The sequence below is a fragment of the Molothrus ater genome, chromosome 1 (assembly GCF_012460135.2).
Source record: "Molothrus ater isolate BHLD 08-10-18 breed brown headed cowbird chromosome 1, BPBGC_Mater_1.1, whole genome shotgun sequence".
In the NCBI taxonomy this organism is placed as follows: Eukaryota; Metazoa; Chordata; class Aves; order Passeriformes; family Icteridae; genus Molothrus; species Molothrus ater.
In genome coordinates this window covers 112,934,638-113,078,816 of record NC_050478.2, presented here as the reverse complement: position 1 = coordinate 113,078,816, position 144,179 = coordinate 112,934,638, and the positions used below count along the sequence as shown (strand labels likewise).

Here is a 144,179-nt window from a genome sequence, read left to right as displayed (position 1 = left end):
TAAATAGTGTCCCAGCACCGAGGTTCTAAACAAGCTATTTTGGCTGCTGAGATGGAGACACTTTCTCCAGAGCTAATGAAACTTTTATAGATCTGGATTGGTCCCTGTCCATCAGATCTTGGGGGAGAATTTTATAATCAAGGCTTAATGAGATAAATGTCTATGGTTGGTACATTCAAGGACATCTTTCGCAGCTTTGTGAATAAAAGATATTATCACCTCACATAAAGTAGGAGAGATGAGGTGCATGGACCTGAACTGTGCATTTGGGGCTAGTTTAAGGAACAGTGCTGTGTAAAACATGATAGTAAAACTAGACTTCCCTGAAGCTTTATTTGCCAGTTTAAAAAAAAATAAAAAAAGCCTGTTTTATTTCCTCATGTAATATCCACATCTAATATATATCTCTAGGCCAATGCTAGATGGAGAGACTTAATTAATTGAAAACAATTTGAGATTCTCCCAATAACTTTTATCTTAGAAGCACATTGATAGGTGTGTGATCAACCAGATATCTACTTATTAAAAAACATGTACTATGTTTTACTCCTCCTGTACACAACTGGTGCGTTTATATTGCCTTAACCTTTTAAATTCATAACTAGGCAGTGATTTTGTCTTTTTGGTCATATACAGATCAGCAAAGTTGGATCTTCTATTTAAACTAATGCTTCCTTTAACATACTGCTTGAGAATCAGAAATGTTTCTCTTTGTTTATGTCTCAGCTATAATTCTATAATTCTTTGGTGCCCACCATTTATCTTTTCCTCTCTCATAAAAAATTCCAACCACACCCCCAAAAAAATCCCAAACCAAACAATAAAAAAAAACCCTAAGAGAAAATCTGTGCCGAGGGAAGAAGAGAGAAGTCCTTTGCAATAATGATAACATACCCACAAAGGTCTGTGCTTCCTGCTTCTTATTTCTACTTTATTCCACTTAAGTGAGCATGAAACATGCATTTTTTTTCCATTTTCTCACTAGTAGTGTTTCATTCTTATATAACTATAGAGTATGTATTGAAATGGAGTACATGCAAATCAGTGGTAATGAAAGCTCTGTTCATAAAAAGATTAAATGCAACACCGAATGTTTAGTCAATTGTTAGTCTCTTCGATTAGATTCAACAGATCAATAGGCTGTTATTTTCATGAATTACTGTAATTCTGACAGTTTTCTGTTTGCTTATAACATATGTTGTTTGCATTTATATTGTAATTTGCCTTGTAATTTGCAATATAATCTTAAGGAAACATCGGATATTTCCTTGATATATAGGGTCCCCTATGGTTAGATTTTCAAAAGTCAAGCTCAAATAAACCATTTGGATTTAAGCAGAAGAAAGGAAATTAATAATAAGATATTAATAAGAACTTTTTCAAGGAATTTCAGAACTTTGAGAAGAAAATGTTTGAACGGGGTCTGTGTTGATTACGCCCACAGCTCAATATGACATCACTCCTAATTATGGTCTTGAAAACTGACTGTGTAGCATTTGAAACAGGAGCTCTGTCGCTGACCATATTGGAGCAATATCCACAACAGACTGTACTGGACCTTCATGTGAGCCACAATCTCTCACCACAAGGTTCATTGAGTATGAGCAGGACCATACCTAGAGTTCATCAGGATTTCTCAAGGATGTATTAACTCAAAACCAGGGATTTAATGCTACCAAACTTTCTGCTGAGAGCTAAATTTCTAAGTACCTTTATCAAGAATTGAATGTGGAGGTGCAGCAGACCCTCAACCTAACAATCCCAAAATTAGGGAGTTCCTTATGAGTGTGTTGTACCAGGTTTAGGCTGCCCTTCTGGCTGACTTTGACTGAGGAATAGAACCTGGATAATTCTGTGTCTCAAGCATATCGTTAACAGGGATAGCATATCTACTTGAAAAGGTATTAAAAAAATGAGGGTTCCTCTGCTTTTTTGCTAATATATGAGAGAAGATATAGCCATTCTGGCTCTGTAGAGTGATATAGTAGTGCTGTAACTGCTAAGACATTTTTTTTTCTGCATATAGTTGTGCAGAAATATTCTGTCTCCCTGTTTCAGGAACATCTACTCTGCCATCCTCCCACCCATCACCACCAAGCTAGAGTTATAAATGTGATATAAATAGTTAAATATTCAGTCACTTAGAGGGAAACTTTCTGGGAAGTTTGTTTAATGCCTGGTTTGTAAAAGACATAGTTTCAACTTCTTGTCTCAGCTCAGGTAGAAACATTAGGTTTCCTGAAATATTTTCCCGTTCTTGCCGTCTCTCTCAAAATCTCTCTCTCTCTCTTTTTTTTTTTTTCCCTTTGATTCTTTCTCTGATTAAAAACTATAACATAACATCATTAGATATCAAAGAAAATTTCCATTTTCCAGGTAGGCAATGCATAGTCCTCAGATGACATCATACAAGGCCTATGAGCTGCTCCAAGTCTTTTACTTTTTGGAGTCTGACCACTCTCTGGTAGTTGCTTGAGGGAGGACGACTCTATCTTGAAGTTGAGAGTATTTATGAATCTAGGTCGAATCTGAGCACCTTCCTACCACAAAGTATAAAAGGTGAAATGTGAGCTGCTATAGGATAATGTGATGTCCTACAATATAGACTGAGATAAATGAGAAACACAGCAACAGAAGGAAGAAAGATACATGGAGCATCATCATTTTATAGAGGTTTGGACAAAACCCAGGTAGGATCCAACACACTGCAGGAATTTCAAAAGAAGAAATAAAGAGCTGGAGATCTTGGGATATTTCCATATTCATTTACTGTTTGAGGAGCTACTGCTTTTAGAATTTTACAAATTAATAAATGCATTAGCTTTGCTTTATGATTTCCACTGTAGGAGCATGTGTTGGATATCTGCCTACTTGTAACTCCTTTCAGACAGCCATTTTCCTCCTATTTACCGGCTTTTTATCATTTTAATTACATGACAAATGCTACAGATTACAGATTTTTTCCTGATTAATGTTGCTACTGAGGCATTCACTCTTGGAATACTGTTGCAAGAAAAATATGTATTTATTCAATCTTTAGGATTGCTTAAATAATAAAAAAACTTGTCACTTTGTAAATCTCCTAGAAAAACATTTTTGTTTTGCCAGATCTTATGTTTCATACAGACGGCATGCACCATGCTAACAGTCAAAATACAGTATTACTGTAATATCAATATTTTATACACAACGATTTCATAAGCAATAACCTTGCAACTTAAAACAATGATTCTCTGTCATAATACAGATAATTAGGGATGAGTATCCTCATTCTGTTCATTTTTGATCGCCTCCTAATCTCTGTAAGTAACAATATTAAACTCTAGTAATCCACAGATAATATGGTGGGAGTGACTCACTCAGTTGTGTACTGGGATCAAATTAGTTACCTCAGAAGCATTTAGTTTCCTTCAAATGACAAAAACAATCCAGAAAATGAAAATAAAATAACTAGTTTGTATCCCCTCTGTTCCCCCCACTCCCCCCAGTCTTTCTGAAAAATAGCTCCTTGTAAGAAAAAATTAAGCACAGTTCTAGATGTTATTTGGGGATTTAAATTCATTCCACCACAAAGGAGAAATCAATAGATTATAGCATTTCAACCAGTCAGAAGCAAAATCAAAAACTATTGGGCACTTTTTTTCTATTCTCATTTATTGAATATCTAAGTGGGATTTTTGTGGGGGTGGGGAACCTCCCACATATAAAATACATAAATGGTTTAGAAGATGAGATATGCAGCCTTGTAACTGTGGACCTACACATCAGTGACCTGCACAGAAGTTCTGAGGGTATTTTCTCACAAAATGCCTGCAAAACTCCAACAAACAACCGACATACTCTGAAATGTCTCACTTGTCTGGATAAACAAATTCAGTTTCTTCAGTCTTTATTTCCAAATCTTGTTTTCCAAACCTAATTCATTGCTGTTGCCTTCCTCTGGACTGTTTCCAGTTGATCCACATCTCCCTGCCAAAAACTCCATGTGATAGAGCCAGAACCAAGTGGAGTGGAAGGATGACTTCACGAATCTAACATGACACTCCTATTTGTACACTGCCTCTCCATCTTTGTATTTATATATCACAGTACAATGTTTGCTTTTTTCTTCACACCACTGAGGTGCTTTTAAAAACCTGTCCATCTCTTATCGTCCAAACGCTTACATGCTTAAATTGACTTGAGTTTAAGGGGGCAATTAAGGTGTGTAAAGCAATGCACATATTTAAGCATTTCAAGGGTCAAGGCCAAATACTTCTGTCAAGGAGTTGTTACAAAAAAAAAATTGAAGAGCCAACCTGAGTCAAATGCAGAGTAATGCAATAACAGAATTCTCTAATGTAATTAAATCTTTACTGATCTGCACTTACATGGGATCCAAGTGTGCCATTGTGTGAAGAACTAAATACCATAATAACAGTATTCTGCATCCCAGATCTGCCGTTACTTATGGAAAGGATGGAAAATTATCTTATTTTTAATTGAGTTTCAGTTTACTTTTTAAGTAAATAAAACATATTTTATTTCACAGACTTCAAGGTTTTTAAAGATACTAGTCAGAGTGAAAGCAGTCTACCAATTAAAAAATTTACATAAATGCTAATTGTATTCTGCTAACAGATTAAGCAACAATGGATTGCTCAAATTAAACTTGTTTATTTCAAATGTGTTTCAGAAAAAAAATCAAAATAATATCTACTGTTCAGTATAGATCTATTTTCTTGCACCACATTTCAGTAGTTAATAGAAAGTTTAATTCTGATTGTTAATTTCTTCATTCATGCTATCTCAGATGTGTAAATTTGGGGTTTTTTTTTATTGGTTGCTTTTTTCTTCTTTGTAAATATTTTTTATCATTTTTATAGACACTGTCACGAACCTTTTATTTTCATCACTGATTTTCTGAATGCTTTATCCAAAATGTCTTTTAAAATTATATTAATTTTTTAAAAAATAATTATTTGTTCATTTTTACCTATGTGATTATGTAAATAAACATTTAGTTAAAGGTACCATTATTGAACTGCTTTTAAGGATGTTCAGTATACAACAGCTGACCCATCATGATGTGATTACTCATGTTGCCTTCATTTTCATTTCAACCAGAATGCGGGGTTTTCTTGGTCCTATTGTAAGAGCAGAAAAACAATTATTTTATGCATGACTGATGATAGTGATGGAGACTCTATATGGGACACAGCAGGAAGCTGCGAACTGCTTGATGCTTCAAAATGCTGTGTACTTACAGCACATTCAAATGTTGGAAAACCTAAACATTCATCTTAATTTTATTTATAAATTTAGATTTTATAATCAGCTGTATATATATATATATTTAATTCCAACAACATGCTGAAAAAATAATACTTTTCAAAAAATGTATAATGCATCAGTTTTAAAGCACAAATGAGTTCTGACTAAGTGGATGCTTTACTAGGCAAACTGGTGTTAGAAGTTAATTGGGTTTGACTAGCAAGTCCAGTTATTGGCAGAATTTATAAGCTTTTGCAGAATTGTGACCATTCTGCTATCATACAGTAATATGCACAATGTGAGATCTGACAGTAAGTGCTTGCTGTCTGACAGTAAGTAATGAATACAAGTAAAAAATATCCTTATAAAATAGACCCCTTTTTGAGATGAAATGTAGTACAAGACTATTTTTCAGGATGCTTAAACATTTATTACATTGGCATATAATTAACTTTTCATTGTCTTTCTGTTCTGTGCCAGATCTGTTACAGGAATGGTCAGTTGTTGCTCCATGGTGGAGTAAAAACATTCCTAGTGGAGGAAGGATTTTTTAGAAAATATTATTATATAAATATAATAATTATTCTGTATTTGGGGAGAATTCCTTGCTCTTTCTGAAACACAGTGCTATAACTTTAAATCCTAAAGTAGAATGCGATAAATCCTGGTGGTCTATTGCCATATTATATTTTTTCTTTATGTGCTTAAATTTCTGCAAATATTTAGACATGCAGTAGATCCTTTAGCATTGAGCATAAATTTAAAATCACTGAAGAAAAACATGCATATGTTAACTGTTGTGTGATGCATTTTGTTTCTATTTAGTATTGAGTTAATCTGAAGAAGCATTTAACTGCCAGAGAGGTAAACATTACTGTGAAGTGCATAAAGTTTTACAATTAAATGCAGTTTCATTGAGGAGAAAAATCACTTAATTTGCCTCTACCTCCTCTGTAATGGCAATGTTTTAAATTTTTTCAGGGAATTGTGATGGTTTGATGTTGATAATGCATCTATCCCCCACTATTTTTCCTTCAATTATCCAAAGGCTGGAAGAATCTACCTCCCTTGAGAGCTTAACTATTGTTAAAATCCCTGTTTTCCTGCAGGATAACCAACTCCTGGCAATTGCCCTGGAGCCCAGAGTTTGCCTTTGCAGGCTCATGCGTGCACATCACACCACCCGTCTCTTTTCCTGACTGCCAATTCCATCCCAATGAGCTGGCAGGGTGCTCAAATTCACATCAATTCTGTTCCATGATATTTTCATCAAATTGCCAAGCCTTAATTGCATAAGTGGGCTACATGGTTTTTTTTGTGCTTGCACACCATTGTACATAGGGCTGGCTACATGGAGCTGTTGGTAGGATATTTTGCATTTCAATGTTCTCATTTTTTTTCTGGGGGATCACTTTGTGTTCATTCCCTCATAAGATGTTTTTCTAGGTTTCTCCCTTGTATTTCACCAGGGAGTTTAGTTTGTGCTTGATTTTGCATCTCAGAGAAAGCTAATTTTTTCAATTTATCAAGGAATTCAGATGATTCTCAGAAAATATGCAGAACTTCCAGTTCTTTATTGTGATGTTTCACTAGTACTTGGTGGATTACATTAGTGACCAAATGCTCTTATAGAATCAGGGACTGATTCACCATCCGCAGCTGTACCTGGAATTGTGGTCTGACTTCTCCTTCACTGTGTTTGCTCAAGCCTGAAATCAGCTGCTAAGCTGATGCCAACAGCAGTTTTGATACCACTTCAATGCAAACCTGAGAGGTTTGAGAAGGAGGGAGGAGGTGTGGGAGTGGGTGTGGGTGTGGGGGTGTGGGTGTGTGTGTGTACTGACTTCTGAATGGGACAGTCTTGAGGACTAGGTACGTATATTTTCCTTTTTGGGACTCAGTTCCAACACTGACCTTACAAAGTGTGTTACTGTGATTTTCCTCTGGCACATTTCTAAAGCAGTAAGGAGAGTAAACATCTTGGTGTTATAGTTTATGTGAAGAAAAAGTAGACCTGCAGGTTCTGATGTTGATGTTGAAGATGAGTTCAAAGATAGAGTTTGCATTTGCTTCTAATAAGCTTTTAATAGATGCTCAGGGTAAAGTCCTGAAGTAGAATTATTTCTAGCCATTTAGAAAAGTGCAGGCAGGGGTGACTCTTTCCATGTTATACCCAACTGTAATAAAATGATGGGAGATTTATTTGGATGCTGATCTAACAGCAAAAAATCAGGAAAGTAGCTTATATAAAGCTTAAATGCAAGATTGGTTTATTTAAAAGTTTTCTGATTCCATTACCCTGAAATACATCACTACAGGCCTGTCAGCTTGACATTGCTGTGAGGGAAGGTCATGGAGCAGATCATCCTGAGTGCCATCCCCACACCATGTACTGGACAACCAGGGAATCAGGCCCAGCCAGCACAGGTTCATGTGAGACACATCCTGCCTGACCAGCCTGATCTCCATTTATGACCAGGTGACCAATCTAATGGATGAGGGAATGGCTGTAGATGTTTTCAGACTGGACTTTAGTAAAGCCTTTGGCACAGCATTCTCCTGGAGAAACTGGCTGCTCATGGCTTCAGTGGGTGCACAGTTCACTGGTTGAAACAAGGCTGGATGGAGAGGCCCAGGGAGTGGTGGTGAGTGGAGATACACCCAGCTGGCAGATGGTCACAAGTGGTGACCAGCTCAGTATTAGGCACAGGCCTGTTTAATGATCTTTATGGATATTAAGTATGGATGAGGGGTTGAAGAGAACCCTCAGTCTGTTCACAGCCAACACCAAGTTGGGTGGGAATGTTGAACTTCTGAGGTGTAGGAAGGCTCTGCAGAGGGATCTAGATGGGCTGAATTGATGGGCTGAGGCCAGTGATGACAGGTTCAACAGCATGAAGTATTGAGTTCTGTACTTGGATTGCAACAACCCCAGGCAGTGTCACAGGTTGGGGGCAGAGCAGATGGAAAGCTGGTCAGTGGGAAAGGGCTTGGGGGTGCTGGTTAACAGTGGCTGAACACCAGCCAGGGTGTGCCCAGGTGGCCAAGAAGGCCACTGTCATCTGGGCCTGTATCAGCAATAAAGTGGCCAGCAGGGCCAGGGCAGTGACCATCCCTCCATACCTGGCACTGGTGAGACTGCACCTTGCGTGCTCTGTTCAGGCTCCTCATTACAAGGACACTGAGGTGCTGGAGCATGCCCAGAGAAGGGCAATGGAGCTGGTGAAGAGTTTGTAGCACCAGTGTGATGGTGGTGCTACAAACCATCACAGTCCATACAAGGAGGATGTAAAGGAGGTTGTAGCCTGGTGAGGTCTGGTCTCTTCTCCAGTGATAGGACAAGAGGAAATGACCTCAAGGTCTGCCATGGGAGGCTTAGATTAGATAACAGGAAACATTGCTTCAAGGGAAGGGTTTTAAAGCATTAGAACAGGCTGCCCAGAGAAATGGTGGGGTCACTAATCCTGAACATATTTAAAACACATGTTAATGTGGCACTTAGGGACAGGGTTTAGTGGAGGGCTTGACAGTGCTGGGTTAGTGGTTGGGCTAATGCCTGTTGGAAAATGCCTGTGATCTTACAGGCATTTTCCAACCTAAAATATGCCAAGGTTCTATGATTCTGAATAGCCAAAGATCTAGCTGGGCTCCACTGGCTGCATCTGCCTGCACGTGAAGAAACTTCTGCTGTTCTGCAGCCTCTGGTTGCCTATCACTAGCCTTGGACATGAATATGGTTAAATAACCTCAAAATCTATTAACTCACTCAAAATAGGGAGTTGAACAAAATGAGTTGTTGAGCTGAAACATATGTTCTTATGCTGAGTATTGATTTTTAACTGCAAGAAATTGTTAATTAGTCTGTTTCCCCAGCAATAAGCAATAGCAACCGATAGCTATTCAATGTTTAGTAACTGTTGTCTATTGCATTTCTACATTTCCCTGAAGATTTAAATGCTGAGGATAGCTAAATGTTTCTAAATCATTAATCACTTGGTTGTGTAGAAATCCAAAGAAAGACCCCATCAGTTGGCTGGTTTAGATGATGGTATTAACACCTCTTGAGAAGACAATCTCTCTCAAGGTTCTCCAGGACTGTAAAGAAGCACACAGGGATTTCAGGAAGTCTTATAGAGTGCCATTTATCTCACTTCCTTCTTTTATTCAATGCTTAAGAAATACTTCATTTACCATGTTCACAGGTTATACTCTACTAAAAATAAAATTTAAAATTCCAAATATTGATATCATAAATACAGAGGTGATTTTTTTCTCATCATTCCTGTCGTAGACATCTTTTTGTGAAAATCCTTTCTTAGGATTTTTTCCCTTCTGAGAGGCTGAGGCCTCAGAAACAAAATGTAAACGGTGGTTGTCTGCTGCTGTGGAATGCATCAAGTGGATCCGTGATTGGTCTTGTGTGGATGTTTGGATTCAGTGACCACTCACGGCAGAGCTGGCTCTCTCTCTCTGTCCGAGCCACAGACCTTTGTTTTTCATTCCTTTCTATTCTTAGCTAGCCTTCTGAGAGGAAACATTTCCTTCTATTTCTTTTTAGTATAGTTATAATGTAATACATATATCATAAAATAATAAATCAAGCCTTCTGAAACATGGAGTCAAATCCTTGTCTCTTCCCTCATCCTGAAAACCCCTGTGAATACTGTCACACATTCCCACATGTGGGAGCTCACACACATAATGCCCAAAGAAGCATCTTGAAAACTTGCTATATGGAAGCATTATATTCTGAGTCCTGCATGAAGAACTCAGTACCTCTGGAAACCAGAATGTGTTCAGAAAAGTAAGTGTGTTAAAATGACAAGACAAAGAAGAAATTAGACTGAAGAACCCACCTTGACAGGTTAATTCTTTGTGCCTTTGCAGTCACTGAGCAAACTAAGTGTTATGCAAACCGGGAAATGCTCTTTTCACTCAGTCATGTTTTGAAATAATTATTGACTTCTGCCCTTGCTGACGTTTAGGTGTAGACTCTATTTTCTGTACTGTGTGGCACTGTATTTCCATGGTGTATAAGTTGTTTTCCTAAAAAATTAGTCAGCATCTTCAGTGCCGTGAAGATAGAAGCCCAATCTATTGGTGGCACCGGCTTTGAACGAATAGTCATTCATTTGGATGGAATATCAAAATGTACAGTAACCTGTACATCCACCTGCATTACTGGAATGCATTTCACATGTCCATTGGGTGCATCACACAGCACTGAAGTGATCAGAGTGACAACCACTGGCTATATTACTTGCAGTACTGTCACATGAACGTGCTCAGATAATTGAATAATTTGGTTTTGAGGTTCAAATAACATGTAGCAGTAAATACTCATGCGATAGGAGGTACTCATGCTATGGAAGGTGTTTACTAAAAGATATTGTTATGCCCCTATGAGGTATCATTGTTGTTAATTTAAGTGATTTAAGTAAATTTAAGAAAACTCTATGTTGTCTCAATGTTTTATCACGGATTTCATGGGTGCCAGCAGTACCAAAGGTTTATATGGTTCTTGCATAACTAGTCAGGGAGCAGCATTTGGGATTTTTGCAGGAGTGAAGTCCTGGCTGGCTGCCCAGCCTTCCCTCTCTTTTCCTGGGGGTTGGAACTGTCAGGGGATTCCCCAATAACAATCAATGACCTGCTGGCTCTTCTGGCAGCATGCCATCAAGTTGTGAAACTGCTGAGAATTTCATGTCCTGATTCACCCTCACATATGCCAGGGAGCTTCCAGCCAGGAGAATATTCTAACCTGTTAAACAAAGATAATGCATATATTCTACATCTAGTCAACCATTTTTTCTTCCTTATTAACACAGGGCAAAATATGGCTTTTGTCTGTTGGACTTTTGTGCAAGCACATCCTGAGGTCTCTTTTCATTTTAGGTTTTAGTGATTCAATAGGGGTTTTGAGTAATATCTTTCATACCATTTTTTCCCTTTAATTTTCATGTGCATACCAAGAAAATCTAAATACATACTCCAGGTTTTTGTATTTGTGTTAATGCTAAACAATTCTTAACGGATTTTAATCAAAGGTGATGATAATAATAACATCTATTTCACCTAAACCTTCATTTCTCCTTTTACTTATTACCTTCAACAGTCTTCTGGCTACAAATGCCAGAGTGCTCCCCTTTGCATGCAGCATACTTTTGCACTTAATATTAAGGCTACTTTTTGCAGTGAAATATTGGGTTAAATGATGACTATCTTGTACTTACCTAGCTTTTTTTTCTGGAGAAATTTAATTTACCTTGGGTTGCAACAACTCTGTGCAAGGCTACAGGCTGGGGCAGATTGGCTGGAAGGTTGCCCAGAGGAAAAGGACATGGGGGTGCTGGTCAGCAGCCGGCTGAACATGAACCAGCAGTGCCCAGGTGGCCAAGAAGGTCAATGGCATCCTGGCCTGCATTAGAAATAGTGTGGCCAGCAGAACTAGGGCACTGATTCAGTGATTGTCCCCTTGAACTGGTCACTGGTGAGGACACAGCTGGAATCCTGTGTCCAGTTCTGGGCCCCCCCTCACTGCAAGAAGTACAATGAGATGCTGGAGCGAATCCAGAGAAGGGCAGCGAAGCTGGTGAAGGGTCTGGAGCAGATGTTTTGTGAGGAGTGGCTGAGGGAGATGGAGTTGTTTAGCCTGGGGAAAAGGAACCTCAATGGGAGGCCTTTTCACCCTCTACAACCACCTGAGAGGAGCTTGTAGCAAGCTGGGGGTCAGTCTCCTCTCCAGGCAAACAGGAAGACCAATGTTGTCCTGGGGTGAATCAGGCACAGCAGCACCAGCCTTCCTCAAGGGAGGTGATTACCCCACTGTACTCTGCACTGTGTGCAGTTCTGGGCAGCACAATATAAAAAATATTTAAAGCTAATAGAGCTTTTAAATCTTTTTTAAAAATTTTTTGTCCAAAAAAGAGCTATGAAGGTGGCCAAGTGCCTAGAGGGGAAGCCATACAGTGAGCAGCTGAGGTCACTTGGTCTGCTCAGCCTGGAGAAGAGGAGACTGAGGGGAGACCTCACTGCAGTTAAAACTTCCTTGTGAGGAAAAGAGGAGTGGCAGGCACTAACCTCTTCTCTGTGGTGATCAGTGACATGAGGGAATGGTCTGAAGATGTGTTGGGGAGGTTTAGGTTGGATATCAAGAAAAGAATTTTTACCCAGAGGGTATTTGGGCACTGGAACAGGCTCCCCAGGGAAGTGGTCACAGCACCAAGCCTGATGGAGTTCAAGAAACATTTGTACAGTGATTTCAGGCACATGAGTAATTCTTGGTGTGCCTCAGGATATTCTATGTTTCTGTAAACTAGCAACAGAACAAGAGGAAATGGCATCAAGCTGTGCCTGGGGAGGTTCTAGCGGGACATCAGGAAGAATTTTTTCACTATAAGGGTGGTTAAGCATTGGAATAGACTGCCCAGGATGGTGGTGGAGTCACCATCCCTGTAAGTGTTCAAGAAATGACCGGGCATGTCACTTAGTGGCATGGTTTAGTTGGCATGGTGGTGTTCAGTCAAAGGTTAGACCTGAGTATCCTGGAGATCTTTTCCAACCTTAATGATTCTATGATTTTATGATTCTATGGTTTTACTGGGAACAGGACAAAGATTCCTGTAAGACCTGTTGTGAAACCCTAACGTGGCATTACGTTCTGTGGAAGCATTCAAAGAGAGTGCTGAGCTATAAGAATTCACAGAGATTTAATGACATTCTTTGTTGTTAAAGTTAATATAGTGACTTGGACTTAATAGTTTCTTATCCTTCAGGGCCTTGTTAGGTACTGTTTTAGGGCTCTAAACGATTTTCCCTGCTGATATATTTTAGTTTCCAGAAAAAAAAAATAGAAAACTTTGAGTCCTTTTAAGTGTAGTAGTTATAGATAAAGAAGGACATCATGTATCAGTGGATCAATTACTCTTATATAGTCAGTTACACATATCTCATGCTATTTTCAACTTTTAAGAACAAATTATTCTTCAAACAAATGCATGAACCCTGCTAAATAGTTTATTGTAAAATCCCTTAGAATGCAAATTCTCCAGAGATTTCTAGCATGTATTTTCTTATGGCTTCATTTCTGGTACAATTTTGGAGTTTAATGCAAATGGATTTTAATGGTTTGAATTTTTATGGCTTTTTAAATTAATGCCAACTCAAAAAACCTTTCAAAATCACATCTAAAGTAGTAACTGACTTATTAAAAATCAATGTACCACGTTTTACAACATACATTTAAAAACTCATCTAACAGTATACAACAGATTATCTTACACTTTTGTTGTATAAAAGATGGTTCACTGTGAAATTAGTTTGAGCCTCTGTAAAGAAGAAGCTACCTACAGGTAGTATGAACAAGATATGTGTATTTAATCATGTTTCCTTCTTCTGAACCAGCAGAATGATCCCCTTAAAAAAAAGACAAGATTAAAGGTAGTATTTGTTCAAAATCATTCAAAATCTTTGAAGGGTAAGTGATTTCACTTAAGTGATTTCACTAATCTTTTGGGTTGGATTTAGTTTGGTTTGTTTTTTAGATAAGCCTGTCTTTAATAAATGTGTATTTTGCCTTTTGATGATGAACAAGTGAAATTCTTACTTTTAAGGAAATCAAGGTAGCTCTTAATCAAAGTGACCAATTTTATTATTTTTACTTACTCACAAATGAAAAATCTTGGAAAAACACAAATTAAAATGTAAAAAACCCCACAAGCTGTGTTTCTAAGTGGTGGTTAAAATTGTGGGTGTGGATTCTGCAGGGAGTTTCCTTCAAACCCTTCCAGTCTCATTATGCCAGATTTTGGCCAGCCACATAGTGAGAAACTGTAGGATTGTAAAGTCCAAAGCTTTTCTAACTTCCTGATTCACGTTGCAGATGTCAGACTGTGTCTTGAGAACAGGAGGAAAAGCAAATAGCGTACTCTGCACCACATGTTTTCCCATTGACCTACACCTTGTTCCACCTAGACATGTTTGCCTCTAAGTAAAGGTCTGTGATTGCATCCTCCACATGGCAGAGTTGACCAAAATTGTACAGCAATGGGCCTTTACAAATTGCAAACCTTTTTTTCCCCTATTTATGCATAGCTGGACAGGGAATTGTGCCTCCTTTGGGTCAAACCTCGTTTCTGGTACAGTTCCTCACATCCAAACTTGCCTTAGGTGATGTCACATTGGAAAATTCGTTGAATAAATGTTCTTAAAGACACCTATTAATGCAGGAGAGCAAGTGGCATCTACCATTTTTATTTTATTATTATTCTGCTAAACACTCTCACGCAAATGAAATTCACATTTGAATTGAGATATCTGCTTTGAGAACAATGAAAATTGTTAAGATCAACTTGCAACATGCTGAAAAGGAAAACTTTAATGAAAATCCTGAACTACTTTAATGTACTGTGACACACATATGTTGGAATAATTGTGTGTGTGAACAAACTGAATGCAACTGTACTGCTGTCTTGCTATCACTAACAAGAGATGGCATTAAATACCTCAGCAGCTTTACACATTTCATCTCTGCTACTAATACTAATGATACTTAGATGGTAACCCAGAAGCATAATTAGTTTGCCATCACCACTCCCATTACACTATATATGAAAGAAAAATGAGACCCTAGCTTTTCTACATTCCAAGCATCACAATACCATGAACATGAAGCATAACTGTGGATCTGAGAAAACATATTGAACAGAATACAAATCAAGAGCTCAATGACATAAACACAGCTCCTTCATGTGCCGATGAGGATGTCCTCTGTGATGACTTGCACATGAGCTGAACAAAATGCACTTTTATTTTCAAATGCACTTTGCCCAGCAATACAGACACCAATGAAGCTGACTGAAATAATTTTCAGGCATGAAGTATGTAGTGGTACTGCCCATCCAGCTCAGAAAAAATGTAACATTTTTAAAACATCTACCCTGCTACATGTATCAACTGCATGTCATATTACTCTGAAAATATGCTATTACCTATTGCAAAAGCCCTTGCATGCCTTGTAGCAAACATCCCAAGCCACACAGCAAGGCTGAGTAGATGTTATAATGCCAGGGCATGCACTTTGTTGTTCACAACTAAACGTGTAATTTTACTTGACCTCACTGGGCACTCTGTATGCATGACACTATGTAACTTTTCCTGCCATGGTAAAAGATCATATTTGCTGTTCAGTAATAACACCTTTGCACTTTGTGTTTGTGTCTGTGAGCGTGACACACAATCTGCCTCAAGACTCCAATTGGGAGTTGTCTTTTCTGCACAGGAGATAATATAGGTGCAAAACAACATAATACAGCATATAGCATAGCATGCTGTTCATAGCAGAATTTACTATCAGCCATCTTAGAGAAACTATTTTATTCCTCCCTATTTTTTTTGGGGAGAAAATAAATTTTATTTCTGGTCCAGCTAATGCAGTGGCAAGGGCTGTCGAGCTACATTTCCTCAGTTATGGTGAGCCCAGGTGTTAAACATGGCACATGACACCGGTACGCACCATGCAGCAAGGCAGGGGCATTGTGTGCTGACAGAGAATCAATAATGAAGTGGAAAAGACAATGACACTCTATGGCATTCTCTCTCTTCCTGACAGATCTGTTCAGCCCCAAAAGTATTAATTCAATTGCTTCTGTAGCATCAGATCCTGATTTCATTCAGAAATCAGCACTCAGGAGGAGACTGAGCAGCATCTATTATGCATAAATATATTTCATGCTCCTTTCATTTTAAGTACTTAGTTATACAAATTGCTGTTACTACTGATGAAGTCATAATGTGTTCCAGTCTTTTCTTCTCGATGATAACCTTTTCTGTAGCAGAAATCCAATTTTAAGTCAGAGCTACCCTTGGCTTGACTCCATACTTGGGTATTTTAGGGAGAATCTAGTGACAAATTTAGTTAAAAGTTTATTAACTCAGTTTAGACAACAAAGCTATGTTACTAGTAGCTATATAGCAACAAAGTAAGTTGCATATGTTCATTTTTCTCTCTACTCTCTCTATTCACTGTAATGACCACTAGGAATGTACAATGCTTTTTACTTTTTGTTCACAAGTACAGTCACACTCAATATTAGTTTACCTCTATGCCCCTGTTTCTCCCAAAATGATGTCATCTATGTTCTGAGAAGTCCCAATTATCAAATCCAAAATGGGGAAGATCTGAGTAATATGTTTGTAAAACACATCTGAAACATATAGGCTGGAAAAGCTTAGACAGTGTCTGCAAAAAATATTTTCTCTACAGTCATAAACAATATTTTTTCCTACACATAAATAGACAACTTGATTGTATTCTTTTTTAGCTTGCACAAATTTTACAAATGAATGTTACTTAAATTTTAGATCAAAGTACCAAAATTACATTTGATTTTCATTCACTGAATTTTCATTAGCTGTATGGACATTGCATGCTTTCAGAATTTTTTTCTTTTTTCAAAATAAACTTTTCACACAGGTTACTTAATCTTTATTTGGGTCTCTGGCATTTAAGGATCATTCTCTGGATACTTAGGCCTCTATTTTTGTGGAGGTTTGGGCAGAGAAATCAGAATGTTGAATTTAGACTACTTTCATGTCATCAGATTTGTTGGCACTTGCATAATCACTGTGGCCTTCAGCTCTACCATTTGCCCCCATGGTTCAGTTTCTATAGGAGGCCATAGCAGAGTACCAGATAGTGTCATTTCCACACTAGAAAGTAAAAAAAAATGCCAGTACTGGAATTGCATCTTAGGATGTGTACTCACACAGATACTTTAAGAAATAATCTGGAATGTAAACACAATTTGTGATAGTGAACCACACAGGGCATTCATATTCTTTACCTGAGGGGTTTTTTTAACATTTATCTAAATTCTGATGACCAAAGTTGGTGAAACAGTGTACAAAATCAGCTATCGGTACAAAATAAATCTGAAAAATGCTCTTGAATCAAGATCTGCTGAAAAATCCAGGGAGGAAGTGTGAATTTTAGACAGTCAAAGAGACTTTAAACAAAGCTAAAAGGACACACTGAGGTTCTGAAGGCAAGTTAAGATCCTGTCTAATTACTATTTTAATTCTAGTTGAGTATACTTACTTTCTGCACTGAATGTATATTCTGCTGTGGAAAGTGAATGTCCACAGAGTGACCTGCTTGGAAATAGTATTTCTATTAAAGTTGTTATGGATTTTTATCTGAGTGAAACTGCCTTAATGAAGCCTTTGTCTGTAAGAATTCAGAGATTTTAAAACCTGTAATTCTTCCTTGTGCTAAAACCAGGGACCCTGCAAGATGTGAGCAAGTAAGATATCAATGAAACAGGATTATGAGAAGTTGTTTGCATGATTTTGTGAACATATAATGGAGGAAAACCAGATAATTTTTCAAATTAGTAACTCCTTCTTAAAAAAATTATTTTGCCTTTATTTACTTTAAAAAGAGCCTCAAAAAAGCCTGTAGTATGATCTACTCATAGGAAAAATTAAGATCACACTGGAGAGAGGAGAAGAGAGACAAAGGAAGCATGGAAGAAATGTGAGCTGCTATAATTTTCCTCTTGAATAGGTATTTCTTTTTGCAATCTGTGTTCCTATCTGTGACGTGTAAACTACTGAAAATGTGGGGCCACCTTAGGAGCATGCATGTGCAATCTTGATTTTTGTATTAGAAAAATAAATATTTCTTACAGAATTCGAAGGCTGGTTGTGCTGTGTAGAGCCTCATGTTACTCTGACAAGGCTTCCATGTCAAACTGGGGAAATTATATTGTCCCAAATTTTCTCCAACAAGACATAACAGTAGATTATCTGGCTGCCACCACTCATCAGGCTGCAGCTGTTACCCTGCTCTGCTTGCCTGAACCAGCTCCCTGCATCTCTGCTGAAGTCAGATGGGATGCAGACCATGCTTGAAAGCAGGTTGGATTAGCAACAGTAAGGAGGCAGACTGTGAAGCCAGTAAAGAGTCAGACATGACTGGTGGTGCAAATCCAGGCTCACCCAGACTTTTGTTTGGTGCTTTGGTCCAAGGGCTAGTGGGGTTTATCCATCACAGCATTAAAAATAAAAGAGTACATTGATGGTCTTGACCTTAACATTATCCCTTTGATTTAATGTTGACCTCGTAATTTTGCACCGAAAGGATGAGGTGCTGCTAAAACATGTCAAGAATTGAGAATGTGGGGAGTACAAACAGGAGTGCTGTGGCAATGTGTAGAAGCAGTATATTGCTGAAGACTCTCTCTACTTCAAAAGGTTTCTTAATTCTGCAGCTGTATACAAATGATCCATTTTGTTAATCTGAATTCCTAGGGTCATTAAAATTTTTTTCTCTCCTCTCTGAAGTAGTTTATTACTTTGAGAGAAAAAAATCAGTTTAAAGCCAGGTAAGGGAGGAAAGCTGACAAAAACATAAATTAGAGGAAGAACTTAATTTAAAAAGTGTCAAAAAGGATAGATAGTCTTAGTTCAATAATAAAGGCTGGTTCAAGAGCCTTCTATCTTAAAATAAAGCATTCGAGCACTCTATTACCTGTATACAACCAATCTTTGATTTCCAATCTAAGCCTATTTTTGCTTCTTATGTGATTAGCATACAAATGTAACCAAAAAAAAATGTGGCTACTCTGATGACACCTAGGATGGGTTTTTGACTTTCATGTCAGTGTTAGTGAGAGATTCTGTATAATTCTGAAGGTAAGTCTTTAATTAAAACCTCTTGTTTTTCTTGAATCTAAATATCATCACTACTGAGTCAAGTTATGTCTACACTTCCTGGAATATTTCATGCTGTGCCTTGTGCTGCTTTATGGAGATGCCAAAGAATTATATTTTTTTTAGGGATTTGACTTTTTCTGAGCTACTTTACTGTGTTTCTGAATGTGAATACCTATTGAAGTCACACAAGGAACTGTACTTGGAGAATAGAAACAGTATCCAGAGTTGCATAAGCAACTCTTGTTTTCCCTAGGAATTAATGCTTGCTGGAGTTCTCCCTGATAGGAAATCCCTTAGGATAGTCCCTGTGAGCTACAGTCATTAGGGTACTCTTATTTCAAGATATTATATGCAAGTATAATCAAAGAAAGATGCCACAAACTTGAGGAGAGTGCTGCACTTTACATTATTTTCTTATAAATGTTTTGCTTCTTCTTATATTATAGACCAAGCCTCAATTTTTCTCCCAAGCCAAATATCAACAGCAACCTGTACAACGAGTTATCATAACTTCTGTGCCAAAACAGATCTTGGGTGACTCTGTTGGAGCCAGTTGATTTTCCTTGAATATATATTGATTTCCAGTGATGTTACACAGTAAAGTCATCATATTCGGAATAAGAGATGTAATCCTATTTGTAATTCCCCAACTTGGTGTAAAGGGACCACTAACAAATAAACAAAACCAGTGAGTGCAAGTAGTCAGAACTGTGAATTCCTTCCTACTGATCCATGCCATCAGCTTGCTATTTTAGTGGCACCAATTGTAAGAGGAGATGTGTGTAATTACATCTCTGTGGTTTCCTTTGACTTTTTGCTGAGACTGGGAACAAAGATGCCTGTTATGATGGTGAGATTTGTGAAGTCTGTCATACTTTGTTTCCACTGGCCTAAGACAATAAGTGTATTTCACATAGTTCATGCATTGAGATTATTTCTTTCTTAGTGCTGAGAGCAGTGAGGTCTGAGGAGTTTGCAAATAACTCTAATCTTCAAATCTCTCTCTCTCAAAAAAAAAATCAAACCTAAAATTAAAGTTGCTGGCTATTTGGTTATTTAATTATCTTTATAGCAACAGCTGCATCATTTGCAAACACTCAAATCTGATTAAAATTAAAGATACTGAATTTACTAGCCAAATATTTCAGTCTAATGATCACTGAAATGGCAGTTAGCCAAAATATTTAACAATTTAATTTCTGGTAGTGCATACTGCTTGAGTTCCTTAATATTCACTGTCTCATTATTATTTAATTTGTGATGAGTTTCAGAAGTTCTTTGTAGCTAAGTTGCAACACCATGAAGCTGTTTACTCTGCATTTTTTCTCATAAAGTAAATCGTCTCCTGGGGGATGTTAATTGACTGCTTGGGTTGGTCTCTGAGGATGTTAAAGGTCTTCTAGGCTCTTCAGAAGTGCCATTTTTATCTGTAATTTTTGGTCTTCTCAGACAAGCTGAGTGTCCAAATGGACCTGCACTCTTAAGTTGCTCAGCTGCAGTGAGGTGACAGCTCTCTTGAGGGAATGCTGAAAACACTCTTCTGAAATACACCTTTTGGTAGGGAGGGACTTGCTCTCTTTGTCTCTAAACCATCTCAGTAGGAAATATAACTGAGAATGTGATTGACTACACATTCTGCTACAAATGCCTAGGTCAAAGTAGCTGCAAAGGTTCCACCTAAGTTTTATTTAAGTGGCTGTATTATTGCTACTGTCTGCCTTTGTTTTGCTTCATCACTTTTTTTGGCACAGTTTTGCTCTTTCTCTTGCTTTGACTCCCTCTTATTTACTCAAGTCAGGAAATTTGTTATTTTTCTCAACGTTATACAGAGATTCACTGACATTTTAAGTGTTCTCAGAAAGAGACAAATAGGTGTTATCAATATAGAAGTCTAAATAATGAATAATGACCTACCTGATTTCTCTCTTCAATCCTCTTTTTCCATTATATCATGCAGTATTTAATTTCTCACATAGTTGCATTTTCAGATGTTGTGACTTTTAACACCATTACTTTCTTCCATTTGTGCTGTGGTGAACTGTGGTAATTGTTCAGAGGAACCGATGCTGACAGATGCACAAACATAAGAAAATATTCTGTATTTTCAATGGCAGTATTGCAAATATATATGTGGTTTCCAATGTGGCTGAGATGTGCTTGTACCTCGGAAGCACTTCATTGCATGTAATGAGAGTAAGATCTTGCAGGAGTATCAGATTCTGGCATGATATTTATTGTCTGGCTGCAGGATGCTCACCTGGACTTCCCTCTATGTATGTCCAATTCTCTTTTCATTGCTCTTATATTTTAAAAGTCTGTGTAACTTGTTTACGTGAGGAGGAAGAAAAAGAAATTGAAAGAAAAGAGAACATATAAAGCCAGGAGGAGAAAGAAATTTTTCAGTGTGGATATTTTTTTGCTTTATTTCTTCATTGTTTTTTGCTTGTTTGTTTGTTTGTTTCATTTCCTAAGATTTCCGTTATGGTGGTAAATGTTACCACTTTCCTGGCAATTTGTTTGAAATGGATGGAAAATAGTTGATTTACAGTGTACTTGGGTGATGACAGTACTTTTGCTCTGCTCTAATCTTAGTCAGTTTACAGTGAGATTTATGCTTACACTTTGCAATTGCACTAGTTGTTTTTTGGGGCTGGGAAGAAATGTTTGCCTCCCTGATGAACTTGTAGATGAGTCTCCACTTGTCTGTAAGGTTTAGCTGTGTAAATGATGAAGTTATGTTCAGAATACTAGGTGACAATGACTAGCAGAGCTGCTTGATCCTCTCTATATTGCTTTATTTAAAAAAAAAAAAAACAAAACAAAAAAACAACAAACAAAACCAAAAAAAAACCCAAAAACCAAAACAATGAAAAATATACAAAAAACCATAGCAAACCTTCCCTGTGGCACCAGCTCATGGGGCATTAGGTGGTATAGCAGCTACGTAGCTGTGTATTTCATGCCTTCCACCCAACCATACCAACCTGCAGAACTAACTCAGAAATTCCTCTCTCTCCACTATCTTATAAAACTAGTCCATAAGTCCAATGTGCTATGAGAAGACTGGTAAAAGAAATACAGTCTTGGAGGGTACAGATGACAGCTGGGTGGCTTGCACCGGTGCTTTACTAAATTTATGGCTTCAGTAAGCCACATTCCTGGAATCTAAAGGTGCTGCATGGTCAGGCTTCCTGTTGTTCCTATCTTGTAGGAATCTGTGTTGTTTGTGGAAACACCACCTCTTTTTACTGCACAGTAGCCTCAAATTTATACTAATTCAAAATTAAAAACAAACATGTTCAGGTTCTTGGTAATGAAATATTTTAAGAAGAATAAGATCCTACTTTAAGTCTGAATAGTTAGATTTTGTACTGAATGCATAGTTAATTATAGCAATTTCTACATTTGCAGTAAACAAGGAAGTCTGTAAATGTAATAACTCACTGCATGAATACAATACTGCCATGAATAGAAGGTAGAGCAGAAAAGAGGGTTAATAAGGCAGACATTATAATAAGTATATTTTTATGTGTAAATCAAAAGATCTAAAATGTAAAATATTACCATGCATGAGAATTGGCAGTAGAAACAACAGAGCTTTAATCTAAAGTACACTAATGCAGCTCAAGTATAATCAGGGTTGAATAAATATTCATCACCTGTATTATACTGTACTCTGAAGAGGAAGATACAGAAAAAAGTACAGGTCTATATTAAAATTCAGTTTTTGGCTTTGCAAGCTTGTTCAAGTCATTAATTTATGTGCAGTTTTATAGCTAAGGGCTCACTGGTGTTGCTGCTCAGAGTATGTGCAGTTCTGTAAAGTCAAAATGTGTCACTGAAGTGGCCAGTTTTGCATGAATTCTGTTTGAAAAGGGAAGGTGTGGGGGGAAATCCAATTCCATCAGAACAAAAAAGGTTAAAACATTAACTTCAAGCTGATTTTTCTTGTTGACATTTGGTGTTGTGCCTTAATACAAAATAACACAGTTGCTACAGAATAATCAAAAAAAATGTATTTAAGGTTTTTGTTGTATTAGCCTTTGCTTTGGTTTGGAAAAGAGCTATGCTTAGAGTCTTAAGTTTGTTTACATATTTTGCAGTCCTATTCAGATTAAAATAAATATACATCTGACCCTTCAAGGATGAAACTGCACTCTTTCTCAAGTCCTGAGAAACAATTTCTGTTATTTTTAATATTTTACAACAACATTGCCCTTTTCTTAATTCTAGTTTCCTGCTGTGGTTCCAGTATCCTGTTTCTGCTAAGAGCAGATATCTTGCACCTTTTGAGTTTGCTTTCTGCTCAGGAGCTGAGAACAGAGACAATAAATTGAAGTGGTTGAAGAGAATCAGGCAAAGACCCTTTACAAATTTCACCTAGAGCTGTGCCCTGGAAAGTCTTTCTTGTTAACACTCATGCTAATAATAATTAGAAAAAAAGTTCAGAGAGAAGATCTGAGTGCTGCTCATCTAGGGTGAAGTTACTGACAGCTTTCCAAGCCCCTACCAAGGCTCTACTGAAAGCACATTGCATCTTCCAAGGACTGGTGTTTTCTCCTAGACAAAGACGTTGGGAACTTGACATTTCCAATACACTGAGATTCCTGACGAAAGGGATTTATTCATCACCCTGCAATGGTTAAGCGAACTTCAAGATTGCATTAATCACCAGTTGCAGATGGTTTCCACAGTTTTACAGTTTACTTCCAACCACTTTGCTTTCATGCATTCCAGGCAGATCATTTTTTAAGGTGTAAAGCAACATCAACAACTGCTAAAGTTATTCACACTTAATCATTGATTTCACTCACTGGTGAGAGATCTCCTCACAGGAACCCTTGAGGAAGCTGAAGTGAGATGCCTTCTAAGAATATTGTTTCTTTCAAGTATTCCATTCTTCTGAGCCTCAGTTAATTATACCCATGTTACTACATTGCCCTAACTCAAAGGTAGCTAATGGTACTTAGTTATTCACTCAACTATGAATAAAGCTCCTAGCTTCACCTTAAGTAGAAGTAATTAGCTCAGAAACAAGTAATTTCCAGCTAAGGAGGTAAAAATCCTGTGAAAATAATTGATGATAGGACTAGGAGAAGAAAACAGGTCATCTAGTTCTTGGTCCTGTACCTAAAATGAGATTATTCTTCCTTCTGTGCTTTGAAATGTCATTCCATTCATCAAGTTAAATATACAGTGGATTAATGATACCAGTGTGTTCTAGCCAAATTATTTCCCTTTTGAGATTCTGTCATTGTAAATGACAATATTATTTCAGTAAGCTTTCATATTCTTTGTAACAATAACAAAAATTTTGGACAATATTACAGATATTAATCAGATCCTTTTAATGTAGATCTGATTTGGAAATTGTTTGTTTCCTTTCTTCTGTACTAGATGAATATGTTATTGAGGAATAAATGTTTCCATTATTCAATTAGTTGTATAGATAGTCAAATAATGTTTAATTTTGTGACCTATTCTCATTTTTCCATCAATTGATACTAAAATACTCACAAGTAATTATTTTCATTATTCAACCAGCTTTTTAAATGATCAAATAATATTATTTAGTTATTTATTAAATATTATTTAGTTATTTCAATTATTATCAGCAAATGAAGAGTATTAGAGTATTGTTTTTCATTATTTCCTTCAATGCACTTGCCTCTGCCATGACCCTGTTTTGAGATGTTTCTTGTAAAGTAAAATCTTTTGTAAACTCACATGTACCACTAATATAACCTCAGACTGAGGAGTAAACCTAAGGGACTGGAAGGGAAGTACTGGAGATCTCACTTCTCCACTCTTGGTAGGGTGGTTGACCACTTCCTTTCAACTGTGCTTCTGTCAGTATTTTATGTGATTTTTTTTTCCTACCATATGAGGAACCATAGACTACTATTTCAATAAATACAATATTTATATTTTAGTGATTTTAATGTTGTTAGTTGAAATTCATTGTTCAGCCTGGAGGCAGATTTTTTTGCAAGTTACAGGTTTCTTTCCAAGTCAGTTTTGGATTTTTACACCACTTATTTTTATTTGGTATATTTTAAATTCAGTCTAATATGGTGCTCAAAAACCACTGGTATAAACATGAAGGAATGTTAGTGTAAGCACAAGAACACTGCAGCGCACTTGACAGATGGAAAAAGTTTACAGTGATTGTATCATTGCCCTACGGTGGAGAACAACACTGTTCATGGATTAATGTTCATTTTATTACAGTCATATCTTAGCATCAATCTGTGTGCAGAACTCTCTGTGAAGTTGTTGTGATCTGTGTGCATCAATCAAGGGTAGTATGTGACATTTAGGACCGTATTTTCAAATGTCGGCTCTTGGCATCTGGAAATCCTCTGTCTTATGTGTCCAAAATATTTATTTATACATGCAAGTATTGGTGGTTACAGAATGCTTTTGTCAGTGAGATAGTGAACCTGAAGTTTTTGAAAAATCCACTGATTTAGATTTATCTAAATTAATCTAAAATTGAGTTAAATTAATCTAAAATTGAGTTAAATTCAGCCATAGGCTTAAACCAGGTGGACTCAATCAAGCCAGTCCCACAAAATTTCCATTCACAATGGCATTAATGTAATTTTCACCTGCTTGTATGACAATACAATCCCCTTGCCATGTAGCTCAGGATGATATCTATTAATTTAATTATTAAATCTGTTAAATGTGGGTCTATATAAACCCAGACAGCAGTACCACATTTCTGAACAAAGACTTTGGCCTTATGGAGGCCTATGTTAACAATTATTTCAAAAGAGTTTTGCATGATTTGAGAACCTGCATTGTTTACATGTAAGCAACTTCTGTTTATCACCATTTCAGAGATCTCAGACCTCAGATAACAAAAATAAAAATGTGGTCTCTGAAAAAAGTCAGGGATAATCTCTACTTTTAGCATACAGTCAAATAGAGAAATAGTTTTGTCCACACTTGCTCAGTATGACCTCTACATTTTGTGAAATCAGCAATGACATAGGATTGTATTCTTCTAAATTGATATTATTAGAAAAGTCCTCTAACTGTTGAGATTTGAGAGGAATAATTTACCGTCAATATAATTTCCTGTGTCTCCCTTTGTGATGCTCTAATGAAGTTATTATAGTTTGGCCCTTCAGCCTATGACAGATTGAATTTTCCATGACTTGATGATGTGACAAAGTCATTGCTCAAAGGCAAATATACTTTGTAACTGATAAACTAATGCAAATTAATTTATACTTCAAGTAAAGTTTTTTAAAAAGGCATCCAATTTTATTTTTAAGCTCAAATTAAAACCCAAGCACTATCATAATTTAGCAGTCTCAAGAAAGCAATAAGTACTTATTGTGATACCATCTGTGATGTGAAAAGAAGTATTACTACAGGATTAGGAAAGTTTCAGAACTTTAATCTTTTATTTTCCATATTGTTCAGCTATGATGATGGCCAATGTCCTTTTAAAAAACTTTAGCTGTATCATAGGCTGATTTAGGACAGAATGAAGAACTGGATGCAAAAGTAATTTTCACTTGTCATGTTCATGCAAAGAATATGTGAATTATTACTCCCAACAACAAAAGCTTTACCCAGATTGTCAATTCACTTATTTCATTGCCTTTAGGCCAGAACTCTGGACAAGGGTTTGGTGCTGTCACATATCCTTTTCCATCTCATTTAAGTGATCTGGCCTCTGTTTTGGGAATGCATTTTTATTGTGCTGTTAAGCCCAGTGTCCCTCACATGAATATTTCATATCTCTACTAAGTGCTTTCACTGAATATATTAGACCCTAGGTTTTTTTGTTGAGGTTTTTTTTTATGCCTGTTGCCACAAATAAGGTGGTAAGTATGCCCTAAATATACAACAATAATCCTTTATGTGATGGGAATTTTCAGATGCCAATAATAGCTACTTTGTCAGGTTCTGGATAGACTATTGAAAATATTTAAACATAATCTGTCCGTCATACTACGTAAGCATTTTTCTATTTATATCTGCTTTACCAGTCCACAACAAACATAATGAGCAATAAATGAAGCAGTGGCCAAAAGACACGTTTATGACTCATGCAGATGCCAAGGGACCATCCTAATATGGGCACTGCTTGGCATTTCTGCTAGCAACAGACCAGAGTGTAACTCTTATTTGACAGTAGTTTTTAAGTTTACAGTCAAAGCCCCCAGACCTTACTCATCTTAATGTAAATTAGTGTTAAAGTTACAACTGACTTATTCTGCTTAATATGAGAGACACCAAGGGCAGGAAACCCTAGCAGTTTAAACCAATATTTTGCATCCAAAACACACTACAAACAAGAACAAAATTGGTCCTGTACTGTGGTAAAATGACAACATGGAAGTGTGCCCATTTGATACTGGTCTTCAGACAGACCTAAACTAAATTAACACTGGAATTTAGCTTCACCTATTTTCTAAGAAATAAGCTTGGCTGTGGTAATGGCAAAGATTTATAACCTCATTTCAGCCATTCTTGTGACGATCAGAATATTTCCCAACAATGAATCTCCTGGTAGTTTATGCAGATTGCATCTACAAAGCTGAAAATGTATGTGCACTTCCCATGAGTGATTTTGAGATATAGATGGAAATGGAGCAAAGAATGAGTTAATAAAAGGACAAGAAGGATACCTTACATCATGTTAGAGAGCTATGATCCATGTTTTGGGCCTATGTAGAAACCTCATTCCATAGTATTGTAACCTAAGGTTTAAAAATAATGTCCTAGGGGACTTTCAACCCTTCTGTTTCTCCCACTTTCACACTGGAGTTATGAGCCAAATGTACCAGTGCTCCAGGAGATGTTCTTGGGGCTGTCTGGCTGTGGAGCACCTGACAGATGAACTTTCTATCTTTTTCTATACATAAACTTTCTGTCTGGTAAAACATTTCTTATTTGCTAAGCGTGGTTATGTGTCCTTTTGCTGTGGAAACAGGGCCCCTTTTCATCTTCAGAAGGTGCTGCAGGAGCCACTTCACTGTAGTTTAAAATCATGGTAAAATAATTTTTCCCTGCAAAATGCAAGCTGTACATGCAAGGCTTAGAAGTGTTACAATTATCTTACCCTCTGAAACAGCCTGTTTCCTGGCTACACAGGAGAAAGCCATGCTAACATTCCGAGTCCTTCTCCATTGGTGTAGAACAACTTCAGAAGTCAGCTATGTTGTAATACTTCTGTCTGACAGATAAAGTGCTTTTCATAAAGTCCACTTCTGCTGATACAAACTGCTTGGTTGATTCCCTATACTTCCAACGAGACCAATATCCTTTATTCCATGTGAAAAACTCTTCATCAAGAAGTTTACGCGGAGCTGTATTGTAGGATGCAACTTTTGTTAGACAGGGAGTCAAGGAAGCAGTGTTATTACCCAAAGAAGAGGAGCCCACATATTTACCACCATGCAGGTTTGGCATTATTGACATCTCTGCTTCAGACTGGAGTCTTGCCACCAGTTTACACTTTTAGTGTAGTGAAGCATGCTGAGTTCAATGGAAGCTTTTTGCATTAAAACCTGAGTGCTGTGTCTCAAGCTCTAGGTGCCGATTTGTTGACTTTTCAGAAATAAACATGTTAAAAACCCTTCTTAAGGATTAGAAGAGGCTCCACATCACCAAATGATTTTTTTATCTATATGTTTTACTTTGTATTTATTTTTAAATCATCTCCATATTAACATCTGATTAGCAGCCGCTTGTTTAAGAGAGCATATCAGGTTATCTGGCTGGAGATAACAAAGCATGTTTTCCACAGAGGCTTCCAGACTAGAGGCTACACAGATGTGCCTGAGTTAAAAGGATCTCACTGTGTACTTTGAGAAGTGTAGATGGTTTCTGTATTTAGAGAAAACTCATCTGAAGCATCATAAAATAAAATGTACGGAAAATATAATATTCCATAATTAAGATTTCTAATGAATTGCCTTGTTAATCCATACAGTGTATGCATGTTGCAAAATTTTCCTGGCTTAATTAGTGCACTTGCTGATTATGTTTATTTCCTGATGTACACACTGATTAAGCATTGTCCATACACTGAGGCTTGAAGCGGGATCAGTCTACAAAATAGTACCTAGTCATTTAACTGGAGACTCAGAATGCAAATAGATCAACTTATGTAAAATTAAATTAGTTGTAATAGAACCCATTTTGACTGAGCAGCTGGTGACACATTATAAACAGAATTCTCTTGTTATGTGAAATAAAGGGCTTCTGCTAACAGATGCTTATATACTTTTAAACCACAAAAAAAATATTGTACTATGTTTAAGGTCTAAAGTTAATGAAAGAAGATAAATTCTGAGCTTTTTAGGTAACACTTCTGCACTGGATCTCAGCATTCCTATGTGAATACTGTATAAGGTCAGGTAGCCCTTTGCAAGGCTTCATGTAGGAAGCTAAAGGTGAGTAATCACTAAATCATAAGTTTCACAGCACATTAAACCTGCTCTCTTTAACAAGCAGTGTCTCCCAGCTGATTTTTGAAATACAGTGTTAAGATTTGGTACTGTCCCTTAAATCATAATTATTTTGTTCTTTTAATAGAAATTACTATTTTTTTGTTTGACTTTTTTTTTTGGAACACAATTTCAGACTTGTTACAACACTCAACCTAGCCATTACAAAGCAGTTGTGTGCTGTTCCTAATCAACATTTCACAAAAAACTGCAATTTTTTCCTAGGAATGTTGTCAGACATCCTGAAATGTGTAAAGCCCCTGTGACAGGATTTTTTCTTGGTGACAGAATGTTTAGTGTTCTGTATGAATGAGTCTGGTATGTTTAAACTCCTGGATGTACTGTTTATTTATGGTAAATTTCACCCTTCAAGAAACAGAACAAAATAACTTCAACAGAAATAAGTAATTAAGCAAGTGAGTAATTTGCTTTAGACCTTTAAAACATTAAAGGTCTAAATTTGTATTTTATGGGTGTAATATATTTAACTCTGATCATAGATTTAAGATAACTTTTTGTGAAGAAGGCATTATACTTACAGACTCCTTGATTTTTGTTCTGTGTTTGACAGTGCTTACCCTAGAAAAATTTCTCTCCTTAACTGACATATAGAAGCATGCAAATTAAGGCATATGGATGCTTTAAAATATTGTAAAATTAGCCATATCTTTAGTAAGTTAATTAGGAAAACAATCAAATGCTTCTTTTTTTTTCATTCCTGGCAAATTTATGGTTGCATTTTGGTTTTTAGTCAGTGGCATCTACTAAGTTGAATTAAAAATATTGGTTGATCCATTCACACTCTGGTAGTTATTCTGGCTTTACAAAGTTTTAATTTAATATCAATGTATTCTATGGAGTTAGAGGTCCAGAGAGTTTATACCCCAGTATTTTAATCAAAATAGATTAAAACAGATTAAAATAGATATGTGAGCTGAACCTAGATGAATAAAGACAGATGAAAGTCACAGCAGTTTAAATATCTACTTCTTACTATCATTTGAAAAAAAGGGGAAAAAATTTGACTCAAAGGATTGCATTTGTATTCTTAATGCAAGAATTGCATTTATTTTCTTAATGCAATGTTAAACTATGAAGACGTAGATTTTCAATTAGCAAGAAACTTGTACTACATTTGCTACTTCTTTTTGACAACATGGAAGATACACTAGCTTTACATTTGAATAAAATCATCTAAATGTACATTTCTTCAATTGCCTATTTTGTGTATTTTGTTTGAAATTTTAAAGTATTTTAAACTTTTTTCTTTGTCTTAATTTTTTATTTAAGGGACTTAAATCTTTATTGTTATCATGTGGGTCACTGTTTCTGTGGGGAAATGGGAATTCAGTGTGGTACAAACATAATCAAACATTGATATTATAATATATACATAAAATTATGGTTTAGATACGTTATAAAAAGTACTGAAACACTTAGAACTGATTTTAAACCAAAGTTATAATGTTTTCCATGTATGGTTTGGTGTCTTATGACTAGCCTTTCCCATGTCTATTCACATGTCTATTCATACATGGACTTGAAGAAGAAAAAGGTCTTACTGATTCTTCAAGACCTGATCATTCTCTTTTTTTTTGCACTTAGAGTACTTAAACCAGAAAAGAAGGGATATTGGATATTCTTGGATACTTAAAAAAGGCATGGTTCCAGTTTTCTCTGCTAGTAATGTAATAACACCCTTTTCAAGTGTGAAATGCCACACTTTTGTGTTCCAAATAAGACTTTTGAAAAACAATACTGCTGTTTTCATTAATATTTGGAAAGGACAATTTTAACATTAAAGCCAACTCTTTAGAGTATTCTAGGGAAAGAATACACAAAAAAATATGTATTATATACTTAGGCAGTAATTTTAGGAGACATTTTGTAAATGTCAAATGTGAATTTTGTCTTTAAATACAGTCCTTTATTCCATCATTTCAATTAATAAATGTGTGTGAGAATTAAATTTTCAAACTAATTTCCTCCATAGTCACTTAGGATTTTAATACTGCAGAAAAGAATTTAAATGCATGAATCTTTTAGCAACCCTCACTGGTACATTATAGTTCTGTTCCAGAGTTTCCAAACTATGCCTTTTTACAAGTGAAGATTTTTGCCTGCTGTCTCCAAAAAGGCAAGAGCCTTTCTACCCAGGTGTTGTGCTTTTAAGTGTGGAAGGTCCTTAATCTGCAGGCAAAGCTCTTTAAGTTGGAAGGATGTTCTCACCTGTCATTGTTATGAAAGCATTTAAAATTGTTAGGTTCACTAATCATAGACATAACACAAAATCTAGCTCCATGGCTTTTTGCAGAGATAGAAGCAATGGAGCAATAGATGTGAATGGACTTAAATCTACACCAAAGTTTTGGAGACCTGACCATATATCTGAATTTATATGCAAATAAATCTTTCCTCTGAGGATGTCCATTTCACCATGTCTCATCCCCTCTGTATTCCCTTGAAGACACTGAAAAAAACCCACACCAATATGAATTATGATTATTTGAAAACAATCCCAATTTAAATTTGCATAATCACATTCTTTTACTTGCTCTTTGTTGTTTGTCAGCAGCCTTTAGTGGTGATAAAACATCCAGATGACTGAAAAACATTTACTGCTAGTCAAACCTTTGTACAATAGAAGCTGAGTCTAATAATATCCTACCTGGGCAACTGGTTATTATGGTCACAGTTTACATTCCTGACACTGTCTCTGTGGTCTCACCCATTTTATGCCCAGAAAAAAGAAAAACAGCCAGCATGCATTCCAGACTGAAATTTAAACAGCCAAAAATCATTCTTCCATTAAGCAAGAAGACAATAAGAAGCAAGCAAACTAAATCCAAATATGTTTAAATTTCTGCTTTAGCCTGCATGGCCTTTTTGTATGATCCATACAAATAAAACAAAACCAAGCCACCCCCAAACACTCCCCAAAAAAGAACACAAAAACCCCAAAAACCACTAACCCCAAATTAATTTGGGATCACAGCTCTGAAAAAGTGCAAAGCTTCATAATTTTCCCTATTTCTAATACATATCAACTGCAAAATGCCAGTGTGCTAGGATCAGAATTAAAACCACATGAAGTGAAATATCAAACTTTATGCTCAGAAAAAACTAAGAAAGTTGCCGAGATACAACCTTCATTTAAAGAAGCAAAATTACAAGAAGTCATGCAGAGCAGTATTCTCCTCCCCTCCTTGGAAATGTGAAGCTCTTTATTATGGAAAGGCAGTAGCCCTCTATGGTTAGGGTTGCAATCAACTTCCATTATAAAGCCCTATTTTAGCCCCCTGTAACTTTGGCTTGAAAAAATTGGAATACAAATTGCCATATTTTCTCCAAAAGCAAAGAAGAATAGCTGAGGATTTTTTTGTTTATTTAGTGGGGTAGACGAGTGTGATGATTAGGTTTTATTTTAAGCTTTTTTTTTTTTAATTGAGGACAAAGTGTTTAACTGTAAAAAAGTTTAAGCGAGTAAGGAAAAAAATAACACATTTAAATTTTTAGGTTTTTTTGAAGTTTTTTTACACTTGCTGCCATATCTGTCCTTATTAGTTGAAATTATTTTCAAATAATTTAGTAGAAAAAACATTGGCTTTTCTCTAGTAGGAGGGATGGGCCTAATTTTTCTGCTGCTGCTGACAGTAATAATATTTTGCTGGTGACTTGTATGGACATAGGAGAAGGCAATCTGATCAGTATTTTCAAAAGCAAGTCATGTTTGGGAGTGTGGTGTATCTCTCACAGCGGAGCATAATTCATGTATTGATCTACCTGGAGTTTTTGAGCAAGTGATAAGTTTCTGGGGCTCTCTGCATATTCTTGGTTGACATTTCCAACACAGAGGGAATGACTGGGCTTTAAATTGAAAGACTGCTTTTAGAAATGCCAGAAGAAAACATATACTTATTTACTGAAGGCTAGTGACTAATGACACAGTGGTTTACACTAGCCACTCCCAGCATTCAGCCTTATTTATCACGCTTGGCTCATTTCCTAGGATTAGGTCCAGAATAGCCTCTGGCCATGTAGGCTGCTCAACAAAGTGTGTAAGAAAAGAAAGCAGGTCTAGTCCATGGAAACATAGTTCCCTCTTTTTTCAGATGGTTGTTATCCCTTTCTGGATTTAAGCTTTTTAAATACTTCATGATTAAAGACCAGGCATTCTTGTAGATCTCATTGATTCACAGAGGAAAAAGAAAAGACAAAAAACCCTCTGATGGCTCTCCTTTACTTTTATGCAAACTGTTTAGAAAAAGTTTATAGTACTATTTCCATTCTATTAAAATTGTCTCTTCAGTGTTAGAAAGATTTTTTTGCCCTGAAGGTTTAATTAAATTATGCCTAAAATTTACATATTTATAAGTTTATATGAAGTACATATTTGTATATAGAAACTTGAAAGCAGAGATTAATTTACATATGCCTATTTATAGTGGTTGGGACAGCCAAAGTTTGCACACACTGTGTTATAATATTAAGTGTTGTAATTGTTTATTGCATTAAAATGGTATTTTAAAATCCTAACGAGGTGCATAAAATGTAAATTTAAATGCAGTTGTGGTCATATACTCAAAATATTGCATGCACAGATTTTGGATCCTTCTCTTGCAATGTTTAAGATTTCCTTGTGAGATTACTTGTGTCTTGTGGTGTAAATTTCTGAATACATTCCAATAAAGTTATTCAAAGTTCAGCAACATTATTTTAATGTTATTAGAAAAAAAACCAATAATATAAACTTAGAAATTTTAACAGTGAAATCTGACAAGGTTTTAAAAATATAATAGAATTCTCTGAACTAGGAAGATGGTTCTACCGAAGATTGGTTTTAGTAGGATATATCTATAAAATAGATCCTAAAAATGTAGAAGCAGAAGGAAAATCCTGTGCCAAAATCCTGGCGAGTTAAAGAAGGAAGAGGATGCCAATATTTTCTGTCTTTATATCCACAAAAGATATGTTTAAAAATACTTCTTTCAACTGACTCCTTTCATCGTGATAATTAATGTTGAGACCCCTTTGAATTTTGGTTCACCGTGTAGAATTTTTATACCCCAGGAACACTAAGATCACTGTTTCTACAGTGTCATTAGGGTTTTCTTTGGAGAATAAGGATGTTCTTTGCACAAGCAGAAAGGAGAAAGGAAAATGATGTGCAGGATTTCCCTGGAGGAAGCAGCTGTCAAGGATCAGGTAAGACATTGCTGGCAATAGGTGTTGAATTTTTGTGTATGTAGCTGAGAGAGCAGCAGAAAAGGTTGCCTTGGCACTGTCCCAAGGCATGGCGATCAACTACAAAATTCTGAAGAACCACAGCTGGAAGCCTAGGGAAATATGAGGACAGGAACTTAGACTGCAAGACAGATGGGTGTTTACCTGTTGAATTCCCTAATCTGGAAAACTGTGGAATGTGAGCAACAAAAACACAGCAAGCAGACACGCTTGCCTGCAGACAAGTCCAAATCAGAGAAAGAATGCTTCCCAAAGAGAAATTGGAATGCTCCCAGTTGCCATAGGTAGGCTTTAATAAAATACACACAATGGAAAATATGAAGGGAACTGAGGATAAGATGCAGTTGTTTGAGATCAGGATATTTACACAACTGTGTTGAGCTTTGTACTTCTCAGGACTATTTAGATTAGGTGAGCTTCACGTTAACATTTTCAGGGCTCATTTGCTCTGGTAGAAATAATTATATTCCCAGAGTCTGATGCTGCAGATAGTCGTGATGAAGTTTTTTGAGGTTAACAGTAGAAGTTAAAGGTATCACACCCCTACTTCTTACAAAATTTATGACAGTGTGAAAGGTACGAATGGCACATACAGTCACAAATCCTTAAAATAGGCACCAAACACATCAATAATTTAGATGTCAAAAGCTCTCTAAAATAAGGTTTACATAAATATAATAATTTTGCTTTCTGAGTCAGGACTTAAAAATTACTAATTTATTACAAGACCAAACATTGTGACTCAAAATAATTTTTCCAGCTGATCAACTATCTAAAATGCAAATGAAAATCTTATAGTATCTAGGACAGAAAGTTACTACAATAGCAATATGATTATTGTTTTTTTATTTATGCATTTAATAATGCAATGATCAGGAGAAAGATATGTTTGAGAGCTTTTTTTAATTAGCAACAAGAGCTGAGAAAATTTGTTACTATTTAGCCTTATTATGGGAGTTTTTGAAAGGCTTAATCCATACTTGACATCACCTACACCTAATTTTCAGTGAATATTAAATAACTGTTTTCAGTTACTTATTAAGGCTATATATTAAAGTAAATAAGACTGCAAAAAAGACAATTTTTTCCCCCTGGTTTTAGATCTGCCTGAATTTCATAAAACTGCAACTCTAACCAGCAATATTCTAATCTTGCTTTCAGTGAGGTACAATCCCAACAATAAGCCCCATTAAGAAAACTTTTTTACATTCTTTGCTTGGAAGTTTTCCATAGTCCTTTGAGCATTTTTGTAGAAAGCCTAAGAGAACTGGGTGCATGCCTGCACTAGGAGACTTCAAGAAAACTCACCTGAAACGTCTGTTTTCAGCATTCTGTGGTATAATTTATTGGCAGGAAAGGAGTACTTCAAAATTTGCTGGCTTTCTCTAGGGCAATGTTGAGCAAACATTTAAGAAAGAAATTGGCTAGAGAGAAGATGAAATCTCTCTGTTATTTCGGTGAATAGAATATTTCACAGAAAATATTGAAAACCTCTACGTTCCTATGAGCCAATATATAATTTTAACTGGATAATTTTTTCCCTGTTAATATTAGTTCAGGTATCTTTTTTCCTTCCTCCTTTCTGTTCCTCTGAATGGAAACTTTGAAGTAATATGCTGTACAAACATAGTTAGTGCATTTTCTAAATGTCATTTCAAAGTTGAATGCTTAATGATTTGTAGTTTTTATGCTATGTATATATCTGCCAGCTTTCCTCAGCATAAGCTGGCTAAAATAACTCACTCCAGGTTGATTTATTATTTTTATTCAACCAGGTGCTTCATGGGTTTGGCAACTTTGGCAATGTTATTGTCTATAATGACTCTGCACTTGGTGCTTGATGATGTCAATGGATGCAATGAATTTACTGGCACCAGCAGAGAATATTTCATTCTCTTATCTCTTTGTGAAGCAGCAAGCTTCATCTCCCATATTGCTTGTTTTTCAATACGTCTCATGTAATCTCTCTGATTTCTTTGATATGTCTCCCTTTCAAGAGTGTTTAGTTATGATTCTGCTGAGCTAATGGCTGTTCACAGAAGTAGAAATACATTTTTTATGTTGAAGTTTCTTTATGATTATTGTCACTCTCTATTTTTTTGTCTCATGATGTCTCTTAGACATCTCTGTTTTGTTTGGGAGGTAGTACAAACAAGTTTTTCTCTTTTAAGTAGATCTGGAATGTTATTTGGTAAGATGTGGGGATACAGAGAGTACATCTATTTCTGCAGAGTGCATCTATTTCTACATCTATTTCTACCTTTTTTCACTGCATTAATGTCTCCTTCATAACTGGAAGATAAACTAAATTCAGGTGAAAACACTGATTTTTTTAGTATAATATTCATGGTACTTATTTAAAGTTCTGTGCAGTTTTTGAAATTTTCCCTGTGTTTGAATAGCAGTCTGAACTATTGTGCAGGCTACAAGGAAATTTTCTTTGTCAGTCTGGTTTATCTGATGTATTACCACCATTCATTTATAATTTTATGTATGGTGTTTGAGGAGTATTTTATTTATCAGTTGAAGGTTATGAAGTCGTGTACCTGACCATGAATGCACAATTTCTTATCACAACAAGTCTGAATAGTAACTACTGCATATTGCAATGCACATTTGTTTCATTTGTGTTTCTGCAACAAGCCATCACTCTCTATTATATTTCACTTTTGCCTAAGTAGCACTTTGAGGGATAATTTAGCTTTTTTTTCCCTTTTCCTCATTAGTCTTAATTAGTCTTAAACTTGCAAGTTTAGAACCTCCTATCACTTAGAGGATTAAAACAGTATGACTGTTGCAACCTAAAGTTTTGCTAAGTTTTAAGCACTTACATCCTAAGTACATTTTTTTAAATGGATGCTAAATACAATCCAATCTGCCAGTTTCCCATTACTTATGGGACTGCAAACCATGCAAAATGTAAAGTTGTGTTAAATCTGAACTTTAATTAAGATTGATTTAATGACAAAGATTCTTTCTTTCTTACTTAGGTGTCTCAGTGGAATGTAACAAATACTTTTCAAATCCTTTTTAGGATGTAGTTTTCAATATCAATGGCACTACCACTTCAACTATATAGATATCATAAAGGGAAAAGTAATTTGTATGTTACTCATCCTCCCCGTTGCATGTTCCTCCCATGTTCAAGAGGATCTGAATATCTCTGCTAAGTGAGCTGTATCTTTAAGGTAAATGAGGTGCTTATACTTGACCCTGGAGAAAATAAAGACAGTGACCTAAATGCCAATCCCTATGATCAATTAAGGCCATGTACAGCAGATCACAAAAAAAGGGAAAAAAAAGAAGGCTAGAAAAAAAGCTCCATCTGGTTCAGAAGACAGTGGCCAGTCCCATAAATAACACAAGCTGTCAGGAAAGCATCATTCCTGAAGTACTCTCTGAATTGGCTTTCTGTCCAACTACTGCTCCACCACAAGGAGTTTCAGAGTTTTGCATAGGCTTGGACCAAACCTATCTCTTCACCTCACTTCAGTGCCTCATTCATGAGTTATTTCAAATTAGCAAGGTGGAGAATGAAATGTACAGAAGTAAAGAACACAGACATATACAATTCTAGAATCCAATTGCACATGTACACATACATGTAAATACAAACAGACAAAAAGCCAATATACACATAAAAAAATTAAAATCCAGGTTTTCATTTCAGCTGAGCTTTTCTGAAACAGGAAAACAAAACTTAACTGCAACACTATGTTTGGAAAATGTAATTGTACAATTGTAAGGTAAATAAATAAATAAATGTTCTTGAAGTTTATAACATTGGTGCACAATAGAAGTTTATGACACTGATGCCTGTCTTGTTTTTTTTTTAGTTGGAAGACAGGTTTCATAAAAAATGAAAATGCTAACAGAGAACGTGAGCAGTGCTGAGGTGGTGTTGAGCCCTGACACAGCTGGAGAAGAATCCACAGTCCCAGCACTGCCTCTGTAGCTTTCTATCACTCACTTCAAGAAAGCTTCTGGTATCTCAATTTTCCTTCAGATGCCACTCAGTGGTGTCTCCTCCCTGGTTTTAAATTTAAGGCTCAGGGTATGTAGGCTACTAGGAAAGCATTGAAAATTACTTTCAACAATCTTACCAGTTTGGAGGAATTATCTCATGTAAGGGGTAGAAAGTTTCCTTGATTCAATTCTGCACTAAATCTCTAGCATGTGATGGAGCCACTCCTTTCCCAGAATGTTTTATCAGTTTTACTTAAACATCCTATCCCCTACTGCAGAGGGAGACAAAGGATTCTCCATTTTTATAACGTCTTCCCTGGGGAATAGGACAAAAGACAAATATTTCCTTAAGTATATTTTCTTAGTTAAACATGCAGTATATAGATGAACTGTATTTCTGAGAAATCAAATGGCTACTCTCAGACCCAAAGTATTAAAGTATGTGAAAGTTGTGGCATGAACAGGGTGAAGAGACACTATGGAGATTTCACTTGCTCAGGGGTAAAATGGAGCTCAGTACTCCTGCCTGTTAATCTGTTGCTCACAAATAGCAAACTGCTACATTTACTTCTTCTTCCTGGTTTGCATTCAGAATAGAACACACAGAAAACTCACTTTGAAACATTTTCTTAAAGGTGCATGATCAATCTCTAGGGAGAAATTCACAGCCCAAGAGAGCCTTGTGCTGGGGTTTGATAGTGACAGATAGCAATGGAATACAGTACTCAGTGCTCCGAACTAAGAGACCATTATGTGTGCAACTCACAGTGAGACCATGGCAGAATAAAGCTTCCCCCAGCCCCACCCAGAAGTGTGGCTGCCTTTGTAATTTTAATTGGTCTGTGTTTGTGGAGTGGGGCCTCTATTTACTTATGGCTTGGGGCTTGTGTTTACCAAGCCTGGTGGAGGCCAAGTGTCATATCACTGAAGCTTAGTTCCTGCAAGCTCTCCTGCTATATCTTGAGGCACTTTTCTTTTCAGTATCTGCGCCTGTCTAATTCACGAGCTTCTGTGAAACAAGCACAGGAGGGTACAAGGCCTACAGGGAGGAATTACACCTAATTACTCAAATAATTGCTAGGCTGTTGCCTTCTTAGTCACTGAAAATAATTTCCAGGTCCCTGGCTTTTATAGATAGTCTTCTAGAGGCAGGAGGACACAGCCCCCTTTTTAACTCAGCCCATTCACTCACAAAATCAGAACACTCGAGCCTGCAAAATTAATAAGCACCACTTCCATTACATATATTTTAGGTTGTTGTTGCCGTGGCGATAAAGTCAGGGACATTGAATCTCCTCTGTTGAGCCATTGTTATCATCCCTGGCCATCTGCTGCAGAGGAGTGATATTCCATCTCATTTGCATGATGACTGATATATGGGAGGTTTGGAAGGACATATGCCACAGCAATCATGTGATGAAAATTAAAGTGAAAGTTTTGGGCCCAGAGCCGAAAAAAATCTGTGTATGCGCATGAGGCTGTTGATGTGCAAATGTGAATCATATTGAGAAGGTTTGAATAGGGAGGTGTGACGTAAAGAGGGGACACAAACGCAGGTGCTTATCTCTAGGCAGTCAAAGGCGCTGGATGTCATATCATGGGAACTACCTTTCAAAGACACAGCTTTAGTGCACAGTTCAGCACACAAGGGAGGAGAAACATATAAGTTTTGGAAACAAAAATAAAGTAAGTTTAACAACTTTTTCACACTGTGAACCCATTGATGTTTAAGCAACTTGTACTGTTAGTAACTTTCTGTCTTTTTTTTTTGTTTATTTGTGTTCTAAGCTTGCAAAAAAGCAAAAAATCTTGTCCATTTATTGATGTTAAAATCTTGAGAGATTTGTGTTAAGAAGTTTGAGAGGTTTTAATTAATGTTTAAAATGCTCTCTGCAAACTTTTCTGTTTTTTTTTTTTTTTTAATGACACTAATGCTGTTTCTTCCACAATGTATGCTTGGTCATTATCTTAAATGCTATTTTGGGCCTCAATTAAAAAATAGCTACTTGTAACTGCTTTGAGACAGCTTTCTGAATAAAATGTCATGGTGTAATTGCATTTATACTGCCTCAGTAAAGCCTTTGTTCATATACATTTTACAATTGTGCAAATTTGCAGCTCTAGCTATTTGATTTGAGGAAATGATCACAAGGACTCTTTTTCTCTCATTTTGAAAAGTTACTGAACTTAAATACTGGCTTTTTAAAAAAGAGATTAAAAAATGAGTTGGGAGAAGGAGAGTGGGACCAGTGTATTTGTAGGAACTGTTCGATAGATGCAAGTTCATTTGCAGTTCTGTATTACAGACCAGAAAGCTTTCTCAGGATGCTTTAGAACCCTTTAAAATCATGTGTAATGCTTTTGAAATGAAAATTGTTGATCAATATGCTTATTAACTTTACTCAAAGGGAAAAGAATCTTTCAAAGCATGGCATTTCTGTCCTTTCAATTATTTGGGATTCAGGGAGTGAATTGAGAGCTTCTGATTAAAAAAGCGAGTACTGTACTTCAGAATGAATGTATGTGTCAGGAAAATCTTTAGAAAGTTAAATGACAGTAATATCAGGCAAGGTTGAAGAATGAAATGGACCTTCTGGGACCACGTTTTGCAGGAGGATAATTTTTATGAAATAGCATTTGATGCTAGAGAAAGTCTGTTTAACACTCTGATCAGCAATAGCTCTCTCTCTCTCTGACTTTCTTTTGTCTTTAACAAAGCACTTAGTTCAGATGTTTGTCTTCCTTCATATGTAAATAGCAAGACAATCTTGTGCAAGGTGCTGTGAATTTTTCATTTAAGAGATTATAAAAGCACAAATCCCAGGTTTTATCCCTAAACTGTAAAACTGTATGGGGTGAACTTTGTTCGTTAAGGATCTTTGTGGGATTAAAAACGACCATTTACTACCTCTTTTTTCAATTAAATTAGTTAAGTTAATTGCATAGATGTGTCTTCTTTGGTTTGGCTGTGCAGTGGTTTTGTAATTCTTAAGGAAAATTACAGCATTTGTGATGAAAGCTTTCTCTGAGACAATAATATATTTCTGCTCTAAGGTGACTAACTAATAATACAGATTTGGAATCAGGAATTTCTAAAAATAGGCTTTGCCTCTTAACTTCCCAGTTTGGAGCATTTTATTGTTAGTTGTAAATATCATCTTTGTGTTATAGTACTTTCATGCCTGCAGGCTAAGATTACCAGTCTTCCTTTTTTTCCTTCTCCTTCTAAATATTCAATTACTCAATGGCAATTATTATTATATGACCTTCTTGGCTTACTGCATTTTTAGATTAGTATAGATTTCTTGTGCCAAATTAGCGGAAATCACTGTTATATACAACAAGGGATCACTTTTTTTTTTTAAGTTTTATTTACTTTGTTGAATAACAGGAAGACTTTGACATCATGATGTTTTATTCTTAAGACTTTTAATATAATATGTCTTTGAAAGCTGAGAGGGAGAGGGTGCCTTTTTGCTTTGCTTTTTCTCTTGTAGGATTCTAATAGAAATTTTGGCTAAATTATAACTTAATTTTTTCAGAGATCTATGAATAGCGATCTTTGTGAATGAAATTGCAGTTCAAGCCCCCTGATCTCTGATTTTCGTGACAGAGGTGTTTAGCAGAGATGAGAAAACTGAAAACGAAAGAAGAGGAGCTGTCCAGGGTACTGCAGCTGACTAGTATTTCCTGTTACTGCAGCGAAAAACATCTTTACTGAAGTGTTTACAAAACTGCCACCGTTTGTTACTTTTTATTTTCCCCCTCAGAAATAGAAAAAAACCACCCACCTTACAATGAAGTCAACTATAAAAAAGATGCACATGAAAAACTTAACTCAGGAGCATGTCATCTTTCTGTGAATAGCAAATACACCCTCACATCACAGTAACTTTCAAAAATTGCTTAGTAAGATTAAATTTTTATGCAAAGTTTTTTGTCAAAGTTACAGACAATAAACTTTACCAGTCTAAATTAATCTATGAGTACAACACAAATGGTTTCTATGGTAGTGCTGTAATGTAAACAAAACAAAGGAAAAAAAAAAACCAAACCATGCAGATCCCAATCTTGCATTACTTGATTGCTTTTGAAATGAATTCTTGTCCTTATGTGACCTGAAATGTGTGGTTATAAAGCTATAGAAATCCAAACGATCATATTTGTTTGATATGAAATGAAAAAAAAATAGTTAAATTGAAAGTTTAACATCATGAAATTCAAAATCCCAAGCGGTATATAAACATTAAAAGAAACTTTGGACTGCTAATCCTAGGAAATGAGTTTTATGGATTGAATTCAACAAGGCTTCAGAAATGGTTCCATCTGCTGCCTAGCAGCTGGTGAAAGGATAAATTTAATTCATTAATTCATTTGGAAAAAAGGATCCAAATAGTAAAGAGTTCATTGCTCATAATGCACATAGGTGAAAATCAAAACTGAAATTAGGTCCAGTTGATCATCTTTGATAGTGAGAAAGATTTTCTTTGTAATTGTTATAATTATCTTGATCAGTCAGTTGACAGTATATTGACTGTTAACAGTTAATGGGCATTTTACATCTTAAAAAGTTGAGAATAGTTCTCAACTCTCTCCTCATCCAGAAGGAACATCCCTATGTTGAGAGTTACAGATTTTGTATTTTTTAAAAGTTAGGTAGTTTCAGTGAAACAATATTGGTGTCTTTCTATGGATATTTGCAGATTGTCTCTTATTAAGTCAATTTAAGAATACAAAATAAGGGATCACTGAAATTAGAAAATAGACTTATGCATGGTTAAATCACTATAATAATCCAAACCCAGAACATCAAATGTAGAGTTTATTACTTTACTCTCCTGTTAAAGTCACAAATTTTCTATTAGAGTCACAAGCTTAATCTTTTTTTTCTTGTCTTCACCTGTCTGAGTTTCACTCATGCTACAAACATTGAATATGAGTTAAAAATTTAAGTTAACAACTGAGAAATTAATTGGACAAATGCTTAAATAATAAATTGACATTCAAGTTCTAGCTATAAAGTTTTCCAAATTACCACAATCCCCAGATAAAGATTTTTTTTAAAGTGATTGCCTCTAATTTAATCTAAATCTCAAGCAGTGAGTGCCAAGTTAGCTAAGGCTTTCAAACAGTAAGATGGTCAAGTGGAAAAATCACTTGTTCATCTTTTACCAGGCACACAGGTGAACCTGTGCCTCATTACATGCTGAGGAATACAGAGAGCTGATGAACCTGTTATCCTGAAACCAGCTAAATATCTTCCAATGCCTATTTTCAATGTTTCTGCTTGAGATGGTGATTTCATGAATGATATTTGGCTTTTCCCATTTCCTCTGTAGCCCATAGCTCACTGTGGTGGGTTTGTTGGATTTACTATAAAGGTTCTGTTCGCACCCTGTGGGTTGGGTTAAGAATTAGGATTTATGCATTTACTTCTACTGTTGCTTTGTTTATACAGCTTTGGTTTAGTTTTGATCCCTTTTTTTTTGCCTTTGAGGCTCTTCCACAGTGTCAGCTGCTGACTGATAGTAGGAGAACGGCCTCGTGGTGTGAATGAAAGGGACCTAGCGGTTGGTAAACAGAGATAAGGAATAAATAGAGCACAGGCAAAAGGAGATAGTTCTGTGGGAGCCCAGATTGCCGCCAGTCTGTTCAAGTGAGATGCAGTGCCTGTCCTTTTCCCAGATTAAATTAGTGTGCGAAATCTCCAGTGACCTCCTCCCCTTCTCCCCATACTCTTTAGCCAAGCTGAACAGCCTCTGCTGTAAAGTATTCATTTTATCCAGGGACAAGTTGGACAATAGAACTCTCCCTGTTACTTATGGACAGCTGTCGTGATTCATGGGGCTTTTCAGCATTTCATTTTTCATAAGAGTTAAAAGGGTTTTACCTTGTAACTGACGAGAGGTTAGAAATGCAAAGATGCCAGCCCTGAGGTTGCCTGTAGTAAGGAAGTTAATAAATAAATATCACACACACACACACACACACACAAACATATCCCCTCCCCAATGTGCGAAAGGCTGTGGTTTTTTGTTAGTGCTGCTCTTCTTATTTAAAGGGGTTTAATTGTGATAACATGATTACACTGAAGCATGAACTGCATGGAGAAATTAACAAGCAGAGACACAGCGATATGCAGGGCCCCCAAGGTTCCCTAAATTAAAGGTGACCAATGCAAACCCAGTGAGTGCCCTTTTCCCTTCTTTGCCCTTGCTTTTTTGCCTACAACTCCTATCAGTTTATTACCTGCAAATAACTCCCAGGAAAGAGTAAACACTCATGAGATACCTCTGTGGTCCCGTTTTTTTTTTTTTTTTTTGTGATTTACTGCAAATATATTCAGCATTTTGACTGATTAAATAGACCTTCGGCAACCTTGAGGGTCACTGTGTAGAGTATGTACATAGAAAATGCATCAGCCCATTGTACCCTGGCAGCTAATGAGATTGGTCGTTAAGTAAATGACACAAAGCCTACAAAAAAAGCTTAGCAGCTCACTAGAGTATCACAGAGTGTCCCTGCACACCACACAACGACACAAACAGTGGACTAACCTAGCCCACCCCTGCTTTATTCTACATCACTGCTTCCCTGATGTCAGCGTGAGAGGCAGAACAAAGGCTAAAAGGCACACGGTAAGTCAGTCTGACAATTATGCCCTAGGGAGAAAGTAGAGCAAATCTTAGCCTAACCATGGGGTTGAAAGTCCGTTTCTAGACAAGTAGGTCATAATGAAGGGATTTTTTTTCCCCCCCTGTCACTTCATGAAGGGGAGAAAAAATGTCTCTGGAATCATGGTTGGGTTTGTTTCTTGTTTGTTTCCTTTTCTTTCTGTCTGATTTGTCAGCTTACAAAAGTTTCTGGAATTCCGAAAGTAATGTGAAACAGTATGTTTTGTGAACTGGATATTTCAATTATAGTCTAATGAATTAAATATTACTTGTAGGAACTGCCACACAGTAATCATTGCCTCAGATGTACATTACATCTGATGAACTTTACAGACAGAAAGTTTCTTTTTACTTCTCTGTAAAAATCTGCTGAAATTGAAATTGTGTTATATATATATGAATGCAATTTCAATCCACTAGACAGCTACTTATGCCCCTAAATCCCTGGTACAGTTTTTACAAGTATGCATATATAAATGAAGTTGCTACTATTTTATAATTTTAGGATTTTTAGAAAAGATTTTTACATGATGCCTTTCTCTGTGTTGATTTTTACATGAGCTGAAATTCGAGTTGAAGATTACTGTTTAACAGTTGCACAGTCATTACTTCTTTTCCTTGCACAGCAGCAAAATATTCAGCTGATCTCTTATAATAGCAGGTGCCTGCCTGTGTAACCAATAATAAAATCTTTTCTAGTAGTGTTTCACTGTAGTACCTCAGGACCCTTTATTTTGCTGAAAAATGGCAACAGGAAGTTGCCGGAAAGTCTTGTTTGCATTACTAAAATGTTTCTGTCTGCTTTGCACTTTGGAGGCTCAGGGGATGTTAGCTTCAAAACAACATGATCTTATTGCAAGATGCCTGTGTGCATTAAGTAATGCTTCTCTCTTCCCTGCAAAACCACTGCAAACCATATGTTTTAAGAAGTGTTTATCAAATACAGATAGTTAAAGAAGTGGCGTTTAGATATCAGTCTGCATTATAATTGATCTTTTGTTGGGTTTTTGGGGTTTAGTTCTTTGTTTTGTTTGTTTTGGTTTTGTTGTTGTTTTTTTTTAATTTGTTTTGCTTTTCTTTGCTTTGCTTTGGGGGACTTATTTAATTTAGGATAAAAGCTTGTCAATATATGTGTATTAAGACATATCAGGATAACCTGCTCACTTAATTAAAACTCTTCACAGGTCACAGAAGTCAGTTCGTTATGATATGTCGCTTACCCAGGAACATCCTTTTTACTGCATGGGCAATAGAATTATCACCACAGCTTACAGACACTAAGATAAGATGTGAGATTCTAACAGAAACATTTGATGATTCCTTGCAAAGGGGAATGAGCATATGAATATATACAAATACACGTGAGCATACTCATTAAAAAGTTCCTATATGCAAAAAACTGTATTCACCTATATATTAGGTATATCTGCAGTTATATCTGCTTTTGTGTTTCCCAGTAATTCCAGCTTAGAAAATATAATGAGAAAGTAACCAAACTGAAGTAAATTTGTGTATTCCATTTTATTTTCCATATTTTTAAAAGTTGTGTACATCTCAGCAATGCTTTCCCTGTGTTACCTTAGCAAATATGAGATATTCAGGCATCAGAAAGCAAGCTTTCTAAGTCCTATAATTCAAAACTAGACCAACAGAGATTTAGCAAGCTTCGGTCTTGCAACAGTTTTGCTTTAAAATATGCTAACTGATATTAAGTTTCAGTTTATTTTAACAGAAAATATTCCAAGATATTTGATGTTCAAGTGCATCCCCACTGCTTTTAAAATTTAGCATATCCCTGTGACACAGTCATGTATCCTTTTTACATACCTACACCAACAAGAGTAAAGAGTATTTGATATTTCAGCATTCACCTCATTAATAAGTTCATCTATTTATACTGTTAAAAGCAAAGAATGGTTTCATGGGGGTAATGCACATGCAGCAGCCTTACAGAAATCATGCTGCTGTAATCAGACAATTACACTCTGTAATCCGACAGGTTGAGCCTCAGTAAGTTTCAGTAGTTTTTCACAGCTTCATTTTTTCCTCATCTTTGTCATTTCTTTACTACACCTAAGAGAAAAGACAAAGAAAACTTGATTTGTGATTATTAATGTCATTCATCTGATCTCTCTATGAAACACTCCAGATTTTTAGAAACCACTTTTCACTCGACTTTTTGGACTTTACAATCCAGTATGAGGCCTCTACCTTTATCTTAGTGCGCAGTTCCAGAGTATGAGCTGTGCATGTGGATCCGAAAAACTTTGTGGTATTATGCAGTTGATTTGAACAATTCTAATTCAGTTTTTTTGCATGTTTAAAGTTTTTCAAGCCAGTAATCCCAAAATATCTAATATTACTGACAAGCAAGTATCTCCTCATAAAGGCCTGATGCTGTCGCTCCAAAATAAAATCTAGAAGATAGCACGCAGAATAAACTTTATATTCTACTATATCCATAAATATATATATAGAGTCTAGACCAAAGTTTTTTATTGAACTGATTGATTTTGGAAGCATACATAAATACCTGGGATCGGGTCACTTTATAGTTATTGTGCGCATAGTTGTGGATTGTTAAAAACTACATAAGCAAAGTCAGTGTTTCTGGATTTTAATTATCTTGAAGTATTACAGATGTTGTTTAATTAATAATAAAAAAAAAATTCCCCTTAAATTTTTTTAGTCCTTACATCAAATTTCTTTGGAGAAGAGGAGAATTTCTCTCTTTTAAGTTTATGGAAGACTTTTAATGATACTAGCCACTCTTGCCTTTCTAAATAACAGATTTTTGATTCAAGAAAGAGTGATAACCCAACAGCAAAAGTTATCTTAGAATGAAAAAGGGTTTGCCTTCTTGGGTAGGTGAACACTGACGAAAACATTCATACACGTGAGTGATTCCACTGAGGTGAGGTCCATGGCTCACTTTAATACAGTAAAGCAGGTGTGAAAGCATTTTGAAGATGAGGGTTTTATTGATTTGCTTAAGAGATTCAAATAACATTTGCTAGCACATATTTCAGGTTTGGTTTCATATTTGAACTTTTCCCTTCATTAAGGAACTTTGGTGCAAAAGAGCTAGATTTTCATTTAAAGACTTGTATCTGAACTCTGCTCTGTTGGGCTTTAAATTTAAAAATATGCTTTAGAACTCTTCCAAAACATTGGTTCAAATGAGGACTGGAGATCCCAATTTCTTCTAAACAGTGGTCTTCTTTTTCCAGCAGTGGAGTCACTAGGTCAGTTCCCTAAATCTCAAGAGAAATTTTGACACTTTCGCTGCCCCTCCTGCCCCCAAGTTGAAGCACATGTACAGCATCTGGATTGGCACAGGAAAGTAGTAATGGCTCCAAAGGCACTGTTATGGACTATCAGGTCAATAATCCTTATGTTAAGAAGGATTTACATGGTACAGAGTAATGGCGCTGTCATTTCTGAAGTAAAAATCCACTTTTTAATGAGCATGAAAATATTGTTTTGCACTCTTCTCATCAGAGATACATGGGGAGCTAAAAAGATGAACATATATAACTTCCTGAAATTAAAGCTCTTATTTAAATATTTGAATAAAATAAATGTTAAAATACTGTAGGTAGACAGCTACCGTGTGCCAAATAGGGACTTTTTTGAAAATGTACTTATTGCTCTCAAATTTTTTTTCCTTACTATATTAGAAGAATTAAAGAATGTGCATATCATGTCTTCAAATAGAATTTTTATGGGGCAGTCCAGAAATAAATTTGGCTTAGGGCTTTGTTTTGTTTCGTTTAATTTTTTCTACTGTGTGATTTTCTCCTCCTTAAGGCAGAGGTTTGACACAATCTAACATACATGAGCTTGTTACAAAAGTAAGTTTGAAAGTAAAGTCGGCGGCCATAGAAAACCAGAGTAGTGATTTTTTTTCCTATTAAAATGTTTTCTTCTCTCTGATTGAAAAAAATATTTTCTCTAATTGAAAAAAATAAAAAAAAAACAAACCACACACACACACAAAACACCTTTCCTAAATATACCACATTTAGGGAAAAAGTATTTTCTTCACTGATAATGTGGTTAACTCAGACTCCGTAAGAGGCATGGAAAGTCACCAAATCCTAAACAGAAAGAACGAGCACTGCAACAAAAATGGAGAGAATGAGTGCACATGACATTTTCATTGCATCTCTAACATTTTATAAAATTAAAGACCATTTTGAAGTATGTGTCTGATGGGAATCATCCTATATATAAGCATTCAACATTTAGCGGACAGAGTGCAACTGAGCACATAAATCACACTAAATAGCATTGACACTTGGTCAAAAGAAACATATATTTATTGCTCAAGTGTATGTCCAAGCTAATCTATGGAGAACCTTGCCATTATTTTTGTAATAAACAGTACTGTCTACAAAAAGGGTTAAAGAAAATGCATTCTGTTGCATCTGCTTACTAAATCCCTTACTTTAGTAGAAATTCAAATTTTGTAAAGATTATTCGTTTTATTGATGCATATAATTATAATCACAAGCCATCTGCTGATTTGGCAGGCATGGTTAAAATTCTCTAACTCTCATAACCTTTCAAGTACAGTGCCCTTGGGACTCTATTTCACTTTTATATTTTGGAAAACATGTAGGGACAAACAAGAGAGGTCATCTGCCGAAAGTCAGACCTGTAAAACATTAAAAGAATAAAGATCATGTTGACTGCTCTTGTTTTAATAGGGAAAAAAAAAGTATTTTCTATTTTGCTTCTCACTTCAGGAAGGATTATACTGGTTTTCATCACACACTTTGGGAATTTGAATTTTTTTCTAGGGATTAAAGCTCTCTCCTAGCACCTCTGGGATCTGGGTTCCAAGTTTAAACTAAAAGAACAAATATTGTTCAGTTTGGTTGCCACAGGTGAATTAAATGTATTTAACCTTGGCCTTAATTTTTCTTTTTTACACAATTCTCATTGCATTTCCATTTGAAATGTTTTAACAAACATTATTCCAATTTTTTTTTTTAAATTTGTTTACTGAGTTTCACAGAGAGGCATCTATCATATATTTAGCTTTTTCCTGTGAAGCTCAAAAGAGCATTTTGATTTATAGGGCTACATCCAATAAGGCATAACATGAATGGCTAACATTCTTTGTCATAGCCCTTTAGAAACAAATTACTTTATTTATATTAGCATACCACTGACTACTGGTTAGCCACAGTTCCAAATGGTTGGGCTTTTGGTCTGTGAGAAGTTTTTTTGTGTCCATCACCATGTGTAGCCAAACTATTTTGTGCTTGACTGCCCTTTCTTTTTAAAAAAATCTCTGTAGATGCCATTGTGGTAAATGTGGTGTTACTCTTCTGCTTCTAGCAGAAAACAACCATAAGGGGAAAAAAACCCCAACCTCTAAGGTGCTTTCTCTGTCGAAAAATAAAAAAAACTATCCCATTTCAGCTAGCTGTAGTATATTGACAATGCTGTGATTTAGGAGAGTGTTTTTGAGGGAAAATACAGGAAGATGGAAAAGCTATCTGCAGAATGGGATAGTCCAGTGACTTCCTGATATTAGCAGAAGGCAAAGGCAGTAACCCTTCAACAGAGTTGTCTTGGCTCATTCTGTATTGATTTGTATCTTGCAGGGACAAAAGATACAACTCTCACTTCTGTTTAATTAGTGTATCTGAAGGCCTGTATGCAGCATGCACACTGCTTTACTCCTTTTGGAGGTTTGATTCTCACCCCACACCCTCATTATGAGAAGCAGGAGGGAAATGCACATGTTTAAAAGTGTCTTCACAGCTGAAACTAGGGAAACAGGCCGAGAGTAGCTCTGGTTTATTTCACAACCAATTAAGTATGACATCTGTTGAAACTCAGGAAATAAGTCTCCCTTCCCCCGTTCATATACTTAAGCTGCCAGACTTTTGTTTAGATATGATGAATTTCACCAACAAGGTTTTTTCCTTTGGGGTAAATACTTGAAATAATAATAATAATAATAATAATAATAATAATAATAATAATAATAATAATAATAATAGCAGTAATAATAATATTGTAAAATTTTTCTTCATTTTGCTTTTTACACTGCATTTCACTGAGTGCATATGACTCAGATCTGTTTGACACTCACAAATCAAGCAAAGAATTGTGTTCATAATTCTTTGCCTGAACACACACCTTACATGCTAAAAAAATGGTATGTTTGTGGCAAGCAATGCAGGCATAATGACATTTTAATTTTTGAAAATCTGGTTCTTATTAACTCCCAAAGGCCAGAAAAAGTCATGAGAAAGAATTTGGGTTTTAATTTATTTACTTACATGGTTGAAAACTTGACTCAGAACTGAAGACACCAAATAAAACAGGACAGGTGGAATCATGTATGGCTAAAACAAAGCAATACAAAAGAATTAAATGCAGATCCACTGTCACTAGTAACATGAGGCTCCTCTGGTGTGTGGCAGTTCATAGTAAAAGAAACACAGATAAGTTCTATTAGCAACTTTTATTCATATCAGACCCTTTCCATTTATCAGGCATTAATCCATGTGATGAATTTAATCACTTTAGTTCCTTCCTAAAATATTGTCCAATGCAAACACTAAAAGGATGGTGTTTCAGGCTGTACCAACTCTTAGAGTTCTGTTTCTCTCTGTTCTGCTTAGAACTTGATTGTCTTCTTTCTGCTATATCTAGACAAGAAATATTTACCATATCATGCTGACCTTCTCCTTTGCCTCTTGGCACTGGGCTCTCCCGTGTTTCTGACACCACACTGCTCATGTCAAAGCTGCAGCTAACTCTCCTTTTCTGTAAGTTTCACCATCTACCAGTGCTCCCTTTTATCTGCTCATCAGCTTCACGCTGTTTGCCAGTTCTTTCCTGCAAGGACTGGCACTGCCTTCCTTCCTGGAGGATGCTTTCCCATCTATTTCTCTTGCCTTCCCAGCCCTACTTCACAACACAGCTCACATGGCATACGTGCTATTTCAGCTTTAAGATGCTGTTCAGTGATGGCCGTAGGTTCCTTGGTTAGGAATCACCATTTGGTGAAATGTCAGCGTGCACAGTGGAAGTGGCTAGACCTGAGCCAGTCATCCAGATTCCCTTTAGAGTCAGAGGAAAGAGACATTTCTTGTGTGCAATTCATCTCACCCTGAAGGGTATGAAATGAGTAAGATGCATCACACATCTACACAGGCTCAGAGATGCCTGCAGGTTGCCTACAGGCTACCCAGAGACCATGGGAATCCAGCAGTTACTGCCTCAGAAACACATGTTTGCCTTTCAGGCATGTAAAGTTATGAAGATGAATCCTGTCTTTCCCATCCAGCCTACAAATTGGACTTGATTTCTTCTTAAATTGTCTCTACACAGAAATATTTCTCTCATATTCATACAAGACACTGATATGGATAACATGACACACCGTAGATCAAAAGTCTCCTCTTGCTCCTCTCCTACATGACATTGATGAAAATCTTTGTCTACTTAGCTATTGCAGGAGAGCAGAATAACAGAAGTGAATACTGCTGTGCAGCTCAGAGGACTAAATTTTGCTCCTGAAATGTAATTTTTACAAAAGAGAAGGTTTCAGTTCCTTGTTTTTTTTTCCTTAGAAGCCATTATATTTCCTTTTTAAAAAAGTTTATTTTCTCAAAACTACTTAAAAATAAAGAGAATCATACTGTGAAGATTTATCAATATCCATTAATTCAAAAATATTTTGAATCTGTTGTATTTTTTAAACACTGCTGATAGAAGCATTTCCAGAAATTTTCTTTTTCCTGTTAGTCACCACTTAGCATCCAGAGATAGTTTTAGGCGTGGTTTCTCTGTCTCCTCAGGCTTTCAAGACTCTGTTTCTTGAGCTTCAAAGTAATAGAAAGATTGATTTGATTACGGTTTTGCACTATTTCAGTGGGTGATTTTAAGGATTCAATATTCTCCATGCTTTCATATAAACTATAAACAAGCTTTCAGATAAAAATTTCAGATGCTGTGCATACTTTGCATAGATTTCAAGTATTTTCTTTCATTTTTCAAGAGATTTGATGACACAAGTTTAGATTTTTACAGAATTATTTATCATCCCATGATTTTAATGCATAGGCATGTGATTTTTAAACAAATCATCTTTTAAATTCCTAAGGACAGCTTCTCAAAGTTCCTTCTGATCAAGACAAAGTTGTTAAATTCTCCTAGTGAGCAATTCAAGATTCCTTCAGGCTTCAAAGCTGCATGCAACTCCACAGATCTGTACTTAGCCTTGTGTAGTGGATGATCCCCATAGGACAGTATTTGTCCATGCACTTCCCTAATCCATGACACACAAGGCACAGGTGGGCCTTGGAAGCAGGGAGCAATAGCTGGGTCTCTGATGCTGTTTTGCCTTTTCATACTCTTTCCCCAAGGGTAGGATAGGCACAGGAGTAAATTCTGCTGGAAGATAATGCTCAGCTTGATCTTATTTTGAAATGATGAATTCTACAAAGGGTGAGTGACTCTGCACCTCCAGTAGCACTTCCACAGACTCAAAGTCAATGAAAAGCATGCACAAGATTGTGGGCATTTATTGTGATATAAATTGGCACCAGTTCAATAAACACAAATCTTTATGAAATTATAATATTTCTTCGAAAACTTAAACATAATATTCTCAGACTTTTCTTCCCAAAAATCAAAAATTTAGTGTCTATCATCAGAAATTGTCTTCTTACATATCCCTAAGTCATTCTGAATAGCATGAGAGAATAAACAGCTTTAGCCCTGAATACTTTGGGCCCAGTGTTATTTATAGCAACAACATTAGCAACACCAGTTATTTTTATTGTTATTAATGTGACTTACATGCTACTATATTGTGATTATGGGAAATAGTACTGGGATATTGAGGAAGTGCAAGCTGCTTTCAATCAATGATTGCCAGCCTACAAACAGCAAGTTCAGCATTTCAGACACCCTCACAAGGCTTACTTCCCTGTTTATTTGGGGCTTGGCATCCATTTGTTAGTTTTATGATGATCCCCGTCTTTTACGTTTACATGATACTTTAGGAGTAAAGAAGTAAAGTTTATAAGAGGAAACAGTAGGGAAGACACCATGGGTTTTGGCATTTTTCCTTCTTCCTGAATTTCCTGCACAGATCCTCACAATAGGAATATCATCTGCTCAACAGATTCTTTAGAGAAGCTGCCTCCTAGCATCCCAGTTCCTTCAGTGTACAACATGAAGCCTTCTTCTACTAGGGAGATATTGAGCCTGGGTACTGACAGAATCCAAGCTAAGCAAACCAGATCTCAGGAAAGGTGAAACTCATTCCAAAAGTGAAGCTTTTTATTCACCATTTAGAAAGGATTTTTCCCTATTTCCTGCCCATGGATGGAGGAGATATAAAGTTCTTGAGAACTCAGGAAACCTAGGAAAAGCCCAGTAACATGAGAAGACTTTGACTGTATGGAGAATAGTCATGCTATCCCTGGGAATTCATTTTTTTGTTTCAGGAACAGTGAGTGAGATACAGTGTGTTGGAAGAAGGAATATGGTCAGGGGAAGAATCTGAGACAAAAAGAGCATTACATAACAGTTTTCCCTGGTCTGACCTGAGTGATCAGGGGTTTCTGTGAATCATTAAACCCAATTAGTGCACCTTCAGGAAATTCACTTTCACTTAATCCAAAATCAAGCAGGATATTGCTTCTAATGGTGCAATAAATAAATATCTGCCTTTTAAAAGAGCATAACCACACAGCTCACATTGTCTCTCTGCTCCGAGTGTTTGAGCTGTCAATACAACTTGCACAACCTAGGATGCCTGACAGAAAGAAGTGGTTTGCCACAATAATGCTCTAAGGAAAGTGTACTACTCATTTCCTAGATGACCACTGAAGTGATCCCTTGGAATGCCATGGTGCTTTGCTTTTGTGTTCCCAAAAGGAAATTTATCATATTTTGAGCTGTCAGTCCTGCAAGGTTTACCTGAAGCCAGAAGCTTAAATTTCTTCTTCCATCTTTATATTAAGATGTCTATGTTCCTGCCACAAATTTGTCAATTTCTATTATCTCATGTGACAGCTAGCAAGGAATTCAGCCTCAAATAATAACTTCATACACAGGCCTGTTGCAGATGGAACTGCAGGTAGCTGAGCTCACCCTCACATGACATGTACTCACATGACGTGTGTGTATGTTGTCCCTTTGGTGTCTGGTGAAAATTTGCTTTCTCTGCTAACACCTGCAGATCTTACACTGAGGAAACATCCCCAGATCAGGGTAACCTCCACAGAGATATTTTCAGCATCAAATCATTTTATAAAAATGCACCAGTTTAGAGTCCCACCCTCAGTTATATGAAAAACATTTTCTGAATGTTGACTCAAACAGGACTTGAATTTTGGAAGAGCTGTAACTATGCCTGTCTTTAGCCATAGTCTTTGTAGCCTCCCACAAGAAAGCTGAAATAACCAGTAGTGAGATCTACTCTTGATCATATATGGTGAGAAAAAATACATCTTCAACCTAGCTGGAGATTATGTGTTCTATTTACTTGCTATTGAATTACCTGTTGGAATTACATACAAAACATGAACAGTTTACTGAAAGTCTTAAATCATTGTCTTATTAAAATTTGTCACATAAAATAATACAAACTCTTTCTCTAACTGCATTAATTCTTGTGCTATTATCACTTATACTACTTAAACCAATATTTTACAAAGAAGTTTTCTAGTTTTTAGATCAGCAAGCTATAAATAAATATCCTCACTCAACAATCAGGTAAGATAAACTAGATGGCTACAAGGATCTTATCTTCCTGATACAAACTATTATGCAATATTGCAAAAAACCCCCCTTTCATTAGCTTTTATATCCTTAGATTCCTACTCCTGTTGATGCATTTAGTAACGTGGAGAACATGGTGTTTGCCCAAAAAGCAATGTTTTTTCCATGAAAAAAATATGGGATTGGAAGGAGTTTTAAGTATTTCTTTTTTTTTAAATTGCTTTGCAAATTCTTTGCACAACAAACCTCGCCAATATGTAAACAGGGCTCTAGCTACTGTGTTTGTCCACAGCTAGAGCTACAGATGAACACAGTGTAGTTGTGTGATGACAGGAACAGCTGACTCATTAGTAGAGAGCAGTGAAAGGTAATTAACCCTGGGAAAAGTACAGCTGCCATGCGAGCTGTTCCTTTCTGTAGGATCTGATTAGAAATTAGTGTTAAACCACTGATTCTTTAAAAAAATGTCATTGATAATTCACTTTCTCTCTCAGGTGTAGCCCCTGAAAGGAGCCTAGGACAGAACCAGTGTACAAAAGGTCTGCTATCTAAAAAGGCCTTTTCTGAAAGAAGTGCCCACCTGTTTGTCTGCTTCTGGACTTTTCTTAACCATGAACACTGTCCCAGCTTTCAGTGTTTTGAGGACAGCCTCCAAGTACATGGGCAGTGCAGAAAATGCACTGTCAAAATGATTTAAGGCTGTAGGTTGCCATAATAGAGTCTTTAGTGAGGCTGGTTATTTAAAAGTCACAGCTACAACTTCTTGTGTCAGAACACAGTTCTGATGCAAAATGATCAGACCTCTTCAAAAGAAAGCAAAAATCTGTCTCCTGAATAGGTAAGCACACCATAAGAAAATAAAAAGAGAAAAAAAAGGATTATGCCCTGAGCACAAAAACCACCCCTCAGCCCATCCCTTTTTCTGCACGCACTTTGGCAGTTCAGGTACCAACTCAAGACACAGAGCCCATGATTTAATCAGACCCCAAACAACAAACCAGACTATTGCACACAGACACCTGATTAAGGCCTACTTATCAAGAATGAAATAATTATCACCTAAAATAACAAAATTTCATTTAGTGCTCTTGGAAGTCCTAAACTGCTGTTTATTGTTTACAGCTGTCACTTGCAAAATAGTTTTGATCACCTCACTTTGTCAGACTTTCTGACCAGGAGTGTGTATTTGTATACCTGTGTGATTAACACTGAGTGTGTGTGAGTCCTTTCACTTGCAGATAGCTTCTACTATTGAGGTCCACTAGAGTGTCCTGGTTGTTTTCAATGCAACCAGGCTTACACTAGGGAATCTGAAGGGTAACTGAGTTTTAAGTGACAAAGTTTGCAAGACATCTTTCCACAGGATCATTTTTTCGTCTTGCCATAGTCCAGTTTGCTGCAATAGAATTATTACTATTATTTTTCTAATATAAAATAGTACTACAGAGTTATGTTCCTGTAGTGTTATTCTTAACTCAGTGCCACTGGTCATTTTTTATCACACATCTGAGGGTTCATATTGAAACAAACTTTCCTCTTTCAAATTATTTTAAATTAAGCACAGCGCTTGTTGTGTGTGATATTTGAACTTAATGTTACCACAAACATGTAAATAAATTTATATACACAGAAATGTATATATTTACACTCACACACACATATATATTCATATACACTCATAAGTAAATATATATATACACACACACCTTATTGACATTTTCAGCAATGAGACCAAAAATATTCAAAGGAAAATAGTTAAAGATATTTTCTCTGAGAACGTTTCTCTATACAGGAATACAAACAGATTTTTATGATAAGGGTCTGATGTGTAAAGTTTACAGTTATATCCAGATTGCCTAAGATATTAGGAGAGAAGAGAAAGGAAATGTGTTTTAAATTATTTTGCTGTTCACCATATGTTTTTTTAGTAGCCATCCTTCTCACTGTTGTCCTTTTCTATTTCTTTTTGTTTGTTTGTTTGTTTTGGGGGTTTTTGTTTGGTTGGGGTTTTTTTTGTTTTATTTGGGTTCTTTTGTTTGGGTTTTTTTGTTTTTCTTTGGTTTTTTGTTGGTTTTTGGGTTTTTTTTGTAAAAAAACCTGCAGTGAAAGAGGAAACATTTCAAGTTGAGTTTCAGAGGAAGTTAAATGAGCTACTGCTGAACTGATGAATCCATGATGATGAAAATAATATTTGCTACATTAAAGTGTGTTTAGAAATGCACAAAAGCACTTTACAGCACTCTATGTTGTTATGCTCATTTAGCTGACAGGTGAAAAGACTTGCTGAGGGGCACAGAACAGATCAGTGGCAGAGGCAGGAAGAGAATTCTAGAATCCCTTTTTCCCAGTTATTTGCTCAATCATGGTGCTTTCTATTTATGCCTACGACAGAAGACAGGTGTCATTTCAGGAAATAATCTTTGTCTCACTTTAGAATCATAAAAGGTTCTGAAAAGAGAATTTGAACCACCACTCCTGGTGATGCAGATCTCATTTCATAAGTTTGAATAAATTGAACATGCTTTTCCTTGCTTGATTTACCTGATGCAAACATATGATGAGCAAAACTTTTTGCATAAGAAATCTGTCCAAAGGAACTTTTGACATGCACATTTTTGTATCTGACAAGTATTAGTCAATTTTTACTTTGATTTGCAAGGTGGTTTTATTCTTGGAGGTTTTTTCCCTGTGCTTTTCAACATGTTCCTAAGATCTTCAGGGCAATGCAATAGTGTAAGAAAGGCCTCATTATCTTTAGCAGTTAGGGTCATTACAAGTCTTTTAAATGGTGGCAGACTGTACTTCACATGGCACTCTTGAAGTTAATGAACATATGTGATTTGCATGTTGAGGGAAGGCACACTTCTTCCCTTTGTGTGACTTTCCCTTTCCTGGGACATGCCTGTCATGCCTAATGAAGAGAACTTGTTCAGAAAGGGCAAGATGAATGCACAGGATAGCAGAGTGGTAGTTTTATATTTCTTTTAATAAAAGTAGATTGCGTTTTTAGGTTTATTGTTCCTTTTGATTCCATGTCAGAAAATGTCCAGTCAGCTATTTAGCAACAGTTTTCCCCAGAATTTGATGTACCAATTCTGACTATTAAATATTTCTAAAATAATATGGCTGGAACAGTCAAAAATCACAGGGAGTGAATAGAGGAACTTAGGTTATGCTTGTGTTTGAGAAGTGACCACTTTTACTAAACCTAACCAGCTTCAGAACTTCCACAGAGATCCAGTGCAACCATAACAGCACCCCATAAATGAGTTGCCCTTGAAACCCATAAATTCCTAACTAAATGTAAAAACAGGTACAGTAGAAGGACTGTAGCAGTGGCAGCTAAACAGGAGGTGCGCAGCAAACATCAGAACCGGACCAGGACCCTCCTGCCACGGAAGAGGGCAGTAACAGAGTAATTAAACCCACACAGTTTCGCTGATCTTGGTTCTGCTGATCTGTGTTCTCAGGCATCTCCTGCTGGCCTCAATCCTGCCACTACTGGGCAGCTCTTCCATGAGCAGAGCGTGGCCATCTCTTGCTGAAGGCAGCAGCGGTCTCCCCACGCAGTGCCTCACAACAGAGATGACTCCACAGGGAAAGTTATCTTGGCTGGAAAAGAGTAAACATGTTTTAGAAGAAAACAAACCCTGTGTTCCAGAGTCAACGACGCATACTCTTTGAACTTTCTTTTAAAATTACTCTGAAATCATAAGGTTGTTCTGGAGTGGTTTTACTCCAAATAATGCATATCATTGTAACACAAGCCTTGAAGTTAAGTGGCTACTTTAATGAAACATAGTTGCCATAGTTACTGTCGGCGAGCAGAGAATAACTTTTAGCTCTTTTGAAGCTATAAATTAAGAAGAGGAAGGAATAAACAAGAAGAAGAGGAAAGGAATTTAGTTTAAGAAGAGGAAAAGGAATAAACAAGCATGCAAAAGTTTATTATTCAGTGTTTCATGCCTGATCAACTCTTAAAAAGGAAAACTCTCCCTAGACTAGGACATTAACTTTTTCTAGTTGAATCTATAATTGCCCATCAACAAACACAAAATTACTTTTCAACTGTCCACTATGTCTGTTTTCATGTTTTCCCCCATTTTTTTTTCTCCTGAAGAAACAGTTTTTCAAAGTTCTGCTTGCAGAATTTTGTTAATAACTGTCATTTTACAGCACCTAAATTGCTATAAAAATAATGTTCTAAAGGAAATAATGTATTGCTGAACACAACTCATGAAATCTATGGTCTAGCTCTATTATTCATTATGAACACTGTCTTAAAGCTGATGAGAGGGAAATGAGAATTTATCATGGTGAAGATGTCTTCTAGGACCAGCTCCATTGTTTTTCAGTTTAGCATTGAGATGTGCTCTATCCCTGAAGTGTTAATGGAGGTCACTGCTGTTGCTCTCCTTTAGTGTGTCGAAGCAAAAGAGTTCCTACATAGTTGACTATTGAGAAACAAAATGATGTTCTTCCCAGTATATCACCTTCAGCTTATGAGCCTCTAGAGCAGTCGTGATTAACAGGACTTTTACAAAGTTTCTGTGTAGTTACAAGGACAGCTTCAATCTTCTGTCATTTTTTTGCATTAGCTATGATTATGCTTTTACCACCAAAATGCATTTATTCTAAAGGTAACAATACCGACTCAGAGAATAGCTTATGTTTCATCTATATTTATCAGCACTCACTGTACATTTGTGTCTTCATTACCAGGAAATATTAAGGGACATTGTGCCATCTATTCCTGTTTACAGTTTATTATGCAGAGATAGGAAACACTTAGCATGTAAAATGAATGTAGAAATTATTCCTGGATAGAAACACGGACATTTCCCACTCGTTGGCTCTTTCTCCTCCATCACCGGATCAGAGTGTAATTGTCAGTAATCAGGCCTGCTTGCTGCTGATAAAACCACTCTGAATGCTAGCAGCCTTCTTTGTGTGATGACTCAATTATTCCAGAAGTGCCTCATCAAATCTGCCCCATCAGCTGGGCTAATAAATAAGGAGAAGAAACTGGCCCCCCAAAGCAAATTATAAATCCATTTGCATTAACCATTTCGCTGGTCCATGATCTAGGCAGAAATAAGCATGGCAGATTGCGTTAAGCTTATTTGAATATGTTTATAATGTTTACAGCTTGCAACCTTTTTTTTTTTTTCACAAGGTGTTGGAATTATCGGTCATGAATAGCATCTAAATGCAGTTATGTTAATTACAGCAAAGCCTCCGGCATCTTTGAGGGATAGTTTGTTGCTTAAATCAGGTGAAAGTTAAACTCCTCAGCTTGGTGAAAGATGATCTTGGCTTTGGAGTTACTGCCCTTTTTAAAAGAGAGGATAAGTGGAAGTGAAGTTTTTTAGAGGTACTAGAAGGGCAACTGCCTGGGTTACCAGCCTGTCTCACACTAACATGGCCTTCTGTTCATCTCAGGGTAGAACAAAATAAGATAAAGTTTAGCATTAAAGTTGAGAAAGAAAATGCAATTGTTGAAACAGAAATAATCCTGCTTCCTGTGTACTTTGTACTAAATGAAACAAGGGTAAAGACGAGTACTCTGCCCCAAGGAAACTCCTTTCTGAAGCTCAAATCATACACAAAAAAAGAAAATGCTTCCAAGTAGAGTCCTGCAGATTTCTTGCAGGGAGCGTGTAGGTGTTGAAATTCAGCTACTCATGAGCTGAACATTTTACATGTACTTCAGGATCTCCCCGAGGCTTGTGCAGAACTTAATGTAAAGACACAGACTTCAGACTGTGCAGGATAAAGATCTTACTGAAGTCCAGAGTTATCTTTATTTATTTGTAATGGTATCTTTCTTTCACATGTTATTTTCTCAAATACTAAATACACTGCATCATTTTGTCTTGGGAAAGATAATTCACTGTCACTGTAGAACCACAAGAAATGTTCAGGGATCATAATGGTGAGCGCATTGGATTTTGTTTCTTAGACATTACTTTTATTCTGAGTTAACAAATCACAAACTGAAGCCATGATTCATTCTCGCATTTGCAGTATATCAACCAAAGATGTGGTAAATGAGAGAAAATCAAATTAACCTGTTGGAAATGGAATCTATTATGCTTAAAAAAGTTTTGGGATCTTTCACAAATATAGTGCAGCTTTGAGTATCGAAATTCTGATAGAGAAAACAACTTGGGACTTCTGATGAGATAATTTTTTTGTTCTACAATATGTCTTTTCTCATTTTAAAATCCCCAGGAGCTCTGGTAATCTGACCTGAATGAGTGGACTTTTACCCACAGACGATGGGTCAATCAAAATAGCTGTTTGAAGGGATTTGTCACCAACATCTGATGTAGAGGATCAGGACCTAAACTGTCATTCACATCAGTATCCTGGTATGACTCATGGATCTCAGTAGGCTGGCACTTCAGAGTCAGTACAAAATCATGTAGCACTGGAAATGGCTATAAACCAAGGAATGAATTGCAAAGGCTCCAGGTGACTTCACTGAACAATTACACTGACAAATCAAGCAACTCATATATTCCATCTTTGTGGGTTTATAAAGTTTATTATTCTAGTTGAATTGAGATGATGGTTGAAAAGGATGGAAGCTTTCTTTATAGGCAAGTAGCCTTCACCTTCTAGAATAAAAAATACTGTTCAGACACATAGACAGTTGAAGTGTAAGCATAATTTAGTGCCTGTAAATTGTTTTGAATTCTTGATTAAAAAAGAGAAATAAGTTAATGCAAGCTATGAATAGATTGGGTGAAATGAAGATACATGTGGACCCGAAGGGAGTGACCCCCACCAAGGAACCTTGATTGACAAATAAATAAGTTAGCTCTGCCTCATTTCTATCAACAATGATCTTATCATCAAAGCCACCAACAACCTGGTTTGATGTACTTTGTGGGCTCTTGTGTCTGAGATCTTATTTTCTCCAGTTGGTATTGCAGATTTTTGTTCTTGCAATACCTCAAAATTTGGCCCATGATCAATTTTATAACTCATAAAACTTCCTAAATAGACTCAGTATAAAGCCTTGATATTCTTGTAAAATCAGCTCCAAGTCTTTTTCTGCTACCTGAACTATCAGATCCCAACATTTATATTTGAAATATAACTTACTTCTTGGAGTGAGGACAGGGGTGACACACAGTTTATGTTACATTAAGGGCATGTCACATCCCATGACACAGCATAATCCGGCAGACCCTGTTTGTAGCATGACAGATGCATGACATGGTGTTAGTCTTTTTCTGAGACACCCTATCTTCGAATGCGGGTACTCACCCACGAATCACCTGAATGGCAGCCAGCACCCTGTAATGTGAAGGAAATCAAACCCAGCACACTTAAACTTACTAACCACTAGTAACTTCTGCTGTGTTTAAACACAGCAGAAGGGTGCAGGTTTTTGTGTTTTGCCACTGTTACATGTAGTTCTTCAGTACTATTTTAAAAACTGCCCCACAGACTCATCCCAGTTCAAACTCCTTTTCTCATAAGGAGGACCTTCAATACACTAGCTTATTATGTAAAGCTAAATGTGCAAAGTTTAGTATGCTTTTCCCTGTCCTTTGTGCACTTTTCCAAGTGGATCTCAGCTGTGCTGTCTTAACTCTCGGTCCCTTAGGATGCAGAGACACAGCAGATGGGGTTAGGGCAGAGGGCTGATGCTGCTGACAGCAAACGGCCTGGTTGTTGAGTGGAAGCTGTGAGCGTCAGGAAGCTCCTTTTCCCCAGAGAACCAACTAACCACTGAAGAAAGTTGAAAATGAGCCCTTTGAGAAACGCTATTAAAAGTAGTAAAAAATTGCAATTGTGCAGATGATGTGCTGCTGTGTGGTTATTCGGATGCTAATGAGTTTGACATCAGGGAACTCAAAGGGGTTGCAGCTACTCCCTTATGTGATTTAGTTCTTTATTGGCAATCTTTGAGAAAATAAAGGAAAAATATATTGTTAATAAATACTTAAGTTGCTAGAATTTTTAGACAAAAATCCGCTAAGTTTAAGTCTTTAGAAAGCTTTGCTCACCACTGTAGTTATTCTCAGCGGTCTTTTGTTTTAGGTTAGTGTGTTTTGAACAAAGAGGAAGAGGCAGGTAGAAGGCTTTGAGACTTCTTTTGTGGTTTTGAGTTTGTATTATGAATGTTGAAATAGAATAACAGGAAAATGGGTCTCTGAGGATAAACATAATCTCTTTCAAGTAAAATATAGTTTCAAAAAAAGCTTTAAGAATCCTTTTGGTATTGGGATGGTTTGCTCTGGGTTTTCTCCCTTCTTTATCATCTTACATCTGTTGCCTGTTTCATTATTTGATCAAAGTGTACTGATTATAATTAAAAGTACTTGATGGGATGAAACCAGCATCCTATCTATTGGGACACAAGCAGAAATTAGTCACTCAAGAAACTCCAGTTTCCCTGAGAATCTGTTTGGAATGAGCCTTTGCAATTTCAGAACTGTAACGTTCAAAATTTTGTTGAAAAAGACATCATTAGATATCATTAAAAGAACAATTAAAGTTCTGAAAGTTTATTTGCAAACTTTGCCATAATTGGAATATCTTCAATGACTAGATTGATTTTACAAAATACACAGGATGATATGTGAAACAGACCTCTGAAGTTGCAACTGAGCAAAATTTTAATGTTTTGGTCACTACTGTTAGGAGCAACCTCTAAATAAAACTTGCCCTGAATAACTGCTCATTGTCAGATTCTTCCAGGTTGCAGGTACCTAGAACTTTAAGTGTTAGGAGGGTTTGGGTATTCAGTATTTCTGAAAACAAGGATCTCGGTGTTGTACACTCAGATGTAGACTTCTGCAGCTCTACTTCCTCTGCTGTCACTGTTGATTTAGCATAAAGTCCCTCACAAAAAGGAATAAAAATTCAGCATGGAGAAATGTCAAAGATTTCCTTAATTTGGCTTAAGCTGAGAACATTCTCAGCCTGCCAAACTTTAAATTTTAATATTTGAAGGCAGAAAAAATAGAATGGAGGGGTTTTCTTCTGCTTTTAAAATATTTCAGAATGCTTCTCAGTTATTTTACATCATGAACTGAACCATCCCACTCAGTCAAAGGGGTTCTGATGCAATTAAAATATTTGACTAAGGATTTCTACATATAGAAATGGTAGATTTTTGTCCACACAAGATGAAAAACTTTTCTTAGAGCAGGTCTATTTCACAAGAGGGAAATAATGATGTAAAGAAATTACTATAAGAAAAGAAAAAAACCATATTCATTATGCCTTTTAGAAGCACCATCGATGCCTCTACACCCTATCTTTGAAAAACCGCTGAAGAAAATATTGCGCCAGGATTATTTACCCATTTGATTTAAAGAGTGTCTCGTTTCACCTATGTTTTATTTAGTATAGCTGGGCTTTTTTGTTTTGTTGGTTTTGTTTTTCTTTCTCTGTTTTTTCTAGAGAATGAATTTGAGGATTATCTGTTAAATCAGGCAAGGCATCTTGGGCTGTGTGACAAATTTGGTCCTTTGGAATCTGCACATATTTTCACCTGGAAACACGCAAAGGTGGGATAATTTATTTACAAAATTTTATTTGAGTAGAAATATGTCTATATATTAGTAGTAGAATACTATGTGGTTTCATGTGTCGTGCCTCATGCACTAGGATCACTTTTCTTGCATAATATCTGCTGGTTTAAGTCTTCAACAGTCAGATATAGCAGTACTAAACAGTAGAAGAGATGAGAAATTTTGTAAATGCATAGAAATTCTAACTCCTAAGTTTGTGAACTACACTTTTTTAGCCATACATACTGTCAGTAACACAAGTATCTTTGAATCTTTATTACTCCAAGAATGAAAATATATTTCACAGTGCACTGGTTAAATTTAAAATTAATTATTCATAACTTATTGGTGATTTTTTATATATATATGTGTGAGGTTTATTGGTTTGGGTCTTTTTTAGCTATATAGCAGTTGGGTGGGCTAAAACTTTAGTGTATTTAGAAAGACTTCAAAGCATCAAAGCTTTTATTTTTTACTGACTCTTTCTTCTAAATAATTATGTTTAATGTATAATAGCACAGGAAATAGTGACAACACCTTGAACTACAGAAAAAATATTAATCTAGGGAGAAAAACCTCCAAAAAAGTAGCCTGGTCTGAGCTGCATTTCAGCTTAGTATACTATATAATTTTTCTCTGAATTTAAAAACTGGCAGTTGCCCCTTAATTTTATGAAGCTGTGACTCTGCCCTCTAAAGCCTTGGTAAAGAAGACTAATAGAAATACTTGGCACATGTCGGTTACCTAAGGGAATAATAGAACTATTTGCTGTAGTCGTTTGGCAAAAGGACATAAACATATGGCTTTGGTTTATATTCAGCATGGCCAGTTGTGCAAAGTTGCATGGATGAAGTATACAACAGCAGTGACAACTCAGAAATCAGAAGTGAAAATCAAAATAAATCATCCTCATTACAAAGCTGGTCAAGCTTGCCTCTGATCTAAGGCTTATTTTATCTCTGCATTTTTCAAGTAGTGAATTCAATATAAAAAATCTACTTCTCACAAACGAGTACACCATTCAATCACAGTAAAAAGTGCCAAATTGTTGATGATTTATATGTGTTATAAACATGCTCTAAAGTTTGCATTTAGTAAATGTACTTATTTTAATTCCCAAGAAATTCATTGAGCTGAACCAATTATTTCCATGTCATTCAACTTTTTCCTAGAGAAATCAGGCACATCTTTGAGCAAGCTAAAGCAAAATTTTCAAAAATAAAGATGTGATGACTCCTTGGTTAAGAATAGTCAAAATCACTAAAAAGGGCATAATTTTAGTGATAGTCTTTAGGAGTATATTTCTAAATATTTTTTGTTTCTTGTCATCAACATATTATTAAAAAAAAAAAAAAGAAAGGAAAAAAAAAGAAGAGCAAGAAACTTTAACCGCATTGCAAGCAATGTTCCTAAAAAAAATTGTATTTGGATTCTGGATTATTTTTACGGCCAGCAATGAAAATACATAACTTTTTCTAGAAGCTGTTATATGTGTTCTCTTCATTTCTTTCTCTCACTATACTTCTCACTGTCAGTGTAAGATTAGAAATTCATATTAAAAATGTTATCATAGACTAAGAGAAAGATTTAGTCAGCACACATATAGACATTCAGAGAAATAGTGATCTGCTCCTCTGGGTGGGCTATAGGAAATCTTGCCTTCAGATTATTAAAATTTTTTTTCTCTATGACTTTATTCTCTTTTTTTGTGGTAAAATCTTACATGAGTTAGTGAAAAGAAATATCGAAATATAAGTATCAAAACCACTGAAAATCTTGCTCTGCGGGTTTTACTGTAGGGAGAATTATTTACTGTAGAGAGAAGTACATAGAGTGCCCTGTCACCTTGGGACACAGTATAGCACAGTCCTGTTCATTGTCCTTAGCAGAATCTGACTTCATCTTTTAAGTCTGTGACTTGTGTTGGAGATTTAAGAATGGATTTGTGTGCTTTAAAAATCAGCGAGTTTTTTTCTTCTGACTGAGTTCGCCAAGCTTGTGACAGACATAGCTGTTATCTCAATACTAACTTCGGTAATTCACAAATTAAAAAAAGTAGAGAAAATGATTCTTTTTCCTGACCTCCTTTACCAAAATCAGGTACAGTTTGTCCCAGTGAAATGATTCCCTGAATTTAATTTTAAAAATCAGGTATAACTTTCAGTCAGAAACTCACAGTGCAATGATAAATCTTATACTCTTTATCTCTAGATGAACTGGTGATTTTTATTCCTCTAGCTAGTTTTGCAAAAGGAAACAGACTGACACTCCAGCAGTGTGAAACCCACTCCAGGAAAGCCATGTTTGTGTGAAGATTACAATGGAAATTAAAAACCGCATAGCTCTTACATGAGCTCTTTCCAGGAGATGCATTTCACTTTTACCTATGTCAGCAGCACTGGCTTCCCTAAGCCATAGTTTATTTCACAGTAATGTGGTGTAAAACTATCCTACCCAGATAGTAGTGTCAATTCAGTTTCTGAAATTCAAAATAAAAAATATGCAAGTAAACTGAAATAGTTGCTATTATTATTGTTGTCGTTATTATAATTTATTGCACATGCCCTATTTTCAGCTGTTAGTCATATTCTTGGATCCTATTATAAAATCACTACATGCACATGTGCACAGACAGACTCCAGGCACACAAAAAGCCAAACTCAGAGCCAAATCCTGATTCTCTCACTCGGGGAAGTATTTCCAGGTGCTGCTCTTGAGTCTGTTAACTGCAGTGAGATGTAAAAACAAAAGAAGTACCATTTGGTTCCTGCAGCCAGGAACTCTGAAATAGTTTGCTCAGAAAGTATGATTGCTGCTATTGGACAAGTAAATTAATCTGGAGAAACATGAATATCCTGTAGCAGTTAAAAAGTAAATTTTTACATTTTCAGCCAAGCAGAATTTGGGGTATTGTCAGTGACTCCAGTCAGTTTTCTGTGATCTAGTTGTTGACTTACACTCTCAATCAATATTGAAGGAAAAGTGGAAGAAAGACCAGAATGAAATTCACAAAGTCAGGCAGAGGGCATTCATAAACCTCAGGGGATTTATTGGAACATGTGTTCAGAAAATAATTCAACATCAATATCTTCAGTAAATTTTGAGATCACAGAAATGGAATATAACTGAAGCAGAGAGTATTTATTTCTTAGCCTACTTGCTTAATGATTTGGGACTGCAGAGCTGCTACACCTCTGTCCTTGTGTTTCTGACTGTGTATTTCCCACTAATTCCTTCAGAGTCCATTAGCTAGCTTCAACTAATTTTGAAAAGAGAATGTTTAGATGAGTTTAAAATCCATCAAATCAAAGAATCTAGCTATAAAAGATTAAGTGGACTTAGTTCCACTATTCACTGGCCATTATTTTTATAAAGCTTGTCCTTAAAAATTATGGGACTATAACCCCCAATAAAATTTTCCTGGCAAACATTTCATTATCCCCATGGTCCTGATGGCTAAAAAAAATTAACAGTGAGATATTGTGTGAGGATTTTGTGCAGACATGACCATTCTATTTACCCCTTATGGATTCCTGACTCAAGACAACACATGTAGTGTGAGGGAGGGTGACCGTCCCCCTGCTTTGACAGCATGAAGCACCTTCCAGAATCCATCCAACCTTTACAGTCACAACAGTAATGATACATGTCTCAAATTAACACCTTCATAACAAGTACCTCTAACAATGTTGGCTAGAATTTCTCAGAATTCAATCCTTTTGTTGTTCCATGGGTGATTTGAAAGTTTGAATGCTTCTTGCTGACCATCCTTTGATGTGATTTCATGTAAAATTATCACTACACAGATGAAAAACAGAAGTGAGACACTTCGTTCACTTTGTATCAGTATCAGGCCGTCTCTAAAAGAACTGTCAAACTCCAAAGATAAGACATTTAAATTTTGAGCAAGAGAAGGGTTTTTATTTTGCTGACACAGTTTAGAGATTTCAGTTTCATGCAGTTACTTTTGTAATTCAAGTTAATGCATAGGACTATTTTGTAAGTTAAGGTGTCTTTTGTGCAATCCAGACATGATGATTATTTTGATATGTATATGCACCAGGCTAAACTGTCTTATAAATTATAGGTTTGAGTTGATATAAAGATATCTCATAGTGTGAAACTTTTACAAGGAAAGAAAATCAATTGAAAAATCACCTGCATTGATTTTATCATTGGTTTTCACTCTTTGTGCAGTTTTTAAATATTCATCACAATGCAACCTGCTGTTTAGACCAAAGTAACTGCTGTTCAGTAGAAGCATTGGGCGCTTTTTGTTTCATAATTAAAAGAGCAGCACTGTGATTGGTGTGGTATTTATTATGAAATGATGACAAAGGAGTACCAGTGGTTTTAATAGTTTTAGCTTACAGGAGCTGTTGTTAATTTTGTCTGTAGAGTTGCAGGTGAAATAATGCACAGTGGATAAATAGTCTATATTGGTTTAACTGAACATAATATATAGTGTGTTCTGGAGTTGTTTGTCTCAATAGACTATAGTAATCAAAAGTAATGAACCTATTATGTGCAGGACCTTGGAGAGCATAGAATGGCAGTAAAAGTGTGGCACATAAAAGGTTTATTAAAGGAAATTAAAGTCCATCATTGCCACACCTGCTCCCCTATTATAAGTCTATGGCAGGTCAGTGCCTTCAATCACAACTCAGCATCAGAGAACAGAGCCATGTTTCCCATTACCATTGCAGTCACATTGCAAAAACTCGTTCTCCAGCTTTTAAGGATAGTAACAAGTAAAGGCTGCCATCAGCCCCACTACATAAACAGAAGCTCCTCATGTTTTTCCCTGCTAACAATCAATATCAGATGTAAATTTAAACAGAGAAAAGGTATAATTTTCTGGCTTTGATGTGCATTTCCATCAGTTTATATTTTCATTTCAGACATCACTAACCTGTGTTCTAGAATTAAACTTCTTCAAGTCCATGAATACCCTTTTCAAATGTTTGTGTTCTCTCTTTCAAACTGGTAATTTGATTCCAATATCTGCTTATAATGTTCAAACATATATAAAAACAAATAAACCCCAGGAAATTAGAGAAATGCTTTTTATCCCTAGAAAGGCTGACTTTACTCTTTATTTCTCTGGTCAATTTTGTAATATTCTGCAATGTTCTTTCAGATAAGACCTTCGAACCATCTCAGTAATCTGAGTCATATTGAGCTAAAAATAAAGCATACTCAGATCTTCAGACTCTATAAATAGAAAAAGGCACAAACAGGACTTCTTGCATCATTCCTCAGTCCAGTGCAGTTCAGCAGATCCTCAGAAAGAAAAAGTGAAATAATTGACAGGATCCTCTGTTGACATCAGTATTTATCTTGTGACATTTTTCAGGGAGAGATGCCTGGCAACTTCTGGTCTCCATATCTACCTATCGCCCAACACAGTTTCATAAATCAGACACTGGTGTCTGCAAACTGATCTGCAGAAGCTCATGGGAATTGCTTTGTCTACAATGTATTTATCATCACCATTTTACAAACAGGGAAACTGAGATTCAAGTAAAGACAGATAGCAAGCTTCCTTCAGAGACTGAAGAAAAATTCCATAGTCCCCAAAATTTTGCTTAGAAAAAAATTCCTGGTGATAGAGTCTTTCTTATGTATAAAGTGTTACTTTTAGAAAGGAGTTTGCCTCCCTGGACATGGTCAAAATTGCACTGTTGTACAATCTGCTATATGTCACTGCAGTTCTCCACACCACAACATGAAATCTTAATCCCTTTGAATTTCAGGGGTTTGCAATAAAATCCCTGGATTGAAAGCCTACCCCTATAATTATGTGTCTGGGCCACATCCAAGACCAGAAGGTGCATATTTCCAATTTGGGTTCAGATGTAGCCAAAAGTGTAGTGAGAACAGCTGATCTTGAAAGAATTCTCTTATTGCAGTTAGAAAACTTATGACATCAGCTGACTTTTGGGGGGTTCTGGGGTTTTTAATTGTTTGGGTTTGGTTTTATTTAATATAAAATACAAATGTGGACACTACATCCTCCCAAAAAATCTATAAATCCATAACTCGCTGTCTCTTCCAAGCAGTTGATTAAGTGTTGAAGAATTTCAAAGCTGTACATCTATAGTTATGCATTGCCAAGCAAGAAGGTTTCATGCCTTAAGGACGAAGTTGTAAGAAATGCAGGTTCCAAAATATCTATGGAGCTATGCCTCAGTTACAATAAAAATGCAGAGTTCCTGTAGTCATGGCAGCTTTCTGGGACCTTTTGTTTCAGGAGGTGGATGCAGAAAGCAGCATTCATGCAGCATTACTCTTTCTAACTTTATGCCTTCAGCTAACACCTGTAGACCTCATAATTAAACCTTACAGAGTCACTCATAACTATCACTTTATTAAACAAATCTGCATCATTAAAGGTATCTCATAGGTATTTACTAGATATTCACAGATGGCTTTTTATCTCTTTGACAAGATTAATAAGGCATGATTATTCTTTTTTTTTCCTATTACTGTCTGGCCTTTGGAAATGTGAAAAAAAAAGTATTGGAGTGTTGTTTTTTTGTTTTTTTTCTCAATGGCAAAAGGTATGAATTAAAGACCTTGTGTTAATATTGCAGATGGATGCAGATGGGGAAAATAAAAAGCTGCGCACACGCTCCAAAGGAACCAAGGGTGAGTTAGAAAGCACACTCCACGACCCTGTGCCCAGAACACCATGAAATATCATAGTTCCTGTGCACAGTCCTTAATGTGCACTGAGAGACTCTGGAGCTTCCTTACGGCTGCTTTTTTTAATCAGGACAGGACACAGACTGCTGGCATTAAGAGGCGCAATGTTATAAGCTATGGTATAAAGAAAAGCCAAAAAAATCTACTGATGCTATTTTCTTGGAGTTATTTTTCAAAGACAATAAAGGCTACACTTTTTATTATGCAAAACAAACAAAACCACCACCACCACCACCAACCAAAAAAACCCAAAAACAAAAAAAAAACCCCACAAAACGAAAAAACTCCAAAATTATTTTCCACAGTGAGTTGAGTTGACAACGTTGAATGGATACTTAAAAAAATTGTATATCAAAACTTTGTCTCAGCCACCTGAATATTTTTTCTGTCTATTGCCATTAATTATCTATAAAATAGTTGTGTAAATGGTGCAGAGGTAAATTTTCTTTAATCAAAAGCTGCAGGTGTATGTGGCAGAAGAGAATCTTGTGGGGTTTTTTGAAGCATTGGTGCTCATGTTTCATTTGCAAAGTTATGGCATAGTTGTATTTCCCAGATATTACTCTCTTTTTGTAAGGAACAGATGGAAATGCAGTACAGAGAGATAAACAGGCCCTTAATGATCTCAACATCTGGAAAAACATGACTGACTAGCAGTACAGCCCTTCCAGGAAAACAACTTTTTATTTTAATTCATAAAAGTTTTTGTGACTCTTGATAAAGTGAAAAATGGATATACTTACAAATAAATGTCAAAGTTTTTCCTACCCTGTGAACATTTTTGCTTATGACTATTTTCAGAGGCACAAAGCACCCATCCTTCACTCTAATTTTAATGAGAATTGTTGATTCTAAAGATTGTGCAAAACAGACTACTTCTATTTGTTGTCACAAGTCACTAATTTGAATTGCTAATATTGTGTCTTTAGGTTCAAGTTATGGTTAGAATGCAAGATTAGAGTGGTTTGGCATTACTTCTCTATTTTCAAATGATCAAAGGGGCAAAAAGTGCTAAACTTCACTCAGGGAAAGACGGAGGAAAAGCATTGAAGCACTACAGACTGACTGCAGATAAGGGGATAAATACAGACAAACCCTTCTAAAAAACATTATCATTGTCATATCAAAACTTTGATACAACCCTCACTGGTGATCAGTGAAATTAATATAAAATACATGTATATTTCAAAAGTACCAAACAGAGAACCTGGAAAGTCTCTGATTAGGGAAGTTATTCACACCCCAGCATTAAGGCATGTCTTCTCTGTTGGTCAGGACTGTGAGTTAATAGAGTTTGGCTGGCAGAGCAAACTTCAGTTGTAGTTAATTAACAGGGGTTTCATACCTTTTGACTCAAAAGGCTAATAACACAATTTTAAAACTTATGGGATTTTTTTTCTCCAAGTTTTTACACATGTGCATACACTCTTATAGCAACTAATATATCAAGAGCATTTTCCCCAGAAGTGGAAACAACAAAAGTTGCCTCTGCACTATGAGTAATCCTTACAGACACCTGTTGGCCTTGTCAATATGCTGTATACTCCTGTGAGGGCAGGAATTTGTAAACACCGGCCCTTGCAATTCCCAAACTGATTTTAAATTCTGAAAATTGGAGATTTTGCAATCTATTTTCAGGAAAAACAAGGGTCTTTTATTTTCATTGTTTTCCTTATTGTTCCACTGAACATCATACTCCAGGTTTCATGCATCCTAAAATAACTGTGACAATTACACCTTCATTCAGCATTTGTCACTAGTAGCTACAATCCTGTGGTTAGCATGAAATAACCACCTGTGTTTTGATAGCCACTCCTCTGTCATTACAGATAGGCAGGTGCAAGGCTGCAGAAAGCACAAGTCTGGAAGTGTAAACTAATTAATTCTTTCCTGCTTTTATTAACAGTTCAAGTGGACTCCATAGCTCAAGAGCTCAGGTAAGAACTTGCATCGTTTATTTTTTCAGTTTTATTTTCTAATCATATTGACAATTTTAGACCACTGCTACTGCTATAAAATAAAGAATCAAGCAAATGCATTTTGTAAAGCTTTAGAATAGATCTAAAAAAGAATAATTTATGCAAGTTCACTTTTTAGATATACAAAAAACTAAAGCAAAATGTTAGCAATAATTATGCAAGCATAATCAAACGTAATGTGAAGTGGGCAGGATTCTGGTATGTTGTCTTTATTTTCAGCCGGTGTCAGGGCACACAACAAAATAATTTCTGGTGAATCTTCAGCTCTTCAGTCTTCTTTTTCCTGTCATATGTGTTATAGCATTTCAATATCTGAACATTCCAAGAGATATTAATATATTTTATTAGATGGCTTTTATAAAACTGATCTGTATACTCCTGTAAATTCTAAATGCACTAATGGTTCATTCTTCCTTGAGATTTGTTGAGGTTTCATAATTTATGGAAGCAGCAGGGAGGATTTCTCAAGCTTGCACAAAGAATTTCAACCCACTCAAAACCTCAAACTACACAAGGATATTTCAGACTGCAAATATCTCGTAAAATTTCAACATAACTACTTTAATTCACCTGTGCACGCACCAAATCCTAATAACTGATCCAAAAGCTTAGATTAAACTCTGGAAAGACTGGCAGATTATTCTGTACCAATTCTTCAAGAAAGAAAATATTTAGAGGTACCTACAAATTCCTAGAGTTATTAATCAGAATTACAATTCACTACAGCTTCAGTGTAAATACTGAAAAAAAAAAATCTTTGGAGTTTTTTTGTAAATTAACTTGTATTCCCTACACTCACTTTTCATCACGTTACTGAGCTGCTTGCTTAATCACAGCAGGCATCCAAAATATGTGCTTGTGGGTTCATCCATCTTGGGAACAGAAACATCATTGTGTGATTTATTTGATCAACCAAAAATGCCCAATCTCTAAAAATAGGACATGAAATATTTACAGGAAGTTATTTGCAGTGAAGACATACAATATTTAAGGTTTTGTTTTATAATAAAACTGAGGAAATTATAAGCTTCTTATAGCAACTCCATGAACAGAAGTGTAGGCTAACTTTTTGGATAAATTATTCATGGTGAGTCACTCATTCAGCTCTGCTGTGAATCTCATTTTTTTGTATGGCTTCAGTTTCCTGAGATTTAGTGCTTCTCCTTTTTTCCTCTGTGCATCGCTAATTTATGCACCAGAAGGATGCATTAATCCGAAGAGGCAGCCATCCAAAAAAAGGGATGGTCCATGTGTTCCTAAGAGAAAAATGTTTGAAAAATAGAGGATGTGCAAGTTTCTGCAACATCAGGGAAGCTGTGATTTTTGTATTATCGATTGCTATAGTTTTCCCAAGCAACTTTATTTTACCCTGTGAAACACATGCTGTTTTAGGAACTACTGTGCAGCAGATCGCTCTGTCAGAGATGTGGACCTCCTCCATAAGGAAACAGGCATCGGTTTAAAACAGTGAGCTAAACAGCACAGAAAAGCATTATCCAGCCCTTAACTTGGCATTTATAATTTCTGCTGTACCAAATTGCATGTTGGGTATCTCCACAGTCAAGTGACTGGCACACAAGTCAGGTGATCAACTTTTATGGATCTACTTGTCCATGAAAAAGTAGAGGGAGAGAGGCAGGGACTGCTCTTTGGAAATGCAGCCATTGGACTGCATCCCTGTTAGTCATACCCATATTATTGTGGGAAAACTATTGAACATTCCTCAAGAATTAAAGACTGAAATAGTCTGTTGTGTTCCCTGGATACAGATATTGGAACCACTGTCTTTTCTGAACAAGGTTCTAAATGCTGTGTTGGCTGAGAAATTTAAATCCATGATTAATTAATTTCCCCTTTTCCCCTGGCTTATCCTATCTGACAAAGCACTTTTGCACTCCTTATTGAGTTTCTGTTACGAAGTGCCTTGGGATACTTCTACATGAAAGACACTACATAAGCTTACATGCTCATTTTGTATTATTATTAATTTCATAACATTGATTGGTTCTAGAGCATTTGTTAGCCTTTTCTTATTCTGTAACTTGTGTTTCACAAAAGTAGAGAATAAAATAAATGAAAAGCAAAACAAAGAGTTTCAACCACCAATTAGATTCAATAAAGCATGAAAATTTCTCTCTTCTACATTTCAGGCATTGAAATCTTTCTTCATGGAATTCAATGCCAAAAAAATCTCTTAATTTCAGAAAAGCCAAGATTTCATCAAGAAAACTTGCTATTGTTGTTATCATCCATCTTCTCCTGATAAATAGGACCACCTTTCTGCATAAGAATGTATATATTTAGAAAGATATTATCTTAAGAGACAAGCTGGGGTTTGGAATTTTTTTTTCTTAGTAAAATAACTAAAAATTCTCTTGCACTGCACCGAATTTTCAGAGAACAGACTTTTCTTCCAGGTATACACAATGATTTATGTATCAAACTTACATTTATTTCATATAACTATTGCCCTAAAGAATCCCAACTTTCAGTAAAATAGAAAGAATTTTCTTTACACATGAACACTATTAATATTTCTGTGTTGTTAGTTCAAATTTATTAGGGTTATTTTAACAGTATCTACTCTATGTGTTGTAGTGTTGAAGCATAGTATGCTAAACTTAGTAAGTCTTTCAAAACAGATCTCACTCCTTGAAGTCTTGATCATTTATATGTTAACAACATGATTTGATTTTCAATTTAGGAATGTACTGCTGTGGTGTTTCCACTGGTAGCTAAGCTACCTTAAAAAAAGATGAATCTTTTTATCACAAGCTAATCATAGCAAACAACAATGTGTGGTAGAAGTGAGCATTGAAGCTGGGAGATCTCTGTTCCATACATTCAAGTTTGAATCTGACACATTTTGGGCATAGAAGCTCTGTTATATCCATCTTCTGTGAGAAGCAGAATGAAGAGGTCTTCTCTTAGACAATTTTGTCATGGACCACTGAAAGGACCAGGACCTTCAGCTGTGTTCAGGATTAGAATGGAAACCAAAGTAAAGTGAGGAATATTGGAGTGATGTATTCTCATTACTGTGTTTTATTTAACAGATGGGATACAGTACAATGAACCATCTGTAGGTTATGGAGTGGCATCTGGGTCAGACCAAGGAAGAGCAAATTGGATTGATCCAAGCACAGAATTGCAAAAGAATAGATCAGTTTGGCTAAATCCATATCTCAATAAAAAGGGTACCTTTTCTGAGTTGGATACAGGTGAAACCAAGTGGTTTGGGCTTCTGTCACTGATGATTAATGTAGAGTCCACAAGGTGCTTCAAAGAATGGAGAACAGCATTGCTGTTTGGTGGGAATAGTTACACTTCCCCTTACTTTCTGCGCTGTTGCATCGCTTCTTCAAAAGTAAGGAAAATTACATTTTTTATCTGGAACTCTTGTTCCAGGGGTTGTGAGACACTTTAGATATTCAGAGAAGTTGAACTGTTCATTGTGAATGTACGGAGTTATGAATATTTTGAATATTTTAGCAGAGAGAGGACTAACAGAGCAGAGCTATCTGGATATCTCCTTGTTAAAAGTAGGAACTGGACAATTCACCCTTTTGTAGCCACCTATTGATTAGGAAGGTGAGTAACCAGCAAAGCAACCCTGCCAGCAATGGAACTGAAGTATCTCAGAAAGTCTGTGTTTCTAAAATATATTCCTTAACCTTACCTGTAATGAAGAGGTACATTAATATACTGTTGTATATTAATGTACCTCTTCATGCTAAAAAACAGCATGCTGAAAAACAACTAACTGGTAGTTTTTCCTTATTCTAAATTGCCAAGTGTTTTCCTGATTTCCTTTAAGAACTATTAAATTGAATATATTCAATTTTAACTGAGGTCTGTTTCAACCAAGTAATAGAATGAAGGTAGAGATTCTGGTAGATAGAAGAGAATTTGGCCAGTCAGGAAATGCTATGGCATGAAAGAAAAGGCCTGTTCATGCCTAGCTGCATTTAGAAAGGACTGATTTTCAAGTCTTTTTCTGAACTTCATAAAGTAAGAAGATTTTTTAAAGTATTTGTGTGAAAAAAAAGCAGTAGTCTGGCAGGTGACTGGAGAAAGAGGTGAAAGTGATACTCAGATGATGGAAGAAATGAGCACATGAAGAAAAATCACATAAAAAGGCTCCAAGGTGTTCCTTAGTAAGAATTGAGATTATGGTTGATTTGTGTAGCTATCACCTTCACAGTGGTGTTATCCCACAGCACTGCTTAGAAATGAGACAGAGACTGAGAAATCTGTTTGTTCCTAGCTGGCATCTGGAAAACCTGTCAGGTTTGTCCTTTGGGCTTGGCTTCTGCTTCCACAGGAGTTGGTCAGAGACTGATTTTCTGGAAACTGCTGTGGTAAGGCACATTTGACATAATCCTGAATAAGCACATTTGGAACAGAAACTGAGGTGGACTCTTGCATTTCCTGGTGTCTCATCTGTCTCCACTGGCAGAAAATGTGGGACCCTTGCAGTCCTTAATGTGCTTTGCTGAAACGAATTGTAAGTCTGAATTCAAACAGACTTGGTAGTAAATGTTAAATGAAGATGGTCAGTAGTTATAGCTACTGCCAGACATGTCTAAGCTTCACAGAAAGTCTTTTATTTGCAATTGAAGATTGGATGTTGACAGCATACGCTTCCAGCCCTCCTCCCCAGTGCTCCCCATGATGGTAACTGGCTGGGGCAGAGCTGTGCCACCTTGGCATTTAGGTATTTCTCCATGAGATTTTGGATTAAGCATTCCACTTGAGTCAAAGTTCTGTATCATGCTGTTTCTATTGATAACTGATCTTCAATTAAACAATGGGCATTAATCTTAAGAGTAGCTATTCCCAAGATCTGTTAACAGAATGAGTTAGAGTATCTCCTGCTTGCTCTTCAGCTTGGAAAAGGAACTTCCTCCCTGCCCTAGCCATTGTAGAAATTGAAATGGTTATGGGGTGCTGAAAATATTAACCTCTGTCTCTTACTCCATGATTTCTGGTACAAGCAAATCTGTCATGTTATTATGAATCATGCTTTCTTAAATTCCCATTAAATCTTGTTCATTTACTATTCTTTATGACAACATTGTTAGGTTCCTTAGGAACTTTATCTGATGTGCTAGACCTTACTCTCCTCAAAGAATCTGTTGAAATCTATGTTTTACACTAAACAAAAATGGTTTTGTAGTTGATGTTTGATAAAAAACATTGAACAGTCAAACATAAACACTGAAAAATCACTATGTGGTGCCATTTTCTGCAAGGCACAGGTAAGTATATTGTCACAGTACATTGTCACAGTCATAGTAGTGACAAAAAATAGTGTTGGAACTCACCTATCCTTATTATATCTTGTATGTCAATATAGTCATCATAACTAAAAAAAATCAAGCATTAATGAAAATTGTAATGGCAATCATGTTTATAGTCCATCATGTCCATAGTTCCTCCCTTGTTTCCTCCTTCACCTCCCAGTTGCCCTCTAACTAGCCATCAAACTGTGAAATCTACAGAGCTGTCATCCCTCCTCTCCCTTCACTCTGCCTCTCCATCTTGTTTCTTTTCCTTCTTTCCTTTTCCTAGAGTTTGAATGAGTTGATGGACCTCAGGCTTTTTGACTTTTTTACAGCACCAGGTGCTTTTATAGCTCAGAATCAAGTTATTCTTTCAGTACTGTTAAACCGGTAACCAAGACAAAAGTTAACAGAAAAAAAAAACAACAACAAAAAACAAACAAACAAACAAAAAAAAAACAGAAAAAAAGTCAAAATTCAAACATCTCCAAGTTTTTTTCTTTCAATATTCACGTGACTGGCTTAAGGCTTACATAAAATGTTTGCAACTTGTGTATAGAGAGGACCAGATAATTTTTTTTCACTCTTATTAAAATGTCACTTTGAATGTAAAGTAATAAGGTAATAAGAACCACCATACTTTTTCAGTAAATGGTAACATGGTTCTGGGTGACCACAAGTAATGACTTTTAAGATTTTGCAGGTAACCTTGGGGTTTACATTTCTTTGACTCAAATAATCAGTGAACTGTTTTGAATAACCACTAAGATGGTTGAAATAAGAACTGTATCTCATAATTCTTTTGAGACAACTGTGGTTGGAGCTGTTAATTATGCTTAATAATTTGCTTAATTCCTATGCATGTTCAGACCTTTTGATCGGTGTAATGTGATCTCTACCTTTTCTTCCTGGATTTATTTAGAACTTTTAGAGACAGCATTTCATGTTCAGATTTCTATTTTAGCTTGCTTTGGTTGATACTTTATGTGCATTTGCTTTATAGGTGACTTTTATAGCTCTGTTTAACAACAACTGCATTAGATATATTTCTAGCATATTATAGGCCTCTTTTGATGTCTACTATGTTATTTCTAGCCAAAATTCACAATCTCAGTGTCTCTTTTCTCTTTGCTATTATATTGATTAGTGGTTTTACATTTTTTTACTTAAAGCCTCCATTTAACATTAAAAAGAGTAATTATAATTTAGTTCCAATTGATGTTTTTCTGTAAGAAGTTTTTTGTGATATATGTCAAATCCACATCATTTTATTGTGGCTGCTAGATTGAGATAGTTATTTTCAGGTTTTTCTACCTGAGAGCTAGTTGTATCTTAGAATACTCCCTGCCTTGGAGTAAATTTTTAATGCTATTTAATATATTACACGAGTCCTTGTCTTCCCCATCACAACTTCTGTGCTTATCAGCACATAGTAAATGTTATCCTCCCAAACCTACACAGAAATTTAGGGTTGCATATGCCTTCATGCCTTCTGCTGCCTGACAGAATGCATCAGAACATTACAGCCCCAAATGTTCGTTTCCTCTTATGGCAGATCTTTTCTCTGTAGATGACCACAAGCTACACAGAGATGGAAATGCCAACCCATAGCTTCTGCCTCATATATATCAATCATGAGTTAAATATTATGGCTAGCTGAATTGCTGCCTCTGACTGATGTCAAGGGTTGATTCAGCCAAGCAAAAGTGGGCAGAAACAGACTGTGTATAGCCTGGAGATAGCAAGGAAAGGGAAAGAATGCAGCCATGGGACCTCCTGCTACAAAAAAGGGGAGGTCCTGGCTGCTGACAATGAGTTGCTTACAGTCCCATTCTCTGTTGGCAAAAAAAAAAAAAATAAAACCCACCCAAAAAGCTGATCTTCTTTACTTCTTTTTTAACCAGACTGTAGTTACCAATATGCTTTTTATTTAAGCATTTACTAGTGCTTGCAGGCTGGCCACTCGTGTGCAAGGCTTTCTGGATGCAAAGGTTGTGTGGATGATCTGTAGATTTGCCTAGAAACTTAATCCATTCTAAGCCAAATTCTTGGCCTGGGTCCCATCGGAATTTATTGACCTACTGAACCTGGACAGATTGAGTGAGTAAATGAAAAAGAGGCTAGGGGGGCTGGATTTGGCCCAGATCTTGGGCATTCATTCATATTATTGAGTTTAAGAACTTCTTGAGCTCCACAAAATAATAACTAAATTTTCTCTAAACTGGCTCCTACTAAAAATAACTTACCTGTGAGAAAAGGGTCCAGCCATACAACTTGAACCATGTTGAGTTCTTGATTTATGGAATGAAGAAGTCATCCATTTCCTTGACATAGTATTTCAAATTGAGGGTTTATATGTAATAGTGTTCATAAGACCTGAATATCCTTAAGATCCTACAAGATTATTAACTAAAAACAAGAAAATCATAGAAGTTAAATCCCTGCTGTTTCCTTTCCTTTCTGGAGAATCCTGACAAAATAATAAAATAAGCTGAATAAAAAAATATTTATTTGAAAAGATAAATAAAAAAGCCATTTCATTAACATCTTGCAGCCTGGAATTTTTGTCCACAGAGGCAGGAACTTGAGGCATGGGTGAATTTCACCATAACTGCAGGTCGTTTTCCTCTGTTACTGCTGACTTACCATTGTTCCACTCTTTTTACATGTGTCTTTGCATTTGCTCAATCATTTCACAGTCCAGTTGTTCTTTTTGGTCAGGTGGCCTGTAACATTCAGTTTACTGCCTGAAACATCTCCAAGCTCAGTACATAATGACTCAACACCATTACCCATTTCTCCCCAGCCTCTTCTTATGGATCTAATAAATCCTTTTTTACCAACAAGGCTATGACAGTGCCTTTGTTTTTCTTATATGTCTTTTTAAAATAAAATACATCTTTTAATATCTTGCTCTAGCCAGCTTTCAGTTATGATACCATATTTTCTCCACATTATTATCTGTCCAGTTCTGCTCCTTTTTTTCTACTTAAACCTTCCATTTGTGTATATAGAAGACATTAAATACCCCCAAGTTACTGATCTTGTTTTTCTCTATATTAGTGTCCATAAATAACAATTTCCCTTTTATCTTTTCCCCATCTCTATCTCATGTCCATTCCTTTCATCTTGGTCCAGCCCTGGACTGAACTTTTCACAACTCTGGCATTTTAGAAAAAAGAGCATTGCATAAAACTCCCATAGTTATAGAAGGTTCTTTAACCCTGGAATGGTTGTTACAGGGCACAGGAACACCCTCTGTCCCTTTCAGAGATACAACTTGTAAGCCAAGTGTGTGAGCTACAAAGGGATTACATGAAATTTTTTGTGTGTTTTGTATGCTGTTTAAAAATAAGAATCAGTCAGATTCTCTTTAGTTACCATTGGAGTAAGTCCTTCAAGTTCTAAGCTTCATTGCAACCAATTCTCTTTGTCCAAATGAAGAGCAATTTTTTTCAACACATTTTATTGGTTTATTTTTTTACCAGTTTAATGCTTTAAAATGTTGATGGAAGAACATGGTTTTTACCTGATGAATTCTTTCACAAATGTATTTTTGAGGAGCTTCCAGCTGGAATACTTTTCCAGATTTTTCTCATCTCCTAGTCTGAATCAGTAAAATACAAGACACTTAATCATGGACTCCAAATGTTATAAATTATCTGAAATAATCATGTAGCTTGGTTAATTCTATAAAATAGAAGAAATCATTAATGCCAATAACTCTGTCTCCAGATGAGTGGTTGGGGCAAATATGTGTTTAACTTCTTGTCAGCGATAAGAACTCAGTGGTACTTTCCAGGACTAGCCTTCAAAATTTCACCTGTATTTTATTTGCATGTTTGGATATTTTTAGCAATTGTAAAAATTATTTAAAATAGCTAGAAAGAAAACTTTTGTTTTCTGATTTAACTTGGTCTTAGACTGCTAATAAGTTTTAGCCCAAGTCTTGATGGCAATTTTCTCAGCTGCCAGTCAAAGTCTCACTTCTTGAGGTTCTTCAGGTAGTCGATGTGTGGCTACCTATAACTTGCAAATCAAACAATTGTTTCTGGACATTTGCAATTTTCCATCACCTGACAGTTCAGAAATCTTACTTTTACTTAGTTTAAGTAGGTAGAATGGTGATTTCTTTTATCCCTTGCTCCATCATATTCCACTATTCAGGGATGAATTTATGGACACAAAACCTTTGTAAGCATAGTTTCATATTGTGCTGAGTAGAAAGATATTTGGAATTGGAAAATTCATTGCAGAATGGAACATCAGAACACAGTGAAGTAGAAATCCTAACATAATGAATTAACATTTTTATTAATCCATACAGCAGACAAAAGAGGAAGTACTGAAAGACAAATCCTTTTGAGACTGAGAGTTGAAGGGTACACAAATGGGTTAAAGTCATTACAGCCTTTTCTTAACTGGCATTCTCACTAGTGGAAAGCACCTTGTCAAGCACCTTTCTTAAAAAATATAAAAGGAATGGGTCAAGAAATCCTTCTTATTACACAAGTAATTTTCTTTATATGCTTTGAGCGAATTTTCTTTATTTAATCCAGCAAATATGTGGATTTTAGAGTGGGATAGAGTAAGCAGAATTACTGTTTAGGTATCATTTTTTCCAAGTGTCTATAAACCTTGTAAATTTAGTGTCCATGATCCAAAGTCATGCATTTTTCTTTCTTTCTTTTAGAAACATTCAAATATATATAATTTTTAACATATATATTTATATTTATATGTATTTATATATATATAGATATACGCACACACACACACACACACACACATATATATATTTGTGTGTGTGTGTGTGTGTGTGTGTGTGTATATAATCCATGACCAATCTATGTGTTTTAAAGTCTCTTGTATCTAGTTTTCTGAAGCTAGGATTTGATTTTGTATACAGTTAGATTTTGTGAATTCTTTCATATTCAGTAAGAAATTTCATGGCATTGAAAACACCACCCTAGGCCCCAGCTTTGGAAAAATTCTTGCAGACCCGACTGGTGCTGTGGATTTTCAGACTTTCTGTGGAGACTCTAACTTCTTGAAACTGTTAATACATCTTTCTGCCTGTTATCCTGTTTAGAGAAACTGATCTGACAACACTTTCACTCTCATTGAGCTACAAGATTTACATACACTCTTCACAAACAACGAGAGCTAATTAAGAAAGTGGAATATAAATCTGTTTTAACCTGAAGACAAACCATTGAGTCATAGTAGCACTCCCCCTTCCTTCCAACCTCTGTTGTCATCTGAAGTTACTGTAATTAGCAACACCTGTTTGGGTTTTCTATTGCAGTGAAGCGACTACCAGCACTCTTTTTTGAACTCTGACATTGCAGCTCTTTTCATGAACCTCTGTCATTGATGGCTGATGTAAATTATATCAGCAACGTAATTTGAACTGACATGCGATCATCCTAGGGTCAAATCATACTCTTTCTGTATCCAGTGCTGGTAAATTCTCCTAATCATCATCAGTTTATGAGGAACTCCAAGTTTTTCTGTGACTTTAGGTGATCAGATATTTTCACTGCTATAGCCTTGTGCTAAAGAATTATACAGAATCCAGTTAATCTGTGGTTTGGAGAACGAACTGATATAAAAGAGACTAAGATGGGGAGATGTTCAAAATTTATCTTCCTTCGATACTTCTGATTCTTAAAATTCTTAGAAGAAAGCCCAACCATGACAGACACTTGTATGTTACTGATCCATCTTTGAGTGGCAAGAGTCCCTGAATTTTCAAATACCAGCTCTTCCCTTCTGTAAGGAAAATGTAGTATTTGACTACATTGTCTTTGGGCATCTGAAAGTTTGGAAAAAAAACCTAATTAAGGTCTAAGGCATCTGGCAATATCTTTAACCACAATATGATTAAGGAGTAGTTAGACTACTTTGTGCAAATACTGGTGTGAAGTTAAATACATCAGCACATCAGAAGACGCTGTCTCCTTTAATTGTGATTCAATAGTTAGGCAAACAGTCAAGACCCAATTCATGTTATGAATCTAAAATTGTTTTCTCCACAACTAAAAAGTTCCACTAAGTTTTCTCGCACAAACTCGCATAAGGTATGGGATCCTTACATAGTAGTAGAAAATAAATATAAGCGCCTTGGTATTCAAAAGCATTTATTTTCTCTCTTGAATCTAAGAAGTGTACATGAGATGTGGTCTGTTCTGGTCTCATTATTTTACACAGCATGCATTACAGGCATTATTAAACACCAGTTTTCAGGTTGAATGTACCCCTAGTTTTACCAACTATGGCAATTCTTAGCTCTGTTTTCATGCTTTGCCAATCTGTGAATAAGAAAAAATATCCTCAGAGGTCTGGAAGTCTTGCCAGCAGATTAACTACAGCAAATCCTTCCTGGCTATAAAGTGGTTAAAGGTCAGGTTGAAGGCTTGACAAACACATCACTTAGATGAACCCATTACAAAAAACCAAAAAAACAAAAACCAACCAACCAACCAACCAAAAAAAAACCCCAAAAAAACTCCAAACAAATAAAAAATTGACAAAACAAGCAAACTACAAAAAAAACAACAAAAACAAACAACAAAAAACTAAACCAAAGTTTTAAAGAAAACTTTTATGTGTTTGGGACTGCTTAAAACGTCTCTCTTTCTTCTGAGACATTTTTTTTGTGGTGGGGATCCAATCGGCCATACTGACTGTGTCTGCAAGATGTGAACTGAAAAGAAATAAAGAGAATGACCCATTAAATTCTCCCAAAATATATTTAGCTATGAAATATCTATGAAGATTTATCTTGGTGCTTTTTTCAGTATATGCAGCCAGGTCCTTAATGTAATAGATTTTAACCTCTTGGCTCACACTATGATAATTGACACAAGACAGGTTTGGTAACTGAACCACTGATTAAAAAAAAAGATATAATAAAAACTTCACTCGTTCTAGATAATACAGACACAATTTTTTACCCATAAAATTTAAGCACAGTTAAACTGGGAAAAAAACCCCAACTATGTATTGGCTTTGGGCTCATAACAAAAAGAGCTTCTCCTATTTTATGAGCCTTGGATTACCAAATAACCTTGACAGCTGAATCAGTGTTCCATGACAACAAGCAGGCCATTGATAAATAGCAACAAAACTATTAGATGTTGAATTTAAGAGATGACTAATAGATAAGCTAAATTATAGGTTTACCACTTGACAAAGTACAGCTTGACAAATCAGTGATAACCTACATATGAGTTTATGTATGAATGCATGCAAGGAAAGTAGAGAAATAGAAACTTTTAAAGACAAAGGTGAAATTGGCATGACATGAATTTTAAAAGGCATAAATGTATTCTTTTCATAGAACTGGAATTCCTGTTTTCCATTATCAAATCCTTAGTAAATTATGGGTACTTGAAAAAGCTGCCACTTGTGATTTTTTTTCTGGTTTTATTTAAATTTTTCGTTTTAAGCACTGTAAGGTAAAAAAGGGGAGGAATTTCTGATATGTGATAGAACTTTAAACTGGTTCCTGCAAAGTAATAGATTCCAATTAAAGCTCAAAACTAGCAGTTTAAGGGACCATCAGCAAAAGCAAGAGCTGAAAATCTCTTCCCGGAGAATGGAGAGCAATTTGAATTTCCTAGGAAATAAGTGACAGCTATGTTTATCAACTTCCTTTAATAAGAATGGGGTCAGGAATGATTTTACTAAAAGTTGAATCTTCTGTATTTTGAAAAAAATACAGGACCTATAGAGAAAATCTGGATGGGTGACAGCTCATGTACAGAAAAAAGATATAATAAGGACAAGCTAGATGCATCATAGTCTTTCATAGAGGAGAAATTTTCCAACATGACCAATGTGCTCCCAGGAAGATCTTTGGGCCTCCCAGCTTTGATGCAGCAGCTTTTGATTTACTGCTGTGAACTGTGGTGGTTCTGTCAGGTGGGATGATTCTCTTTTCCAGTTGTGGTGAAAACCACACATTTTGAGTGTTATGCCAGTCCCCAATGTGGGACATGTAATATTATGTTACTAGAAAAAGACTGTACTCAGTGAGGAAGAATACAGCAATGAATTTACCATTTTGTCACATTTTCCCTTAACTTGAGGTTAGTCAAATCTTGACAATACCCAGACAAATTACAGGATTAAGGCTGAAGAAATAGATGAAGTTCTTTGACCAGTGTTGCACAGGAGGGTGTATTACACGATCCAACTGGATCTACTGTTCCAAAAAAAATCTATTAATTGTTCTGGTGTAAGAACCAGCTGCAGTTTTGTCAAAAGGGAATTAAACACTGGAAATTCATCATATCCTAAACACTTTCACAGTAGCTGCTGGAGGTTAACTTGACAAATATATGAGAGACATCAAAAACACACCTAGTGAAGGTTTTGGTTGATAAAAACAATTGTGTATGCAGAGATTTCAAACTTTTGTCATTTATTCAATTTTCCTGAAACAACATGACTGTATGAAATGCCATTCACAAATATGAACTAAGTAACTGTATTTCCTTAGAAACAAGTTATGCATATTTTTGACATTGCCTCCACCTCTGATATCTGTTATATGGGCATTATTTCCAGAGGTACACTGATACTACTGTGATTCTGACCTTTATTATGACATTCATGTTATCCTCTGTTCATAAATAGAGAAATAACACAGAAGCCATGTTTTATTCAAACTACAGCATATGCTTACTATCCCATATTCCTGGATTCTAGATGCCCATAGCATTTTAGTCTCCAGAAGATCAAGAATATCCAGTGTTTGAGATTTATATGATGAAATTTTAACATTCCCCCTAAAATGCAGATCTTTGTATTTACATTTCCTTTATGTTTGCAATGAGGGACTGCCAAAAAGGTGCTTAGTCAAAACCAGGTTTTTTTGTTTTGGTTTTTTTGGGCTTTTTTTTTAACAAAAAGCTCAAGTTAGTCATAGGCTTTCATCCAAAACAATCAGAACCTGAGCCAATTTAGTGCACATAAGATACCTTGGAAGGATGAATTTATGCTGTTGAGCCTGTAATATGTGTAACCAATAGGAGTTCTCTTCATACATGGCTTTTTCTTGCAAATCTTGCAGCTAAGTCAGTGAGCCAAATGCAAAATCCATCACCTGAGGGCATCGTGCAGATTTGTAATGCACCCTGGGGGTACCTAAGGTGGAGAAACCATTGAGTGGATTACACAGATCCATATATGCAGTTTTTTCATCTCTGACAGATATAATATGAGCAGTATTATTTGTACTACAAAAAATTTCTTAGTATACTGTGTGAGAGAGAAAAATAAAATCATGTCAAATCACTTACATGAAAAATTATTAAGAAAAGAGTGCTGAAAATTCCAGCCTCTTTAGGGAAGTGTCTTATGTTGTACCATCTACATGCTGCTGAGTTTTGTACAGTGACAAAGGTTTGGCGAAATAACTTTGGAACCAAGTGAATATTCAGATCAATATATGGATCTATTAGGAGCTGAAAAAAGTATATTAAACCTGCTAAAGATCTTCCTCTCTAAATTCCTGCCATTCCTCCTCCTGTCAGTCATCTGAAAGTTAGGCATCTGAACTGGGTAAGACCTTTCCCAGGGAACAGCTCCCCCTTTTATCACATAGAAATAGCTTCAAGTGAGACAAATAGACCTTTGCAGGAGCCTTTTTTCATTGTCTTTACAGAGAACTGAGTAGAGCTGAAACCAGGTCTTTATGGCTGAAGAAAATTGAATGAAACCAAAGCTCAGGACTAATATCGAAAGACAGAACTGTGTTGCACAACATTATCAATGTACAGTGTGTTTCTCACAGGTTTTATGCTGTTGAACTCCATGTGTGTAATTGGATGTTCATACTGATGTAAAGGTTAAGGAAGGCTCAGGGTAACTGGTAGTATAACTTTCCCTATAGCTGTTTTCCTGGATTATCATCACAGGCTATAATTTCGTTTATCCTTTCCTTACGGTTGTTGGTTTTGTCTTACTCCTCATTCCCCTTCCCCCAAAAAGATTTTGGCATCAGTGAAAAGAAGCAAGACTTGCCTGTGGCCTGGACTTTCAGTACCTGAGCTAAAATTAAATCTCTGCTAGACATAATTTGCTGAAACTGCAAGTGATTTACCATTGTGTCAATCCTTACTATTATACTTTGAATTAAACTGTAGGGTGGTGCTATTTTTAAAGAATTTGCTCCTCACTTCTCCCATTTTTTTTTCTCTGTCCCTGGCAATTGATCATTGCAGTGCCTACAAATGCTCCATGGCTAAGAAGAGAAAAGCTGAAGATCAGATATCAGGCGTTCCCGTCAACAAAAGGAAGTCCCTGTTAATGAAACCCCGCCACTACAGCCCCAGCTTGGAATGCAAAGAAGAAAATGAAGACAGGACAGAGTTACAGGAAGATATCAGTGTCCTCGAAAGCAGCTCAACTCCAGGTAGTTGCTTGAACTCAACTTGAACTTGAATTCCACAGGAAGGGAGATTAAAAACCAGTATTTTGAAACAGGATGCAAGACATGTTTGACTTCTAAGAGAGTTGGAATGGTGCCTTTCTGTCCAGGTTTAATCATCATACTTCCATTTATTTTGTACAATAACTTCTTCTGGGTCTAGTAAATGCCTTGCAGGTCACCCAGAGACCACTACTGCAGCAGGTCAGATATGGAGCAGCATCTGCTTCTCCACTACCTCTGTGAAAGAACAAGCTTAAGCCCACCACCATCCCACACACTTCTGAAGAGCAGATTTTCACTGGAATATATAGAGCTCTTAGGAGGGAAAAATAATGCTTAGCAAAACACTGTTGACTTTAACATTTAGCAAAGCAATTTCATGCATGTGACTGCTGTGTGTGTTCTGTTTAACACGATTATTAGACTCAGCACTTTTATACCTGTTATTCCAATACTGGTAAGCCAAACACATCCAACAATTTATAGCAACTTCTACAATGTGTATGCTGGAAAATATGGACAAGGATGAGGGAGCAGAAAGATATAGCCATAGTATGTTTTGATTACTATTCCTTTCTAATATTTTATATATATATATTTAAGTTTAACAAAAAGTCTGAAACCAATTTGGTTTTCACATATTTAAGAAGTCCTACGAAAATAGTTAATCAGACAAGCAAGAAGGTACCAACGGAAGAAATCAGGAAGACATTGGCAGTCACCTGCACACAGCAAATGTTAAAATAAAAGGAATGTGATCCGGCACTGGGAAATTAGTAATCATAGATAATATAGAAACCGAATGAACTTAAATGTCACTCAGTTGCTGGTTGCTATCAAAATTAAAAGAGAATTTATTTTCCACTCAGTTTCTTCTTATCAAATCTTTTTGAAGGGCAGGGTGGTAGATTATATCATCTAGGATCCCTTTACAGCAAAAGATTGGACCTAGATGGTCTTTTAAAGTCCCTTCCAGACTGGGCTGTACTATTATTTTATCCTGAACTGAGGTTAGTTATTTGTGTATTTATCCACTCTAAATTGAAATCTCTTAAAACAAAACAAGCCCCACAAATTTTATACGTACGATTACTATTAAACACACAGAAGAGGAAGAAGAATGTCTTTCACATTAAAGAGTCAAATCCTGACTCTACTAAAATCAGTGGAGGTCTTTGTAGCACTTCTATAACAGCAAAGTTTCCAGTCATCTGTCACTTGTAAATCTCCTAGGAGGAGATTTTTCCAAAAATCTTCATTCCATTGCTGTGAAAGCGTAGAAGGTAGCTCCATCTTCAAACAGAACACATTAATTAGCAAGATGATACACAATGTCTCTGTCTTTTGAGTGACATTTTTGAGAAAAAATAATCAAGGAAAAAAATCCCATACCTCTCAGTGCCTGCTCAGGCTGCAGGGAGTGTTTCCAGCTCCTAACATGAGAAGGGAATCCGTTGGAGTAAGAGTTCCTGTATGGTTCATGTCTTGGGGTTTTGTTATTCTTGTTTTGACTTTTTTTTTTAGATATTTGGATTTTAGCTAAAATTTTTTGTTGATTCAGCCTGGTTCCTGACCATCCAGAGTTGCACTCAGTAGCATCTTTTTTCTTCCCCTTTTTCTGTTCTCTGCACATCTTGGAGAATTTGATGAAATTGCTATGATGGTTGTAAAGGTAGACTGTGGCACAAACCTAAGTTATTTAACCTTTTTAGGTTAAGTTATTTAACTTTTTTAAAAAAGGGCAAGTGTTGGGCCAAATCCATTGATAATAAAGTAGGGAAACCATGTCCTTCAGTAAAAACAAAAAATCCCACTTGATTTTGAAAATATTTCTTTGATATATCAACGTAATATATTCCAACCTGCTTGTTCAGTGATAATACAACCTAGATCTTTTGCATAATTTTTACCAGCTACAAAACATATTTCAGTGAAAGCATACATTTGGTCTGGGTATATAGGTACTTGGGATTTCTTAGTGTAGTATTGCTCCCTTTATTATGAACTCAGGATTCTTTTCAGCTGATCAGTTAATGATTCAGTTCATGTATTGATGCAACTGTAAACTAAGCTGAGTTTTGATTATTTGAAAAGTAAATTTACAGCCTGTGGATGTAAAAAGCAGAGCTGGGACAGCTGAACCATTAAGACTGGTTCAACAACAAATTTTTAAAATTGCTTTAAAAATTGCTGATTATTTAAGGAACAAAATTTTTTTTTTATCATGAACTTGTTTTATTTTTCATCTTTTGCACATAAAAATAACTGAAAAAACCTTTTACTATTGAACATTTTGTCTGGTTTGTTTTCTTTTGATGGTCAGAGATTTCTTTTAAGATAGATCTTGTTCCTTTTTGAAATTACCGACTGATGGGATTCTGTTATTTTCCAAATGGCACAAGAGCAAATAATGGAAGCCCATTTGACTAAAGTTAGTTATAGAGCCAAATCACCATTCTTACTTGCTGAGATGTGAAAAGATGGCACACTTTGTTCAGAATACTGCAATGTGTGTGGTACTAGACCAGCTGCTAAAAAGTTACACGGAGGTTTACAGACACTTCTTTAAATACAACTTTATGCACACAGTGCACAAGGCCACCCTTCCCTGCATGAGTCCAATTTTCTGAAGAAGAATAAGAATTAATCAATATTTTCTTTTAACATATAACAAACAGTTGAACCAAACAATTATGTAAACTGGAAATGACCCAAAATGCTAACAGTTTGGCAGCAGTAAAGTGAAATGCATTGTGGTGCACATGTGCATTTTTGTCCCCCTTTTCCCCTCCACAATAATCTGCACTTAATAGGAATATTTTAAACTATGTAGCTAAGCAACAGAGGTAATTGTTGCTTTCTAGAGCTTTTGTTAGGCACTCTAACACAGCCCAAATATGCATAATTAGGTATAATGTCTATAAATCATTATTGTACACATGTGGGTAGTTAAGTGGATTGAGAGAATAGTTCAATGAATTGGACATATTCACTGAAAATGCTTTTTATTTGTTTTCTGTAGTTCATAATACTTTAAAATTATCATAACCCTTTACACTTTCTCTTAATAGCTCACTGTGTTATTGAGAGAAACTTCATTTGCATTTTAGGCTATGCTTAATTTATTATTTAAACCTGGAGTCCTGATTCAGGAAAGGACAGACACATCTTATGAAATAGTCTATGCTTGTTTATTCATCCTCCTTTCTAGGAAGTAAAATGTTAAATTTTTCAGTTTATGTTGAATAGATCCCAACAAAAGAATGTACCCTATAATCAGCATTATTGAAGGGGCTAGTGTTGTGACTAAATTCTTCCCTTCATCCAAAAATGCTTTTAGTTACTATGGCAATATTTACTTGATCCTGGCAAAACCAGTGTTGATTTTAGAGAGATAATTACCAGAAAGGAAGATGATGGAGATGTATTTTTGAGTGTCCTTGTCAGAGGAAATGTTTATAAAAAAATAAATGAGATACAAAAGGCATATTGTCTTCCACACTGACAACCTCTCCTACATGCAGCCTTTATTACCTGCTGGCTGCTGCTTTTCTTCTGAAGAAAGATGCTTATAAAGACAGGATGCATTTCAGTGGTGTCTTTAACAAGTCCTTTATGAGTCTGTACATAACAACCACTTCTGTTTGCCTGAGCATGACCTGATCTATCACTTAGTGTGGCAATTTCAATGGTGACCAGGAGCTTGCCCTTTATAAAGTATTGAGGATGTTTCCATCAAGGTCTTTCATGGGATCCAGGGTGGCAGGGAAAGTAATTAGGGTTTATTTTGAGAAAATATTTGGGAATATTAGTTGAAATAAAAGTGAAAATAGATCAAAGGAATTTTAAAATGTGTTTGTATACTTGTGTACATATATATATATATATTAAATGTACATATGTAATATCAACGTATTGAACATTATATTTACATATATATATATATGACTGTGTGTGCATGTGCATGTGTTCTAAGAAAATATGTATTATCACCATCAGTGAGAAATGGGGATATAATTTTTTTCTCATATAGTGCTGGAACTATAATATAAAGTATATATCATTTTAGAAGGGTTTATCATCATGCTACAAGTAGTCACTTCAAGCAGATCCTTGGTGTGAATTTGATCATTTCAGAGTACCTTTCTGAGTAATGAAACAGCAATTTGTAAGTCAATGTCTCCATGTCACTTCTATAAGATACAAAAAAATAGTTATTCTTACATATTTCTCTTACCTATTTTTCTCGTACAGAGGAAAGTACTACAAAATCATCTGAGGAAACCCTTCATTTGGGTGGGCAAGAAAATTCCAGTCAAAGAAAAGACAACTACTCCAGCTATCAAGATGCCATGGCCAAATCTTTGATGAACATGGGAAAAGTAGCAAAAGATGCACCCAGTCAAGCAGTGGCAGAAAATCTAAATGATAGTGGCATTCAATCATTAAAAACAGAAAGTGATGACGCTGATGAATGTTACCTGATTAGCTCAGCTGAAGGAAAGGAAAAGACTGCTATCTCTGACCCAAAATACTGCTCATCTGAGGAAAATGAAAGTAACTCTGAAATTATGGACAATGAGTGGGATAGCTCTTCAAATTTCTCAGAAGAAACTAGTGTAAAGCCCCATGTAACTCAGAAATATATTGTAGAGTGTAATCAACCCAGCATCCTAGAAGTCCCAGAAATTAAGAAGGAAGAGGTCGAATATGGTCCTTGTGAAACACTTTGCGACTCAGAAACAGAGCTAAGAGCACCCCAGGAGCCTCACTCTGATCCTTTCGAGAAGAGAATCCAGAATCTCTTCCCCGAAAGCGAAGAAGACGACAACGAGTGCCTGTCAGAAACCACAGACGTGTCAGTTGAGCTGGACAAAACAAAAGGGAACTTGAGTTTGCTAGAGCAAGCAATCGCTCTGCAGGCAGAGCAAGGGCATGTGTTCCACAGCACCTACAAGGAACTGGATAGGTTTCTTCTGGAGCATCTAGCAGGGGAAAGGAGACAAACCAAAGTTATTGACATTGGTGGGAGACAGATATTTAGCAGCAAACGTAAGGAAGTATTTTTGGCTCTTCTTGCTGGCTTAAGCATTTGTCCCGTGACTGATAGAGGATTCTGAGCTGGGTTTTATAGCAACAGTAAAGAATCTGGAATTTAGCTGGTAATTTTGTTAATTATGTACCTTCACACTAGTGCCTCACGTCTAACCAGGTTAAACGCTAGGTACTTGGCTTCCTGCCAAACTGCTATGTGAAATCATCAGTAATGGGTACTAAAAGGCCTGTGTAGCTGGCACTGACATTCCTCCTCCTCCTTTTCCTCCTCCTCTGCTTCCTCCTCTGTAGGGTGCAAATACAAACCTCCAAAGTTTCAGCAGCCAAAAGGCAAGGCATTAAAACAGTACTCAAGGGCAAGTTTAGGGTGAAAAATTGGCCTCTCCCGAAGATATTACCTAATTCCTAAGCCATGTGTTTTCTGAGTTCAGGCTTCTTCATTAGTATCAAGGATAGTATAGTATAGTCAAGTATAAGTCTACTATTAGTATATTAGTATTGATCATTATTATATCAATCAACATTACATTTTTCTATATCCAGAACTTCTGAGCCAGGAAAGCACAAACCATGCTCTTCTGCCTCATTTGCCATCAGCAGAAACACCAGTAAATTCCAAAATCTTTATTGTTTCTGAGGGTTTGTGATATCCTACAAACCCAAAGGAACATAATTCAATTTTCATTACTTAATCAGGCTTCCAGAGGTGGAGACTTAAAAGGTTTGGGTTTGATTTATAAACTGGGCTGTCTTGTATGAAACTCCTCAATTGAGGATAATTACAGAACATCAAGAGATGTCATTTTATAAGCACACTCCCTTCTGTAGTAAGTAACAATACATTCATCTGTCCTTTGACTTTTCCTTTTGGCCTTGTAAACGTCCCCAGGTCACCCTAGCACTGATGCTATTTCTGCTTTTGGTAAATGATTTACTTTGGTATTTCTAATGTAACTTTAGAGTAGTCCCTGTGGACGTTGTAAATATTATAGTAATTTACTTATCTAAAGCATTTAGTGTGAAAGAGAACTGACAGGCATTTTTAGGAGCTGCAACTATAAAATATTTCCTGCAGTATTAGGGAAGAAAATGCAGACATCTAATTTTTGTGTTTCAAGCAGTGTTTTCATTAGCATGTCTTAAGTTGTGAATGCATGGTATTAATCTACCTTTTTATTCAACTACATGAAGCTTTATTTGCTCAGATGACTTTGGAACTTTATAGATCTCTTTTCCTGCCCTGAGAGCAGCTGTATTGGCCAGGCTCCCATTGGTGTCAATGTGACTTTCTCACAGCACACATAGGAAAGAGCAGCGATGTAGGAATGGCAGAATCTACCCCTTCCTGATTTACCTCATATTATAATTAGCTGTGGTTTCCAGGTGAGTTCAGAGATAATACCCATGGAGAAACATACCAGGCTTTGTTTGGGTTGTATAAACACCATGATTGTAGGTAATGTTGTATCGGGCCCATAATTTTGCCACTTTATATAATTAACTGCGTTTTATTTCTAAAAAATCTACCATCAAATCCATCAGCTCTTAATTTTCACTCTTGGATGCTAGATCAGAAAAAAATCTATTCATGATAAACCTTTCCAATTACTGGAGAAAACACTAAATCATATTTCTGGGTCCCTCTTTATTTTCTGTTCACTATTGCAGCACTTTCCATTTGCAGTGATTCTAAAAAGCCTGTAGTCTCCTGATGATGCTGAGTCTATTTGCTTTCCTCCCCCTTTATTTATTTTATTTTTTTTTAATCTAAAAACTTGCCAGGAAGTTTAACCCTCAGCTGTCCCTGGTGATTCTGTCCCTAAGCATATCCTACCTCACAGTCCAGAAAAAATGAGCTTGAAGGAAGCAGCTCCCTGTGCTGGCTGCAGCTGTTTTCTCCCCGAGCACCAAATGCTGTTGGCAGCCAATCACAGATGGAGCTAAAACCATCCTCAGCAATTTATGCGGCCACTTCCTCCAGATTTCTCACAAGAGAATTTCTGGACCAGAAATCATTCCTTTCTCGCCCAGACTTTTGATCCTGCATTGGAAATCAAATAAAGGTTTTCTGACCAGTGCTTCTTGCACAATTCTAGGTGCTTGAAACAGAATTTGGGAGGCTGTTACAGAGTGGTAGCAGTGGGGCTGGGCTGAGACCTCGCCTTTGAAAGGGTATCGGCTGCTCCATGTTTTCAGTGTCTTTGTGGGCTGCTCCACAAAGCAGCACTGCCATGTGTACCAGAGGGAGCTGCTTGCCTTGCCTCTCAAATGTAAAGTGGCATGTATTCAGTTTCCTAACAAAGAACCTACAGCCTAGAGATCTGTGATATTTAAGGAATGGCTTCTGGTTGAAATGCTTTTTGTTTGTTTGTTTATTTGTTTCACACCTCAGCTTTTATTTGGTTGTCCCAGCTTCCTGGAGTCTGACATTAACAGAGCAAAAGATTGTTTCTCCTTTTTTTATTTATTCCTTTATAGATCTTGCTGTTGGCTCATGTTGCCAGTTTTCTGGCTTATTGGATTGTGGCTTCTGTCCTGTTTGAGGTTCTGAATGGAATAAATGATACTGCAATCCTAAAGCTATATAATTTAGCACATAAATGGCATAATGGGAGCGGGAAAGAATTGTTTAAAGGACACTGTGGAAACCTGAAGTGATGTTTCAGTTGCATACATCCCTGTTAAAACTTTGGACAGGAATAAAATCTGAAGTATAAAATAGAGAATATCATACAGCTAGGATCACTCAGCTGAGCACAGACAGGGGCTAAACCCAAACAAAATCTTTATCTGCTTTCTCTGCAGATTCACCCAGGCCTGAAAAGAGAGAAACCAAATGCCCCATCCCAGGATGTGATGGCACAGGGCACGTGACTGGGCTGTACCCTCACCACCGCAGTCTCTCAGGCTGTCCACATAAAGTTAGAGTGCCACTAGAAAGTGAGTATCACCACCCTGGAGCCCAGAATAACAACTGGATCTGTCTCAGTATTGTGGGTAGTATGTGCTTATGCTGGAGAAGGATCCCCTTTTTTCTGCATGAGATAGCAGGATGAGACTGGGAAAGAAGCCATCACCCCTTCTTTGCTCCCTAGCTCATAGCACAGCCCTGTTTCCTACACTCATGCAGCTCAAGTGCTCCTCAGCAGCATCCTTACAAACAACAGCAGGCTCCTTAGGTAGCCTGGGAAGAACAAGATCAGACAGCCTATCCCCATGCTGCCAGCAGACCTGCATGCTGCAGTCCCATGAATCTTCAAGATGTTGCTCACTCACACCTTTGCTAAGGCACAGACATCTGCCGCTTGTTCCGGAGCCGAGGCCTCGTTTGCCGCAGCAGCGCACGGAGGCTGCTGGCTCTTACTGCCAACAGATGAGAGGCCTGGGCATGCTTATGCAGAGATGTTTTTAGCATCCCCCTTACTGCTGAGCTCAAAAAGGTTATTTCCATCAGTACATCCCAGTGCTGGTCACAGCAGGTCCCTGTCTTGTGACAGTATCACACTAACCCTTTTATGCCCAGTCTAGCCTGAATTTCTCTGCTTATTTCTGACTGTGCTGCTCTGATTACATTGGCTTGTGTGTATGTGTGTGTGTGTGTGTGTGTTATCCTGCAACATGATGCAATGAAATGCTGCATAGTAAGCCAAAAACTTAATGTGAAACTACTCATTTAAACAACCTAGTTAGTCAGATTGTTCTTTGTGGTGGTATGCTTAACAACAAATTGAAATGATATTTGCACTTTACCAAAATCCTCTTCCTAACTGTAGCTCTCCCCTTTTTTTAAATCTGGTACTAAACTGTATTCATGGAAACATCTGCTGAATTAAGCAGGCTGCATTTGGAAGTCCTTAGCAACATTAACTTCCTAAAAACTTAAAATTAACAAGTCCTTGTTAATTATCATACTTCCAATTAGATGTGCTCTGTCCTAATGGGAAAAAAAAAAAAAAAAGATAAAAGAAGAAGTTAGAATTTGGTTCCTGGCAGAACAAACCCGTGGAATGAACAGCCAGCTTTTGTGAAACACTGTAAGATGTTTTATGTTTAACATAGACATATCTGACAGTTTTAGCAAAGGTCATCCATATCCAAGGGCATTAGAAATGTACAGGCAAGACTTTGTAACTGCTGCTGAGAGTGTAAGCTGATGCTTGGAACTATTACTGTTTGGTCCAAGGCAGTTTCAGCACAGCTCAGATGACCAGAAGGTGTAATGTTCAAAGGGACATAGTCAAATATCTGATAAAATGTATAAACAGCCTTCCTGTACTCGAGAGCTTTCCTTCCCTGGGACAGAGAGGGACTGCAGCCCCATGGAACACGTGTGGCCCAGGGCTCCTCTGTCACCTGCCTTTTCCAGTGTTAGTGGTATATCAAGGGCTTCGTGATTTAGCATCTTTGCTGACTTCCACTTATGTTCTTTTGAAGTCTGTAAAAAGAATTCTGTGCATGTGGGAAGCCCCACCACAGTAATATAGAAGTAAACTGGTTTATGCTGGAGGCACCATGGTCACTGTGTTGTTGTAGGTCCTTTGCTTCCCCTATTCTTTTGTGATAAAAATGTGAAAGAATTGAGAATCTGAGTTCAAAGAGGATACGTTTGTTTTTTTAAAGATATGTGTTTTTAATTGATGCATTTTATTATCAAGTTTTTTTTTTTTAATTTCTGTTTAGTTCTTGCCATGCATGAAAATGTTTTAAAGTGTCCCACCCCAGGATGCACTGGAAGAGGACATGTCAACAGCAATCGCAACACACACCGAAGGTAGACCAGAAAAATTCCTGTTCCACTTAAAACCTAACACGTACTCGGGAGTGAATTGATAGGCACATCTTGGAATTAGATGCTATGTACTACACTGAAGAGTGTCTGTGAACTGCAAGGGCAGCCTGTATTATTTATAACCAAATAATTATGTTTAATTCCATTACATAAAAAATGGCTGCAGCACAGAGGATGGCAAATTCCACTAGTATTTTCATAGATGAGATTTAAAGCTACAATTTCATCACAGTCCTCACATTGAAAAATCATCATGTACAAGGGGCAGGAGTGAAAAAATACATTATTATTGCTACAACTGGAAAACCCAATGGAAACCAAAACCCATTTATTTTGCACCACTACATGCTAGCTGTAGACAGGAACTTCCAATCAGGGCGCATTCCCTTTTAGCAAACCTGAAAATTTTAAGTGTACTATTTTGAAATCTGTTTAAAAGCTCCACTTATTATTACCCTCAGGAATACCATCTTCTGCCTGGAACACTCCTGTCTGTTTTAACATGCTGCCTGCAGGGAGAAAGTAAAATTGAGAAAAAACTTCCAGACAGGCAGCTGGGGAATCACAGCTGGACTGCAGGTGAGGCAGAGATCCACTCTCTGTCTCCAGCAAGCCACTGCTGTCAGCACAGCTCTGGTCAGTACTGCTTTCTTCTGGAAGCAGTATATTCCATCATACTGCTTCTGGGAAAATATAACGTCAATCTTAAAATCAAACTTGGGACATAAGAATTTCAAAACCAACTCTCCCTGTTGATCTGAATTTCTGTGAGATTTTGGGGTTTTTTGTTTATTGATTGATTGTTACTGCACCAAAATTAAGTTTTATCATACTCTTAATACTAAAATTAGTAAGTCAGTCTTTATCAGACATATGAAAAGCTTGTCTACAAGAATATATAAGGCACTAGCAGATATTTTTCCTTTGTTTTTCCTGTTTTAAATCCCTAGTCATCTTTGAAGCACATCAGCTGTATCATGAGCAACCCATGAATAGGATAAGAAAACATGTTCTAATCTAATAAAACAAACAGGAAAATATAAGCTAGCACAACTCAAAATGATAAAATGCATTCTTTGGTAACAGTCTCTCATATATCCCTGGGTTTTTTCCCAAATTCACTTTCCTTTTAATCAGCAGGAGGCTTATATGCATGGTTTAGCTGATAAAGTAAATGTCATTTGTCAAAAAATTTACTAGTGACTTGCCAGACACAAAACATCAAAGCTGAACTGTGGAAAACTCCTACATGATTCAGTTTCCAGATATATCACCTAAAATACACAGATTTCACAGTTTTGCATTAAGGATTGAAAAACAGATGAATCTGGGCTATAGCAGCAGCAGTTCCCTTAAGTGCACAGACTATCAAAGTCACTAGTTTCCACAGAAAAACAGCACAGATCTCCTTTGCACAATAATTAATTTCAATGTATTTTTCTTGTTGTTTCTGTTCTTCACCTTTGCTTTTCAACAGCCTTTCTGGTTGTCCAATTGCTGCAGCTGAAAAGTTGGCAATGTCCCAGGAAAAGAACCAGCTCGAGTCTCCAAAAGCTGGGCAGTGCCATGATCAGACTCACAGGTAGGAGCCCTCACAAACCAGTTTCTCCAAACAAACAAACTCTTATTTATGCACAAACTCTGTTGATTAGTCCTCAGATGTTTCACCCACTTCAGATTTTGGCTTCAGTGGTTGCCCAGTTTTCCAAAATGAGGCTCTGCAAAACTATCTGATTCTGAAAATACACCACCATTTTTCTGTTGGTTCTTGTGCACGAGGCTGACATTAAAGACGAGAGGCGTATCTTTGGATAAGCAATCAAATATATCCTATTAAATATTACTTCCAAACAAGTAACCTGATCAGAACAATTCATAGAAATTTCTTTATTTTTAGTTTATTGGTTTAATTACTTTAATTTATATTTTATACAATGACATCAAAAAGGAGAAACACTTTTTAGTGCAATTGTATTTTGTCTGAGTTATATGGACCCTACAGACACGCGTAATTTGCACATCATTGGCACCACGACCATTACAACCTATTATATTCAGGTCTATTTGGGGACACTTTAATTTGTGGATTATTGACATGATCAGCTCTAATGGTTCCTTCAGAGCCATTACAGAATATTATGTCCATGTGTCTGCCAACTGCACGTGCCTTAACTCTACATATGAAAAGTCCTAAGGAAATTACTAAAGACAAGTAGTTACTGAACATTACCTAAATGGAATAACACACCATAAATCATTCGTTCTTCCCAAACAGCACAAGCAATTATTTCAGATCATCTTCTATTATATTTCTACAATACTCATTCACAGTAAAGTGAGAACAATACTGATCCAAAAAAACTAACAGCTAGAAAAAAAATCCAGACAAATTTTCAGAACTAAAGGAAGTGGCAATCTAGCAGTAAGTCAGTAACTTCCTTGTAAGTAGCCCAAACTGCTATTAAAGAATACTGCAATTTTTAATGTCCCCATCTTTTAGCTTGTGAAGTAGTCAAGGTACTTTTAGACTACTAGTCAGCCGCCACGTTTATGTTGTTTATTTCTTGTATATGCCCACCAATAAGTTTTGTATGTGATAGTAGCACACTTTTGGGATTATGAGATGCAATCATATTCTATTTTTCAAGACAAGGTTATTTAAAGACATTCTCATCTTTCTCCTTCATTCTTTTCCTCTTCTCTGCAGGACAAATTTAGCAAAGCAGTCTGAGCTATCTCAGTTCAGTTACAGAGCTTCACAGCCAGTCACTTCCTCCAGAGGCACCCTGGGGAAAGAACAGGAGAAGTTTGGGAAAGTCCCATTTGATTATGCCAGTTTTGATGCACAAGTCTTTGGCAAACGCACAACAGCACCTGTGACACAAGGTCGAAAAACACCTCAATTTCTTGAATGTAAGCTCAAAATCCAATTTTCTCTTGAAAAAGGGGCATAATATCAATGATTTTTTTTTCTTTTTGCTTGTTCTGCTTTCAAACTTCTAGAATTCTAAAAAGGTCTGTAGAAACTGTCTTTAATCATGTCTGTCTAGAATGTTAACTAGAATCACTAATTTGTGAAATATAGAATTTTGAAACACTAAATATTATCACTACAAAGTTTACTTTTTTGATGCTTCTTTTAAAAGCAGTTATCAGTGGAAAAGAGGAGTAAAAAGGAATGTTTTATGTATTACCTGTTACCTTCTTCCTTAAGTTGAGGTATCATTATGGGATAGAAGACAAGTCCCATGGAATGTGTCTGCACAAGGTGTAATGAACTGTACTACTGAGAAATCCAGGTGAAATTTTAAAGATATTGCAGGTACCACTTATGTGAATCTTTACAGGTATTATTCCTCCTAGATGAGCATGTGCCCCAGCTACATTAATTCCAGGCCTGGGGTAAATTTGCTTTGGTACCACATATTTCTGTACGAAATCATACACCTAGTGCAGTCATATCCAAAGCATCCAATTGTTATCAAGATTCCTCTTGCATCTTTTACAAATTTTCTGAGGCACTACTCTGTAAAAATGAGATACCACAGTGCAAACACTGAAAGTTTATTGCAAATGCTCTTCAGAATCTGCACGGGAAATATTGGCAAGGTTCTGCCATTGAATTGACCATTGTAAAATATTCTTTAGTTTAAATAAACAAATAATTCTATTCCCATGAGAGAAATGGAAAACAAATGTTTCATTCCACCAAGACTGGGTTCAGAAGAAAACAGAACCAGAACAATGTGAAAAAAAAAGACTTTTTAATTGGCTTTTCTTTTGTTAATGACAAAAAGGAAAATAAAATAGGAAAATAAATTTTGTCCCACTTACTCCAACAAAGAAAAACATTCATAGTAAGGTGAACAGAAAAGCAAAAAAAATTTGTTAATTAATAAATTTATATATAAGTTAATTGTAATATAATATGCATCTAATACTATAAAATTTTATATATATTTTATATATTTATAAAATTTTGTATATTTTTATATTTATTTGTGTACATGTCTGAGTACACAAAAACACACATATACGTTTGTAGGTATCTGGGTTTTGTGTGTATATATACAAATACTCTATTTAAAATTGCAAATGAAAAGTAGATATTTATCTGACCTGGAAAATAGGCTTGCTTAAATGAAAGCAAATATATGCATTGCCAGCTTCTTGGGTGGCAGATTTTCCAATTTTGTTTGTAAAATTGAATATTCCCTCTTAGCTGTCTCTTTGCACAGATGTATGTCTATTTCACAGGTTCATTTCAAGGAAAAAAATGATTGAAATGTTTTTATACAAATGCAAATACATATATATGCAATTTATGTATGAAGTATATCAGAGCTGAAGTTTACAGCCTGTTGTTCTTGCAAAGATTGCAATGTGCAGCTATTATTTTAATGGAAAGGTGAAAGCAAAAGAGCTGGTGAGTGATTTAACTCTTCAGGTATACAAAAGTTGGCAATAAGAAGCCAATGATGCAGTGATGGGTTCACAGTCCTATGTAAATATGCAGCCAGACAAAGCCCATCATTAGCCCTCTGTGGATTCTGCACTTTTAAATGTGGTTGTTTTGCTGGATTTTTTTACAAAACACACACCCTCTACAGCTATGGGTGTTTGTTGGTTTTTTTTTGTTGGCTGGCTGGTTGGGGTTTTTTGGCGGGTTTTTTTTGGGTTTTTTTTTGATTTTTTGGGGTTTTTTAGGATAGGTAATGAAAAATGTGCTTTCTGGTCTTTAAACACAATTTCAATCTCCTTGTAGTAAGTGCTAAAAATGTAGACAGTCTTGTTTGTGCTACAGTGCTGTGCTTACAGCAGGGTAGATAAATCCCTTTTAATTTCCACTCGAGAACGGGAGGACTGGATCATGAGGCTTTCATGTATTGCTCTACTGAGATGCCTCTAGTGCTTAGAGAAATAGAATATAGCATTCAGCTACAGTCAAAGCACATAAACCAGCATTTCTTTCAGAGCATCCCAAGTTTGAGGGAAGATGAGTCCTCCAATGCCTTAGCATTAGAAAGCACTCAGCCAAAGCTCTACATCCAAAGGCATCCAGAGCCTTGGGGCTCAGATCTTTAGGGAATGAGCAGATGGCCATATGCAGAAATGTTCTTGATGTATCTGGGTGTAGGCTGAGAAATTGGATTTTGCTTAGTTTATCTTTGTAGGACACTGTGAGGGCTGCAGACAAAAGAAGTGATTATTGCTTCTTTAGAGCTGAAATCATGGTGCTGTGCTCTCCCTGCAACAGTTTATGCCATTTCAAGCTCCAAAATCCAGAAGAGAGAGCAGAGTTCTCTCAAACTGTTTTAGAGTAAATGCTGCTGATGAAGAAGAAAACAAGGAACCACACACACCACTTTTGTCTGTGAAAGTGCTTTTCTGTTCACCTGTTAGTACTTAATTTTCAACTGACGTCCCTGTGCTTAATAAATCTGTGTATTATTCCAAATATAGCCAACAAAAGACCGTAAACCAAGATCATATGTATGCTCATTATTTTTTTAATTGATTAAAGGATAGACTTAAATTTGTAAATATTTCCACAAAAGACTTAGTACTGAATGTTCCTTACAGGTAATGTTTTTATCTGATTTCTCTGTTTCATTCAAGAGCCTCGTTTTGTTCTCCTTAGTCACATAAACAAAGCTATTTAGGTAACAGACTTATTCATCTAAGTAGAGTAAGCAGTGTTGTTTTAGCTAAGACTGGACAAGTCACTGTTGATTTTTTTTTTGCACAATAGAGCTCCAAGAAGAAGCCTTCATAAGAGTACATTTATAATTGCATTTTTCCATTGGGGTGGTCAAATCACGATGGATACCACACTAATGCTTGCTCAGTCTTTCCTTTGACATCATTGTTTTTAATGCCTGAGTTAAGGATAAGTAAAAAATGAGTAAAAAATCTCAGAAGGTTTGTTGACAGATGTTTATTTCTCAAAAAAAATATTAAATTACTGTGTTTCTGAAGACATTTTTACTGTAAGCCCTTATCGGCAATAGCAAATTGATTGTTTTAAAATGTAATCTTTGAATATATATATATATTTTTTTTTTATGTATGAAATTGTAGTCTGAGAAGCGAAACTATTTAACGGGAAAAATTTCATACATGCAATTGCTAATCAAATCTCTCTTCAACAGCAAAGCATTTTTCAAATCCAGTGAAATTTTCTAATCGACTGCCTAGTGCTAGCGCCCACACACAGAGCCCTTGCCATGCCAACTCTTATAGCTACGGTCAATGTAGTGAAGACACCCACATAGCAGCAGCTGCTGCTATCCTGAACCTTTCCACCCGCTGCAGGGAAGCAGCAGAGATCCTCTCCAACAAACCACAGAGTCTGTCTGCCAAGGTAGGGTAGTCCAAGAACCTGGAGGGTGTGCTAGCTACTGAACTGTGCGAATAAACTGTCTTTCATGTTAGTGACTGCATTAAATCCCCCAAAAGGAGGCTTCTGTTTGCATGCTCTTTTGAAGAGAGGCAGAGAGAAAAAAAAAAAAAAATCAGTAATGCAGTGACCAGTTCTGATAAAACTAAATAAATAGCAGGAATTATGTTGTTAATTCTTTTCATAATTGAGCCCTAATTACAAGGGGGGAGTCTTCTGGGAGGAAAAAAGGAAAAGGTTATTTGAAATCCAACAACAATCTGTGGTGGATAATGAATAAGATCTGTTTTAAGAGGGAATTTTTCTCCCTCTGAAACCTGCCATTAGTGATCATTTTGGAGACTGACTTAAAAAAAAAAATAAAGATCATATGATTAATCAAGGAGATATTTTGCTAGTAATAGAACAGAACTACCTATGGAGTCTGTTGTGTTTGGAGCCCCTAACAGTTTGGCAAGGTGCAGAGGGGGGAATAACAACTGACTTTGGTAACATTCCCCTTTCTGCTGGCAAGAGTGGAGAATCAGGCCCACTGCGTTTGGAGATAGATAATTTGGGCAAGTCTGTCATAATGGAAAGCTGCCTAATTTTGTAGATGTTTGTGTGGCTTTCGTGTTTTGTTTTCTGCTCTGCATTTCCTCACAGATCTTTATGATTTACAAATGGTGCTGTGTGAGCTGTAAGCCTTATTTTCTGTGCAATTACATAGTGTTATAATGCTGATGAAAACAGACAAGATTTTCTTCTGATGACAGTGGTGTGGGAGCACTGTTGTTTATTATTTACATTAAAGTCACACATGTTCCACTGCAATGAAACTTTTGAAAGCTCTTTGTAGATAAGAAGGAGTCATTACAAGAACTTAAGGAGAAGTCACTGGGCAGTGAAAAGAGGTGCACTTGTCAAAACACAGAATAGCTGGTTTGCATCTTCAAAAGACAGATGATCTGTTTTTCTGAAAGTCAGTGTCACTCCACCTTATCCCTCTGTTATCTGAGCCTCACAAGGCTCATTCTGGCTAGGTGTGTCTTCCACAGCTGTTTATCTACATTTTGGTTGAGGGTTTATTCACCACTGCTAGGAGGTTAGCTATTATTTTTTGAGTGGAGCCATTAATTTTGCCACCAGCATAACACCTTGTCAGGTATTCTGAGGCTTGTGCCTTTGCAGAGTGCTATCTCCTACTTTGCTGCTTTTGATTTCCACTTGTGTGTGAAGTTTTGGACATTAAAATCAACATTGAGAGCTGCCACAGCGCAAACTTTTTTAGAGTGGTCACAGGTAGTCCCTGTTACTCACTATCTGTTCCAAAGACTCCTCGTAGAACCTCTCCTAATGACAAATCCATCCTTGATATCTGCTGCAAAAAAACCTTTTATCAGTCTTTAATAGAGACTTCTTCTAGTAGGGAAATGAAAACTGATGCCAATGGTTGGATTAAATTGCTGCAGCAGCCTTTGGCTGACCTCAGCAATAGACCTTTGTTGCCAGAGAAGAGCAGTAAAGGGACTAGGCATAACCCAAAGATTTTCTCCTGTGTACCTGCTTCACAGTTGCCAAATCATGGGGAAGGATTGAATGGAAGTGAACATAACAGTAATGATACAGAGGGGCACTTGGGGCACATAGCTGACTCCTTTTTCACAGCCAGGAATCCAGCCTGAAAGAAAATCACCTGCCTACCTTGCTATCTGCCTGCCTCCACTTTTGCCAGACTTTCTGGAGGGCATACTACTACAAAACATCTGACAGAAGAATCAGAATTAGCTTCTGGCCAAAATACAGACAAGTAAGCCCCAAACAGATTTGGAGTCCAAAAGTACACAAACACATTTTTATATGGTTTTGGATATTTATTACCTTGATCATACAGGATTCAAACCAAAAAATTTGTGAATTAAGTTGCCAGATTCTCTTCAATGAAGACACTTTTTAATTTTAAAATATGAAAAAATAAAATACTATTTATCAGTGTTTCTGAATTGTTTTGTGGCTGGTGGTGGCCACAAATATAAATATTTAATTGCTAGAATATCTTACAAATTTTTAGATTATTAAAAAGCCTCTCTTGAGACTTTATCTGTGTTTGAACTACTCAAATAATGCAACATATTACTACAGAGTTAAATATTTCCTTTTTCTACTCGACAGCACACACATTCAACACATTTGAAAATAACTAAATATAACTCTGTGTTCAGAGCCCCATAGTATCAAGTTTCTCAGCCCTGCCCCTTGAAACACCCTTTTATTCCTTTTTCTAAGAAAACCTGTTTAGCATTGTCCATACTTTAGCAGATCAAAGCTCCTGACTTGTAAAGGTGTTTGAGCATCAGGCACCCTTGCAGCAGTCCAGTCCTTGGTTCCTTACAGATGGGAGGCTATGGGGTGGTAGTACAAGGATATGTGAGACTGCAGAAGAATTCTCAGGCTTGCTGAAAATATTTTGCCAGCAGCACAATTGTCAGAGACGTAAAAATATTGTGCTTCTAAGTTTTAGAAGCAGAACTTAAAGTTCAAACATTTCAAGTAAGTGGCATTTTCTTGTATTTTCTCAAGGCATGCATATGTTGCCTTGCTTAAACAAGTGGGGAAAACAACAAAATGCTTTTTTAGCACAAGTGTGTTCCCAAGTATCTCTCTTTCTTTTTGTCTCTTAAATTTGATTTCTTGACCCCCAAAGCATTGTCCCTCTCCTAGAAAGTCAGATGGTTTACCCGTGAATATTCATTCCTTTCCTGTATATACAGATAAAATTTAAATGAAAAAGTAAATGTATTTTATAGCATAGTTCCAAATTTCAATAATTTAATTGATATTCAAACATTTATTTCTCATTCTCTATATATCAGTTCAAAAGGGAGAGTCCAAGGCAACAGAAGAGAAAGAGAAATGTAGCAAGGATAGAGAAGTCACATTTTGCATTAACAGTTCCACTAGAGAGAAAAACTTCCAGAGACCTTATGTTCAAGGTGATCTGACAAATATCCCAAGTTTAAAAATAATAATTTAAAAAATAAGCCATTAAAAAAATACATTTATTCTGAAATGAGTAGTAAAATGAATCTTAAACCTTATCTATGAATTATGCATCAGTTGCATACAAAATAGTAAGATCATCAGATACTTTGATGAAATAATTATCAAAATAATTAATACCACATTAATGTTGCACTGTCTGAGCCATACAGCCTCGTACTGCTGTATGTAAACTTTTCCCCTGAATATAATCCCAACCAGGCAATTCTCATGCAGTCAGTATCCCAAGCAAGTCTCCTGGTTGTACTTGATTTGCAGTTTGTGTAGCTTCATTCAGCTCCCACAGAAGTCAGCAGAACAGTTCCCCTAGGAGGCTTAGCCTGCAGTTTCTAGTTCTGTGTAAGGATCCACATCATCATAACTTCCAGGGATCTCCCCTGTTTACAGCTCTCACCACACATGTCTCAGTGAGGTAGCTGCAGGCAATAGTTTATCTGTATCCTCATCACTACTGCTTGCCAAACATTTTGTTGACTGTTTTGGTGTTTTTCCCACCTGTTTAGACAAAATGACATATGCACACTATGCCTTTAAATAAAACAACAACAAAAAAAAAAAAAAAAAAAACAAAAATAAAATCATACTTGCTAAAAATGTTTAAAGTTTAAATTCTAGTTTTTGAACAAAATTGTGTCATCTCTCCGTTCTTGGATACTGATGACAGTGAAAATTGCATCAATTATTTAAAAACTGTTGTTAGCACTCAGCATGTTTGTCAGGCAGTACTTTACTCCAAATACCTTACAGCCTAAATACAGGATGAAAAATCATCCAAGAGTAGCACTAGGTACCATCCTGTAATACTGCTGTGCATATTGCTCTCTAAGTACCTTCTTGGCTAGCTTTTTTTAATTTGTGAACAGCTTGGGGCTTAAATTGTGACTCCATTTTTGTCTCAGATGTTGTTGGGCTGTTACAAGTTTTCTCATTTTGACCCAAATTAATATTTTCATTTTCTGCAGAAGTACTCAGTTGCCTAAATTTAAGTGTGAAGAATTGAGGACCTGGTGCATGTGTTTTGTTGGCTGGGAATAGGAAAGATTGTACCATTTGGGATGGACTTGTATCAAGAATATCATTCACACGGCAAGATAGGAGTCTCATTTACTCCCAGTACCAGAACTTAAGAGCTCTTTTGAGCTTTCCAAACCAGACTGAACTGCTGGGGGAATGCAAAATCACTGATCATGTTGTTCCTTTGGACTTGCTTAGCATTAAGTTCGATGGCTGATACCAACCAAAGAAACCATGAATTCTCTTATATGTCATGGCACAATGTCCCTGATGTCACAGGTTTGAAATAAGATACATGCAGACACAATAATTTACTCTTTCTGATCCAGCTGAGATAAAGCTTAACTTGTAATCATTACTGGAGACACACTGGAGAGTATTAAATGTTATGAGTGATCAGATGGTCCAAAAGCACACAAAAAAAATGCAGGATAAATTTGACACAAAAGGCTAGCATCCTTTATTGTCCTAGCTGTTGTAATTCAGTTCTAAGGACAGGACCTAATTAAGTACTAGAAAATATTAAGTCCTAGAAAATATTTATGTCATAAGATAAGGCTGAAAAAAAGATTGACTTTATTGTAATAAAGCAGATGGGGAGTATAGAGACTTTTTTTGTTTTGTTTTGCATATTTAGATTAGTCTTCATTTTTGTTAATTAATTACTGTTTGTACCTTATCTTTTCACTGAATAGCTACTTGAATAAAGAAAATGTGCTCCCATCATTTTTCTTTAATTTTTTTTTTCTGGAATCCTTTTACCAGCTGCTTGTAAAATGTGAGGTGGGGGGATTAGACTGTCACTTATGAGGTACTAGGTAAGAGGTAACCTGAATTTAATTACTGTGTGTATCCTATCATGCTCATTGATTTTTCTTCATTGTTTCAGTGGATATTTTCCTGATTTACACCAGTGTAAATATAAATGTGGGTACGATCAAAATTAGACTGCAAAGATTTACACAGCTTAAAACAAACATAAGTTAGGAAGCTAAAAGATACATTTTCATCTTTGTTTTGCTTACAGTTTTAAGGAATAATCAGAACAGTTTACATTGTTTTAGTAGCTGTATTTTAAATATGTCATGATAAATGGATAAATATAGGCCTGTTCACACATGCACTAGAGTCAACAGTAATAAGATCTTGCCTTCACTGAGGAGAACACAGCCTTTATAAGCTTGAGCTAAGCATAGTAAATGCCATTTTCTGTCAGCATGTCAGAGCACTGCTCTAACAGTTTTTCCCATTTGCCATTTTTGTCTTTTTAGTTCCATTTAAAAATTGATGTAAAAATAAATGTGGTAAAGCAAGCAAAGGAGACATATTGAGAGGAGGGTGGGATCAGAGTAGGAATGTAAACTGGAGCAATAACTCTGACTTCCCTCTTTTTGCTCTGCCATTTGGAGTTTGCTAGGAAGGCACCAAAGCAATAGCTCTTTTATACCATTCTGAGTAAAAAGCCATGCTGTGAACCTGTGATCAGTTCTGCAATGGGCAAAGGGGGATATTTTTCCCATGACTTTATTTAATTGTTGTGTGCATCTGTGAGCTCACTTAAACCCCATCTGCACACTACTTCACAAACACACTACCCAGCCTTTCCTGATTGGAATTAGGTATGTGTTGGACAGCCCAACTTCTACATTAATTTCAGGCAAGTGTTTAGAAAGCTTTAAATATCCATGATAGTAAATGTTCTGCTTATCAGTCAGAGCTCCTTGTGGAGGTTATTGGTATCTGTTTCTCAGAGAATGATTTTCTGATATTATTCTATGTCAAGTTGCATTAAGAAGGAAACCTTGATTGTTTTTGGTCCTTCTTGCTGTTGCTGTTGCCTTCTGAGTAGTTGATATTTTGTCAGTAGAGAGAATCCACACTATTTATGGGTTTTGCACTATAAAACTACTGCAGCCCAGTCACATGGCTTCCTTTCCTAAGCCATCTGTCACAGAGGTCTGGAATTTTATGTGAATGTTGGTTGTGCAGACTTAACCCAAGTTTTTTTATTATGAAAAATGTCAGCAACTACAATATTTAGCATTTTACTTTACATTGGTCATTAAACTTGATTACTGTAGCTCTGTTTCATTGCTATAGTTACATATCAACAACGAAGCCAAAAAACACTGGGCGATCATGGCAGAGCTGTATTGTCAGATCCTGGAGTGTGTGCTTGGCACTGATATAGTTAATATCTTGGATTTTTGTAACTAAGGTTTATTAATGCTGGTATAAAAATGTATTTGATATTATACAGATGGCATAAGATGTTGTGGTTACTAAGTTATTATCCAGGATAAGCTGCACTGTCAAATTCAGGGCTTAAAACTATCACAGGAGATTAAACTATTTACTAAAAAGGGGCAGAAAGATATAACAAAAGCGTCTTAGTATGAACATATTAGAAGTGTATTTACTTCCCATAAATATAATAAAACATCTCTCTCTTTAAGCTGTGTGATTGAAAATGTGAACTTGGCTGTGTGGGAGAAGCAAACATAAGAGGTGCCTGAGTTTCTGAACCAGGGACAAGCAGATGGCTTGCTGGTGCTTCTGACTAGGTGGGCATCTGCATCAGGCCCATGGAAGCAAAAGGGAGCCATGCTGGCTGAGTGAAGACAGGTTGTCAGGCCTTTAATTGTCATCTACAACCAATCTTTTCCTTCTGATTCAGAAAATTTAATCAATCACGTTTTACCTTTAAATTAGTCATCACTGGCAGTGGTAGAAGGCCAGGCTGCATTAAGGAAGCTCCACCCTCAGTCCAGCCAGTGTGGCCACGCCACAATTTCAGCACAGGGGAAGAGCTCCCTGTTTCACCATAACTCTTAAGATCCTCAAGAAAGGACAGGTTTGACTGCCCTATCTTTGGCAATTGGATGGTTGACTAATCATCATGCCCCAGGAATATTTAATGGTCAGAAGAAGAAAGGGGCTCCTCCTGCCAATGTCTTTCTGAGGAAGAGGTCTAAGAAAGACAGACAAACTTTCCCCCTGGGCATACCTGACTCTTATCTATTTACAACACAACAGCTGGGTGATTCAATTACACCATGAGTTTCCCATTATATTACTCAAGGTAGGAAATCTAGGTTTATACAGCTGTCTCCTACAGTTATACAGCACAGAACACATCTTCCCCAAATTCCCAAGTGTTATCCAAGCTTTGTGGGGATGCAAATTAAAACTAGTAGTGATGACAATGAGCAGCGTTAATTACAGTAGTCTATGTGTAGATCTCTGATATGGCAATTTATCTCCATAGTCTTCAAATGTTTTCCACATTATTCAGGAAAACACTGAACTAGACTACTAAGTAGTCCTCCAGAAGCCACATTTCATCTTTTTCCCTCGGTGCCTTCAGCAAATGTTGGCAACAGCAAGAACTAGTCTTATATTCATCCCTATATAGAAAATATGTCAATATGCAGTGTAGCATATATAGCACAAAGGCAAATTTGTTGTTGCTTACATTAGTAAATTGCACTTTCATCAGCTTTTTACCATTGCAAGAAGAGGAGTTTGTCCTCTTTTTTCTGTGATCAAATGGCATAAGGCAGAACAGTGATGTTTCCTTCCTTTGTTCTTGTACAGCCAAGCAGCATTTGCCCCTTTTTGCGAGCAGGAGAGCTTCTCCCAGACTGGAAATAAAGGTTGGGTCTCTCCCCAGACTGCACACACACCTCTGAAATTAGAGGCTGCTCTTTCCTGTACTCCCCAGGAAGCAAAGAGTTTGTTAACTCAGGCAGAATTTCTCCATTAGGGAGAACCTCCCCAAAATCCTCCTGTACCTCCCAGTCTAGTGGTCTCAGTGCAGACCTGTGCCTTAGTGGCCTAGTCAAATTATGATAAAGGCAGTAGGTTATTTCAAGTGAGTAGAAAACCCCAGTGAAAATTTCTCCTACTGTGCTACTTTTAGATGTATTTCTTTCCCCCTCCTTCTCCCCCGCCATGATGCAGATGTTGTAATGTTTCCAGGGTGTGGGGGGAAGGGAGGATATGTAATAGTAATGCTGTTGATGACCTAAACAATGCATTAATGCTTTTAACTGTGAATTGGGGTCATAGTTCTCTGTAAGAGTGAAAAGATCAAGAAGATTTAAAGCTAAACTTTTTTTAAATAAAACTAGATTTAGGGTGTATAGGTTATGGTTTAGTGGCATCTTATTTAAATTCTACTTACTATATTTAAGCTGAGATGCAGGGATACCATTACTGAAGCTACTCTTAAGTCTGCCTAAGAGTTGGACATTAACTGACATAAATCGAAAAGCTGGGTTTAGATTCAGATAAATTTAAATAAAAGCGTGCATTTATATTTATCCTTTAAAAGCACCACATGGTTATTTTACAGCCTTACCACGTCCATATCTAAACATGTCTCTATTTCCTGTTGCATGTCAGGGAGCTGAGATAGAAGTGGATGAAAATGGCACACTGGATTTGAGCATGAAAAAGAATCGAAGCCAAGACAAAGTTATGCCTCTCACTTCTTCCAGCACAGCACTTCCCACTCCCTCCTCTTCTCCTTTCAAAGCAAGTAGCATCCTGGTAAATGCAGCCTTCTACCAGGCACTTTGTGAACAGGAAGGCTGGGATACACCAATCAACTACAGCAAGACCCATGGCAGGAAAGAAGAAGAAAAAGAGGTATTTTTTCAATTTCTGAGTAATTTTTCCCTTGCATGAGAGACCATATGATAGTCTTTATGACCATCTTGTACAGTTTAAAGGGAATCAGTTTCCACAGGTAGAGGCTTGTGGGCATTGATCTGGTTTTAATGGTCTCTTGGATGGGATATAAAAAAAACTCCCGCTACTCACTTTGGAAAATCTTGCTTTCAGAGCCTACTTGCTAATGTCTGTAGGTCTCTAAGGTAAGGGAAACAAAGGTTACCATCATTAGAGTCTGCTTTTTAAATTTTGTTCCTAATGGCTCAGTCTTGTAACACAAACACCCAAATGGACTAGCAATCACCAGGGGAAAAAGGAAAAACAAAACAAAAATAACCCCAACAAATAAAATCCAACAAAGAGAGTTTTTTCATGCTGAAACAAAAGACAATTTTTACATACCAACTCTCTAGACTTCTAGACAACTTGCTATCTAAGCATTTAAACTCACACTTAAAACCTAGTCAGTAATATTCTTTCACTGAAAGACTTTTTATTTTACATCCTGCTATAAATTTCTGCCACTGAGTCTTATATCTCTAACTTGCTACTTATGTCATCAATCTTCTAGAGTGTCACTTCCAAATCAATAGTTGTCTTAATTTTGGTTTTGTTTCTGTTTTGCTCTTTCATGTCTGTTTATCCTATCTTGAAAACAAGGCAGCATAGTCTACTATGGCCTTTCTCTCTTATTCTTCTACTTATGGCAAATTTGATTTAATTTTTTTTTTTTCTCATGATCCTGATTTTCAGGATGTGGACTGCTTTCATTTCTCTTAAATCAGGAAGGGATCACCAGCTCTTTAAAAGGCTGATTAGATAAAAGCCTATGTTGCAGCTTTCAGAAACAAACTAAAAGATGTCCTAGTTGGAAGGTTTTATACTACTTACTCCTTGTTTGGTTTTATATATCTAGTAATAGAATTTGATCATTATATTAATATGAAATTATCTTTTGTCCAAATATCAAATCTGATGCTTCAAGAAAACATTGATGGGGTAAAGCTATTTACAACTGAGATTTAGGGATCAAGGCATTCAGTCCAAAAACGACCTGGAATTTAAAGATAATTCAGTTGCATGAGAAAAAAAATCTATCAGCACTGGGTAGAAGGTTGCAATGTGTCCACTGAAAAAGCTTGTATTTCTTGGAGGCTGGGCTGTCTTGACCCCTTTGCAGTCTCCTCTTTGGGGCTAGTGATGGTCTCTATCTCACCAATGACAGAACAATTCATGTCCCGGGGTTTTGAAGTGGATTTGACCTGAAGCAGGAGGCTGAGGGCTCAGGCCCTTCCCCATTCATGCTGCAGGATGAGCAAGCACATCCAGCTTTGGGAGGACTGACTTGCTGCTGGGATCAAGAGGTGTCACAGATTTGGCAGAGGACCTGTCATGTCACTCCTCCTCCCCGCTGCCATCACAGCTCAGCAGAAGAGCCAAGACAGGAGCACCTCCACATCCCCCACAATCCATGCCTGACTTTCACAAGGCTAGGATGGGTGTCTGGATGTTTCCCTGTCTCTTTCCAGCACAGGGAATTGGAGGCAACTAAACTGCCCAACAGGACATAATGGTCCAATGCAGTCAGGCACTGGTGCCCCTTGCACTTGCTGCTTTGACACTGTGCCTTTTGTCCCTAATTGAAGATCTGGCCCCAGATCTCTGCTGTGAGATTTTGGTGTCCCAGGGAGCCTTGATACATCCAGTGATGACAGGGCCAGAGGCTCTGTTTTCAAAATCAAAGACTGGCAGTTATCCTTATGCAAAGAAAATGACTGATTATATCTATTTCTAATTCATTGTTATCTGGTTCATATGCACAACAGTTGCTTAATTTTGGTGGTAATTTCCAGAAAATATTGTCTCTCTCTCTCTCAGCAAAATAGCCTGTCCAGATGCCCCCTTAAAAAAAAAAATCTGAATTTGGAAAAAGCTCAAAATCTCTCCAAAAGGAAAGCACTGAGAAATAACTAGAGCTGTCAGTTAGTTCAACTGTCAGTTCTCCAAAGATTTCAGGGCTTAAAAATGTTAAAAGTGCCAGATGCTATTATCTGTTATTCATGTTACCATTATGTTCTGGTCTTTGCTGAAATCAATATAAACTTCCATCTGTACATTAATGGAGAATCATTGCTTGCTTTCTTTCAGTAGTGTGCATGCATGAATACACACATGCTCTTTGCAGGAAATAGTAGTGCTTGGACCAATTGGGATGGTTCTGATTTTTCTTTTAGTCTGAAATTCTTTAGATTTTAATAGCATTCAACTATAAATCCATTCAAATGGAAAAGGAAAAATTATACATACAGTTGGGTTTGACTAGCTGTGATGATCATCACCCAACATAACAGAAAGAGAGAAGTGCTAAAGGTGTTTTCCCAAAGGATTATCTCTCCTTCTAAAGATAAATAGCTGGAGAAGTACACAAGCCAAGACATGATGGTCTACTTTTAGTCTTAAGTGCAGCGGATCAAAAAGTATGTAAGGTTCTAGAAAGGCAGAGTTTCAGTATTCCTTTGCCTGCATTTCCTTTGCACTGTCCTGATTTTGCAGCTTCTACACATATGAAGACTTTATGTTGCTTGAATAACACCAAATGTCCCTCAAGGAACTAAGAAAATTACTAAAGGTGACTAAAAAGTCACCCATTTAAATGTCTATATATCTCCCTTACTCCTGGGAAATATACTAGGAAAAAAACTGTATAAAATTGTTGTTGTTTCTGTATGTATGTGTGTGAATAGCTTTATTTAAAAAAAAAATTAGAAATCTTAATAGCTCAATTCAGGAAATTCACCATTAAAATTTTGAAAAAAACCTAATTATTTAAAGATAGAAAATTAAAATACTGCAATTCTAAACCCTCTATATCAGTTATACTGGCGGCTATAGGTGTACTCCTGTCAGTCTTCACCATGAAGTCTTGTTTTTATTAAATAACTCTGTGAAATGAAGCTGTGAACTGCAATACTGTAGTGTTTTGTCAAGCCTTGGATATAAATAATTCTCCATCAGTCTGCTCTGTGCAGCAGGTATCAGACAGTGACACGATGAATAACTCACACACACACACTCACACACAAAGTTTCTGATCCATCATCAGCGAAAGATCAGAATATCTTTCATTTAAAACAAAGAAGACAAGTTACACAAATATAAGTTACACATATCAAAAGATTAACATAGCCTGCAGCACAAACAGTTATGGCAATTCTGGTGTGCTGCAGGTGCATCCTGAGGTACAAGACCCAGATCAGGATCAGAGTGGAGTGCTAGAGGGTCCTTTTCAGCACCCCCTACTCCAGGCTGCCCTCAGAAGAAGTGGAAGAGGCTGATGTATGGCTGGTTTAGATACACAGGATCCAGGCAAGGCATGCTTTAAATTTTTAGAAACACACATCAGTTCAGTGATGCAGATGTAGCCTGGCAGAGTTACTTGTTAGACAGGAAACTGATAAACCACCCTTCTTTAACCTCCATTAAATTAAGTGGAAACCATTTTATCTGTGTTTTTTGAAGTTATTTTGACATCTGAACCCTTCTAGCTGGCAACAGGGTATTAGCATTTTTGGGTTGTTTCCTTGGGGAACTTTCAGTTTTACAGTAACTCGTACCAGTGATGATCCCTGCTTGCACTTATGTGTTTGTAAGAGAGGTAGGTCAGAACCTGTGGATAGAAGTAGTCAGGAATTCAAATACCCATGGCAAAATCACCCCTACACGCCTCTGCCAAAATTACCCCTATATGCCACTGGGAACAAGATTTAACTCAAGTTCGGAAAAATATCTTTGATGTTTCTTGGATCTTGAACAAAGCTGACATCCATTTTTCCACTTTTGCATTTTAGCATTTTAGTTTTCATGTTTGGAAGACTTTCAATCAATTATTATTTCTTCACTAACATCAAGACCTTCTGCAGTTGCTAATTTTCTCTGTTGCTTCTTATCTGAAGTTCTCCTTTAGAAATATAACTCCCCAAGCCTGAAATATATGAGGGTTTTTCTATTTATTTAAAATAATTACTCATTAATTACTGTGAGTGCTTAGTAGAGCTGAATATATGTATTTTTGCTTTCTATATTTGTATCAGATTAGATTATTCTCAAACAAATTAACCCTACAAATGTGGTTGAAAAAATCAGTAGTAATTGATACAGCAATATTATGGCATCATTTCTATATGTATGTGAAGTGTGAATTACAGTAGGCAGTAGGTAGCCAGCAGCAGAATGCAGAAGAAAGTCATATTGAGGATTCAGCCTCCAAACAGGCAAAGATGAGCTGCCAGAATTGAGGACCATATGGAAGCTTTATCAGAAGAAACACCCCTGCAGAGCTTACAAGACCCAGGAGGCAGAAACTCCATTTTCAGTCCAGATTCCACTCAGCTCTGCACTCTGTGTTAACAGCTCTGCAGACAAGCCTGCTCCTCTGTCCTGGCACATTTGTCAGCTGCACAAGCCCAGAGCATCCATGGCACCAGCACTGTGAGTTTAGCAGAGGCTGGGACCATTCCCTCTCAACCATGGGCAGCAGTTTCTGCTCCTACAGATGGTAATCTCTGGGAAACACCTGAGTATCGGAATGGAATTACAAAACCAACGTGAAGTCCAAGAAGGGATTCATAGACGTCTGATAATTGATGCTATAAACTTTGGAGAATTCTTGAATGATAAAATAGCTACTGAGCAACCCTCCAGAAAGAAAATACTTATCTTTCATAAAGACAATAATAATTGAAAGCATTAAGTCTCAAAACAGTAGAAACCAAGTTATTTTGAAATTATAAAAGAAGATTTTTCAGAAAACAAAAATTCCATTTCCTACGAGGATTCCAAGTTTCCAAAATGCCTTCTCAATGGAGCGAATGCTCATGATTCATACCATCCACTAAACAGCATGGTAGCAGTGATGATTTAGATCTACAAATAGTAGAAATCAAGAACTACCCTTAGCAGCCTGCAATTAAGAAAGCTTTAAAGTTGTTTTGTTCTTTATGGTTTTTATTTTAACAAGAATCTGCTCTTTCAATAAAATAACAGGACATTCCATTCCACAAACCTAAAAAGCTTTGCATTAACATTTGCATATGTAAATAACACTTTTTAAAATTTAGTACTGCAATTTTGTAATTTATGGCGCAATGGCTACACCAACCGTGTTCAAAAGTCAGCAACGTACTTACACAGCAAATAAAAAGAACATAACTGCCAAAGCCTAGTTTGGCTCTACCAACAACCACTTCTCTGTGTACATTTCTTTGGCCTTTATCACCATCTTATTAAACAAACACAAATTTCTCCTATATAGTCTCCTTAAACTAGCATCTGCTTTCAGAAATATTTACACAACAGTCTTAAATGTCTGCCTGTAAGAACCTGAAACTATGATATACTAAAATTTCTTCATTTCTGTCCATAATTTCATAATTTCTTTTTAATATTTTTTTTTTTTACTTTTACAAGAGGATCTCTTCTTGCCATGGCAAATTAAATTGTTTCTTGAATGTGTGGGAAGACTTGAAGAGAGAAACCTTTTGTTGCATTCTCATTTCATATTTCAGAAAGATCCAGTGAGCTCTCCAGAAAACATGGAGGAAAAGAAGTACCCAGGAGATGTTTCCATACCCAGTCCTAAACCCAAGCTCCACTCAAGAGATCTCAAAAAGGAACTCATCACGTGAGTCACAAAAAATGCTGTATTTTCCTTTGCCCTGGTAAAGACTGGCTATGCTGCTGTTCTGACTTCTGTTTTGAAGCAGATTTGCAGGAGCTGAGCAGGGAGACTTGTACAATTCCCTGCCAGTAGTTAGTTCCACATTGTGGGTATGCAGACATGAGGTTTGGAGCTGCGACAAGTCAGAGTGTGCCTGGGGGTCTGGACAGATTAATGACTAAATTTATACTGGGTGCCACTCCTTATTCCTCAGATAGATAGGTAACAAGTGGGCACTTGCACTTAACTCCTTCTACAAAACACACAGTTTCATAACATGCTACAGATTGCCTCTGCTAATGCTTATATAATTAAATAAGCTTTAATTGAACAATTGTCATTATAGACCCATTGCTTAGAACTTGTGTAGAAGCAGTTAGGATTTCTCAGATAGAAAACATGCAGAGTTCATAAAAAGAAAAAATACAATACAGAATGGGGTTTTCCAACCTGTAGGAAACAGGTTTACGTCCTCCACCTGCTTCCTTCCAAGCAGAATTAGTTATTCAGTCTCACTGAAAATCCAGTGGCTGTAGAAATTCACACCCTGCGACTATAGGCTAATACTCTCTTTTTCCAGTTACTGAACTGCACTTGCTCTGTGTTAAGTTCCAAAACTTTACTATCTAGAACAGCAAATAAATTCTATTAAATCTCTCTGCATACAACAGCTTGCTTCAGTTTAGAATTTTTCACTAAAATTGTCCCAAGCAGCTCATACCACAAGTCACTCTTTAAAAATCACATCTAGGCTCTTCATAAAATCCCTTTGGGTTCACATCAATATCATTTTGATACTAACACAGAGTTTTCACTGTAATAGTCAACAAGGACTCAGCAATCATTTTTGGCATTTTTATTTTTGTCCCAAAGCAGAGCAGGTCTCTATGAACAAGTGTGGTTGTGATGATAGCCCGTAACTGCAGGCTCACTCATGAATGAACAAGTCACATCACGCCAACTTGTGTCCTGCTCTCCGGGCTGGGTGGCACTGAAGCTGTTATAGCTGCCTCTGTCCCTAGAATTTACATTTCCCTGGGGCAAGCTGCTGTGAAGAGCCATTCTTTCCCCCCATGTCATGCAGTCTGCATGTTGTCTACTCACCACATTATATCTGCAGTCATAGTTCATGACCTAAATTGCTACAGGTCAGGTTGTCTTGCCTCTTCTTCTAAAACAAATGCATACAAAAATCACTGAGAGTTTATTTGCTGAAGGCTAATGGATTTTCTTTTGTAGTATTTATTCCTTTGTCATACTGACCTGTTTTGAGATACCTGTAATATACTTTTCTAGTCTCCTAAATAATAACATCAAAGTATTTACTAGAGCAATGATGAGCTTACAGTGGTTCAAAAAGTATCTAAAAACAGGTATATAAAATGCAATTGTGGCAAAAATTAAATAAAGAGTAGTTTTAATTTATCAGAGTAATCCATAGGCAATATAGAGATCAGACTGCATTCCTGTGATCCCACTGAGCTCAGATATTTTACTGAAAAATTCAGTACAGTTGGCTCCATCATGAGGAAGCTTTTAAAATGACATAAGCACTTGCAGAGAAAAATTTTGAATGTGGTTAGCACAGTTGGAGCAAACTACTGTATGAATCCCACCATCTAGTATGTGCTTTCTATTTTTCCATGTAAATTCTGTTGGCCATAACAGCATGGCTCAGGTTGAAATGGGCTGTGAAAATGAGGCTGATGTCTTCCTAAGGCTTTTTTACAGATTTGAAAAACTTCCTAGCATTCTGCCAGCTCAGAGAAAATAGCCAGGTGAGCATCTCAGGCACCCCTTTTTTCATTAGCATGGAGCACTACCTAACAGTTTTTGTGCAGCATCTGCTTGCCCTTTTTATCCATATTCCCAGTGAAAGAATAACAGTTCTTTGTAAGGCAACTCTCCAGGGTTGGTAAGAGTGTTTCAAAGTACTGTACAAAGGTATATTTAATTCACCCTCCCATCCATGCACAAGTTGCATTTCTTGGTAGCTTTCCTCTTTTACAGAGGACTGCATCCCAGCTTGACTTCAGTGTTACAGCTGAAGAAGGGCTGAGGAAAAAGAGAAGCTATAACATCTTCTCCAGCATGCCTCCATCTCGTGATTTAAATGAGTATATCTGTTCTGTTAAACGTGCACCTGGTTCCAGCCAGGACAGGGTTAAATTTCGCAGTAGCCAGGAGGTGGGGTGGCTGAGGGTTATTCTATAACCTCACCCAGGGAGAAGGTTTTCCTCCCAGTCATGTAAACTTGGCAAAGGCAGGGGTTGGGTAACACCAGTTCTGTTCTGAGCAATCATTTGCCTATCTTGTGCACTTTCTTATGGATATTTTTGCTGTTACCATTCATTTTGTTATCTCATTGCTGTTTCCAGTGATTTGTTCTTATTTTGAGATGTGGCTTTCACCTTTTGTGCCTCCAATTCTACTCCCCAACCTGCCGCAGGGGAAGGAGGAAGGGAGGGGGAGCAAGCAGCCTATGGTTTAGAGAGTCTTGGTGGGAACATTAATTTAAAGAGTACAATTCCCAAACCACAACAACCTTTGTATCACTTCTCAGTTCATCTGAGCAACAGCTTGAGAAATTTTTGTTCTCTTTCGGAACTTCAGATGTGTAATATTGAAGTGCTTTCTCTTCTGCAAGCAATCCTAACATCTTTCTCACTTGTATCAGTAAATAAATATTGGATATGTTTCTAAAGAAGGTGCCTTATTTTAGTCAGAAGTGAAAGAAATTATTTTAAATATTACTGTTCTCTGGCCTCCAGTATGTTATACTTGAGGTCAGATCAGAAACTTCAGCTCCAGGATTTATGAACTGCTGTGAAAATTTTGTGCCAATAATGAAGAGTCTTTTAAGAACCCACTTTATAAGCAAAATACCTATGCAAAGGTAACTCTATGCAGATAAAATAAGGGTTTGAATTATTTGCACCATGGAAATAGGAAAAATTCTTTCCCTCTGTGTGTCAAGCAATAATTAAAAACTAGAATGAAGTTTTTCTAGATTACTGCAGTGTCGTGACAGTGTGTAATGATGAACGTGATTGCCTTAAGGATCATTACATAATTCACTGCAGAGTATGGTGAGCTGTGTGGTGCATTTTATATACTCTAATTTCTCATTCCTTCTTCTCTGCACAGCTGTCCAACCCCAGGATGTGATGGTAGCGGTCATGTAACAGGAAACTATGCCTCACACCGCAGGTAAGAAACAACAGGAAGCCTGAAACAGGAAATAGAGCTACTTCTAGCTCTTGTCATCTTTGAACCCCTTTGTCCTAACCATGGATAAGTATTCAAAAACAATTTGCAGAAAATAATCCACAGAGAAACCCAGCTGTTTTCCCTGATTTTTTTATATTTGTGAAGTTGTGGACTTAATACACTGAGGCAGTTAAGCAGCATATGCTTATTACTGTAGCTGCATTTCTCAGCTGAGACCTGCAGAAAAGTCATTTAGTGAAGTTTGCATTTCCCCGAGCGTACAAGCAGTCTCTATACAGATGCTGTTGCATCTGATTATAAATGAGGTTTCTGCATACCTCTTTAAGAATGCTTTTGAAATTCATAATCGGCTATTATAACCTGAGGATACTAAACATTTTTTTCAAAATTACCTACTGCCAACCTAGGTGTTGAAACAACAATTTCCTGCATTTCCATTGGGAGCAGAATGGAAATGTTTTTTGCCTTCTACCAACCACGTGGACCAGATCCTCTAGCTATCCTTCATATAGGAAACATAAAGGATGGATTCTGTGTACCACTGTCCCCTCATAGCAAAGCTTCACAGGGGCTAGAAACCTTTGTCCCAAACTACATACTTTTTTAGTTATTTAAGAACCACAGCCTTATGTTTGTCCTTCTTCACCAAGAATAAATATTTGAGAGTATAACTTTAACTAATATAAATCATATATTGTCTGGATGTTGGTGTTTTAGATAAAAATAAATGCTTTGGTTTAGTAAAATATTTCACATCAGGTTTTCTTTTCAGTGTTTCTGGGTGCCCATTAGCTGACAAGACATTAAAATCCCTTATGGCTGCTAACTCTCAGGAGCTCAAGTAAGTATTGACAATAGCACAAATGTTACTGTTCTTTATCTTTGACAAACATGTTCCCTGTGTTATTGAAGTTGTAAATTTGAATTTCTCAGAGCACCTTACAATTCACACTTTTTTCTGAAAAGTGTAGTGAATTGGTTTGAAAGCTTTTGAGTGAAATAAAGTTTACTTTTCTCTATTTGTCTTTCTTTTTTCTTGTACCCCTTCATTTTCATTAATTAATCAGGGCCTGGGGGGACAAAAATTGTGAACACTAGGAAAGATGCAGTTTTCTCAGTATTTCTGAATCAGAAAGGAATAGAAAATATCTAATATGTAAGAGGTATCTGGCAAGTGATCCAGATAGAATTAATTGGAATTATTTAGTAAGAAATAAATCTAGTTAGAATAAATCTAAAAAATGAGACCAGAATACCTGCAAATCCTTTTTTATTTGTCACTACCCTATTCTATGAGTTTAATGCCACTGAAGCAGGCATCAAGTCATATGATTTTATGCTGGCATAATTCTCACCATGAAATGTCACTTACAAAAGGACTGTGCAGGCTTTGCTATATAGACAGATGTATAGGGACATATGAATATTTCAAAAATCTGTAGTCAAGAGAGGCACTGGCAACCAGTCATCTAGTTATTGAATTGGCTTTGTCAATAAGGATGTGGGGAAAAGGGAAGGATAATTAGAGGTCTTTCATAGCTTTCCCTCTGCAACTTGTAAATTGGATCCCATAATAGATGGCTTGGAAAAATTCATGAATGCATGTAAAAAGGGGAGAACTCTGTGACTGTCCTTTCTGTCCTTTAGGTTCATCCCTAGTCCAGATAGAAGAAAATAAAGTCTGATCATGGCACCATTTTCCTTTTCTAATAGTATTAATAGCAGAAGTGGCTACATTTAGGCTCAGAGCATTGTTTGCCTTCCCCAGATCCAATGTTAGTGGTCTTATTCCCCAGCCTTACAACTTCAGTTATAATTGAAATGCTGAACTGATGGTATGAAGTTGAATGTACAGGAGATGCAGCAAAATAGCAAAGAAAGACCATTTACATAGGCAGCTGTCCAAAGCAGTTCACAAAGCCAGTAGGTAAACTGGCACACTGGCACAATGCTGCATTTTTTGACATTTCTGATCCCAAAAGGTATAAAATTTCGGTTTAGTTTGTTTTAAAAAGAGCAGAATGGTTAGCAAGGAACTGGCTTGCAAAAATGCTGACAAATTTGAAGTCATTTGCTGAGTCATATATATTTGTCCCTGCTTTTATTGGCTTTCTGCCATACAAAGACACTCACACAAATATTTTGAATAGTTGCTCCTCATGCATCACCCCCCCGCCCCATTCATGTGTGAATAAGTAAATTTGCATACCAATATGGTTATTTTTCCACTAAAGCTTCTAGAGTTTTGGTCATGCCATAAGGAAAGAGGAGCAACAGCATATGACTTAAATGACAAACTGCACACTGTACGCCATGTATAATAAGTGAGTTGTGAAAGACAAAGTCAAAGTTCATGGACATTTCACAGACAGAAATATGTTGCATAACGCAGTTAGCATTTAATTTCAATTAACTAGAAAAAGAGCAAAAATCAAAATCTGTTCACAGACAATTTGCAAAAGAAAAAAAGGCTAAATAAAATTATTTTTCACAAGTGTACCACCTCAATTTAGGTTCTTACAAACCTAGTTCAGGTGATATTTTGAACAAAACTTTGCTTCTGTCTAAATTAAATCTTTTTCCAAAATGCTACAATCATACTTGTTCTGGTATAGTGATAGCAATAGTTAATTGTAGCATTGCTATGTGAGCAGAGGGCATAAATGCTCATAGAATCAGGCCAGGAAAGTACCCTCATGTAGTTAGGCATGAATATGAAAAAGCTGTGTATTTTTCCAAATGTTATTCATGTTTAATTTGCCAGAATCAAGATAAGATTTTGGCTTTAATTATGAAACTCTATGCCAGCAAAGATACAAGGCTTCCATGTGATCCACAGTTTGGAAATAAGGAAGATCTGCTCAGAAAGTGGGCCTGTGACTCAGATTCAAGAAAATTTCTATATGAGGATTCTTGCCGCTCAGAACAATCTGAGGTGGTCAATTTAAAACATAAGTTTGATGATGACTCAGATTTTAAAGCTAAAAGGGATAATTAGGGCTGATATCCTATTTAATCAAAGAGCTTGCTTATCAAGCCTTAAATAATTTTAAATGTGTGCTTTAGAGAGGTATTTACTTACAATTCAGAAACTTTTAGGAATAGGTGGTCAGTCCTACCCTTATACTCATTTTTTGCAGTGGTTAAATGCCATTTTTTAGGAGAGATTTGAGCAGTTTTTCTACATGGGTTCCACATAAAACATTGATACTGATTTATACTGAGGTTTAATGCCTTCCATAGGCAGTATAACAATTTCAGAAAGTGGTTTTCTCAGCTGACCTCTATGGGTTTGCCTTGACTACAGTTCATATCTAACACATCTGGTCAAAAACATTTCAGCTTTTGAGGGAGAAAATGTACCAGAAGTGCTCCTAAACCTGCAGCTCAGCATTTAAATTTTACTTGTAGTTGTAGTTCATCTTCCTAAAGATAAAGCAATCCTCTTGGAGAAAGGGACAAAATAGGAGGTATTCAATGCCCATTTGCAAGAATTTATATGTGAAATCACAGAGATTTATTTTTGAATAACAACTTTGGAAGAATTGTGAAAGAACTTGTAACCTACAGCCACCTGAGGGTTGACATCTCTTAATTTGATGTCCTGAGACCTCTGGCCCTTCAATGTAAATCTTATTTTCTTGGCTCTGCACAGGAATTGATTATAGAGGATGATTCCCTAAGCTGGGGCACCAGTCCAAACATCACTTAAAAGCTGATGAAATTCCCCAGCATTACTGATTGAAAGGCAATAGGTTTTTGGTGTATTTTGTGTTCTGGAATTTCACAATCCATACAAAGATATAACCAATATTTAGAAAACCCAATCCAGTTGTCAAGATTAGGAGTCTTGCTAATGAAGCTTTTTACTTATTTGTCAGTAGCCTACCTGAAATATCCTTTTACAGTTTCATTAGTCCTGACAATATCTCAGCCTGAAATCTTCAGTGACCTCAGAATAGCTTGGACTCCAATCCAGTTGGAAATCTGTCTGCTGTCAGAAGTGGTAACTACAGATGGGGTGATGTAAAATTTAGTTCAGTGTCCTTTATAAGTATATTCACAACTCCCAGACTTTCAGATCTGAATGTCTCACACAAAGAGCTTTTCTTAAATTAAAGTCCACCTCCAGTCTATGCAGGGAGCCCTTCCATCTGTGATCATCTGATAAAACAAGTAGCCAAAATTAATTTCCTTAGTTTTTGGCAGGTGTTCTGGATTTACTTGTGAGCATTCACACTCTCCAGACATCTGCCCTTGCTGCCTGCTCCACATGACATTGTGCCCAGTCCTTGTCCCACACTTAAACAGGTCAACATTTAGTACTACACAGTCAAGCATGTCCTGGCACTCTGCAAACCCCCACCTTTACCTTTGCTGTCAGTGTGAGGCAATTCATTCCACCAAAAATACAGTTCACTAAGTGTCATCATGAAATGTTTTGATATTATCTTAAAAAAAATTCATCCCTTTCTTCATTTGAAATAATGCTGAATTTTGCTTGAATAAATGTATAAATTTGCTCATGTCCAAAAGAAGTCAGATTTTTGACAAATTAATTGTTCACAGAAAACTAGTTTTAAATATTCTGTGAAGAGATGCACCTGCACACTCAGATGTGCTATTATCATTATATTTGTAGGTGTTTTCCATGGCAGCCTACCAATGACAAGATGAAATCACGAATCTCTTTAACTCAGGAAAGATTCAGTAACCACTGAAACCCTTAAGAGCATATTGAACCCTGCAACTTTCCTTAATGGTTCAGTACAACATTATTTGGCACAACTCCTTATGTAATTCTGATACTCTGTAAAAATAATAGCATTTCAAAGTCCCTTAGGGTTGCTTAGTATAAGAACTTTGTGTTGTATAATACAGAAACATAGAAAAGGCTGGCATAACTTCTAAGGCAAATGTTTTTTGGTGCTGCTTTGTTTGCTGAGGTATGTTAATCTTCTCTGAAAAAACCTCAAGCCAAACCACCCCACAAATATACAACAGCCTTAAATAAAAAAAAAAAAAAAAAAAAAAAAGCAGGAAAAAGAAAAATTAAAGAAAAAATAAAATCTCTGTACTTCTGAGATAGAAGGTGTTACCAGCGAGGTCCTGCTCCAAACCCCACAGAAGTCAGTGGAAAGACCTACTGACCCAAGCTGGCTTTTGGGGCATAGCAAGCAAGAAGCCCACCCTGCCAGAGTGCTGGCAAAAGCACAGTAACCAGCAGGCTTTTTTTTTTTTTTTATTGTATGGATGTTTCAATATTAAAAATTCATACTTGAAAAGGCTTGTTTGTCTTTCATACACAGAGCAACCCCTTAACTATGAGAAATAAGCATAATCCAATTGCTCAGCTGAACACCCAACTGAATCTCAAGCAAGAAAGAGATGGTGCTGTGGTATGCTTACAGGGCTAGAATACACAAATTATTAAATTCAAATTCTGGCTACCGTCTACCGATGCCCAAAAGTAAAACTGCTTCTCTGCTTTCATATCCCTTTCTGTAAATACTGGCAAAGTGCTTATTTATATCTCTACCTGAAAACATCATACCAAATAATAAACAAACACATAAAAGCAAATTTACAGATAGATCTATATCAAACTGCTTTTTTCTTCTCTTTGTAATGTTGATTCTGTACAAGGAAAAATGTTTGATGCAAACATTGATATAAACTAAGTAAATCAACGCATCATATACAATATATTTCATATTCCATATTAAGACTTTGCTATTTGGAAAAAAAAAAAAAACAACCAAGAAACCCTCCCCCAAAAAAGGGAGTCTCCTTATTTAAGGGAAAAAACCAAACCAGCGAGAGGTAGGTTTAGTTATTCAGCAAAAGCTCTGCTGTTCTTTCTTCCACTCTAGACAAAATATAGATTATACACATTATTTACTCTGTATCTTTGTGACCATATTTTGTAATTCCTGTATTATTCCATAGGTGCCCAACACCTGGCTGTGACGGCTCTGGCCACGTGACAGGGAACTATGCATCCCACAGAAGGTAACAACCATCCCATCACTTGGGGCTGCAGTGCTCAGGGCTCTCGGCTGGCAGCAGCAGAAAGAGGTGGCTCTTATTCTGTGTGCTTCTTTCAGCTTGTCTGGCTGCCCTCGTGCCAGGAAAGGAGGTATCAAAGTCACTCCTACCAAGGAAGAAAAAGAAGACCCTGAACTTAAGTGAGTACAGAAGCAGGGGTCCACCACCAGTGGAGGGGGGGAAACGGCCTGTGAGAGTCCAGGACTTGAGGAATCACAGGGAGATGCCCCAGTTAATCTCAACCCTGTGAGAACAGTGCCCAGAGCTGGAACCAAACCAAGCGTTTCTGCTTCTTGTGGAGTTGGTGGAGTCCATCACCTAGGAGACTGAACAGTGAGGAAGGATTGCTGTATCTGCTTCTATTGCTCCAATTATTTTAAAGAGTGCTATGCCAATGGGTTGAAAAATTTGGCAAAATGAAAGAAAATTATTACTGACTGAGGTGAAACATGTCAGCTAATTAAATCAGAGTGACACCTTAAAAATATGTTCCAGAGAACTTAAATATCTGTAAGTCTCACATCTTTTCTATATCTATGAATGAAAATTTCACTTAAAGTGAAAACTGGAAACTCCGTAGAGATTCACTACATTCCTGGCTTGAATGCACATTCCATTAAAATTTGTAAATGATAACTGCCAGAATATAGAAGTGAAGACTTAGTTGTATGGAGAGTTGTTTTAATACTTGCTAATGATATATGTGAAACTGCATAACACTGACAGAGCAGCACAAAAAATTCCCTCTCCTTTCTTTGCAAGTATTTGCATGGATTTCCATGCACGTTTGCCAGTTACAGGAACCGACTCTCTTCTTCATACCAAAGACCAAGATAGAAATGAGACAATGTTGACTTTCCATACACTTGAAGAAGTGTGATTTATTGCCCGTGATAGAATTTCAATTTTCTTTTCCTGTAAAATACTATCTAAAAGAATGTCTTATTTTCTTAGTCTCTACAGCTGTACTTTAAATTGCCTTATTTTAGTATCTGCTGAACTCCCCATAACTCAGCTTGACAAGAGTTGGATGCTCTGGTACAGTGTGCCAACAGGGACCAAGTCTTACTCCATTAAAGCAAAGTCGCAAAGGCAGCCAGAATGATTTTCTCGGGATTTTTTGAGAATTTTTTTGCCTGCTCTCTGCTGTGAAAATGAGGGTTCTTTTGCTGTGTTTCCGTAGATGCCCAGTGATAGGCTGTGATGGCCAAGGTCACATATCAGGTAAATACACTTCCCATCGCACTGCTTCTGGCTGTCCTTTGGCTGCCAAGAGACAGAAGGAGAGTCCTGTCAATGGGTCTTCGCTATCCTGGAAACTGAACAAACAGGAGCTGCCACACTGTCCTTTGCCAGGCTGCAACGGGCTGGGTCATGTTAATAATGTTTTTGTCACCCACAGAAGGTATAACTTTGTGTTTTCTCTTTTCATTTTTCCTTAACATTCCACTCTGAATTGGCAACATGTGAGTTTAGTCAGAATAAATTGTGCTAAAGTCTTTTGAGTAATAACATTGCAGTGTATCACATTTGTATCACATTAAAGTGATACAAAACAGAATTACTTTGAGAGACTTAAACTTTTATGTCTTTTTCTATGTTCTCATTGAAGCATGACTTTCCAAGGTGTTCAGATTAGTACAGTGTCTATGCATTTTAAAATTAAGTAGAATTCTTTCCTAGGGAAATATGGAGTTGTAGCTGCATATCTTCCAAAGAAAAGAGAAATATCATTGAAATGTCACCAGAAAAGTTTTAGCCAAGAGTCATTCATTTAATCTTTCTACCAGTGGAAAAGTTATACTCATAAACTTTGTATTTAAGCAACTAAAGTTACACAAAGAAAAAACAAGAAGCATGCAGCTCTTATATGGATTAAAAAAGTTCTAACAATCTTAGAAAGAAAATTATCCTTGCAGAGAAGAAGTCACACATCTAACGAAAAACAAACACCATCTATCACTGTGAAAAATAATAATCTGACTATATTGAATCAAAAATAATCAAGGACTCTGACTGGCAAGTTTGGTTTTCTGTCTTTAATGGTAATTAAGTCTACATTCTCTGTCTCCTTTGCTTTCTTCCTAACACTTTGAGCCAACTTCTCTGAAACAAGAAATGCCCATGGTCATTTGAATAAATTCAGTCAGAGTCCAGTGTTATCCTAATTTTATTTCCTACAACCCATCTAAAAGTCTTTTCATTAGGACACTACTGTAAATTGTGGCCAATTAAGCAAGTAGCAAAAACTGTATTTTATCTGGTAGCAATTCATAGTACAGATGATTCCTGTCCTACATGAGACTGGGTCACTCTCAAGATCACATTAGTTAAAAAGATGTAGCAAATATAACTCTGTCTGATATCCTTTCCTAGGATGTTAGAAACCTAACAAGTAACTCATGGCTTTTAAACAATCTCCCAGTTAGCTATCTGCTCTGGGCAGAGATAAGAAGCAGAAATTTAGAAATTAAGAACTAGCATCTTTCTGTATGGCTTTTAGCCAAGCTAATGAAAGCTTAGGTTTTGCTGCTTTGTTGTTTTTTGGGGTTTTTTTCAATGTGGAAATGCCATGTCTGTTAGGATTCTCTTTTTTAAAAAATTTTTACACACACATACACACACACACACACACACACACACACACACACACACACATCAACCATTTTCCTGTGGAACAAAATTTTCCCTCTCTCCTTACTCAGATACACCTAAAACCAAATCTTTCTGCCAGTTCTTCAGCATATGGGTATTTCTTCTTTGTTATTTATAAAGGTAGTATTAAGACAGTGCAATTCCTCTTAGCCCTTTAGTGGGCTATAAAAATTGCCTCAGATAATTACCAGCTGATGAAATTGTAAGCTTTGAAATAGCAAAATGTAATTTAATGTGAACAGTGGTTAAAAAGCAAACTGACTATCTAATGGAACCATTCAAAAAAGCTATTACAGCCTATAGGGTATATCCAGAGTTATTATTGTATTGATCATTACTATGTATCAACAAAGTGATACAATAATTGGGCACTGTGGACATCATCCCATTAACTAATTTTTTTTAGGATAGTAAACTTGCCATTTTAAATACCACACTCTCCTCTCCTTTGGAGCACAATCCCTTGATAAAAACAGCTTATAAGTGTTTGAATTTAACGAATTCTGTAAATGCATCTTCATATAGCTTAACAGGAGCTGCTACTGCAATTTTGTTTATTTTGAAATATGCTTAAGAGTTGTTTACTCATAGATTGAGATTTCTGTGCCAATTTTCAAGCTGGAATATACAGCTAAATGACTCTTTATGAGTTATGTCATTCCCTGAAGCCATGCTATAATGGAGATACTGATGTGACCTTAGGTACAGAGGTCTGTCTAAGTGCATGATAATATTGCCTGAAAGGATTGTTGCCATTTTCAAGTGGGTGCTAATGTTTTTTTTTTCCTATCTGTTTCAGCCTGTCTGGTTGTCCTCTGAATGCACAAACCATAAAAAAGGGCAAAATTTCGGAAGAATTAATGACTATCAAGCTTAAAGCAAGTGGCGGTAAGGAGATCTGTAAAAATTGATGACATTTATTTAGATAGAAGGGCCCTGACTCCCATTTATACTTGTGCCCCTTTATGCCATTCTGGCATTAATTCTCAGTACTTTGTCTCTAGCAATAAAAAATGGTGATTAACAAAAAATATTTGCATGAGAGATTATAAAATTATTCTTGTTTACCTCTTGCTAACTGAACATTGAGGATATGCTCTTGTACCAGAGCATTATTTTTGTTTTTTGTATCCTTTCAATATTGTTTTAATTAATAAACAATTAGTTACAGATCAGGAGGACTTAGCTATCTGAACAAGGTACGAAGGGAGAAATATTGTGGGCAGAAATTGACTCATCTCTCAAACTTCATTCCTACATGGTTTAGTATCTATGCAGTGCTTGTGCAATTTAGCTAACCTAAGTGCAAAGCAATAATTACCAAAGAGTTGCAGGGGGAAATGTGTAGGAGTCTCCCTTCTTATACAATGTGCTTTAGCAAGTTGGGCATTGAGCCAGGATTCAGGAAATTTAGTCTTTAGCCTCCAACTGCTGAGGAAAACGGTCGCATTACTGCTTGCAGATTTCCCATGCTGGCTCCCCAGTAGACTCGGTTCTAGGCTTTAAAGCAGTAACAACGGTGGCACAAATCTCCAGGCAGAGTTGGGCTCAGAGTGATACTAAGCAGAAACAGGCACATGCATTTGCCAGCAGCTGCTACAGCTCAGTATTTTTCAGGATAAGGCTTTCATTAAAGAACTGAAGCTTTTTTACTTTGCTATCTAACTTGTTGGGATGAAAAAAGTTCCTTGGTTTTTTTTGTTCTTTTTTTTTTTCTTTTCCCCTGTAATACTTGTTAGCTTTCTGAAAATGTCACCATTTCTTGTTATTTAAACTTCACTATTTATCAGATATAACTAAGGCTGTGCTTATTGAAGTTATTCTGCACAGGACCTTGCCCCCACAGAGATTCTTGCAAAATCAGAAGCAGGTAGAGATGAGTGAACAATTATAATAGTAAAGATGTTGCTCTGGTGTATTTCCTGAAAAAGAAGGGTTGCTGTTGCATTCCTTTAAAACAAAACAAAACAAAACAAAACAAAAAAAAAAAAAACCCCAAGCCAAACCAAATCAAACAAAAAAAAAACCCCACACTCAAGCACCATAAAAATCTCCTCATGTTTATGATAAACTTTCCTCTTTCTGGGCAATTTTTCCTTTCTGTTCCCTTCAGCTTGTTGTTGCATGATGCAGTGAAAAAAGAAAGTGTGAAAAAATTAGGACTAAGATAGCCCCATCTATGTTTCAGCTCATACAAATGTTTAACAGGAAGGAAAGAATTTTGACAGTAAAATCAAAGACAATATAAGGATCAATAATTTGTTGAAAAGCTTATTTTCCTATGGTTAAGTACCAGGTAATGCAGCCGGTTACTTATACATCATTCATGTGGACACTTTAAATCTGATGTTGTAATTTTCAACTATTTACAGGTATTGAGAGTGATGAAGAAATAAGACATTTGGATGAGGAAATAAAAGAACTGAATGAATCCAATCTTAAAATTGAAGCTGACATGATGAAACTTCAAACTCAGGTATGCCATAAATGTGAAACCTTTTCCTATGCTATGTTTAAGCACGATAAATAAATTAAATGCTATGTAAAAGTTATGTTTAAAAATAGCTAGTCTCCTCTGCACTTCTTTTTCCAAGCTCTTGTTTGTTGTTTTCTGTAAATGAGCAGCAGGTATTGTCTTAAAGATCTGCTGAATGACAAATTCAGGACAGTTTGTAGCTAACCATAGCAAGCAGACATGAAACATACTTACCAAACAAAATATCCATTTTCCTTTGTTGACCAAACATCTGCTTACCAAACCAGGGAGGTTCTATGACTTGAGTTTTTAGGGATGATAATTCCTCTTAGAAACCCAGTCCAAGTCTTAATGAGTACCTAAGAAAATTTTCCTAGTTTAGATCACCCACTGTCAATTATTCAAATAGTTTGAATTTTGCCTCCAGGCAACAGCTGGTAAGGAATGTATACCTTTCGCTAGTTTGTGTAGCAAAGGATTTTGATGGGAGTTATGCAAAAGAGTGATTCTCTTTCATTATTTTGTATACTGGAGAGATTAAGTTGGTTTTAATATGCTGATAGTGGTTCTATGGAGTGAGCTGTATAGCTTCATCCCTTCAGACTCCCATATGCACCTGGAGGTTAACCTGGGCAGATTGGGTAAAAGCATGAGCAGAAGCTTCAGAATTTTCAGAATAAAAGTGAAATAAAACTGTGAACAGAATATAGATCCAAACTGATCTAAACCAAACTGAGTGTACCCCCCCCTCTATTTGCACCACATTTAAATGAGCAGTGTTGACTCCTGCTGTTTTTGCAATAACCACTGAGTGTATGGTCTAAACAAGGTAGAAGCGTGTGCCACCGGTGCTGGATCTAAACAATCTGGCTGCACACCACAGCAGTTGTGGCTGTTTCCAGCCCAAACTGCACTGCAGGGGGGCTGTGCTCACTGTCTCAGGACACTTGGTCACTGTGCTATTTGCATGGAGATTGCCAAGTTTGTGCAGTCAGATTTCTTCTCCCTGGACTTTTTCCCTGGTGAAGGCAGCTTGACCAGCAAGGCCTGAACTGAACTGAACTGAACTACAGCAGAAGCCATAAATCTCCTACGTCCTTTTACTCTACCCCAGCCAGGTGTTAGACTGCTACGAACACCCTCCAGAGGAGGGGTTGTAGTGGATGACAGGCACACAAAAAGGGGTTTCTCACACTGGGGAGTTTTGCTGTGTGACTGTGCCTGAGCAAAGGAAGTAAAGTGGCCACCAGCAGGAAGCATTTAAGTAGTGCAAAGAGGTGCATGCTAATAAGGAAGGGTGGGCATGACAGTTGTGGGTATGACTGCACTGGTCAGTGCCCTGTGGAGCTGTGGTGGAGCACAGGGACGGCAGCCCTCAGTTCTGTCAGCCCTGCTGATCTGTCTGCTCCTGGGACAAGGAGCAGGGCAGGAGGAAACCAGACACTGCCATTGCTGGTTTTGTTTTTTCAGCACTGCTTTTGACATCTAAGCTTTCAGACCTGAGCTCTCACTTTGAAAAGATACCATTTTTTTTCTACCTTGGCTGCTTTTTCCTGCTCTTTCCAAAACCCTCCTTTCCATTCCGTTGGTCAGAGATCATCTTTGTGATACATGCACAGCCTCTCAGTTTCCTTTCCACTCTATTTTTTTCTCATTGTTCCCAGCACCAGGCCTGTTGCTAATCCCAGCAAGTCCAGAGATCACCCAGGAGCAGGGCAGGAAAGTCGCACAACAGCTAATACCCAATACCTGTGCAATGCTATTGTGGTTGAGCAGCAGGGATGCTGTAAGAGCAGGACAGCAATGAAAACACCAACCTCCTTTCTCCTTCCCTCTGCCAGCCCTGAGGCCACACTCCATCCTAGCTCCACACTGACCCTCCTCTGCAAGCTCAATTCCCTCCTCCCACTCTGGGGCACTCTCCTGTGCCTTGCTGCCACAAGGTTTCTCCATGAACCAGCAGCAAAGTCCCTCATTTCAGAGCAAATACAACCTCTTCTTTGCTCTGAATGTTCTGTGGAGAAGTTATGTCTCTCCTAAACAAAGCATAGCTGAGTTTCAGATTCATCATGGCCTCTCTCATAACCACCCAGCTGATATTTTGGGTTCAAACTGCAGTAACAATGCTGCCAAGGGTTTGTCTGTCTGTGTTTATGCCTGCCTGTCTCTTTTAGATCACATCTATGGAGAGCAATTTGAAAACAATAGAAGAGGAGAACAAACTCATAGAGCAGAATAACGAGAGCCTTTTGAAGGAGTTAGCTGGCTTAAGCCAAGCCCTTATCTCCAGTCTTGCTGACATTCAGCTGCCACAGATGGTAAGCCCACAGCCAGCAGGTTAACACCTTCTTTTGAGACTGCCTTGCCAGCACTCAAAGCAGATGAGCAAGCTCAGGGACTGGCAGGAGCACTGGAGCTGCAATAGCAGAGAGCACTTTTAGGCTGATTTGCTTTGCAAAGATGCATGATCATGAAGTCTGTGTGGTGGTAGGTGCAGTTGCTTTCAGGAATGAGCCAGCCCTGGTATCTCTGCCCTACACCACACCATGCAAGGCAGGCTTTTCCCTCAAACCTCCTTGTCTGAACACCCACCCTGCACAAAGAGTGAAAACTTCACTCTCATGAGAGCCCTCATTTACTCAGCTCCCAGATTAAAACCTGTGTCATACAGATAATTTTTCTGGAGACAACCAAGCTCCATCTTCTCAAGAATTTCACATCTTACTTTCAAACAAAGGCCAAATCCACAGAGGTACCCATGTTTCCAGTGCCCTTTCCAAATGTCAAGAGTGCCACTGGCAGATTAAGAAAGGACAGTTAGGGGGAGTGTCAGTCACAATCCCAGAGACAAATAGACAAATAGGCCACAAAAAAAAAAAAAAAATAAAAGAGGTTACACTAACCATAATATCTCCAACTCCTTTTCTTGCTTGGAGAGAGTATGGATTCCCTAGGACATGCAATGACTTCTCCCCAGTTGCTATATTGCTCCTTTGCCGTGCTTTAGGGTTGGGTGTTTGGGTTTTTCAGCCTTAATTTTACCTCCTACAATTATAATCTGTTTTGTCTCCATTTAGGGGCCAATCAGTGAGCAGAATTTCGAAGCATATGTAAATACACTCACAGACATGTACAGCAATCTGGAACGGGACTATTCCCCCGAATGCAAAGCTCTGCTGGAAAGTATCAAACAGGCAGTGAAGGGCATCCATGTGTAGGATGTGAAAGCTGCTGGGCAACAGAAATTACTTAACAGCAGTAAACTCCAGATGGATCTGTTAGGAGTTCATGTACTGCTAAGGGGTGTAGGTTGCCATGCTGCATTTACAATTGCAACATTGCACTAATTTTTTCCCAGCTGACATAAAAAAAGAATAAAACCACAACAGACTATTTGTATTAACAGCAATGCACTCTGTTAGTATATTGTATTTATTTCAGTACAATTTCTTTTTTTTTCTTCTTTTGCACTCAGTTTTTGTAAAGTGAATGTAAAAAGTGTGTGCGACTATTTTTTATATTTTTTATTTATTTCTAATCAAAGAGTTGGTTTTTTTATCTTTTAACAGCATTTTTGCGGCCTGCCATATTTTTACAATGTGTTTATTAATTTATTTTCCAATGGGATTTTAAATAGACTGAAAGCTATACTGTAAATTAAATAACTTGCTGGGTTTGTACAGGAAGAAAAAAAAAACCTATGAAAGTAACAAATGACTGAACCGTGGTTCTAGTTTTATTTTCCTCACATCCTGCTTTTTTATAATGGCTTTGTATCAGAAATGGGTTTGCAGTAACACGAGATGTGAAGATGCATGGAATGAGAAGATAAATGGTGCCCACTAGTGGGGAACTTGGGCTCTTAAAAGCACAGTATGCTGGAAAACAGTGTGTTAAAGAATATGTTAGCAATAATGAAATATAGCAATCAGCAAAGCACTTGACTTGGCTGTGTGATTTAGCCTATGAGAATGATTATTTAAAATGTTTCAAGAGAACTTCAGATTTATTTTACCACTGCAGCTTTTGTTCAGAGTTAGCTCATGGAGGGAAATGACAATTATCTCTAAACAAGAAGGGTAATTAGGTAGGTACTGGTACTTTTTTAGTATGAGACGTTGAGGTTTTAAGCAAGTGACCAGTATTGCAATGGATTTGGATTGAAAAAAAGCAAACACATCCCAAGCTAAAGGCTTTGTACATAATGAGTCGAACACATCTCCCCTGAAATGGCATTTAATACTGGTTTGAAGGTAATGGCAGCTGAGAAGGCAGCGGTCTGTCTGGAGGGCAACAGCACCCCTCTGGCACCACGGTGGTCGCTTGTCCCTTTGAATGACCGGTAGCAACACCGTGACTGGTTTCTCCCATCCTTCTTCACTAAGACTAGGCTGATACTGAATTTGTCACCAGTCTTCTGGTAGGGTCCCAAGTGCTACAGAGCAGACAGACAGGCGGAGGTGTGGACAGACGAGCACTTGCGCAGAGGTATCCAGTTAGCCTGGGTGTGGAACTTCTGAATCCGTCAGAAACTAGCGGTTGCTATAACAGAGGCAATGTCTATTTCAGGGATTGTAAGTAATTAAGCATTGTTTCAAAAGTTTTTTTTATATTTATTTTTTTTAAGAAAAAGGTATAAACAACCAGCTAAACTGCCTTTTTTGTATGCACACACACCTCATGTGCATATGTGCCTCAGTGTAAATGTATACATGGATCTAGCGTGTGTTTAATTTTTCCGTGCTATAATGAAAGTGTTTATTTTTATTAGCCGCATTTATATTTAGATTGAATATGATGGCATTCACAGGCTTGACATATACAATTATATTATTACTGTTCCTGCACAAAAGTACTATTCAGAAGTGATTCAACTCTCATGCACTGTGGTCACTGTTCTGCATTAGGTGGGGCTTGCTTTTTGTTGGGGGGTTGATTCAACTCTCTGATCTTAGTTTAGACAGGGGAAAATGTGTGTTCTTAGGAGCTGTGTTTATTTTTAAATTGATTTTTCAAAAGCTACCATATGTGCTGTCTAATATAAATAGGAGAACACCAAACAAAAATTTGCTATTAAAGTTATTGTTCTTGCTAAAAACTCAAAAAGCAAACATTTGTTATACTTGTTAAATGCATACAAAATGAGTTCACTCATTACAAAGACTAAAGTTTAATTTACTAAATATTTTAACAAATTTGTTATATATTTTATTTAAGTAAAAAAAATTCTCTTACTGACCTATGTATTTATTATTATGATTTACTATCGCTTCAGGTTAATTTATCTGTGTTTGGTTGTTTGCTCAGGATGTTCTGTGAAGTATGTTTGTATTTATTTGCCTCCCTCGTATTTGATGTGTTTTGTAATGTGCACTGTTTTTTTTTTTTTTCTTTCTGTTTTTCTTTTCTTTTTGTGTTTAAATGCATTGATGAGCTATACTGTAAATTAGACCTTTTGTAAAGAGCAATGATGTATGCATTTTTTAATTTGGAGTAGTTTGTATACTGTTTCTTCATACAATTAATATTTCTTACATCAAAACAACAAAATTGTGTTCTGTGCTGTACATTTGGTGTATGGTAGGAAATAAAATTGATAATGAAATATTGCAGCAAGTTTGTTGGGTTTTTTAGCCTCTAGATGCCAACTTATATTACACTTTCTTAACTGCACCTGGCACTATACAATGTGTCATATGTTTCACTTGCTTTGTGTACAAAATGTGTCACCCTCATAAGTAAATTTCTGATATAAATACTTTAATTAGTGTTTTACTTTGTCAATTTGAAATAAGGAGGAGAAAAATAGAACTGCTTAAGAGGTCCCTTTCACTTCTGAAGGGAAAAAAAGATTTGAGATTATAATCACTGCATTATTTAATGCATTCTTTTCTTGGCAGTTGTAGACTTCATTTATACTGATAAAGTACAGGATTTGTGCTGACCTTTAACAGCTGCTAAATGATGTTTAAACATAAAAGCCGTTGTAAAGTTTCCAACAATTCGGAACCGCCCACTGTTCCAATGCAATTTTCTGCTGAGAACTGCAGTGCTCAGACTGCAGAAAAAAAAATCTGCTGGTTTTAGAACGACAATATTTCCATCTAATGGACTTTCTTTTTTCACTGCTTGTGGTAGAGTATACAGTAAACAGTTTTATTTAGGATGCGTGCTAATGGCTTCAGGAGCATTTCTTGTCTCAGATTCCAACCTTCCGCATATAAAGAATAATTTTCATTTGGAAAATAAGTTGCATTTAAATGCCATAAAGCAGCTGATAATTATTTATTTGAATAGACATCTTCAGATAAACCAGAATGGACTGACACAAAAAATTACATGTACTGCATTTAGCTAGAAGGGAATTTAGAAATTTGTATCACATGACTCTGGGATGCTCACAAATCTTGCCAGGTTTGAAGCTGTAGAGTCAGCAAAGTGCTAGAATCAAGACAGACCTGTCCTGGGAAGCTCTGTTCCCGTGGAGTTCAGAATTTGCTTTGTTCTAGGACACTTATCCAAGGGTACCATGAACAGGTTCTTTTTATTAAGCAAGTTATTAGTTATTTATGTAATATGACAATTAATATAAAATGGTATTTTGAAGGATTCTTAAAATTTACTATTAAACTTCTGCTGTGGATTTTCATATCATGAGACACTAGTGGGACAGTCTCTTCTCACACATCACAGACGAAGCAGAAAACAGGTCTGTCTTAGCAATGTGCCTTAATGCTAAACAGATAAAGACTGAGGACAACATTTTCATTTTGTCTGGCTGCCTAAATTCAAATCACAAATTTAGAAAGCTTTATTGTCAGACAGACAACTCTTCTCATGTAATTTTCAAAGTTCTATAATAAATATGAATATCTGCTGTTTATAAGATTCGGGAAAGGCAGTGCTATGAGGATGTTGGGCTCTACATACACCTAAGAAAACTATGCTTAATCTTAAATATTCCCAGCAATCTGAGACAAGGATTGTGAGCAGAAAACCACTTTTCCTAGTGGTTTTGGATAGGAATATGATATCCACAGTTAAGTGATGAAATTATTATTATCTAAAGACTATCTACATTCATCTTTAAACAATTTGCTCTGATAATGTTTTGGTGTTGAAATTATGTCCTTTTTCCATTAAAAAAAAGAATTAACACTTAAGCTGTATTCATTATTAAACTAATATAAACTGGGGGGTTGGGGATATCCCAAAACAACAAACCCCATTGTGCTTGAACAATGTTTCAAACAATTTTCATCTTCTGAAATTTCTATTTTTAACAATTGTTCTGTAACTATGCCTATAGAAGGGGGGAAAGTATTTAATTCAGTAAAAATACATGAATTCCAATTTTTGAATTAACTCCAGTTGAAGCTTTAAATATGAAAGAGAAGGAAAGGGAACAAGAACAGTCAACATCTGCTGTCCTGACAGCTCAGGAAGCCTATCCTCTCTCTTAACTAACCATGATAAAGAGTTTTGAGTCTATGATGTAGACAATAGATTCTGTAGCAAACAGATTCTGTTTTCTACTGGAATTTTATCTCTATGTACTAATTAAGCATCTCTTCTCTCTTGCTGACTTAGTGTATCATTATCTAACTGTGTCATGGCTTTTCTACTCAATGCCTCTTTGTCCTACTTACACTGTACTTTTAATAAGTCACAGCATTTCTTGACAGGAATTTGTTGTCATGCAGTGACACAGAATTATGACACAAGTCCTCTCCTTGGTTTCCTCCTGTGTTCATTCAGTACAGTACATTCTACCTGTCTTGGAAATTCTGCTATGCCTAAACTTTTTTTATGATTCATGCAGCTGTGTAACTTGGATGCTGCCAGGAGATCTGCACCAGACAAAGTCCTTTGTTCAACTTGCTCAGGATACTGTGGGATGATAGAGCTCCATTTAGCTTTTGTGTAATGTAGGACAGTGACCCACTTTCAGTACCTTTCAATATCTCGTTCTGGCTTGGTTTTCTTCTGTCTCTTTTGCTCTAGTAAGTCTTAGACAGCCAAGCTTACACATAATTGCATCAGGGATTAGTCTGATTTCCTGTCTGACTTCATGGTACAAATTGCTTCAACTGCATTTCATTCTTAACGAATGTTCCCAGGGACATTGTCTAAGTAAATCTCAGGACTTTTCAGTTATGTGATAGCAATTACTATTTAGGTTGCTGCTGTCTGCTCCTGAAACTGTTACTGCACAAGATTTTTTCCAACCAGCTTTTGGTGCTCAGCTTCACATCCCTTGGAGGAACCTAATTTTTAGAAGCTAAATGCACAGCTGGTTTTGCCAAGCAGGTCTTTTCCAAATTCTCTTCTCTGGCCAATCCAAATTATCAGCTAGTAAGTTTTCATAATATTTCACAGCATTGTTAAATATATCTATATATATATTATATATATATCTTGCTAACACTTGTTTTCACAAACAATACATCATAAAATTCCATGTGGGTACTTGTACCCATCCAGGTATTGAAGAAAACATCACTTTTGTTTCCCCAAGCCTGGCTCTAAATCTTACCAAACTCCTCATTTATTGTTTGTAGCACTTTTTTTATTTTATTTTTTTAAAACTTTTTTTTTTTCTTTTCACGGAAAATAAAATAAAATAAGAAAAAACTAAGGAATTAATCTCATTCTTTCTTTAACTGATGATATTGTCTGTCCAAACACTTCTCTGAAGCTGGGGCTAGGGTTGAAGCTATCTGGCTAGCAATATTCTCTAGTTACACTAACATGTAGTATCTTACATGCACCCTCTGCTCATTTCTAAAACAGCAAAAAAAAAAATCTGAATTAGCACACAGGTTCTAGACTGATTTCAAAATTATTGGGATTAAATCGATCTGACCCTTTAGATGCAGGATGAGGTTAGTTCCTTTGGGAGGGAAGTGCCTAGAATTGAGAGTTGTTTTCTTTAATTCTGATGTATGGTCAAAAAGGTTTTAGGGAAAGAATGAGGGTTTTTAAAAGCTCATAAAAACTTACCAGAAGAATGGGTGTAAATTGAATTCCTTCAG

At 36.7% G+C, this 144,179-nt stretch overlaps 1 protein-coding gene across 1 annotated transcript; it reads left to right on the top strand.

Moving 5' to 3' along the window:
• Positions 1–45,214: 45,214 nt before the first annotated feature.
• ST18 (ST18 C2H2C-type zinc finger transcription factor) lies at positions 45,215–140,756 on the top strand. Its single transcript, XM_036378952.2, has 21 exons — positions 45,215–45,292; positions 72,225–72,279; positions 74,243–74,273; positions 89,836–90,026; positions 94,299–95,096; positions 97,905–98,039; positions 99,780–99,870; positions 101,366–101,470; positions 102,596–102,801; positions 106,041–106,252; positions 114,749–114,994; positions 120,583–120,698; positions 123,882–123,944; positions 124,738–124,806; positions 129,915–129,977; positions 130,073–130,153; positions 131,197–131,418; positions 133,468–133,556; positions 135,041–135,144; positions 137,319–137,462; positions 138,222–140,756. The coding sequence occupies exons 2-21, from the start codon at positions 72,225–72,227 to the stop codon at positions 138,360–138,362; spliced, it is 3,162 nt and encodes a 1,053-aa protein (XP_036234845.1). The 5' UTR covers positions 45,215–45,292; the 3' UTR covers positions 138,363–140,756.
• The last annotated feature ends 3,423 nt before the right edge of the window (positions 140,757–144,179 follow it).

What these genes read in the sequence shown, in the direction of transcription:
- ST18 (XM_036378952.2), top strand. Translation starts at nt 72,225, where the DNA reads ATGGATGCAGATGGGGAAAATAAAAAGCTGCGCACACGCTCCAAAGGA. An exon ending in ACAGATATTTAGCAGCAAAC is followed by an intron (nt 95,097 to 97,904) that starts GTAAGGAAGTAT and finishes CTTTCTCTGCAG; the next exon opens with ATTCACCCAGGCCTGAAAAG. An exon ending in AAAGAAGACCCTGAACTTAA is followed by an intron (nt 130,154 to 131,196) that starts GTGAGTACAGAA and finishes GTGTTTCCGTAG; the next exon opens with ATGCCCAGTGATAGGCTGTG.